The sequence below is a fragment of the Hevea brasiliensis genome, chromosome 11 (assembly GCF_030052815.1).
Source record: "Hevea brasiliensis isolate MT/VB/25A 57/8 chromosome 11, ASM3005281v1, whole genome shotgun sequence".
Taxonomy (NCBI): Eukaryota; Viridiplantae; Streptophyta; class Magnoliopsida; order Malpighiales; family Euphorbiaceae; genus Hevea; species Hevea brasiliensis.
This window is the reverse complement of record NC_079503.1, coordinates 4,543,265-4,665,160: the sequence shown is the minus strand read 5'-3', so window position 1 is coordinate 4,665,160 and position 121,896 is coordinate 4,543,265. Positions and strand designations below refer to the sequence as shown.

Sequence of the window (121,896 nt, the reverse complement as noted above, 5' to 3'; positions counted from 1 at the left end):
AAGCAATATAATTAAAAAAAATAAAAGAAAATCATAATTATATTTAATTTTTGCGGTGCATATGGAATAATTTCTAGAAGAAGTGAAATGTCTCTAAATTACTTTATAATTATGATTAATGTATTAATTAATTAATTAATTATTGTATAAGAAAGCAGAGATACATGTTCATTCAATCATTAAATTGCTAGTACAACTTAATGATTAGAAATCTGATCTCTAAGCTCCACTAGAATGATTAGAATTTAATTTGGACCCATTTCAATCATGGTAAAGACCATACATATATTCACTTTAATTATGAAGAGAATTAAAGAGATAGAGAGAAGCACATGCATGGATGATGGAGGGAAAATTTTTAAAAGGCAAGTTTTGGCACATATATGTAAAAGTGCTTATGACTTATGAGTGATTAATTCATCAATAATTATAGCTTAAGATTTGGTATTATTATGGCCTATATAACATATTGAATTATTAATTACCTGCTTTAACATATAATCCACATAATTAATGAGGATGAGGAGCTATATATATTTAATTATTTCCACCTTTTTTTTTAACCAAATTGCCCCAATTGGTGTACGTTAATTTTTTAATATATATTAATAAGACTTAATTATATATGTGTGTTATATTAGTTATTTATTATGAAATATAAGGCTAATGTAATACCTAATTGTCTAAATATATATGCATTTTTTTAAATATAATTATAAGGAGTTAAAAATAAATTATGTACATTAAGAAGGATAGTGTGTTTGATAAAGGGAGAAATTCAAATTTGAGACTTGTTGCCATAAAATATAAAAAATTAAACTCAAAATCTCTTGTAATCATATATACTTCTTTAAGTATAATGAATTTAATAAGAGTGACAAATTCAAAATTGGGACTCACTTGTCATGAGTATGAAAAATTATACTCTAAATCTTTGATAATCATATATAGATCTAATGGAACTAGTCCTAAGGGACAATTTGAAATTCTTAAAATTTATTTTTTTTAATATTTTTCTTAGATTATGTAGATAATTTTGATCATCTTTAATTCTTGGACTATTTTCAATTAAGGTACAAAATAATTTATATGAATTTTTGAAGTTAATTAACATAATTTAGATTTTTAGGTTCAATTTAAAATTTTTAAAATTCTATTTTTTTTTATAAACATTTTTTCTAGATTATGTTGATATTTTGAGCATCTTTAATCCTTGAACCATTCTCAATAAGGTGCAAAATAATTTCTATGAATTCTTTAAATTAATTAGCATATTTTATATTTTTATTTTTTAGGTTCAATTTAAAATTTTTAAAATTCTATTTTTTAAATATTTTTTCAATATTATGTAGGTGATCATCTTTGATTGTTGGACCATTCTCAATTAAGATACACAATAGTTTCTATGAATCTTTAAAGCCAATTAACATATTTGGAATTTTTAACTTTATTAAAATTTAATGAATCAAACATAAATAAAAATAATAAATAAACATATAAATAAATATTAAATAAAAATAAATTTAAAAATTATAAATATCATGAAAAAATTATACATTAATTAAATTTTATTTTTGTAAGAACAATTATATGCAAAATTAGTTAGATGCTATTATATTATCACAAATTTATACTAAGCAAACAAACCTACAAGTACAACTATTGTTAAAATTATGATTTTGATTTACATATATAATAGCAATATTTCTTAATTAGTAATAAAAAGAAAGTGTTTTATTTTCACCAATTACAAAAATTATTGATTTTAAATTCACGTCAAGATTAGAACTGAAATTAAATCGAAATCTCTCGAATTGAACCAGACAGAACCAAATCAAATTAAAACTGAAACCATCAAAGATCAAATCAGCTCAAAATTATAATTAAATCAAAATTAATATAAACCGGCTAAATTCAGGCTGATTTTGATTCAAACCTTCAAAGGTTAAGAAACCAATGGTTTCATCTCGATTCGGGCCTAATCGTACATACCCTTTAAAGAACATAGGTAAACTAATTAGATTAAAATTTATTTAATAATTATTTTAATACTTTGTGCTTTTCATATAAATAGTCATTAAATTATAATTAGCAATTGAATATTTATCTCGTAATATATATATATATATAGAGAGAATAAAAAGTTGAAATTTTATTAATTTTAATATAATATTGAAAAATGGCGGTGAGCAAACAAATTGATAAAGAACAATATTGAATGACATAGATTTGTTGTATGCAGTCAAAGCAGACGTGGGGAATATTTCATGCTTTACAACTATAAGCTTAAGAATCAAAAACCAAAAAAAAAACAAATTCTACATATTTATTGCTCAACCTTCACGAAATTTCCAATCCATTACTACTATATTTCATACGTCATAGATCCCTACATGGGGTTCACAAAGCGTGTTCTTGAGGAATCATAATATATATATATATATATATATATATATATATATATATATTAATTAATTAAAAAGAGAAAAAAAAATTGTAAATAAAATAGAAATAAATTAATTAAGAGGGAAATTGTATAAAATGAAGAGAAGGTATTGAAGAAAACATAATTTAGGTCAATTAAGAATCAATAGAATCCTTAATACAATAGTTAGTATTAAGATCTGACCTACCCAATATACTATTGTTATCTATCTTTTGACATGATCTCTTCATGATTGGTTCATTCCAACGTGGCAGTTTGCTATTGGAATTATATCTTCCAAGAAGATTCATGCCCAGACATGCTAAATTCTAAATATATAACTTTCTGCTTCTACGATCCTATTGTCAAAGCTTCTTATCTAACCCCACAATTGATTTTATCTAAATCCACTCTTTATCTTTAATGAAGTTTGAGTATTTTTGTGATATAAATAAAGATAAAAATAATAATAAAATAATCTTTAAAGTTGAGCAATGATCGGTGAAATTAAGCTAATGAGTATATGGCAAAGCACGTGATCAATTATGGTAATGGTGTGTCGGTTATTACCATCAAAAACTGAGAATCTTATTTTCTGCTCAATGTATATCCCTCTGGTCAAAGGGTTGCAGGCAATGGCAAGAACAGACACGTACTGTAGCTTTCACTTGTAGTCCATATGCGCACAGCATGAAAGACAAACACTGCTTCCGTGAAGCATTAAATTCTTTATAATTATAGAAAAAGACCCATCTTAGAACTATAATCCAAAGCTAATCAGTTTTAAAATATTTAAGGGACTGTGTTCAAGCAGTCCAGTTGTAAGTTCTTTAGCTATGGTCTTCTCTATATAAATCCCTTTGACCTGTCCTTTTCCTTTGGCAATTGAAGTCCTAGCTTCTAGAGTGCTTCCCATAGATGTGCTGTTATGCAGTTGGAATCCACTTGGGAAACTTTATATGCTAGTTCTTACTTGCCTGATCATGACATTTGCTCTTGTAATTGTCTTGGCTACTTAAACTAACACACTTAAAGCACTGACTTAATTAAAATATATCATTTCAGCTTAAACTGCTTCTGGTCTGGTGATTCTGACACTACTTGCTTAATTTATCATTAACATATGATTCACTTAATAAAATATACTTAGTATAACTGCTTAAACAAGAAATTATCAAATAACCCAATTCTTCTTTCTTTATTATAAGTTAAAGAAAGCAGTAAAGTTTTAATTTTCCTTTTGTCTTGAACTTGAGATCCTCCAATTTAAGATAGGCTTCAATGTCACCGAATTAAAGTAAAACTTGAATAAATGAAACTGAATTTAACTCAGTCTGATGAATTTGAAAAGAAAAATTCCTATATAGTTGTACTGCAGTGAGTGCCCAAAAGAAATTAATCCTCCATAACTGGGGAAGAGCATTGGTTGATATTTGTCTGTCTGTTACAGACAAAAGCCGATGAACAATCGTTATGGACCACTCATTTCACGCTCTCAATTTTGCATTAAAATGCAATCTAATCCATCTAATATCTATTAAAATTGCAAAATCTTGTGCCTTCGGCGGCAAGATCTGTTGAATTTTGATGATGAGTTTCTCGCACATGGATATTTATCGAGCCCCACGTCGATGATTTATACTTATAAACAAGTATATATTCTCCTAATGTACTGTTTTTAATTTCTTATTGATTAAATTTTGCTTTGTTCTTTGGTTCTGTTTCCTCTTGGATGTTGTTTATTCTCTAGGTTTCTTAGTTGAAATCCTACCCAAAACAACACAATCTCGACAGTATCTTATGTCTTACATGTAGACATGCTAATTGTCAACCAAACCTAGCACATTATAGATATGCATCTTTGAACATCAGTACATGCATGCATTTTGTGTTGTGCACTTAAGAGATAATCCGTCAAGTGATTAAGCCACTAATCCAGCAATTAGTGACCTTAAACGAGGCTAATCGAGCTCGCTAGAGCGTGCAAATTTGACTTCAAGTGCACAGAGTACTTAACTAGGCCTAAGCCATAATAATCAAGGAGAACCTCGATTATTAACTGGGATGCTTAAGGACTAATGATGTTATAAATTCTGTTGCTTGGAGTTAATGCAGAAGTGGGGCCATAAGATCTTCTCAAAGCCTCTATTTTGTCTTAATTATGTTCCCAAATCAGAATCTTAATCTTGTGTAAAATTGGTATCTTTGTCAGATCATCAGAGCTTAACTACTTGTAGATCTCTTGAAATATTTTGCATGCTTCAGCTCTTCTGTATTGATCTGATCTCATGCATGATTTTGGTTTCAGTAAGGAAAAATTACGGCTTAAATGAAAAAGGATTTTGTTCAAGAAAAGGATTTGATCAGTCATAGGTTTGAAGAGACAACACACCCACCATTGATTAATCAAAACAAGAAAAATTAAATTAAGCAAATTAAGAGAGGTATTATGATAGGATCACATTTGAGGAAGTGGAAATTAAGTAATAAAAAAACAAATTAATACCCACCCCGGCCCCTATCAACTACCATATTCTTTTCTAGATCTTATGAAGATTGAGATAAAGAAAGCTTTGAGATAATGACAGAAACGAACAGTTGGCAAGTGGAGATTAAAATTTCATCTGTAAAAAGGTGAGATTTTTTATAGTCTTTACATTACAGAGAATCATTTTTTTTTTTTTTAAATTCCCAATACCAGGCAACTTGCGGGTCCCTTTTTAATGTCAAAGCTCTCAGACTTGGTGCTATATATAAGAGGGTTATTGCATGGGTTTCACTCATCAATTCTCAAACAGCTTATCTTCTTTCTCTATCTCGCTTTCCATACACAAGAGCTAGAGCAAGCTTTCTTTAATGGCAAAAGCCCTATTATTATTTGTAAGACGAGCTTTTTTTTTTTCTATGATCAAAATTTGCAAGACAATCTTAACTCTAGCTAATCTTATAATGGGCTTAGAGATTGAGCAACCTACCGTTGGGCTATCAAAAGTTGCAGTTTCTGAAACTCATGGAGAGGACTCTCCATACTTTGCCGGCTGGAAAGCGTACGATGAAGATCCTTATGATGAATTAGAAAACCCCTCAGGAGTCATACAGATGGGACTCGCAGAAAATCAAGTAAGTCTCAATCGTCTCAGTCTCATCACCAGCTTAAACGTTCATTTAGACCTTCTATCTGCGCTGCTTCATCGATGGAATTATATAATAATATCCTTCTTCTCTTGTTAATTTCATCATCAGGTTTCATTTGATTTGCTAGAAGAGTACTTGGAAAAGCATTCTGAAGCATCTACCTGGGGACAAGGAGCGACTGGCTTCAGAGAGAATGCCTTGTTTCAAGATTACCATGGACTGAAATCTTTCAGACAGGTACTTCCTTCTACCCATACATATATATATATATATATAAACGTGCTATATAAGATTACATAAAAGCGATTTCTGACAGGTTATATGCATTAACTTGTTCACAGGCAATGGCAAGTTTCATGGAACAAATTAGAGGGGGAAGAGCAAAATTTGACCCCGATAGAGTAGTCCTAACTGCAGGCGCAACCGCAGCTAACGAGTTGTTGATCTTCATTCTAGCTGATCCCGGGGATGCTTTGCTAGTTCCAATTCCATACTATCCAGGGTAAGTACAACTCGACTAGTCCTCGTCACTGAAACTTGTTTCTTTCATTTCATGTGCAGTATTATTTTCATACCCATAACACTAGCTGAACTCCAATTTTACTGGTTTTCCAGATTTGACAGAGATTTAAGGTGGAGGACTGGTGTAAAAATTGTACCAATTCATTGCGACAGCTCAAACAATTTCCAGGTCACTCCTCAAGCCTTGGAAGCTGCTTATAAAGATGCAGAAGCCATGAACATCAAAGTGAGAGGAGTACTTATAACCAATCCTTCAAACCCATTAGGTGCCACAATCCAGCGTTCAGTCCTGGAAGACATTCTTGACTTCGCCACACAAAAAAACATCCATCTCGTGTCTGATGAAATCTACTCAGGATCCACCTTCTCATCATCTGAATTCGTAAGCATTGCAGAAATTCTGGAAGCTCGTGGATATAAAGATTCAGAAAGAGTTCACATTGTTTACAGTCTTTCAAAAGATCTTGGTCTCCCAGGTTTTCGCGTTGGAACTATATATTCCTACAATGACAAGGTTGTTACAACTGCAAGAAAGATGTCTAGCTTCACCTTGATTTCCTCGCAAACACAACATCTTTTGGCTACCATGTTGTCTGACAAGGTATTCACCAAGAATTATATTAAGATAAATAGAGAGAGACTGAGGAAAAGGTATGAAATGATCATTCAAGGGTTGAGAAGTGCAGGGATAGAGTGTTTGAAAGGTAATGCTGGGTTATTTTGCTGGATGAATTTAAGCCCTTTATTGAAGACACCAACGAAAGAAGGTGAATTGAGTCTTTGGAACTCTATTATTCATGACTTGAAGCTGAATATATCTCCTGGATCTTCTTGCCATTGCTCTGAACCAGGTTGGTTTAGGGTGTGTTTTGCCAACATGGGCGAGCAGACACTAGAAGTTGCACTGAAGAGGATACATAACTTCATGGAACAAAAGAAAACAGAAACCAATTAAATATGTTTTCACAGTAAGGTGCATTTTTTAATGGCTCCAGCCATTTTCATTCTTTAACTAGATGATAAACCTCACAATATTAATGGTTTTGTCTCATTATTATATATATAATATATACTGTATGTCAGATTGAAATATGTTATACATTCTTGTTTTCTTGCTTTGCCAAGCAAGTTTCCAAGAAATTCCATTTGTCTCATTAAATTGTAATATGTTTGAAAGAAGTTTCCAAATATATAAAGTGTATTGCTTTCTTTTTATTTTTCATATATATATATATATGTATGTATAATGCATACAAAGAAAGGAATCTGATTTGGAGTTCTTAATTAGCTAGCATAGTCAACTCAAATATATATCCACCATTAATCCAAGAAATTGGTATACAGCCAAAGAAATGTAGTTAATTGCCCTAATTACACTAAAAATTCAAACATTTATGTAAATTTACATCACAATCTAAATCTTTTAATTTTATCAATTTTGCCTCAATTTTTGAAATATTGTAATTTTATCCAATTGATTAAATTGATAAAAAATTGAAACTAAAAATATATATTTTATTTATTATAATTAAAAAATTGATTTTGATTTTTCTCTCTCCCTCACCCACCATGAGAGGAAAGAGAGAGTGTGAGTGTGATAAGGGAGAAGAAAAAAAAAAATTTTTAATGAATAAAATACTATTTTTAACTTTAGTTCTAACTAAATTGGTAAGTTGGATAAAATTGTAATTAATTTTAAAAATAGATTTAAATTGTTAAAATTAAAATATTTGCATTAAAATGCAAATGTCAGTAAAAATTTAAGCTTGTACTGTAATTAGGCCTAGGTTAATTTACCTTAATACTGGATATAAACTGCAAGAAGTTCTTAATCATCAATAGCTTCCTTAATTAATTTATTTTATCATATATGTCTTTCCCTTAGTCATTGTTTGATTCATGCAAGAAATGGGTTTTATTATTAATTAAGAGAGCATTTTGATGTAAAAGTTGAAGATTTACCTAATCCAATGAAAAGAAAGATGTTCTTTCAATTAAGAATAAACTAATAATCCTTAATAATATATTAAAATAATTAATATATTTTATATTCAAATATTTATATAAAAAATAATATATACACATATTATAACTAAAATATGATAAATATAGTTTTTAATTAAAATGACGTTAAGGGAATTTTAAAAATTTATATCATTAATTATTTTTTTTTAATTTATTGCTATTACTTTTTATGTTATCGAAATGGAAGTATTATTTTATTAATTTTATATGGTTGTAAATATTAGAACTGGATAATTTTTTTTTTTTAATTTCATGCAACATGTTAATAGAATTTTTAAAATAACATATTATTATATTTCTTAAAATTTTAGAGAAAAATCTATAAAATTTCTTATACTATTGCAAGTTATAGTATAATATGTTATATTATATTTAAATTATAATATATACACATATTATGACTAAAATATAATAAATATAATTTTTTATTAGAATCTTCTTTATGTATCGTGTTTTATAAGAAAATGGCACAAATTAATCATTTTTCTTAATATCAATTACACTAATTTTCATTAATATTTTAAAAATAAAATTTTAGAATGTATATAGTGAAAATTTATAGCTTTATATTAAAATATAAAGAAAAAAAGGACCACTATGTAAGCTATCTTTATTTTATATAATAATCCATTTTGCATATTATTCAATTTATTAATTTGATTAATATAATATATATTTATATATTTATAATTAGTAAGTTATAAACAACTAATATATAATATATACATATATTATTTTAACTTTTAATTTAAACTTGTCTTGTGACACTCACATATTTAATAAGTCTATTCATTATAAATACAAAAAATATAAATTTTCAATATATTTATTCTTAATAATTTATAACACTACACATAAAGAATATTTTAATAAAAAATTATATTTATTATATATATATATATATATATATATATATATAATTATGTAAATATAAAATATATTTAATTATTTAAATAAATATAAAATTTAAATAAATAGACTATTTTATTAATATAGCAAAAAATGAGAAATTTAATTTTTTTTATTAAAAAGTATATTTAAAGGTGTTTTGATTATTTTTATTATAATAAAAGATAAATTAAACAAAAATTAGCTTAATGAATCAATAAAAAGTAAAAGATTGATTTGTTTAATTTTAAAAATACCAAATTAAATTATTAATTACATCAAACCTTAAAGATTATTTTGTAATTTACTCATTTATTTATACATGAAAGAAAATGTTTCTATTTTAATTAAATAAAATTAATAATTTTGTTTAAATTTAATTAAAATGATTGATTAAATAAAATTATAATAAATTAATTTAATTTAATTTAAATTATTAAAATTAAATTTAATTGCAAGTTGGTAACAAAATTTATTTTTTTATAATTAAACAAAAAAATGTAAATATCAGTTGGAATCAGCAGAAAAAAAAAAAAAAAGAAAAAGAAAAAAGAAGCAGAAGAAGAATAGCAATTGGCTTGGTCGCGCGTGTGAAAGCAAATTAATGTTGTGTTTCCTTATTTGGCTGAGGCATCAAAATAAAATAATTGCAATGACCGCCACACCAACCAACTCCTTCGGGCTTTCTTTTCTAGTCAAATCGAGCCCAAACAGAAAGATCACAGCCGTCCACGTGACCCTATACGGCACACGAGCGGCCTCATAATTCTATCATCATATCATCAACACATGAAGTTAAAATCAAATTAGCCAAAAAAATAGAAAATTCTTACTCGTATTTGAGTGTTTATACATTCACCAACCAAAAAAAATTATCTATATATTATTTATCATGCTTTTAATTAATATTTTTTAACATGTAATATTAAAAGTCTCCAAGAAATTACAACTTGAATCCAAAAAAATAATTAAACAAATAAGGAAATTTATATTGTATAGCTAGCAATAAGCCTAACAAATCAATACAACTCAATCCAAACCCAACTAAAGATTTGAACTCGCAAATCAAATTCATCTCTAATCTACAAATCCTAAATTTACAAGGAAAAGCATCAAAACAGAGAAGCATGTAGTCGATCACTACCAAAACTTGCTACCATCAGAGATGTTGAGCATAAATCTAAGCCAACACAAGGAGCAATCATAGTCGTCCATCAAAACATAATAATTCAACCAAACAGTACCTAACCTTTTAAATTCCTAAAAAAAACACAAACTCTAACTTTACAACGACAAAAAGATACTGCTGCAGAGCTTCTTGGCACTCGCAGACCATCAAGAAGACCTTTTTTCCAATCATAGTGTAGAAGCAGATCTTGGGGATATGAAACAACCGAAGCAAGTGAAGCCCTTTCAATGCGCAGAACAAACCCTAGACCCAAGAGAACAACCCAACAAACCGAACAAAAACCCTCAACCTAAAACCACCATTTACAACTCACAAAAACATAAATATACACAACCAACTCGTGTAACAGTTCGGCAGTTCCCCACTCCTATTCTTAGCAGTTGGCAAGGCCGTCACAAGCTGTCTCTTGCCCTATGGAGCTAACCAGTGTGAATTTATACAGGTACGTGCGAGAAACCTCGAAGATACTTAATATTTGGGCTTATGCAAGCTTGCTATATAAGGAGAAAGGCTGACCTAGGGGCCTTGGCCAAGGCGGACCTAGGTGCCGCACGGGGCTAGAACTCCCGTCTCGTGACAATGTAGTATCAGAGCAAGGCCTCAGACGATCCAAATCACGCCAAGCGCCCCAATAAGATCGGGGTAGGCAGGGTGCCGATGGTGATAAGAGTGTTGCTGAAATCAGGTGGGGGAGAGTGTCAAGCCTTAATGGGACAGAGGTAGACAAGGGTTTCTCAATCCCACGTCGGATAAGAAAGGGGTCAATCCGAGGGACAAGTGCAGCATGTTATGCAGCTTGTATGCGTCTGGCGAGTAAAATGATGAATCTTGGCAAGGCATTTTGGAGGATGTCTGCGTGCGGAAGCGGGTGAGTGCATTGGCAAACTAGTGGCCAACATGTTGCTCAAGTGTTTGCATTGGGCGAGTGTAACAAATGGTGTGTAGACTCCTATGTGCGAGGGAGTGTGACTAAGTTGCGCAGGGAAGCAACGTACACGCAAACGAGGGCGTTTGCAGAATTGGGTGGGGGAGAATGTAACGGTTTGACAATTTTCCACTCCTATTCTTTGCAGTTGGCAAGACCGTCACAAGCTCTCTCTTGCCCTATGAGTTAACCAGTGTGAAACTGTACAGGTACGTGCGAGAAACCTCGAAAATACTTAATATTTGGGCTTATGCAAGCTTGCTAAATAGGGAGAAAGGCTGACCTAAGGGCCCTGGTCAAGGGGGACTTAGGTGTCGCACGGGGCTAGAATTTCCGTCCCGTGACACTAGAGGTAGGAGGAAAACTATCCCGAGCTAAAGCAAAACAACGCAGATTTCCCATGTCCCAAAGGACAAGGGAAGCACATGAAAAGCGCGAAGCAAAAAATCAAGAAAGAAAACCGGAGCTGAAATCAGGAGAGATGAATAAAATATAATTAAATAAATTTTTTTTTTAATTAATATGATACTTTTAAATTATTTAGATGCATACGCCTGACCATAGAAAAGTCTTGCTTCAAACAAAGTTGAAATTGAATTTTCTTTCACTTTATTTTAAAAGTGCGTGATATTCTCCGCCAAATTAAGAGGGGTCCACATTCTGATCACAATCTGATCACATCATGTGGCTTTTCACATTTTCAGTTTGTGCATAATCTTCTTAGGGAAGAGGTGAAATCGCCTTCTTATTGTTCCTGTATGAGATTATTTGAGTTTCCAATCAATGTCATCTCCAAATGATTGAAACATTATTATTGATTATTGAATGTTTCTAACTTTCAACATTCCGATGTCTTTTCTCACTATATTTTGAAAATAATATGTATCCCTCTGTATTTTATGAAAAATATTTATTTTAAAAATATATATTTTTTAACATTTAGAATGCTTAGAAAATTCTTATATGAAATTATTTGAGTTTCCAATCAATGTCATTTCCAAATGATTGAAACATGAGTATTGATTATTGAATGTTTCAAACTTTCAATATTCATATGTCTTTTCTCGTTATATTTTGAAAAAAAATATATATCTGTGTTTTGTGAAAAATATTTATTTTAAAAATATATTTTTATATTTTTTAATATTTAGAATACTCAATAATAGAAAATATTTCTTTGATAGAATGAAAAACTAAATAATTTTTATGTAACAATGATGAGAATGTTATTTTCTGGATTTTGATAATCTCATTAAAATGTAAAAATACTTATACGTACATGACATAAACACATATCATTAATTTAACATTGCAACCAAAGAATATAAAATATTTTCATGAAAAACATTTTTTACTAAAATAATTTTTATATACAAATTATTTTCTACAAAACAAACAAAACCTAAATATATATAAACATCACATGAGATTACATTAATGATCTAGTACTTCTTCATAATGCAAGTGATCAGAGATTCAAAGAATCCTTGATTAGAAGAGAATCGATGTGAAAGCCATGGGATAAAAAGACAGCAAGACTAGATAATGATATTGAATTTGATGCTGGTCAAACAAGGCTAATAATTTGGGATGCTAAGTCTTGGAAAGATAACAAAGAAACTGACACAAGTTTAATTTAATGTATGTCATAGCTCCAATCTTTTCTAGTACTGTGAAAACTGACAGATAAACTTACATGCTGATTTATTCATTAGACACTGATGTATGATGATATTGAAACAGATGTATGATGATACTGAAACAAGCTCAAGGGAATTCATGATGTATAAGGACACATTGCAAAGTAGCATCTACAGTGCGAACAGTTACATACCGTGAATCTCAGAATGATGAGACATTCTGTTTGAAGCAATACCTGTGCAGCTTATCAATGTTGAAGCTGTTAACTGTGTGCTACAGCCCTTCATGCTTGAGGACTTAGCAAGTCTTTCTTTCATAAAAAACAGCAAATACAACATGCCTCTGGATCTTCTTGAAGGAAGGAATGCTACAAGCTCCCAAAGTCCTGCCACAAACCGTAAACCCCACAGCATGCCCTTTTGAAATGATGAACTTGTTTTAATCATCATCATTTTCATTCAATGAGGTCACTCACTGAGATTCTTCCCTTTTTCTGCAGTCTTTTAGTAAGATGCAGTTTAGATTCAGCAGCTGAGTGTGTCAAAACTCTAAAATCAGGTGCTTAATGGAATTTTCTTATGAAATTGCTGAACGAAATGTTTAAGAAAGAAAAAATAGTTACACATGCTTTGCAAAATTTCACCTGAAATATAGTTAACAGAGAGACTAGGAGATTCTTGCTGTCAAAATAAATAAATAAAGAGACTAGGAGATTCTCATACCACGTCTGAGAATGAAAAGAAGTTTCAAATGTTTTCATTTCAACCACCAACTCAATTATTCTTCTGCATACAAGAAAACCTAGATTGAAAGTTAAAATTTATCTTGATCTTCTATTTTTCCTTGAACAAAAAATCCTACTGCCGTCAAAGAAATTTAGATAAATTCACCCAAATGATACATATGTAACAATTATTAACTAATTTCATTTCCACAAACTGTCCTGTCCATCAATTACTACCAAGAATGCATATCCAAGACAAGCTAAGCAAAAACTTAAAGACAACTTAAGCTCATATCCAAAAATATATTATAATCGGCGCATAGTGACAGTTTTCCCATGCACAAGCAAATTCATTCTCATCTGTTGAAATAAAACTATATGATGCATCATTGCAACATCTTCTTTGAATAGCCATTGTTTCCTTGCTTAGACAATGCTTTTTATTGTCATGGTTTCTTGGTTTCCATTGAAGGTACACAGCAAAACGTCATTTGAGGAGACTCTGAGTATTAGGGTAACTAAAGGAAATAAAAAGTAAAACATGCGCACACGCACACACAGAGGTCTGCAAAGAAAAAGGCTGCAAATAGAGGAATTAGAAAGATCATTAGCAGATAATTCGAATCAAATAAAAGCATTTCTGTTTTAGCATTAAATTACTAGTAATTGAGACACCCAAAAGATATGAAACAAATTTTTTTATCAGAAACAATTCATTATCAATACAGCAATATTCTTCACAAACACGAATCTTATATGCAGAACAGAAGATAGTCTATAATCAAGTAAAGGTTAATCTGTAATAGCAAAACAGATAAATGATTTTTTTTTTTCTTTCTTCTTTTACCGCGAAAAAACATGTCGTGAAGAGAGAAATACCTGCTGCGTTTATGAATATTATAAATTGGAGCAATAGTCATAGCTGATCCATACACTTCCACAAAACACCATCTCCATCCAACAGCAAGCTAAATAAAACAAGATTACTGTTTTTCATCTAAATTCTAAAGTTTGTATGATTTTAATTTTTGAACTCAAATGGAAGGTCATAAATAACATTTAAAATGGTTTAAATACCAACTGAGAGCCAGCTGATAATTTCTCATCCTTCAAATTACAAAATATAACTACCAAAAGAATTAATGTTCTTTTGCTGAGAGATTTACATATTAGAGAGTGTCTCAAATGGAAGTTTACCCTTCATGTCTAAGAATCATGTGCTTTCCTTGCCTGGTAAGGTTCACAACTGTTGATCCTGCACATCCAGAGGAAACTTCAAAGCACACCACCTTCATAAAACGTGCAAAATGTTCTCAGAGAATCTCAAAATCCTTGATGCAACCACTATTGCCTGCTAAAAATTCATACTAATGAGAGCCACTCTGACTCCCAACACTGTCCAATCCTGGATTCATGGAATTCTGTTAGGGTTTCAGAATCCTAACAGAACAATTAGAGAAGAAAGGGGGGAAATTTCAGAAGAAAGGGAAGGAAAATGAGAGGAAATCAGAGAGAGAGAGAGAGAGAGAGAGAGGGAAGAGAAGATATTATTTCTGGAAATTCAAGAGTGACTTTACAGAAAAGGATCTTCTCCTTTATATATTCTCTGCCTAATAACTGTCTAGCTGACTACTGAATTCTCATTGGTCAGTACAAAAGACTTCTAGAGTGAGTCAACTAACAGTTGTAACTTCCTTCTATCTACTTCTTAGTAAAATGGGCCAAGCCTAACTCACCCCCAAAAAGTTAGCTCAAGGGGGAGGACTGCCCAAAGGCTTTATAAGGGGCACACTACCCCTATCCCAAACTGATTTGGGATATTAATATACTCCTCTCACATCTAGAATCGAACACTTAAGAGCGTGAACGTGAAACACTTATGAGAGGCCCAACGTCAATTGGGAAGGCTCCAATACCATCTTAATAAAATGGGCTGGGCCTTGCTTACCTCCGAAAGTCAGTTCAAGGAGAGAGGAATGTCTAAGCTTTTATAGAGGGCACATTACCCTTATCCTAAATCGATGTGGGATATTAACACTACTTCTAGGCTGTCATAACTACTTGCATCTTCTAGAACACACTTGTAACCCTTCAAAATGACACAGATCCAGCTTCACTCTTCCATAATAAGCTGCTGTACTGATAGAGTAAGGAATCAACTATAGCAGAAAATGGAAGAACAGAAACAGAGAAATTGCAATAGCAATGAGAATGGAGGATTTTATTGATTAATTTCAGAATTACAGGTGGATACAAGACGCTAAGACCTCTCTTACCCCCCAGCAGTATGACTACTGCCCCCAAGCTATCTACTAGCTGGAAAAATACAAGACAACTGTTCCTCTCCTCACGCTGCCCTTTCTCTCCTATATATAGCATTCCCCGCTGGTGCATCACATGCACCCGAGAATTACAACAAAATTGAAATGAGCTGTCCAACCAATTGCAATCCTACCAGCACTTTCTTGCTTCACCTAGAATACATCTTCCTGCTTCTTTTCTCTCTTCCCTTCAGTCCCCCCTGAAAATAGCCTTGTCCTCAAGGCTGTATTGCAGACATAAAATAAATAATTCCAGCAATAAACTATCTGGCAACTCCACCAAATTATATAATACAAACAATGGAAAGTGCAAGCCACTTTGATCCTGAGTTAAGTTGGGATCAATACGTTATATCCATGTCACAAGGAACCACAATAAATCTGATGCAGCCCCTAACCAGAACAAAATTGGTATCAATAAATTACTTATATTACGTTTTGGAGAGATCAGCCTATGTTGCTTTATGGTTTTATATTCCAAACATTTTTTGTACCGAAGGGATCACCTTTTAACATATGGAAATTGATATGTATCAAATATCAATAAAATTACCCAAATCTCCCTCCTTAATGTGTGTCGAACAATTCCATAGAAGATATAGCATATGGAATTTGATATTCTGACTGCTGCAACTTCTCGCTATACTTCTTCCTATAGTATGTAATAGTAACAAATTCTCAAGTGCCCTTCACTCTGCTACAAACCCCCAAAAGAAATAGTCTAACATTAAAATTCAAGATATTAAAGTACAAGCGAACATATTATATAATAAAGTGGCAATTTCGGGTGAGAAAATCATCAGTTTTCAACCTCATTTAGTTAGTCTATTAAACGAAAGCTATGTTCAAATGCTACAATTTCTTTCCTTTTCTACCAGAACAGGGAAAAGAGGTACAACTTCACCTTATTACAAGAGCAACAGGTTCCAGAAGTAGACTAGGGAATTAAGTATCCCATGACGCAGATGGTCAGTAACTGCAAAATGCTTTATCTCTGATGCATCTCCAACATAAATTGCAGAAAGGTTTGCATAATTATTTAGGTTTGTATAAGTATTTCCTTTAATCTCATGAATCCAATTAACTGCTTCCAAATTGATGAAATAAGGGGAAACTGCAAAGTAGCAATATCCAAATGTGAGGACTGTTGAAATAAAAAAAATAATAGCTGCAGAAAATAAAATTAAAAGAATAGTAAACTTGAGACCCGCTATAAACACTGTCCTTAAGGAATTATTTTGCCAACCACCAGAAAATTAAATGCGAAAATTCCCCTAGGATATAATAGATTCTTCTGGTTATTTTCCAGGAAGCAGAACAATAGAAAAGTAAGAAAAGTCTTTTTTTAACCCAGCAAAAATTAATGCAACAGCTCACTTGAAAAATTATATATATATATATATATATATATTGAAAAATGAGTAGTCTGCACTCTACCTATTCTTTTGCACTGTAACATTAAAAACATAACAAAAAATGGAACAAATGGCCAGCAAAAGTGGAGCAAATCAGCAACCACTTTTAATGTTAAAATATTTGAAAATGCGGAGCAAAGTAGTTGGAGAAAGAATAAGTCAACATGGCCATTTGCAGATTTGATAAAAATTTAATGATAAAAATATAGTTCAATACGTTTTGAAATATCATAGATATCTAACAATCCCCCACATATTTCAAAAAGACTTATAAAAAATTTTTTTGGGTTAAAATATAAGTGTAATTGCTTTGATCTGGTGTTTTTTGGATTATGAACCAGACCTAGACTGATGTGACATAACGTACAGTGTTGTTGGTGAGACTTTTAGTTTCTGTGAACCAAAAACCCTTTTAAGTAAGTTAAAGTCCTATTAATCACATTACAACCCCACAATTCTCACAATTGAGGCTTTTTTGCGCTAATAGGCCATGCACAAGCCTGGTAGTTCATGAGTGCTCTAGAAATTATGCAATAATTTCATAGAAGTGGCCCCATTCCACACTCATATAGGTGATTTCATCAGGTGTCTACTGCAATTTATATACCACCCATAAGGATATAAATATCATTAAGAGCTTTTAACTCATCCACTCATTTAATGCAGTCTAGTATTTCTCACACCATAGAAAGGGACAAAAAATTAATAGTGCTAGCATAACTAACAGGTGACTTGTTATTACCCATATAAACCTTATTCATGAGATCTCCAATCACAAAGGTTGGGTTTCCATCACTATTAATTCCTAAATTGGCTCAAGTCCCATTACCCTCAATGTTTCATTTATTAATTTTGTTCCCAGAGGTTTAGTCAAAGGATTGGCCAAATTCACTTCTGACTTTACATACTCGATGGGAATAATTCCATCCTTTAGCAGCTGCTTAACCACATTATGTCTCAAAAGAATATGTCTATTCTTATCATTGAAAGTCCTATTCTTTGCAATGGCTATTACCACTTTGCAATCATAGTGCATGAACACAGAAGGTGTTGGTTTTATGCCTAGCGGAATATTTGCTAAGAAGTTTTTCAACCATTCAGTCTCATTACCAACCAATTCCAGAGCTATAAACTCTAACTCCAAGGTGGATTTAGCTATAATAGTTTGTTTGGTTTATCTCCAAGTTATTGTACCACCACCAAGGGTGAACACATAACTACTAGTGGATTTTATCTCATTTGAGTCTAAAATCCAGTTAGCATCACTGTATCATTCTAATAAAATGGAAAATCCACTATATAAAATACCATAGTTCATGGTACCTCTCAAATATTTCATTAGTTTGACAAATGCAGCCCAATGATCATGATTGGGATTATGTGTATACCTACTCAATCTACGCACAGCATATGCTATATCAGGACGAGAAAAACTAATTAAATGCAACAAACTCCCAACAATCTATACATATTCAGATTGAACAATAGGATTACCTCTATTTTTCTTTGATTGAGTGTTAGCATCATAACGGGTGCTTACTAGTTTGACATCGAAATGTCTAAACTTTTGTAGAAGTTTCTCAACATAATATTCTTGTGATTTCATTATATCATTACCTTTCCTTATGATTTTAACACTCAAAATCACATTTACCTAGCCCATATCTTTCATATCAAATTTATAAGCAAGAAAACATTTTGTTTTACGTACTATATCATAACTAGTACCAAAAATGAGCATGTCATCTACATATAAACAAATAATTACACACTCATCATTTACAAGTTATGTATAAACACATTTATCAACTTCAACAGAGGAAAAACTATCACTAATCAAAACTTGATCTCATGCCGCTATTTTGGTGCTTGTTTCAAACTATATAAATATTTAAGAAGTTTGCAAACTTTGTTTTCTTAACTAGAATTGACAATTCGACACAACCTTAAGGTTGTACTATATAAATTTCTCCTTCCAAATCACCATTTAAAAAGGTTGCTTTAACATCTATTTGGTGAATAAAAAGCTTATGTATAGATGTCAAAGCAATTAAAACTTGAATAGAAGAAATTCTAGCCACAGAAGCAAAAGTGTCAAATCTTGTTTTTGAGTAAAACCTTTTGCAATTAATCTTGCTTTATATTTATCAATTACTCCATCAGGATTATATTTTCTTTTAAAAATTCATTTGCAACCAATAAGTTTAGCTCCTGGAGGTCTACCAAAATCCAAGTATTATTTTGGGTAATAAAATCAATTTCAGTTTTAATTGTTTCTTTTCAAAAAGGGGCATGAGAAGAAGCAATAGCATCATAATAAGTTAAAAGAGTCATTTTCGATAAGATATGTACAAAAATAATTTCCAAAAAAAAGTCTCTTTCAGGGGAAACTGCAAAGTAGTAATATCCAAATGTGAAGACTGCACGTAGACAATTGACTGCCAAAATATTCTAGAATTGTGCAATGCAAACATGCATATCATTCTCTATTAAACAAGGAAAAAGAAGAGGCAATGAGTTTGATTAAACCATGTTAATTATCAAGAAGAGTCCAGCCATGGCCATGCTTTTATGCAAGGCAACTCCAATATAGTAAAAAGTTGACTATCCCAATAATTAAAGAGGCATTTACGTTGGAATGTCCAAATAACATACATTAGAGTGGAGCAAGCCTAAACAAGTTCAATGACAAAAATTGTTAACAATTGACCATGCACTCATCAACCAATCCATGATCATATGTTATACAACACGTATTCCTTTTTGCTTTATCCAATCATCTCCTCATTTTTTCCACAAAAAAAAAAAAAAAATACCAGATTCAATTTCTTCCTCTCCTCCAAAGAAAACAAAATTAAATTTTTGCAATTTAGCTGAAAAAAAAATACAGGGCATCTCCGCCAGCATCTAATAAAAACAAGACCAAATTATTGGAGTAACATGCGTATATCAAGCACCACAAACAAATCAAGAGTGCATCTGCGGGCAACATAATAACCTACTCACCTCTGAACAACAACCTCTTCAGAGTAAACTTCTGTGGCAGGCAGGCCCCGAGGCCGAACCACCTCCAACTTGTTCTCAACGTCTGCGTTACATTTTTCCTGACTCCAGGCCATTTTCCTTGGAAACCCAATTTCCAATCTCTTCTCGGGCTCAACAGCGGCACAAATCCAATATTTGGAACGCCTGAAATTATCAAAGTAAAACAGGATATATTAATTCAAAAATAACCATAACCTAGAATTGATGCAGAAACAGAAGAAAGCGAGTCAAAGGGAACAGACCAAAAACGATGGAATGATTTTGATCGCTAGAGAAGAAAAAAAAATAGAGAAAAGACTTGATTAAAGAGTACCTCAGAGAGAGAGGAAAGAGCAGCACGAAGTGGCAATTTTTCGGCAATTCTTGCGGCACAATTTGTTACTCTGCTGCCACTGATTCTTCTGTAGAGGAGCTCTGAAGCAGGCGTCCATAATCTTCTTAGGCTTCGCCAAGCTATTGTCGCATTGCATTCTTTAATACCATAATAAAAAATTACTCGACACGTTTTTTGAATAATATTTTTAAAAATATATATATAAAAGCATTTTTTTTTTTTTTAACAAAAGCAGCGCATGATAGAAATGGACAATTATTACAATCATGAATAACTATTTAATTTAACATTTGCTAAATTCATTTTTATGTAAAATTAAACTTTATAACAATTTCAACTCAAAAAATATTTTGAATAATAATGATTATAAGAAGAGAATTTAAAGTACATAAAATATTTTTTAAAAATAAATTATTGTACTAAAATATTACTCTATAAAAATTAAATATATTATTATCCTTCATATAAATTTAAAGTTATCATTTCAATGCTGCAGCCGATGAAACAAATTTATTCAAAATTCTTCCTTAATTTTAAAAGAGGGAAAAAATTTATTGTAATTTTGGATATTATAGAACCTCATTTTTCATCAATGAAGTTATATTTAAACAAAAAATTAATAATTCGTTTTGATATTTTTTTTAACATATGTTGATGTAATCTTATTCCATATAATATCATTAATAACTTAATTATTAAATATTTAATAATTTTAAAAAATTAATACTGAACATCCCTTATTTTTTCAAAAATTTTAATGGTATTAAAAGTTTTTAAAAAATAACACTTTGACAGCATCATGTTGGGAGCAATTATGCCTTATATTTAGGATGGCAATTGATCGAGTTTTGGTGGATATTTGATATGATATGAATTTGAATAGTATATAATTAAATTTAAAATGGGTTGAGTTTAAAAAATAATATTTATTATGGATTTAGATTTTAAATATTGGATATCCGTTATGTAAACTTGATTATATAAATAATTAATTAAATATAAAAAATATATATTTTTTATAACAATATTTATAAATTTTAACATGTTTTATTTTAAATAAAATAAAATTTAAATATTGTATGAAATTATTAAATTTTTAAATATAAATTATTAATAAAAATAATTTTTTATGTAAATTATTAATTAAAATATATAAAATTAAATAAGTTCTAATATTTTTTGAATAATAACAATTGTAACACCCCTAATTTTAAATTAATTATTTTATGGATAGATATTAATATTTTATTTTGTTTAAATTTTAGGAAATTATTTGAAATTTTTCTGATTTTAGAAATTGGGTTCGATTTTTCTAAAATATAAAACTTTGATGATTTTTAAAAATTAATTTAAAAATTACGTGGCAAAACTAAAAATATATTTGGATTCTACGAATTTTTCTGAGTTTTTAAGAATTTTTTCGAAATTTTTATGCCTCGTTTTCGGTTCCAAGGCAGAGTAAAAATTTAAAATTTTGTATCATAAATCGGACCGATCGAATCAAACCGGACAGGATCGTACCGATCAAATCGGACCGGCCCTCTTCCTCTTTTTCTTTTCTCTTTCGCGCATTCCCGACACCTTCTTTCTCTCTCTCCCGTTTTCTCTCTCCTCCCTCCACCCCTCGTCGGCCAGCCTCTCACACGCCGCACACCTCCAGCCACCTCCACTGCCGCGCTCGACGCCAGCGTCGCGCGAAGTCTCCCTTGTGTGCAGGCGTAGTTTCTTCTTCTCGAGTCAATTTCAGTCGATCTGACCACCAATTGAACTGGGTCTTGTGCCAAACCTCATATACACCTCGAGAGTTTTCCATAGACACCAAGAACACAAAAATTCATTGAGCTGTTTGCCCAAATTTTGTCTGAAAAATTTTAGCCCATTTCGACTTTTGGGCTAAATTTCTCGCAAACCGTGAACCCCATGAGAAAACTGAGAGTACAGAGTGCTCCACTTGTCGAGAGCTTTGCGACAATACCAATTTAAAAATTTTCCGACACCGTTTTTCGGTGGGTCCCGTGAAACTTTGTAGTGTTTTTTTGATCACTAAATGAGCTTCGAAAATTCTGTAAAAATTATATACTAACCCTCGTATTGTGAGCTTCATGTAAGTACCTTCAAGTCGAGGAAATTCAACAGTTGCCCTGGTCTATAAATTTCAGACCCGGCAGACAGGCTACCCAAAAAGTCTTGAAATTGGGTCGAGATTTTGGCTACCCTACCATTGTCAGATGTTCTGAGCGCGTTTCTGTGGTCGGAATCGGCATAGGTAAAGCTGAACCTTATTTTTTCTCAATTATCTAGCGCTTGAATTTGATTAAAAATCTATAAAATATTTGTGGTAACTTAAAAAATTATAATTCCTTTTGCATTAACTTAGTAATAATGCTAAGGACCGTGGGGAAAATTTTAAAATTTTTAGAGTTCATTTGGGTAGTTTTTGCAAAAAGAGTTAATTATAAGGACTAAACTGTAATTTTTCACATTGTGATTGTTGACTGTTTGGATGGGCCCAAGAGGGGCTATGTGATGTGATTGAGTTGTAGATGTGTGATTTGTGAATATAGAAGTGCATTTTAAGCTCTTTTGTAGGTTGGGTAGGTTATAAGTATAAGAGAGACTCTGTCGGATTTTCGACACGACTTAAGACATCTTTGGCATTTTCTTAATTTGTATTGAGTCAAATGTATTAAATAATTGTAATAAAATTATCAGGTGAGCCGGGATAGTCTTCCTCCTCCACTCAGCCGCCACAATGACTTTGGTTAAATTTGTGAGTAAAATATTAATTTTAATTGTAATTTTGATATTATTATATGTTCAAGTATGCCCATGTATCACTTATAAATATGTATCTATGTAGTTAAATACTAGGCACGTTTTATATTGCATTCATAATTATTAAAGTGCCATGGATGTTGTTTGTGGTAATTTGGAGTAGTGTGTGTGTGCGTGGCGTGCATGTGGTATGGTATTGGATATGGACAGGACGGGTAGACACGGCTTGAGAGACACTCGCTGGGACCCGGTCCTTTCCAGGTAGACACGGCTTGAGAGATACTCGCTGGGACCCTGCATTTTATTTATTAAGCGAAAATCCGGCTTGAGAGACACTCGCTGGCAGAGGTTGGATTAAGAGGGCTGTATAGGGGTTCAGCTCCCATATATGTATTGTTTGATAGTGTTTGGTGTATGAGTGTTTCAAATTGCCTTTTTACTGTTGTGATATAAAAATTATGACGATGTTACACTTCACTTCACAGGGTACATTAGCTTTAGATAGCTATAGAGATTATTGTTAAAATTAATATTTTACTCTCTGAGTCGAATGCTCACTCCTGTTCATCTATTTTTCCAGGTTACGGGGGATTATTTGTTGTGGCTAACCTGCTCTTCTTCTTCGTAGGTCCATTAATAGTATTTAAAGTATTTTGTATAATTGAGTTAAATTTTAGACTCTACATGTGTTAGAAGCACTTATTTTTATTTTGGGCATGTATTATAAAAGTTATGTTAGACCTGTAAAATTATTAATTATATGCATGATGGGATTGGATGAGGGAGCTAAGCTCCCATTTGAGTTATGATATTTTGATTATGTGAAGGGTGAGCTGAACTCCCAAATTTATTATATATTGTGTTTACAGGTCGGACAAGTCAAAAACTCCCCGTTAAATGGTCTATTTTATGACCGAACTCTGTCCGGTTAAATTCTTAAAATTGGGCCCAAATGGGCCTTAGAGTTGGGTTGAGGAATAATTAGGTTTACTACGGGCCTCAGGGGCTTTAGGCTGGTCCAGGTCCTAGTGCCTGTCCGGTCCATAGGTTAGGTCGTGACAATAATCATGTTTGAGATAAAATTGAAAATAAATTTTACTTAGATTTTGAGATGAGTTTAAATTTTAAAAATATTAATTGAATTCAGATAGAGTGATTTTTATGAGTATCCTATCCATTATCATTCATACTTGTGTTTTATAATTAAAAATAACTAATGATATATTATTTTTAAATCTAATGTTGCAAATAAATATAATACAATAAACAATATTAAGTGACTAATTTCCAATAGAAAATATAAGTATCTTAGTTATGTTAATTAGTGACAATATTAGAGAAAGTGCCTAATATAATAAAAATATCATATATAAATCTGATTTCTAAGCACAATTATGAAAAAAAATAAATTAAGGCGAAATTTTGAAACAATACCTATTCTTCTAACTTATAGCAAAACCACCCTACAGGAAGTAACCAAGAAATGTAAAACCACTGCTTCCAATTAAGCCCATCTCTCTCTCTCTCTCTCTCTCTCTCTAGCACTTCACAGGAAAGGTAAGCGGCGAGGGAAGCAAAGACTATACGGTTCCGTCTACTTGCCGCCTTCAACGACGCTTTCTCCAATTTTCTTCTTGGGTAAAACCTTTTTCCATTTACTTTATCTGCTTCGATTCTCAGATTACTCGGTTATGCTCATAAGTCATAATCAACCGTTTTTTTCCCGTCAGATCTCATTTGGTTGCTCTATTTAATTGTTTCTATTGTGTTAGATGCTTGTCAGTATGGTCGTGTAAATTGCAGCTAGGGTTTTGATTTGATGGTGTTTCTGCTTTTATCCCTTGCTTGTTGCTTGCCCTTGATAATGATAACAATTAAGGTTTAAGCTTGATTTGGAGCTTCTTTTGATGCATATAATTTGCGGAATTATATGTATTTGTCATTTTCTTTTTCTGATTAGTTAATTGGATCTGCCTAATCGGTTGTTTTCTGATGGAAGAATCCCATTGCATTCTTGTTTTGCATTATTATATGCTTAGTTGAATTTTCTAGATTTATCGTTTTATGGGTTTCTACTGGTATTGAGGAGATTTATTTTTTCATCCGAATGTAAGGTTGCTGTTTGGCATTTTGTTTTGTTAGGTTTTAGGCTTAGTTTGTGGAATTGATGGCGTCCAAGTTGCTGCAGTTGCAGTCTAAGGCATGCCAAGCTTCAAAGTTTCTGTCCAAGCACGGAACTGCCTACTACAAGCAGTTGTTGGAGCAGAATAAGCAATATATTCAGGAACCTCCTACTGTTGAGAAGTGCAACTTGTTATCAAAGCAGTTGTTCTACACTCGTCTTGCTAGGTTTTTACTTCTTGTACCCTTGTTACTCTGGAATTTGATTTTTGCTTATGAATGGTTTTCCATTTTTTTTTTAAAGAAAAATGTGATATGAATAATGTTACTTGCTTGGAGGTCTTGATGTATGGATTCTGTGTTTTTCCCCATCTTTAAAAGTTAAGATTTGTGTAATTATTGCCTGGATGTGTTAGCCAAGTTTGAAACTCCTAGCTGAAGAATAGATGTATTATTTGCATGTTAGATTATTATATTTCTCTACTTCTCTAGCCGGAAGCTTATTTATTAACAAAGAAAAAAGAAATGGTTTGTGATTTAAGCTGTTTGGTGCAAAGTGAAATTCCAGAGAATGTGGAATTCTTTCTTTCTAGTTATGGATTTATGGCTGGGTTTGTTTAGATTTCATTGGCCATTCTTACCATTTAAGTTGTAGAAAACTAGTTATTGAGATGTTTGGTTGAAAGATTTTACTACTTAAAGACGAAGTGCCTTTTCTGGTCAGTGTCAGTTTGTTATCTTTTCTGATGAAGAGTGGGACTTTCCACCAAGCCCCCAATCCCCTTAACATCATCCAGATTCTTTATGAGCAGCTTTAAAACCAATTGGATAAGTTGTTTTACATCTAATTTGTTAAGGGGGGTACTTTTAGAAAATATTTGGCATTACAAAATGGTTCTTTGTACTTAGATTTCATGAATCAAGCAATATGTGGTAGGTTTTTGTTACATAGGAAGAAGTATAGGAATAAAGATAATAGTGAGAAGTGCAGGAATAGGTGTGATTTGGAGGGAAAATTAGTAAGAGGCAGTTATTAGATCTCCAGCTTGTAATTCACAGGAATTAGGATATAAAAAGCGCTGGAATGGCTCCTAGATGGTATTTCCAAAATATTATCAATGAAATTCTCATTCTTCTCTCTCTTTCTTTTCTTTGCTTCTTTCTCTTCTTTTCCTATTCTCTCCTCTATATTCTCAGCTATATTGAATAGTAGGGTTCTGCCGCATAGCAGTTTTCAAATGGAGTTATAAATTTATCTATAACATTGTTTCATTTAAGTTTTAGTTTTTACCATCATTAATGTGCCATCTTCTTCAAGGGTGGGACTCTTATCAATTTCATCTGCAAACAACTGTAATGTCCCTACAGATATGAAACCACCTGTGTTGCCACCATAGTTACCTGGAACGCGGTACGGGAACGGGAACGCAATACACCACTTAGTTAATTTTTGAGTGCTTTAGGTGTAGGCTTAGTCGGTTCGCTATTTCGGGATGTTGTACGTTTGAATAATACTTTGGGTTCGTTGAGCCTAAAATAATGATCTTTTTAAATTTTTGTCATTACCAATCTTTTATCTTGTGCAATTTTTTATTTAATTTTGTTAGTTTTAGAAATTCAATAGGATATATTAATATTGAAATAATATAAAGAAAAATCATTAAATATCAAATAAAAAAAAAACTTCAAATATAATTGCATTCCATAATACTCAACTCAACTAAGCCTTTATCCCAAAAATTTGGGATCGGCTACATGGATTCGCTTTCTCCATTCTAAACGATTTTGGGTTAAATCCTCAGAAATGTATAATGCTTCTAAGTCATGTTGTACTACTTTCCTCCAAGTCAATTTAGGGCTACCCCTTTTTTTCTTTCTATCCTCTAACCTAATGTGCTCTATTTGTCTAACTAGAGCCTCCGTATGTCTACGCTTCACATGACCAAACCACCTCAATCTGGCCTTCTCATCAATAAACTTATCTTCAATTGGCATAGCTACTCTTACTTTTTCTCTAATACTCTCATCACTAACTTTATCTAGTCTAGTATGGCCATTCATCCACCTTAACATTCTCATCCCCATTTTTTGTCCACTCCTTCCATGCTTCAAGAACAATAGTGGTTGCAAGAGCCTCTCTACAAACTAACAACCTTTTCAACAAGATGTAATGTGAAGCAAATCTAGTTTTTGCTACTTTTAGCAATCCTAACTTTGATTGTGTTCTAAAGATGGATAATGCTTGTGTGTGATTGATAATGTATTTCACAATGCATTTTCCTCTTTTATAAGTATCATTTAACCAATCAAACTTTTGAGCAAAATCCTTGAAAATTGGTTTGAGAGTATGAACAACACAAGGAGACCAAAAAATGTGTTTATATACCTTCTCCATCTCCTTTCCTGCAACTTTGCAATTTGATGCATTATAAAAAAAATTATTTTTATTTATAAATCATTAAAATTTAAGTGATATTAAAATTTAATATTATAAATGTTATGAAAAAATAAAAACAAATTAGTTAGTTCATAGTTTATCAATCATAGATGTAATAATTTATTTATTATTAAATAAATTAATTAGTACTTTTATTCTTTATAATATTTTTAAATAATAATAATAATAATTTATTATATGAATTTAGTTATTTACTTTAGAAATGATAGTGGCAATGTTTACCTTTTTCTTTTTAGAAACAAAATGCACTAAATGGCTGGAGCCACCAAAACTAAACAAAAGTGTGTTTTTTTTTAATAAGTTAATTGCTAGATAGAGGCATAGAGCCTAGAAGCTTTTTGCTCAGAGATGTATTATGGAGAGGATTTGTCTCCTATTCAACTTCATCTTCATCAACGCTGATTTTTTCTTTTCATCCCATCCTCTGCTTTTCATCCCGTCTTTTGCTTTTCAGTTATCAACAATTCCAGACTTCAAATTGTTTCCTTCTTGTATATTCTTGGTCGAAAGTCGAATCAAAACTCCTTCTATCCTTCATTCCTTTTTTTCCCCTTTTTAAATGGTGATTTGTTGAGATCTTCACAATCCTGTTGGTCATGATTCTATGTTCGCCGCAAGCTCCCAAGTCCCAACAATGGCAAAGGCAGATTCTTCACAATGGTGATTTTGTTGGATATGATTTGAGGCAGAAGCATTATACCCATTGCTGAGAAGTAAAACGGAGAAAAAATCAATATTTGGATTATAATTCTTCAAATTCTTTGTATTTCTTCTCCTTCAATTTTCCCCTTTGATTTTTTTGTTTACAATGATGCTTAATGTTGAGTGAATGGATTCGCTAGATTTGACGTTTTAGAACGCGTCCCGCAGCGTTTTGGGACGCAAACGCCCTGTGATTTGGGACTCGCGATCTGGATCGCAATACCTAGGTGAAGGTGACGAATCTGGTAACTATGGTTGCCACCTCAATCACAAGGCATATATTGTATTAACATGCTCATCATTACATTTTATAAGTGTTGAAGCCAAAGTAAGATTTTGTACATCATTTTCGTTTATTTGGTTGGAAACTTGGAATAGGGTCAAACCCAATGGAAACTTGATCCTCTCACAATTTCAGTAGGACTTAAACAGTGTCCAAGACTTAGAGTGAACCTCCTATTTTAATTTTGTAGTGCAATTGCACTTCAGAATGATAATTTGGTCATTCTTTATCATCAGTTGTAAAATCAATTTATCATGGATTGCATTTTTCATAATTTTTGAAGTTCGGTGTTATATGCATGTCCTTTAGCATTTACGTTTGTTGGAATGGGTAAAGTATGTCATCATTTCAGCTGCTTCTGATATGCTCGAGTTCCATTTTGCTTTTGTTCAAAAGAGGAGAAAAAAGTTCAGTTTTGATGGCATTATACACTTTGCTCTTAGAACTTATGGCTGCCATGAATCATTTTGGATGATGTTGATATCTTGGAGAAGGCTGGAATTTGATTTAGATGGGAAAAGAAAAATAGTGAATAAGGTCAAACTCTTTTCCTCTTGGTGATCAACTTCTTAAAGTTTGTATGTTAGGATCAAATAGTAAGATTATTTCTTGCATTTCTTGAGAACTATCCTAGGAGAATAATGTATTTGTTTTTTCAAACTTATAGCATTTATGTCGATATTGTTGTATTTATACCATTTGTACTCTTTTCGAGTTGCATTTTCCATTGATAATTGATGCTGTTCTCCTTTCCGACAGGTTATGGATGTCGAGTTCAAGGATCTGCAAAAGAGAAGAGCATCAAGGGGGTTAGATGACCATTGCTCCGATGCTTAAGTCAGTTATGAGAACTGGATTATAGAATAGATAGGCGAAAACTGAGTAGTGTGCATACCTGATGACCCTTATATAGGCCTTTGATGTGAATTCTTATTAAGATTAGGAGTCTGTGGTTGAGTAGAACTAGGAGTCTACTCCACTAGTTGAGTCCTCATACGGATGGAATTTTGATCATAGCGAATATCTCGGGATTCTTATATTTGAAAGTGATCCGAGTATCACTAGTATAATTGAGCGAGTGACTTTTTTCTGAGTGTCCGAGTGTCATCTCGTTTGGACTGCTTATTACCCATTTACTTAGTTATTTGTTACTCACCTCTTAGTATTATTTTAGTGGTTGTGATATTATTAGTCAAATAAGCAGTTCGAATCAGATGATACCTGGACACTCGGAAAAGAGAGTCACTCACCAAACTATATTAGCGATACTCGGATCACTTTCAAGGATAAAGATCCTGAGATATCCGCCATGATCAAAATTTTATCAGTATGAGGACTCAACCAGCAAAGTAGACTTCTAGTTCTACTCAACTACAGACTTCTAATCCTAATAGGAATTTACATCAAAAGCCTATATAAGTGCCATCAGGTATGTATACTACTCAGTTTTTACCTATCTATTCTACAATCCAATTCTTATAACTGACTTAGGTATCGGAACGGTGGCCATCTAACCTACTCGGTACTCTTTTCTTTTGCAGATCCTTGAACCCGACATCCATAACCCGTCGAGAAGGAGAACAACATCAATAATTAAGTGTTACCTTTTATAAAGAGTCATTAGTTGTCTCTTATTGAAATTCATTGATGCCTAACGTGAGTGTCTTGTGCATGGAAACAATCAAAGTGGCTTCGACTTTAAATTTTTATGTTATTTTGTTTCTTGATATCTCTTTTATTTTTCTTTTGCACAGTATTCCCAATCGTTATGAATCATTCTGGAAGGAACTTGATTATATGAAGAATTTATGGAAGAATAGGCAGGAGCTGAAAGTTGAAGATGCTGGCATTGCTGCTTTGTTTGGGCTGGAGTGCTTTGCTTGGTTTTGTGCTGGTGAGATTGTGGGAAGGGGATTTACTTTCACTGGTTACTATCCTTGAGAAGAAGTGCATCATAAAATGTGTTTCAGGGGATTGAATAGATAAGCTTCTGTTGTCATTTGCATGATTGAATTGCAAGCACTTGCAAATTTTTGTTTTTTCTGCATAATTTTTGAAGCTGAGAAATCAGCGGGTTCCTGTGATTGCCTCAATAATCTTACATTTGAAGCGGCTTAGGATGTTACTGACGTTCCATTAACTTTGTTGAAAGTCACCGCTACTCGTGAATGATGATAATGCTGTGAGTTTTTCAATGCTTTTCCTGTTAGTTGATCAAGCTCTATGTTTATATATTTCCATTGATGGCCCTGTGAAAAAAAAATAGGGCAAATTGATTACTCTCTTGTGGTCAAAACCATTTGATAGGAACAATGGATTGTTTCCATTCCATCAGGTTAATGCAGATGGAAATTTGCTGCAGTGCTGTCGTTAGCTGTATTGAAGTTACAATTTTACTATAGATTCCATCTTCACCAAATATAACTTCGATTCCATCATAGAAATTGCATGCATTATTTCCTTTGCTGTCAATCATGGTGATGAATTATTATACGGAGTGAGATGAATATTAAACTATTAATGAGGTGAACTAGCTTAACTAGGAAAGCCTTGTTGAGGTTTTTAAGTACTTGGTAATGCAGGGTTCAGAGGTGAAGGATTGCTATGTATGTTGTGTAGATTAGCTGTTAGATTGCATATGTGTGATGTGTTTGTAAATCAGGTTGTTGTCTTGTTTGTTTCCGTGTTGAAATTTATCTGATGGTGACATCTTTAAGAAACTATCAATTGAGAGCTAGTCTTTTATCGGCTTTGCTACTGGTACTAAACCATCCATAGAACTGAATGCAATTTTAGTCAATTCTCCAGGCATAATTTAGGTTGGTATATTGTGTCTGAATTGCAACTTTAAAAGTTTACTGTTTGCCTGGGATTGGCCGATGCTGTGCGTCAATTGACTTGGCGCTCCAGACAGTGGGTCTGCTGAGGTTGTCATGCTAAGGCATAGTAATGAGCAAGGACGCTGAAATTATAATGAATTTAATAAAATCTAAATAATAGGAATGCAATATGTAAGCTATGCCTCTTCATCCATCATGGGTTGGCTTTGACGGGAATTTATCAGAATTATGTAGGACCAGGGATGCCAAGTTGCCTATATTGATTTTTGAGTTTCAATTATCTGAGCTAACATAAATCGGTGTGTACGACTGCCGTACTGCGTTGAAGTAGTTTGCGTCTCGTTGGGTTTCTTTTGACGCGTGGGCTGGGAGGTAGCCTATTGCCCTATTCTTGTCTTCCGTCGAAGATGTTATAGGATCACAAGTTGGGCTCTTCCCTTGGAGAAATCTTTCCTTTGGGGCGCTCCCATTAAGTTCTCTGGGTCCAGGTCTCCAGGACGACTTGGCATTGGCTGACATCCTCCAGCTCCAATTTGCTGACAAGGCATTTTGTGATTTGAAGAAACCACGTCATCCCATTGCCGAGGAACCAAACCTTTCAGGAGCGAAAAGATGTTGGTCGGTTCGCTTGCTCCTGTTAGAACTCCCACCACGGCAGTAGCAGCTTCGGCCTTCCTTAGTTCGTTTTTATCTTCCTCTCCTTCTTCGCCGACTCCAATAACAACGATTCTCAGGTCAATTTTCGTTCCTAACTGTCTTTCCTCAATGTCCGTTTGCTTACCCAGAGAATACATGAAAACGAAAATAAAATAATAATAATAAAAAGATGCGAATCCTGTAGTGTACCAGTCTGGAGTTTAGAGGATGGATCTCAAAATTTTCTGTTAATTTTGCGTTTTGAGTATATTTGCGCAGGTGAAATTCAGCGGAACCTGTGTTGCAGAGAACTGTAATTGTAAGCCTTTGAGATTATAATCTCAATTTCACCGTAAAAAATTACTCTTTTTTTTGTACGTATTCATATACAATTGTGATTTTCTTTCGTTTATTGGCCAATGCTGGAAATTTAGCGGTTGGGAGTAGATACGAAAGGTACTGTGGAGTAGGGTGGACTGGCTGTCCTGGGGAAAAACCATGTGACGATCTGGACGCCTGTTGCAAGATTCACGACGAATGCGTTGTAAAGAAAGGCATGAAAATAATCAAAGTCACATAGATAATTTGTGCGGTTGATTTTTTGAGGATTTTATTGCCATTTGTGGACTTTTGCCTAAGTGATCGTTATAATCAAGGATCTTTTTGTACAACTGGTTCTATTCAGGACTCAAACTCGAGACTCACAACTCGGGATGCACTTGAAAAAACAATTGTCACTTTGCCTGTTCTTTAATATATTATTATGTTTTTTTATTTATTTGGTAGCTAAAAATTAATGTTTGTACTGGGAATATCTATATCAATTTTGCAGTTTCTCTTACTAGTTTGGTGAGTAGTAATGCGTTTTTTTAAGGTTTGATGAGTATTAAATATCATAAAAAAAATAAAGAAATCTGGGAAGGTTAGTTTTTCTCGGGATTGCCTTTATCAGACGGCTACACCTACTATGGTACAGGGTATGGATATGGCAATTTTGCTAAGCCAGTTAGGTAGTCCAACTATGGAACTCTGATTGCTCTGTGAAGTGCATTACAAGTGCTATTTTACTCATTTTTCACTCAGCAAAATGATTTCTTTCAAGAAATTAGGACATTGGATTTTTCTCCATATTTTCTTGCTAGTTTACAAACTATATGAATACATAAATATACCTCTAACTTGTTTCAATGGACCCTCATTTCTAAAATCACAAATTTGAAGTTTTCCTGCATGATTTTACTATCTAGGTCATGTTTGAGACTCTATTTTATAAATGCTGCATATGCAGTTAAACTATTTGCTCAGGTTAAGATATTGAAACCTTGTGAATATGCTGACAAAAATGAACAATGAAATACGGAATGATGAATCCATGCAAGGATGTGAACTTGTTCCCCTTGGCTAGTGTGGAAACATTTTTACCACAGAGAAGTGTTTTGGCAACAAGACACTAGGCCTGTCCTCCTGCCTGATTTCATTTCAGGTATACGATCTGTTTCTAATTTTTATCTTCAGTAGATTTTTTAGGAGGCATAATTAATGCAGTTCACAAGTCATTTTTACTATTTTTCTCAACAACAGTCTCAATAGTAACACCAAACAGTCCTTAAAATTATAAACAGCATCTATTGCTACTTGTGGACAAGTCATTACACCTGTCAGGTGTTCTTCTTGGACAATCAAAATGAAATCTTCATATTGAAGGAAATAAATACAATGCAAGAAATTAGTGCTTTTTGAAGAAAGTTTGGTGTGCAGAATTAGAATTAGAATTAGGTGTGCATACATTTCTAATTGGTTAACTTTATACACATATTGTCATAGCATGAATTTTATTCCTTGTTCTAGATTGTTCAATGTGAATTGCAGATTATGAAAGGGATTTACTTTCAAATTCTCTTAACAAGTCAATGAAGAAAATTTTCTCTTTTTTTATTTTGGAAAAATGTGTTGTTTGCCTGTTTTATTTTAGACCAAAATTCATTTGAGACTTTTTATATATATTTTTTTCTACTTAAGTCCATAAATTAAAAATTCTTTTATCAATTAAATCAATATTTTAAGTTCTCGACCTAACCCATCAATCTATCGTAAAATTAGAATAACAAGTAAAAAAAAGCGCGACTTCTCGGGTAATAAAATTACAAGAAGCAGAGAAAATGACAAGAGCATTAACTTTCATCCACCATCACCACCACAACTTCTTTTTTAAGATTCTCCATGGACAAGCACAGTTATCAGTAGTTGTAGAAGCCTTTGAGGACCCATCCTAGCCTCTAAATTCCATAAATGATATTAATGGGGGAGAGTTTCAATTGGGGCTGGCAGAGGATCAGGGTACCCCTAATATGATCGCTTTCGATATAATAAATAATAATGTTTGAGATGATTTTGAATTTAAATAATAATATTTATGTTCTATTTAATTTTTATATATTAAATATTTATTATTAATTTAAAGTTAAAGGTAGTGTGAAATAAAGATCTTATATAGCTTAAATATTTGATGTCAGTTTGATTTATATATTAATTGAGTACTTCTCACTTATAAGTCGGCTTTTGAGTTACACTCAAGGGCTTAAATGATATCAGAGCTCTGATTCTTTCTGAATGAGGGTGAAGGGCGTGTGGAGTAAAGATTCCACATCGATTGAATTAAATGTAAAATATATATTATTTATAATAATATTTATATATTTTTACATATTATATTTTCAATAAATAAAATTTAAATATTTTATATAATTATAAAATTTTTAAAATATATATTTTTAATAAAAAAAATTTTTATATAAATTATTAATTAAATTTAAATATAAAAAATTAAATAAATTTTGATATTATTTGAATAATAATAATTGAGTTTGAGATAAACTTAAATAGTGAAAAGAACAGTAGTGGCGAATGTATAAATATAAATGAGGGGTTAATCGGCTCCTTTTTTTTTTTTAATTATCTCTATGTATATATGAGATGTTATAAATTGACTCATCTTAAATTTAAGTCTTGAATTTTTTTTAATGAAAAATATATTTTTATAATGAGAAATCAATGGATCTTCTCAAATTTTAATAGTTTTTTATAATACAATTTTGAAAATATATTTTATTATTTTTTTATATGTTGATTCCATAAAAAAAAATTTTCGATCCGGCATGGGGAAGGATTCCTATGGGAGAAAAGAGAATAAGAATGTTTGGAAAAAGTTTTAAGAAAAAAAAAAGAGAGTTTTTGTTTTTATTTTGAGAAAAATAAAAATTTTTATATTTTCACTTTTAAGTTTATTGTTTTTATTATTTTTACTACAATATCATATATTTTACTAATATATTAATGGTATTAATTTAACATCGATAAATATTAAAATTAATTAATTAATTTTATTAGTATAAATATTTAATTGAAAAAAATATAATGGCTCAAATAAATTTTAATTAAAAGTAAATGGACCAAATATTAATTAATGGTATACCTTTTCTCTTTCATTTCCAAGAACAAATTTTTTATGTTCAAGATCTAGACTGGAATAGTAATTTTATTTTTTACTAAGGTATTTTTTTTTAAAATTATATAACGAACATATATATATAAAATAATTTTATTATAATAGTTGATTGCGGTAAATCTATATAAATTTCATCATAAACTCATTACGATCAACAATTATAATAAAATTGTTATATACACATTAATTTTATTAAATAAAATTTTACATTTTATAATATATAAAAGACTAATATTTAATTGTACCTCTCAATAATATTTTCGATCTAATCTAAATTTTTTCATTAAGAATATAATAAATTTTACTACAACATTCAAGACTTGTTGGTATTATTAAATTAGCAATTCAATGATCAAGTTGAACATTTATTTTCGTAAGATGAATGGTCGAATGTTTAAAATAAAAATAAAAAAAATGGACACAAGGCAAAGGCGTAGAGTTTTCGCTTTCCATGGTAGGCACAACGGTGGACCTGGGGCTGGGTAGGTTTGACGATTCGCCATAAATGCAATGGCGATTGCGATTTGATTTCAGATGTTGACGTTAGCGCCTGGCTAAGCTTTGTCGGCTCAACCTCCTTTTAAGTCGAGCACCCAACTCACTCTTACGGCAGAACGGATTTTCTTATAAATTCTGAATATTATGGCTGGGGCCTAAGAATAAGGTCGATATTTGTCCCATTTTAGAAATTTGAGGGCGGTGGGATTCAGGAAAATGGAGCCTAGGTTTTCTTTTCAAGTACATTAAAATATTATACTACTTTAAAATATTTAATTTTTATTTATATATTTTAATAATAAAATAAATAATTAAAATAAAAAATTAATAAATAATATATATCCTCATTAATTATTTTACATATTTAATAATAAAAATCAATACAATTTTACTAAATATTTAACATTAATCAATTTTCATCGATTACCGATTATAAGTATTGATCATCAGCCATACCTAATAGTTAAACTAATCAGGGCTTGGAAGAAGCAGAGCCCACTGCCCTGTTGAGTAGACCACGAAACACGAGAAGAACAAAATAGATTTTGCAGTTGGAAGGGGCATTGTGGTCAACGTAAAAAGTAAGACCTATGATTGATTTCGCTGTTCTTCCCCACACCAAATCTTAAATAACGGAAATAAGACGACCCTTCATGTTGGAAATTGGGTATATAGAATTGAAAAGCCAGCGAAATAGATTCCACGAAATTTCAATTCCTTGCTTTTCCAAATTGTTTATTTTTATTCTAACTTAAGATCAACGATAACCATTGCACGCAGATCAGCATCTCTGCTTTCTCATATCCAAGTCAAAATCAATCCTTCTTTAATCTATCATTCTTCCAAAGCAGAGCTTATTGAAGAGCTATGCTGCACAAGAGCTTCAAGCCAGCGAAATGGTAAATTTTCTTCATTTGAGAGGAGCGAGTTTTTTCAGATTTTTCTGCTTTATTCACTATGATTCCGCCTGGATTTTTTGATAGTATTTTGAATTGATTCATTTCTTGCAGTAAAACGGCTTTGAAGCTAGCGGCTTCGCGCATAAAATTATTGAAGAATAAGAGAGAAGCGCAGCTGAAGCAGCTGAAGAGGGAATTGGCTCAATTGTTGGAGACTGGCCAGGACCAGACTGCCAGAATTCGGGTACGCGGATCTTTCCGTAATAGTACAATTGACTTTTTACAATATTATGTTGTTCTACATGCTATGTTAATTATGTCACTGGAGGTATTTTAATACTCTCAAGACTCTGTGCTTAAAGTTAGAATGAAATTAGACTGAAAAAAGAATTGCTAGAATGAAATTGTATTGTTGGGTTAGCTGAAAGGTGTTGAAGTAACTTTTGTATTAAGGATGGCGGTACTTACAGGTAGAATTGGACGATCAGTACACATTGTAGTTCTGCATCCTGATGCTAAGGAGCAAGCAAGAAAATCAGAGTTTTTTGTTTAGCTGAAAATTTATTTATCTTGGATTAGTTTATTCTATGCAAGCGTTGTAGCATTTTGACTAGTTGTTTAATTAGGATATTGTATTAGTAGCTTATTAGGTAATTAGCCAAATGTTATTGCGGTGGCAAATGGCAATTTAGAAAGTTTCATATTAGCATTACACTTCCCACAATATTTGATTCCTAGTCTTGGTGATCAAATGAATGCTTACTAGAGAAGTTTGTATCGTGTTTGTTGTTTGCTGTAAATTATAAATGGACTCTATTTACTATTGGCTGGCTCCTGTTGGAGACATGCATAATCATATCTGGTAAGGTTAATGTGATTTTCTCTTTTGCTTTGCAGGTTGAGCATGTGGTTCGGGAAGAGAAGACAATGGCTGCATATGATCTTATTGAGATATACTGTGAACTTATTGTAGCACGTTTGCCAATCATTGAGTCACAGAAGTATGTAAATTTTGTTCAATCTTGAATAAATTAAGTATTCTCTTATTTTCATGAGGTGTGTCCGTTTTAGAGAAATTAGTCATTCAGTGCATCTGTGCACATTGTATGTTTTATGAGTCAAGCTGTGTGTGTTGACTTTTGTGTTGGAGATATATAATCCAGGGTATGGGTGTCAGCGAAGGATTCTGTGTGATCAATTGGTTTAACAATTTGATCTGTTGGCACCAATATTATTTGGCTTTGCTCTTACTGATTGCGGCATGAAATATAGTCTTGTAAATGTATGGATGCTCCATTTCAGTACAAGTTCTTGCTTGGGGGTATAGGTATCTCATAAAGCTGTCCAAAGCACTGAAAGTATACCCTTAGGACCATATTTGTGGTCCTTGTGGAGTGAGGAGAAAGATTTGATATGATCAATATTTCTCTTGCCAATATTATTGGCATAATCTATCCAGACTCGAGTTATCTTATTAAGAGGATATTTTATGAATATTCTGTAAATTAAGAGGATTTTTTAAATATTCTGTACTTGCACCTGATAAAAATGTTTCACTTTTAAATTCTGTTGGTTTATGATAAATGGATCTGCATACTGATATGTTTTGTAAGATTCCAGAAATTGTCCCATTGACTTGAAGCAAGCAATCTCAAGTGTAATTTTTGCATCTCCAAGATGTGCGGATATACCTGAATTGATGGATGTCCGTAAGCATTTTACTTCAAAATATGGGAAAGAATTCGTCTCTGCAGCAGTTGAACTACGTTCAGACTGTGGTGTTAGCCGCCTGGTAAGTTTGTGCAGTAGCAGTTAATTAGTGCGACTATAATTTAATGTTGTCAGTAATGATTTTTTGTTGTCATCTCCTAGTTGGTGGAAAAACTGTCAGCCAAAGCACCTGATGGTCCCACCAAAATGAAAATTCTGAGTGCCATTGCTGAGGAACATAATGTTAAATGGGATCCTAAATCATTTGGAGAAAAAGATATTATGCCTCATGAGGACTTGCTGGTAAGATCAAATGTGTAGAAGTTTATTCTTTGTTCACTTGATATTGCTTTTTGTGGCTCTGGTCCGCTGGCACAGAGTAGCCACATACAATTTGAAAGGAGCTGTATTTGCTTAATGTTTGCATTTGTTTGAGCAGAATGGACCAAATACATTTGAGCAGGCCAGTAAAATGCATGTGGAGCCTCCTAATGTCCAACAGCCACCAAATAGTATTGACAGGGGGCATCCTAATTTCAAAGCTCCTTCCAATTACTATGATAAACATGAACAAACTGCTAACTCATATGGATCCAATTCAAGTTCCTCACAACATTACCAAAATGTTACTTCTCCCGCTGTTGGTACTAGTCAGGCAATGCCAACAGGCACGTCTCATCTCGATCCAAGAACTATAGGTATGTGAACCATTTATTTTATTGTAACTGATTTTTTTTAACACTTGTGTAAATTTGTTCGTTATCTTGTTCTTCATCTGTTAATCCTTGGATTTATGGTTCTAGCAGGAACTGGATGTGAAGAGATGGAATTTAGGCATTCATATGCTGCAGAACAGAGTGGTTTTTCTGTTGGTAGGCAGAGTTGGAATATGGAATTCAAGGATGCCACAGCTGCTGCACAGGCAGCTGCTGAATCTGCAGAACGAGCAAGCATGGCTGCCAGGGCTGCTGCAGAACTTTCCAGCCAAGGAAGGATAACCAGGCAGCATTTGAGAGAGAAGGAATCAGTTTTCAGATCAAGAGATGAAGGGCTTCAAACGTATGCCGGCTCCAGAGTGGAAGGTGAATATCTTGCCAAAGATCCAGTAAATAAAACCCCTCATAAAAGGATAACCAGACAACATTCAACAGAAACAAAGAAGGCCTCTGTTTTCAGATCAAGAGACGAAGGGATTCAAACGTATGCTGCATCCAGAGTGCAAGGTGAACATCTTGCCAAAGATCCAGTAAATAACACGACTCATAGAAGTAATTCTGGCATGAATCATGAACAAAGTTTTGAAAATGAACAAGATGACATGGCGGGATTAGCTGAAAGGTTTAACAATCTCAAGAGCACTAATAGACCTAGTCAGCTCGCTTCCTCAAAATCCAGCAGTAGTTCTGTAAATGATTACCCACTGGTGAATGATTTTCAAATGGCAGATAGTCATTATAGAAAGAACTTATCTGAATTAGAGAAGAGTGACCTAGTGGGTGAAGCAAATATAAAGGGAGAGTCTAGTGAATCTGAGGTAGAACTTGTGAGTGAAGTGCATGATGAAATGAGATCAGAAAATGTTGGTTATTTTGAAGCAACCAGCAATAGAGAACAGTCTAGCAGCGTTTCATCTCATTCTCATTCTCAAATTTCTAGGGATGATCACAATGTTTTTTCGAGTTTCAGCCACCAGAAATTTAGTGAGGAAGCTGCTAAGGAACCTTATATTTTTTATGAAGGAAACTTCCAAAGAAATACCAAAGAAACAAACCCATTTGATAATGCTTCTGTGGTTTTTGATGATTCTGGTTCAGATGATGATGGACTTAAGCTTGATGACAAGGGTGAATATAATGGCCAAGATTCTGGTTCATATTATCTGTCAGAAGGTAGAAAATCATCTTCTCATCTTTTAGCAAATACAAGTGCGGACAGCCCCAGGCTAAACATGGAAGAGTCACTAGGAAAGTCCAGTTCACAATCTCCTTTTGCCTCTGGCTGGCACACCACAAGTGTATTTTCTGAAGGCTTGACAAGTGATACAGTTTCTTCACAAGCTGATGAATCGTTACCTGTGACTTTTGATGAGTCAGATGGCCCAAGCTCAGAAAGTGAAGGGGAGCTCAACAAGTCTAAGCTTGTTGAGAGTACACATACTGGCTCTTTTCCTCATAAAGATATTGCTTGCTCCGGTAACCCTGAGACAACCCAGAATGAGAGACATCACTTTATAGGATCTTCACTAGCAGAAAAGGAAAATGTGGGATCCAACAGAAAAAATCAGGGAAATGAAGTTGGTGCTGAAACTGATAGGACGTTCAGTTATGGTTACTTGCATACCAATCCAACTTCTCACAGGCTTGCAAAATCCCAAACAAAATCCAACGACAATCCGAAAACTTCAGGGTTTTCATCAGTCAAGGACGATATTCAAAGTTACCAATCAGTGTATAACTTGGAGGATACCATATCTATTAAAGAATCGAGTTTGGAAAGTGGTAAAGAGTTGAATTTTGCAATATTGACAGGTGGCCTTCGAAATAAGGGTTATAGGCATCCACCATACCGTAGGAATCCATCAGATAATTCTTCAGTGTCCAAGCAAGCAGAAGAGGATCATTATACCAGGTTTAAGCAGTCCTCTTCTTCCCTCGATGTTGATATTGGTTCTGGAGCTGGTGATCAAGAGCCATATGGTCAGATGGTGCACCCAAAAATAAATAAAAACTCAAGCTTAGGAACCCCAGTTCCACATTCTGATGCCAGTGATGATGAGTCAGATGAGGAACTTGCAAAACAGACTCAAGAGCCATACATTCATAAAGCAGCACCCGAAGTGAATAAAAAATCAGGCTTAAGGAGCTATTTTGACTTAGATAATAGTGATTCTGAGGAGGAACTTCCTAATCAGACAGTAACCAAAACTCGTCCAGGTCCTGGATTGTCTAGACGGACAAAACAGACTGTAACCAGCAACACTCTTTCAATTTCTGAGAGAAATCCTTATTTGAAGTCCAGGTTACCTTCTGACTCTTCAATTACTCCAGAATATGCTATGGAAATGGAACACAATTCATCCTCATCAAGTTCCTACACTATAGAAGCTCAAGTGATGCCTACTTCCCTGGAAAAGAGTTCTGATTATTGGGGTAGTTCTGAGCAGGGTAGATCAACAGGGCAAATTTTCTCTAAGCCAATTTCACAATCAAAGAGGGCCTTACGTGAGGAATCATCATGAAGGAGTTCCTACACTACTGATACTCAATGTAATCCTCCTCAGTCCAAAAATTCAGATAACTGGGGAAGTTCTGAGCAGCGTAGATCAGCAGAACCATCGAAACCGATTATGGAATCTAAGAGGTACTCACAAGAGGAAAATCTCAAGTCATCAGCCTGGGAGCAACGATCTAATCCTCCACTCAGAACAGTATCATCAGGTGCTGCTGAAAGCACTAAGGCATCCTGTTCAAAGGATGATACTCTATCCAGGGAGAATTCCATTAATAAGGCCAGTCATGTGCACCCAAAACTTCCTGACTATGATGCTTTAACTGCACACCTACTGTCTCTCCGACAACATCGCCAATAAAATACAGTTACTTTAGAAGATAAGTAATTTTGTTCTGGTTCATTATTCTTTTGCGTTGGCCTTGCGGGGTTACTCATCTAAGAGTGGAATGAGGAACAAAGTTTACAAGTTCTAAGGATTATAATTTTTTTTTCTCAAATTACATCTTTTCCCCTTCCTGTATTGGTTCTCTGGCTATTTTTAGGTATGTAATGTAAATAATTGTCTTCCCATGCTGTGCTGGATGGCTATATGTGTACTAAGTTGCTGTACAGTAATGTTTGATCGCAATGGGATTGTAGATTAAGTTGTTCAAGTAGCTCTTGGATCTTGGTTCTAGATGTTGCTTTTGTTTTGATTCTGATAAGCATAGTTAGCTGATGATACAAAAGGAATTTGTTGGGATGGTTGTGTGTGTGGAATAATAAAGGAATTTGATTCTAGTAAGCACAGTTAGTAGAGCAAGGAATTCTATAGACATAAAAGGCATTTGCAAAATAAAATAATATAATATGAGGCTGCTAGTGCCGTGCGCATTTCGATGTCGATGTTCATATCTTGACTTCTTTCTTGTCAAAGTTTGATTTGGGTTTGCAATTTGCATGATGAGAAGAACAGCAATTGATGTGTAGAATGGGATTGCTCGACTGTAAACAGAAAAAACTTTCCCCTCCTGCTTTCTGGCTCTTAGAGTATAGTATATTTATTGAATAATTTATTTTTTTTGAGCACTTCTATGCATCCAAAATTAATTATTCATGAAATAATTTCTAAAAGAAAAAAGTAATTTGAATCTCTCTCTATTATTTTTGTAGCCACCCCAAGCAATTTTTTGTTAATTTTATATTTAATACAATAAAAGTTTATGCAAAATAAAAATAATAAAATAATAAATATTTAATAATTTATTATTATTATAAACTAAAAAAAATTTAATAATAATTAAAAATAAAAAATAAAAATAATTTAAAAAAAAAATTATTAATAAAATTTAAAATTTTTTTTTAAATTAAAAAAATAAAAAAAATATATAATATCATATGTTGTAAAAAATAAAAATAAAAATGTATTATATAATATATAAAAATAATAAAATAAAAAAAGAAAAAAAAAAAAAAAAAAATTAAAAATTTAAAAAAAAAAAAAAAATTAATATGAAATCATTATTGATGAAAAGTTATTATTATCAAATCATTATAAATTTAAAAAAAAAATGTATGTGCTTTATAATTAGCATTTTATATAAAAATATAGATGAAAAATTATGATTAATATATTATAATAATACTATATCGTATAAGAAAAATTAACAAAAATTATATAAAGAAATTAAATTATGAATATCTAAAAACTTAATTATATATAATATTAAAAAAATTATATATTAACACGTTTTACAAAAATATATATATATTTTTATTTAAAGATATATAATTATTTAGCTATTACGTTAACAATTAATTTAATTTTTTTTTTATAACAAAGCTTATTATTATCATTTATTTTAATAATTTTAATGTTATTTTATTATTAGGAATTATCTTAAAAATCTAATTATTTATAAATAAAAAAAAGTATGATTACATTTTTTTAAATTAAATTCATTAAGAAATAACTAGTTAAAATAATCATATTTGAAACTCCAATTTCCATTGAAAAAAAAACCTTAACTTTATTGTTAAATAAAATTAATTTAAGTTTTTTTTTTCCAACAAAACTTATTATTATCTATCTATTTATTTATCTATAATATCTATAATTTATAATTTATTTATATTATAATATATATAAAAATAAAAAAAATAGAGAGAATAATGGGATAGATAAAAAAAAGACATAATTATTTTGTATTATAATAAGATGAATTACTAAATTTAGTTGATTATTAAAATAAATATATTTTAAATAAAAGAAAAATATTATAAAATTAAAAAATAAAGAAAATAAAAAACCTATATATAGAGTATTTGAAACTTATGAAAAAAAATTACATAAAAAATTAAATTATAAGTTTATATAATAAATAAAATAATGTGTAATATATATTAATTAAAAAATTAATAAATATTAAAATAAGGAAGCAAATTAAGGGGGTCGATTTCAAAAGGATGACCGCTCTATGGTTTAATTGCCAAGCAATCCAATATTCTAATTAAAATAGTCGCCGGGGACCCTCGTTCGAAATTTGACGGCTTGGAGTCTCTTTCCTGTCACAAAATTCCCGGCCAGGTGCTCTCTCTCTCTCTCTCTCATTCTCTAATTCACTGTTTACATGCTTAAATAGTTGTAGATTTTAGTAACTAATCAATATGAGTGCAAATTGTTGGTTGGATGAAGTTTAGGTTGGATAATATCTTCTCTCCTTGGAATTTAGTTAAAGATGTTGAAGATTATCAATTAACTCTTAATTGTTCTTGAAATTATTCAATACCCATATAGTTTTTCCCTTTTTCTGGTGCTTGTAAGTGTATTGCAGTTTCCAATTCTTCAGATAAATTTCTTGCTTTTGACGAACAGTAGTAGCCGATCCTAATTGATTTGCAATTAAAATTTGATCCACTTGATGACTTGAGACAGTCTAATATAGCGTGACGCAGTTTGTGTGCCATGGAATCGAAAGGGTTGTTAAAGAATGAACAGTTGTATCAGGTATGGTGTAGCAAATTGCCCCTTTTGTTTTCATTGTTTATGCTTGATTGTTGTCTCACGCTCCAGCTTGGTGGCAGTATGTACTGGAGACTAGTGTGTACCCACGCGAACCACAGCCTCTCAAGGAGCTAAGGAATGTCACTGCTAACCACCCAAGGTATTTTTTTTCTTCCCGTATTATACTTGGCATTAGTTCATTTTGCCCTCTACTGATATACCATTATCCTACTAATGATTTCCTAGCATTCTATATATGAACTCTTTGATGAACACTAAACAGTAGAACCACAGAGATGATGAAGACATGAATATGTTATCTTGTATGAATTCTTGAATGTGGAGTTTCATGAATGATGAGATATTCTATAAACAAAATGAAAAATTATACAAGGTGTCTAATTAGCTCCTTGAAGAGGTTTCTATAAGGAATTGATGATGAATGGAAAAGAAATCAGTTGATCTAATCAGTTGTCTGTGTGAAAGATTGTCAATATAAAATTAGTTTGCCTTCTATATTGGTGGCATTTCCTAGGTGGTAAGTGCATTTGTATGTTTCACTTTTTGAAGGTTAATGGGCTTGTGATTCTCCAGGGCTGGAATGGCCACTTCTCCAGATGCTGGTCAGTTGATAGCCATGCTCTTGCAGCTAGTAAATGCAAAAAAGACAATAGAAGTGGGAGTCTTCACTGGATACTCCCTTCTCCTCACCGCTCTTTCTATCCCTGAGGATGGAAAGGTAAGAGATGCATCATCAGGAGCAATCCTATACCAAACCAGACTGTTTTTAAAGCTGTGTAATCTGACACATCAACATTAGCTTAGGATTGGGTGTGGAGTTGCAGTTCAGATTGTTTCTTTCAAAAGACTCCTTTTATTATTTCTCTTCGGGAAATTGTTAACCATATCAAAGTGCATTACTGCAGATTACTGCCATAGATGTCAATCGTGAGACATATGAGATAGGACTGCCAATTATAAGAAAAGCTGGTGTTGAATACAAAATTGACTTCATAGAATCTGAGGCTCTACCAGTTCTTGATAAGTTACTGAGAGATGTAAGTATGACATGTACCAAAATTTCCATCATCTTTCTCTATACCTTGTAATAGTTTCATTTGATGTTGAGTTTGGCTTCCTTGAAACTCTAATTTTTTTTTTCTTTTGTGTTTCTGGAATCTACTACAGTATGGAAATGAAGGCAGTTTTGACTTTGCTTTTGTTGATGCTGATAAAGTCAATTACTGGAACTACCATGAGAGGCTAATTAAATTGCTAAAGGTGGGTGGAATAGTTGTCTATGATAACACTCTCTGGGGAGGGACAGTTGCTATGTCTGAAGATTCAACTCCAGAGGTTATGAAAATGGGCAGACAGCTTACAATTGACCTCAATAAATTGCTTGCAGTTGATTCTCGTGTCCAAATTTCACATGCTTCACTGGGTGATGGGATCACAATCTGCAGGAGACTTTACTGATCTTTTTTGCTTGAACTTTAAACTTATTTTACTTGTTTTCTGATATTGAGCTTTGAGTACAATAATTATTCACATAATTCACACACAATGGATTTCCATTGTGCAGGAAGTCTGGTTGGCTATAAACATTGATGGCGAAAATCCCATCATTTGTGTTCAAAAGATTTAAATAAATTTAGCTTCTGCAACATTCCCTATTATTTTGAAGGTGCAACTTTATGAATCCAGAATTAAGTTAAATCTGTTGGCTATTACTTTTTGCCCAGTTGAACCAATTTTAATTGAATAACATCAGGTACTTAGAATTAGTGCATATATGTTTGTTCCTCTTAGATTTGCATACGTGCATTAAATGGAGTGGCAAAAATCTTTTAGCTTAAAGAGACTTTCCTCTCATGGACTTGCAACGAGGAGGTTAGCACAAGAAAATGTCAAGCTTTTATCAGCTCTAAACGACTAAACCACCCTATCTGAATGAATGAATCCATCAACCAGTCGCGTAAGTGAGGATCAAACAAAATCTAACAGATCGAAATTTAACTTTTTGCATTACAAGAAGGAACACTGATGGACCAAATCTTGCCCCTTCTCATTTTATGTGGCAAACACAACAAATGCTGATAAAACCACAATTGCTAGCACTAGTTTGTTCGTCCTCCGAGGAATTGCAGACAAGAGTCATGGATAACAAACAACAATTTGGAAGGTATGATCAGCTCTGCACAGTCATTCATTGACAACTCAATTACTGGAGAGATTCATCAACAAGTCATTTCTCCCATTCATCACAGTTCGATACAAAATTTTCTAACTTGATGAACGGCAGACATTACACGTTTTGTCCATCGACCTCCTAGAAGTGTTCAGGGGCAGTACAGGCATCTAGTGAAAGTAACCAAGAACCTGACCACCCACATTCCGACCAATTGCTTCTTCATGGTCCAATACACCATCTGGTGTAGTTATCACGACATAACCATACTGCATGAAAGAAATTAAAAGAATATCAATGCAAACAATCCAATTGCAGAAATGTTTGAAATGAAATGAACAAAATTGTGATACATATATCTAATTGATAGTATACGATTTAGAAAAATTTAAAACCAACCTGACGAGTGGGAAGTATTCGCAACCTGTATGCTTCTATATCCTTTGCCTTGATGTCTTGCCTGTAAGTGAGTGCCCGACAATCTTTTATCCTGCCTTGTAGTTCAACTGTTATCCTCCCAACTCTGTGTGGATCCTGAACTTGAAAATTTTTTATATATCCTAGAAATATTCCACAAAGTCAAAGGCATTGAAACATGGCATGCACAATAGCAATATAATAAACATGGAAGTAAAATGAAATAAAATACATCACAAAAGCAGCAACATACCATACCAGCATTCCATGTTCATTTTTTAAAGAAACATTGTTGTCAAAGGTGCAAAGTGTGCAAAAGCAAAGGGTAAATGACCACACAAAAATGCAAGTGCAGCCAATCTTATGAGGCAAATGTTTATTCAAAATATGCATAAAACAAATTGATGATATTTTTATTATATTAGTTCTAATAATTAAATATGAAAACCTAAATAATATTAGAAAATCAATAATATAAATAAGAAAATTACTATGCTAGTTCAAAATAAAGCAACAGAATAAAAGAGTAAAAACCACCCTCTCAGATACCTTTGCAAAAAGTAATTTTCCTACTTTTGAAATGTTCTGGTTTTCTATGGCCCAAGCATCTAAATGAACTTAATCAAAACATTAAAATGCAGAAGAAGGCATTTTTTCTCAATAGCAGCTACAACATAAATGCCATACAATCTTCAATCACAATTCAACAAAACACAAACATCACAATACAATATTTATTGAGAATAATTCAAGATAGGCCATGTGCAAGTACCAGTGCAAAAATACCGCCGCCACCACCACCATCAGGCAAAGCACACAAAATAAACTCAAACAAGCTTAATCTAACTTTGGCTTTGGCATGTGTTCATGTGCTTCTGTATGATTGGGACATTGTAGTGTGTAACTTAGTTAACCTATTATGAAGGGGGAAAACCATTTTTAATCTCAACAAACAGAAACTAAAAAAATGACAAACAATTACATGTCAATTGGGAATAGCAGCAGTAGAATTAAACAATAGACAGCCAATGAGATAGAAATTGTTATTCTGCAAATAGCATAGATTCCCCAACGTATCTGGCAACAAAGGTCAAAAACAGCAAACAAATTAGACCAACTACCTCAGTTGCAACAAAACTAGGGAGATAATTCACACTTCGATCAAGCAGTCTAATATTTGCCATAAAACCAGCCGGAATGGTGTAATCCAAGTTGTTGCAAAGATTGAGAAACACAAGAAATGTGAAATTGACATGCAGAAAGTGAGGAATGTGACAAATCCACAAGAAAACAAGTATAACTCTAGAGGGAATGAAGCATGTTTATTCCAGTTGCTGGCTCAGGTAAGGTACAAAAATCAGATAGCTCTAACTATAACAATAAACAAAGAGAAAATACAAATAGAGATTTTCCAAGGTTCCCAACATGAAAGGGAAGATTTTTGTGAATGATGCACTTAAAAAAAAAATTCACAAAACCAATTAAATAAAACCAAAAGGTCAGCGATTGAAGGGAATCTACATGACTACATACGCTGAAAACACACAATTTCCTAATTCATAAACAAAATTCAAGTGCAAACATAGAAGAAAAGTAAAGGAACTAAAAAAAGAGAGAGAGAGGGAGAGAGATTGATTAGATTTACCTCGATCTTTCATGATCTTGAGGAAAGAAGACATGACAGTAGAGATGGGTCGCAACTCCACAGAAGCTTTCCCTCTCCTCTCAGCATTCACTATTGCCCTCAACGCATCATTCAATATCCTCCTACCCATTTCTTCTCTCTCTAAGAACTACAAAACCTAAATCCCAGATTTTGCGAATAAGAACTGCAAAAGGGTTTAGATGGCATTTTATGTTATTTTTACGAAACAAGAGGGCTTTTATAAATACCCGTACCAGTGCAGTGTACACACGCGCCTTTAAAACAAAGTAAAGCTAAAATAAAGCTAAAGTTCTGTTTTCCGTTTTTCTCCGTCACTAAGTCTTCGCCTCTGCTCCTCAATATCATGAGTCGACTCACCGATTCAGCCGATCTCGCTAGGTGCCGACTCATCTCTAAGAGCTTTAACACACTCTCTCGCGAGGCCTGGTCCATCAACCTCCTCTGCACCTCATCTCGATATCTCAAGTTGAGGTCACCGGAGACCAAATACCATATTTAACAGCCAGGTCCTCAATTCGTTGACCCTCGAATCCATCTCGATGGCATGGAGAAGTCGCTCCGCTAAATATCGTACGACGACGTCGAGGAATATTCTGCCGACGTGGGGTTCGTGAACGAGAGGCTGCCGAAGGTTGTAGGGAGATAAGATCACTGTCCATTTCGGATTTTTGGATTCAATCTTGTTGGAGACGATCTGATATTTTGGCTTTGGTTTCTTCTTGCTGTGAGTTCCGATTTATTGGTTAATTTGATGGTCTTTGTTCAGTTTCTGTTATTTGGATGTAGTTTTATCAATTTCGGAAGAATAATTCGGTTCTGTTATGTCTGCATGTTCAGGTCATAGTCTTCGCAAAGTTGAGGTGAAGAATGCTTGGTGAAGAATGCTTGGCCATCGGTAGATGGTTTGAATCCGCTGCCTGTGCTTACAAGTATAACACTCGAATCTACAAGACTAGATGATGAGGACCTAAGCAAGGCTAATCATTGCTTCCCTTGTCTCCAAGTTCTCAATTTGATAGGAGTTGGGGAACTTAAAGAACCTAAGATCCTTCTCTTTCACCTTAGAACATGTCGATGGACAGTGTCAAATTCTCCACATTCTGTGACTATTATGCACCCAAGCTTGTGAAACTAGAACTTAATTGTATTGAACCAAAATTACTTGCCCTTGAAACAACATTATTGTCGGATTTCTATCTTTCACTTTGGAAAGCAAATAAGTTTTAAAGTAAAAGATTTGCTTGATTTGAAACTCTATCATTTGTTTGGATGGAGGGAAATGGAGGGGAGAGATCTAAATTTTTCTTGCTTAGATATTAAATTGAGCAGAAAAAAAAATAAGGAAGATGATAAGAAATTTCTCAACCCTTTGAATTTAATTCAAAATATTTTCTTCCGAATTTTCTGAGAATCGAGAAAAATGAGTATTTAAATATTTAAATGTCTTTCTAAAATATAATAAACATAAAAAATAGAGTTTAATAGTTATTTACCTTTTCATAATAATTTATTCAAACAATAAAAGTATTTATTTATTTTTTTCCTTCATTTCTCTTTACCCTTTTGACAATTAAGTATCCAAATCTGCAGAGATTTGTGGCCTTATATGCTAATTTCCTTCTAATAATTCAGTTAAAATGCTAATAGTTGATTTTGTTTTTCGATTTGATCAATTCAATTCGAAAATCAAACCGATCAAAATACTCAAACCTACTTTCAAGGCAACATTGCTTAATGATTTTTATTTCAAGATAATATAGGCCAATGGTGAATTGGGAAATTTAGGTTTGAATCAAATTGAAAAGAACATCAAAGATTTAATAGAAAAGGAAGAAATAACATTCTTTATATAGTAAATTTAATATTTTACATATTAAAATGCGTTCTCTAATTAAAAGTCAGTATCAAAGCTCGAATTGATCTGATTTAAAATTTAACTGAATTGATTCAATTTAAAATCGAAACAGGCTTGAAACCCGTTAAATTTAGATTAACCAAAACAAGTATTGAATTAGATTGAAATTGAGTGATACTCTATGATCAGGTTCCTAAACCCTAAATTTTGCAGTAAAATCAGTAGTTTCAATTCGACCCGGATCCGCCCGCCATCCGTCCACATTATAAATGGGAGATGGGCCGATATCTAGCCCAGATAGCCTTGGGCGCGCTCGATCGAACTTGAGTCGCGCGCAAACTCTCCACTGGACTAGCACTGTAGGAGTATATATGCAGATAAATATCCCCATTTGTACAGTATAATTTCCCGCCTCTCCCATTCCCATTTCCCGCTCTGAAAACCCTAACAAGCCAAAATTAATGGGGCAGAAGCAACAAGCCACCGCCGATCCCACCGCCGAGCCCAAGAAAAGAAGGCGCGTAGGCTTCTCCAACATTGGTGAGTCAACTCAGCTCTCATTATTTGTTCTCATCGTTTCCCTACAACACTTGATCCAAAGACTTCGCTCGACTTCTCTTTTATTTCGCATTTGTTTCGTTTCTCTAAAATGGTTTTGGTTTTCTGAGTTTTTTTCTTCCCCGCATTCTTTCTACCTGCTTGTCGTTTATTAAATGACTTTTTGCTGCAGATGCTGGAATTGAGGCCAAAGACTGCATTAAAATTTACCTGGGTATGGTATTTTTATGCGTATTAGATAATTTATTTGATGTGTTGGCTTAATTTCGTTGATATCAATCCATCATTGGGTTATATATATTCTGTCGTTCATCTGGTAGTATTAGTGCGTACTTTCTATCTCTTTGTCATTACTGGCTGTCTGAAAGACGTATAGTTTTCACTAAACATTACTATTGACTGTGAAGGAGGGACAAAAAGCTTATGCTAATTTTCCTTATGGGGACAGTTCTTCTGGTTTTTGAGAACTTGGCTTCTGCTCGACCATTCCTTAGCTAGCTCAGTCAGCTTGCTCTATCCAGAGCTGTTCCACATAAAACAAGCCCATAGCAGTTAAGACTTACTTTATCGTCACCTGCCTATAAGGGTTCTATGTTATAGACCCAGAGGAACTAAATTTGCTTTCTCATATATCCTGAATCAACAACTCAACTCAACTAAGCCTTTATCCCAAAAATTTGGGGTCGGCTATATGGATTCGCTTTTTCCACTCTGAACGATTTTGGGTTAAATTCTCAGAAATGTTTAATGCTTCTAAGTCATGTTGTACTACTCTCCTCCAAGTTAATTTAGGTCTACCCCTTTTTTTCTTTCTATCCTCTAACCTAACCTAATGTGCTCTACTTGTCTAACTGGAGCCTCCGTATGTCTACGCTTCACATGACCAAACCACCTCAATCTCCCTTCTCTCAACTTATCTTCAATTGGCACCACTCCTACCTTTTCTCTAATACTCTCATTACGGACTTTATCTAGTCTAGTATGGCCACTCATCCACCTTAACATTCTCATCTCTGCAACTCTTATCTTAGATGCATACGACTCTTTCAAAGGCCCAACACTCACTACCATATAACATAGCCGGTCGTATGGTCATGCAGTAAAATTTTCCTTTTAATTTATTGGGAATCTTACGATCACATAAAACTCCCGTGGCACGTCTCCACTTCAAACATCCGGCTTTAATCCTATGACTAACATCCTCCTCACATCCCCCATCTACTTGAAGGACTGAGCCTAGATATTTAAAGTGATTACTTTGGGACAGTACCACTCCATTTAAACTAACTCCTTCCCTATCACCAGTTTGGCCTTCACTGAACTTGCAATGCATGTATTCTGTCTTCGTTCTACTTAACTTAAAACCCTTTGACTCTAGAGTACTTCTCCAAAGTTCTAGCTTCCTATTGACTCCTTCTCGTGTCTCATCTATCAGAACAATATCATCCGCAAACATCATGCACCAAGGAATACTCTCTTGTATATGTTTCGTCAGTTCATCTAAAACTAATGTAAAAAGGTAAGCGCTTATGGCTGATCCTTGGTGTAATCCAATTGAGATCGGAAAATCACTTGTGTCCCCTTCCACTGTGCGCACAATAGTAGTTGCTCCTTCATACATATCTTTCAATACTTGTATGTACCTAATAGATACCCTCTTTTGTTCTAATACATTCCATAAGACCTCTCTTGGAACACTATCATAAGCCTTCTCCAAATCAATAAAAACCATGTGTAGATCTTTCTTCACATCTCTATATTTCTCCATCAAGCTTCTAATGAGAAAGATCGCTTCCATAGTTGAACGACCGGGCATGAAACCAAATTGATTGAGAGAGATAGAAGTATCATGACGTAGTCGATGCTCCACAACTCTCTCCCACAACTTCATAGTATGGCTCATGAGTTTAATTCCCCTATAGTTTGAGCAACTCTGTATGTCTCCCTTATTTTTAAAAATAGGTACTAAAATACTCTTCCTCCATTCATCAGGCATTTTCTTTGAGTTTAGAATCTTATTAAATAATTTAGTTAACCATGCCACTCCCATATCTCCCAAATACTTCCACACTTCAATTGGTATTTCATCGGGTCCACAGGCTTTACCCACTTTCATTCTCTTAAGTGCTTCCTTTACTTCTAAAGATCGAATCCTTCTGGTATAATTTACATTCTTTTCTATTGTTCTATAATCTATATTCACGCTATTACCATTTTGACTATTATTAAAGAGATCATTAAAATAATTTCTCCATCTTTCTTTAATGTCCTCATCTTTTACCAACACTTTTCCTTCTTTATCCTTAATGCACCTAACTTGATTGAGATCTTGACATTTCCTTTCTCTACTCCTTGCTAATCTATAAATATCTTTCTCCCCTTCTTTAGTTCCAAGTTTCTTATATAACTTTTCAAAGGCCTTTGATCTTGCTTGACTAAGCGCCTTTTTGCTTCTTTCTTTGCTATCTTGTCTTGTTCATATGCCTCATTATTATCACATTTAGGTAATTTCTTATACCATTCCCTTTTTCTCTTCACTGCCTTTTGTACTTCCTCATTCCACCACCATCTCTCTTTTGAGGGTGGTCCATGTCCTTTAGACTCTCTAAGTACTTTTCTAGCTACTTCTCTAATCTTTGATGCCATCTGTATCCACATATCATTGGCCTCCATATCTAGCTTCCATACTTCGGACTCGAGAAGCTCATTTTTGAACTTCACTTACTTTACTCCTTTGAACTCCCACCACTTTGTTCGAGCTACACTATTTCTTCTAACCTTACTTGAATTGTTCCTAAACTTGACATCCAAGACCACCAACCTATGTTGACTTGTTAAAGCCTCTCCTGGAATGACCTTGCAATCCTTGCATAGAGCTCTATTTGTCTTCCTGGTTAAGAGGAAGTCGATTTGGCTTCTATGTTGCCAACTTTTGAAAGTCACTAAATGTGACTCTCTTTTTATAAAGTAGGTATTTGCTAGTATTAGGTCGTATGCCATAGCAAAATCCAGGATGCTTTTTCCCTCCTCATTTCGACTGCCAAAACCAAAACCTCCATGAACATTCTCATAACCTTGCCTATCACTTCCTACATGTCCATTCAAATCTCCACCAATGAAAACATTCTCTTCATTCGGTATGCTTTGCATTAAATCATCCATATCTTCCCAAAACCTTTGTTTACTCTCACTGTCTAGTCCTATTTGTGGGGCATACTAACTATATTTATTGTTTCTCCTTCTAGTACTAGCTTTACTAGTATAATTCTATCTCCTACTCTTTTCACAGCTACTACTGCGTCTTTCAATGTTCTGTCTATGATTATACCCACTCCGTTCTTATTTCTCTCCTTTCCGGTAAACCACAGTTTGTACCCTGAATTACCCACTTCCTTACTTTTCTCTCCTACCCATTTAGTCTCCTGAATGCAAGCAATATTCACCCTTCTCCTTTCCAAGGTATCCACAAGCTCCATCAATTTTCCTGTAAGTGATCCAACATTCCAAGTACCAACCCTGATCCTCCTCCTATCTTGCTCCTTCCTAATTGGTCTCCTTCTATGATATCTTCTATTGTTTTCTATATCTATCTTGTGTTCTGTTTCACTATTTGTTCTATTATCTGTCCTATGGACTAACTTCTTTACCCACACCCATCCATGATGTGGGAACCCTTGCTCACTTAACACCACACCCGGGCGCCGGCATGGCGCGTCGCTTTCGGTGAACGCCCTACACCCTTGCATATTTATCACTACACCCGGGCTCCGATGTAGCGCGTCGTTAGTAGAGGACGCCCCAACGTTTATATCATTTGAATCCATATCATAGGGTGTGATGAAATTTTTACGCTGGTTGTCACCTACCGCAACCCTCCTCCTTTATCCGGGCTTGGGACCGGCTAAGCGCAAACTACTTAGGCGGAGTTCATATATCCTGAATCCAACTCATTTTATATGCTGCACTTGAGCACGCTTGTTTAGTAAATAAGCTTAGTAGCTGGATGAGTCAAATTTTTATTAGGCAGCTTTTCAAGATAAATGTTGTCTATCTTTGAATTTTTTTTTGTTGCTCCTTTGAAATTACTGATGATTGCAATATTTTTATGTGTACTTGATTCCTGGTGTCCTAGTTTCTAGCAAGGAACAAGTGGGTGCTTCAGAAAGTTACTGCATTGATCCAGTTGACTTGAATGGCTTTTTTGATGAGGATGGGAAAATATATGGTTACCATGGGTTGAAGGTAATTCTTTTCTTTTTTTTTTTTAATTTGAAAAAAATCTTTGGCATAGTGTTAGTAAATGTTTACTATTACTTTCTGTATGTTCTCCTTTCTCCTCAATAACTTACATTTTCCTTGTAATGTAATTCTATACAATGGAGTTGTTATAATTCATGTTTCCTAACATGTTTCATGCAGATTACCATCTGGATAAGCAGCATAACATTTCATGCTTATGCTGATATTATATATCAGAGTCGATCTGATGTGAGTAATAAGATTCTTCTTACTTTAAGTAAAAACTTGTTCTTTTGTCAATCAGATTTAATTTGAGAGTGGTTCTGGTTTTATACCTTACTATCCTTTGTATTTTATTGTTTGCTATGATTTTATGTTGTAAGGGAGCAAAAGGGATTACAGACCTCAAATCTTCTCTTCAGGTATATGCTGACTTCTGAGTACCTTTTTTGACCTTTATTTATTTTTTATATTATTGGATCTGCTGATTAGTAAGTTGATGTACAGAGGATTTTTGCTGAGACTCTTGTGGAGAGTAAAGACGACTTTCTAAAATCATTTTCAGTTGAGAGTCATTTGATTAGGTACTATTTTATGGATATGCTTTACACATCTAATCATCAAGACTCTATAATGTATATTTTCAATGCTTTAAATGTTCTCAGATCCATTGTCTCAACTGGGGAGATACTGCAACAGAAAGGTTCCAACGAACATATCCATGATTCTGTTAGTCATACTCATAACGGGGCAGCTACTTCGGATGTGAAGGTTCTTTTTATGTACTTTGTCTTTATACCTTCACGTATGATGAAAATGGTATTTGCTTGTTTGGCATTTTGTTTGCATTGGTTGAAGGAGTCTCCTAATTTTTGAAGCTTAGGTGATGTTTCTTTGGACCACCTTCCCAGACATTGAAGAATTGAAATAGGCTGCAGCAAGATCATGACAAAGGGGAAGCTTGAGCCCCTCAACCCCCTTATAAAATTGGGAATTAGGGGTTAGAGTTTGATGGGGATGATATTTAGGGATAATTAGTGATAAATCTTACCCTGCATAATTTTGTTAGGCCACCAGTGCTCCGCTAAAGCTAAAAAAGTGCTGTTTTTGGTAGCTGGGAGTAGAGTGTTCTTTAAGAATCCCTATTCCTGTGCTTTGTAAACAATTGTGAATTCTTCATTTTCACTTAATTTTTGCATTTTCTGAATTCTATTTATTTGTTAGGTAAGAAAAGGTGTTGTGTTTGTGGTGGGGATGTTGACACAATTTAATCTGTTTTCTACTCATTTCTTTTTCTTTTCCTTTTTTCCTCCCTTAGCTTTCCTCTTTATATGTTCAGTCTGTAGAGGTTGTATGTTTGAGACAGTGCAATGGTTAATGTGCTCTCCTACTGGGTTAGGTTGTTCGCATGGTGATAGGAAATGCAGGTACTGGACACCTGTACAGTCGCTTAATACCTCTTGTTCTTCTTCTTGTTGATGGTAATTTCCTTGGCTTATCAAAAGCAATCTTTATTGCATTACTTTCTTGCACCCTAGGTGTAAATTCAATCTTTGAATTTTGTTTTTTTCTTTATCAGGTAGCAACCCTATTGACGTGACTGACCCAGGATGGGAGTTATATGTACTGGTTCAGGAGATAAATGATGAGCAGGGGGACACTCAACATAGAGTGCTGGGTTTTACAGCAGTTTATCGCTTCTATCATTACCCTGATAAAACACGACTACGACTCAGTCAGGTTCATTTTCCTCCATCTTGTTACTTAAGTTGTTTGACATGCTGAGAGAACTGAAGTTGTAATTCTTTTGCATTCTTTTGTACAAGCACTTTTGACTGTTCTTTTCTACATGCACTTCACTCTTCAAAGTACTTGGATGACATTTTTCTTTGATAACAGATATTGATTTTGCCTCCTTACCAACACAAGGGTTATGGTTGTCGCCTTGTTGAGGTGGTCAACAATGTTGCAATATCTGAAGATGTTTATGACTTGACAGTTGAAGAACCATTGCATTACTTCCAGCATGTGCGCACCTGTGTTGACGTACAACGTCTGCTTGTTTTTAATCCAATCCAAGATGCAATTAATTCAGCTGTTTCAAATCTGAAACAAGGAAAGCTATCAAAGAAAACTCATGTCCCTCGATTCATGCCGCCTTCAACTGCAATTGAGGATGTTAGGAAAACATTGAAAATCAACAGGAAACAGTTTCTTCAGTGTTGGGAGGTTTTAATTTATCTAGGCCTTGATCCTGCTGACAAGGGCATGGAAGATTTTGTGACGATTATTTCAAATCGTGTGAAAGCTGATATCTTAGGAAAAGATTCTGGAACTGGTGGAAAGCAGGTGATTGAAGTCCCGAGTGATTATAATCCAGAGATGTCATTTGTCATGTTTAGGTCAGGAAATGTGGAAGGTGGTAGTCTTCAGATGGATGAAAATCAAACGAATCAGAAAGAGCAGTTGCAACAATTGGTGGATGAAAGGGTGAAGGAGATAAAGTTAATTGCACAGAAGTTGCGTCCTGTCTGAACTAGTTTGGAAGACATTCTAGTGGAAATGGCCTATGGTATGTTGAATTGTTGATGCATCTTCAAAAGATGTTAATGATGAGGTCCTCGAGATGCTCTAGGTTTAGTGATTGAGCTGTACCTTCCATTTCTGATTAAGGTTTACTGTAGAATAGCTACAGATGACTGACCTTTTTTATTTTTTGCCTATAAATCAAAGTAATCATCTAAAGGATTTGAAAATGTCATATTCTACTTTCTACCCTGTCCATTTTTCCTTTATCAGCTAGAAAGTCTGTAAATTGAGGTGCAGCGTTCCGACCATAAAAGAATGTTCTTATTTGCATCGCATAAAACCTGCTTCTGCAAGATATGAACTTTTGCTTGACACTTGTAGTGAACATCCTGCATGTCAGTGCTCCATGTTCCAAACAGAGAGTTGAGGTTGAAAAGGATTAGGCATAGCTTCTTTCAAGTATCAAAGCACATTAAAAAATTGCGTTAATTAATTATAACCAAGTATTGTTCCATCAGATGATGCTCATGCAAGTAATGAAAGCAGGGTGCCAATTTCAATCATCAGCTTTTAAGTACTAATGAACGGTTGCTAAATACGAAGCATGCTATAAAATATAAATGCCTAGCAAGTATGACTATTTAATTGATCACTCTTATCTTAATTTCCACAAATACGTCTCTTAGAGCATATGCCCGAGTAAACTATCCCTCCAAAATCTTTGAGAATTCTAATTGTTTTGTTACATCTCTTGTTACTCGATATTTACACAATTTAGAAAAAGAGGATAAGTAAATGTTTTTGCTGAACAAAATGCTAAATCTGGTGGATGCTGCAACCTGCATCTTCTGATGTCAAGCTCTCCTTCCAAGTCTCAAATTCAGATCCACCAAACACCATCTGCTTAATTCCTACATAGCTGTCCGATGAAAAAAAAAACAACCAAAGATCACAATTTATACATCACCAATGTATTGCAAGCTCAAAAGCAATAGTCCTGAGTACCAAGCAAATTAGAACATTACAAACATTATGTATTAAACAATGATAAATATTGTTAATATTGTCAAGTTCTTTCACATTGGTAACTTGACACTGGCAACGAGAACTACAATCCTCTTAGAATGCTTATACCAAAATATTGTTTACAGTGGGTTCAATGTTTAGAGTTAGAAGAACAAAGAAATTCATGATAAACTTTAAGGGGAAAAAAGGATGGACACGAGTAGCTTACTCAGAGCTTATCTGTGTCAGTGCATTAATCAAAACGTCCAAAAGCAATGGCTCTGTGATTCCAATATCCACCCTGTAAAAGTTTGATCAACATCCATGAGTATAAGCCAGATATTAAACATCCCATAGGACCCATACACTTAAAAGAGAAATACTCTCAAGCCCATTAAGTAGAATTTCAAAGCAATCCTCATACCATATACGTGCCAAGTTGTCTTGAATCTCAAAATCTCCAATATTGTAAAATGTAGTTGGTGTCACATTTGCTCCCTGAATAGCATCATAATTTGGTCTTTTGTTGAAAGTTGATTGGGACAACTGCAAAGCACAAAAGTGTAAGAAAAGCTAACTATAGTCATTTATATTTTATAGCTTTTCCTTAGCCAGAAAAAAAGAAATATGCAAGCATGACAAATGTACTTGCAAGTATATGGTCTACTGTTGGGAAAGTTAAACCTTACAAAGTTAAATCAGCAATGCTTCGCGTTCAAGCAATACAATAATATGCCATTTCAGTCCTATATTGGAAAAAAAGTTTACCTGCATATTCATGGAATTGCATCCACCAAGGCGTCCAATTATGTGCCATGCCCGTATTGCCTGTATACAAGCAAGATCAACCAAACAATTAAATTCATAGACAAATATCAATTTTTTGTTTAAGAGAAGTTACTTACATCACAAATTAAGGTGATATCTTTTTCCAGTGGAGCATTGTAGAACTCAAACCATATGTATGAGTTTGAGAAATCAAATCTGGTGACGCCAGCCATAGAGTAGTTTACTTAGTAGATTTCAAAATTATGAAATGAGAAAAAAGGCATCATAAAATAGGAAAGGGCAAATAAATTATAATCATATACATGCTTGGAAAGTCACAGCTCTTGGAGACCTTAAAATTGCCTTAAGTTTTCCCCCAAGAATAAGAAAAATATATTCCAGAATTGTCAGCAATCAAGGAAATTTAGAATCAATTGACAATTAGGAAAAATTTGGCAAACACAGAATATGTCCAAATTATTACAGTGTACAATACCTACCATTTCTATCAATTGTGCAATATCTTGGCAGAGTATGAGTCCTTACAAAAAGCAACAAGACCAATTCCTTTCAAGTCTAACTCTCATCTATAGTCTCTATATATAATTCAATGAGAGTAGTTTATTTAGTAGATTTCCACCAAGCTGGATTAGCAACACAAAACAAGCTTTCATACTATGTATTGAAAATTTCAAATCCTTCCTCACCTTACAAAACTATTAGTGATACAAAGAAGTGAAACCAATCAGAAAAGAAAAAACTTCAGAGTGAAAACAATGAAGGCTAAATGATTTCGAATGAACTTAAGAACTTAGAGGCAATGATATAAAACATGCATATACGTGTTTATATAAAGGAACTTGAATATAATAGGCATTTCACATGACATTAAACAGCATCTAGGCACACTTACTTGTTGAATGTGACCTTCATAGGTATAGCTGAACCCGTCTTTGTGTGCAAAACCTTGTTTCTTTTCCTCCTCAATCTCTCCTCCATCTGAATAATCCAACAAACTCCATCAACTAAAAACCACAAAATAAAACTGGAAAAGGAACATTTAATACAGAGATAGAGCCATTAACAGTACTTCCTTAGTATTTCTCAGTAACTCGGGCAACCAAAACCATTAAAACACCAAATAATCATCGAAGACAAAATAAAAATCAAACTAAAACCCACAGATAAACTAAAAATAATGGGCACCCAGAAAAGAAAAAGAAAACACAAATTAGCTTACTTTACTTTGAGCTTTTTGTGGGTCATCAAGACAACTCCCAAGAATCTCAGCAAATTCAGGATCTTTGTCATAATTCTTCTCTTCTTCCCTCCCGCTAAATCTAACCTGCGACGGGAATTCATTTTCACCATCATCATCGTCATTATAATAATCACCACCATTCTCTTGCTCTTCTTCGAACTCTCTCTTTACACCTTGATTGCTCCTTCTCTGAGCACGATTTAGTTTAGCACCAAAGAATGAAATACCGGTTCGAGCATAGTGGTTCTGTTTTGGAAATGCAACGGTTGGAAGTTGGGGGAAAGAGAAGCGGTGCAAGGAAATTTGAGAGCTGAGTGTGCGCTTGGGATAAAGAGATGATGAGCATGGCTGAAAGATGAGCATTTGGGAAGGAAGAAGCGAGTTTCAGCCAGAGTTAGATAGCGCTAGGGCTTTGAAGAGTATGGATTCCGTAGACAGTAGTGAGATTGTTGCTTCTTCTTCCTCTGGATAGGGTTTGTACCGCATGAACCATACTAAACCATTAAGCTTTAGAATCAGAGGGTGCTGGGTTTGGAGTTTTAAATAATCACATGTAAATATAAAATTAAAAAAGTTTTAGAAATTATATTTTTATTTTTTTAGGTATATATTTATATATATAGGACTTATAAATTTTCATTGGCAGAGACAGATCAGATCTAAGCTTCTATAGGCTCACCACGTCAGCACAGAAATATACCAAAATAGTAAAAAAACTGCTTTTTCGATTTCGTTACTTTGAAAATTCAAATAATAATAAATCCGACAAAAATTTTCAGAAATTTTTTTATGTTTCGTCATTTCAATTATAAGAGATATTTATTATAACTCAAAAACCAGCTTCGAGATTGTCCTCTCCGGAGTTAAAAAAAAAATAATCGACTTCTCAGGGTGAGAGTGATGGATTTGCTTCCGGCCGAGACGACCTCGCAGATCGCCAAGAAGCATGGCTTCCGGTCACTGAAACTGGTTAACGTCGACCTGGACCAAGTTCTAGAGGACCAACCCTTCGGCGCTGACTACGGCCGCCTCGACAATGGCCTCTTTTACTATGTTCGTCGGAACTCCAAGCCTCGAATGCGTGCCGCTCTCGCTCTCGCAGTCAAGGCTGGGTACTCAATTTCACCAATTTTCAAATTTTATGATATGTATCGGGGTTGTTGTTGTGGTTTTAGGGGCTGATTCATTGGGTTTGTGGCAGCTCAGTTTTGGAGGAGGAGGAGGAGCGGGGAGTGGCTCACATAGTAGAGCATCTCGCTTTTAGCGCCACTACGAAATACACGAATCACGATATTGTTAAATTTCTTGAGAGTATTGGGGCGGAGTTTGGTGCTTGTCAAAATGCGGTCACTTCTGCTGATGAGACTGTGTATGAGCTGTTTGTGCCTGTTGATAAGCCAGAATTGCTATCTCAGGCCATTTCTGTCTTGGCTGAATTCAGTACTGAGGTATCAAATGACCTCATTTCTTTGTCTTTTTTGGGTTATATCAGTGTGTATGACTATGCAAATTGTGTAGGTTAGGGTATCAAAAGAAGATTTGGAGAAAGAAAGAGGAGCTGTTATGGAAGAGTATAGAGGGAATAGGAATGCTAGTGGAAGAATGCAGGATGCTCATTGGATTCTGATGATGGAAGGTTCAAAGGTATTGCTGTTGATTTTTCGATCTTTTGGTTGGTGTTTGTAGATTCATTAGCTAGTTATTGCATGATAAATGCATTTTTGAGGCTCCTTTAGTTCTTTAGTGAGCTAACGCCTGATTGTTTTGCCTTTGTGATTATTCTTCCTTACTTTGAGTGATATAGTAGCTATTTATATCATGTTATTTACAAAATCTTGCTTTATTGCAGTATGCTGACCGCTTACCAATTGGATTAGAGAAGGTGATTCGGACAGTTTCTGCTGAGACTGTAAAGCACTTTTATAGGAAATGGTACCATCTGCAGAACATGGCCGTGATAGCTGTTGGAGATTTTTCTGATACCAAGGTTTGAATTTGCTCATATATTTGTATATATGTTCTTTTGCAATTTAAGTGAGTTTTCTACTCAAAATTCCTTAACAATATTTGATGTTCTTTAGAGCTCTTTGAATTCTAGCATTGTGTTTTCCTTGAAATTTCTCAACGATTCCTGATCCTCTCTCTCTCTTTTCCTTTAGAGTGTAGTTGAGTTGATCAAGATGCATTTTGGGCAGAAATATCCAGAACCTGACCCCCCATTGATACCAGTATTAGAGGTTCCACCCCACAAGGAACCACGTTTTTCATGTTTTGTTGAATCTGAAGCTGCTGGGGTTAGTGCATCTTGAAACTCAAACATATGTGAGAAATTCAAATAAATCTACTGGAATATAGAAATTATCTATTTTAACACTGTTGTCCTTATTGGTTTGTGGCAGTCTGCAGTGATGATTAGCTATAAGATGCCTGCAGATGAGCTGAAGAAGGTGAAGGACTACAAGTCTATGCTTGTAGAATCCATGTTTCTCTATGCTCTAAACCAGAGATTCTTTAAATTATCTCGCAGAAAGGATCCACCCTATTTCTCATGCTCAGCTGCAGCAGATGTTCTAGTTTGTCCACTGAAGGCTTGTATAATGACTTCAGCCTGTAAAGAGAAAGGCACTTTGCGGGCCCTAGAATCAATGCTCTTTGAGGTTTGTTTTCATTTTGATTTTTAAACTTATTTGCTTTTGCTTTGTTGTTTTCATTATTGTATTCAGTATTCACTGTTACATTATATTTTAGGTTGCAAGGGTACGGTTACATGGTTTTTCGGAACGTGAAATATCTATTGTTCGAGCTTTACTAATGGCTGAGATTGAGTCTGCCTATCTGGAGCGTGATCAGATGCAATCAACCAACTTGCGAGATGAATATTTACAAGTACATTGAGACAATAGCTTTCTTTTAACTTCCCAATGATTAACATGGAGTTTTTAATGGATGTGTCCAAATAATTTCTGTTATTATCATTTTGCAGCATTTTCTCCGAAATGAACCTGTTGTTGGGATTGAGTATGAAGCTCAACTTCAAAAAACAATTCTCCCTCGTGAGTACCTGTTACTGCATGTTTACATCAACTGGTTTCTGAAAACTGTAATAGATTAGGTATGATTGCTCCTGCCATGATTTTTGTTTCCATAGAGATATCGGCATTAGAGGTATCCAAGTATTCAGAGAAGTTACGAACATCATGTAGCTGTGTTATAAAGACAATTGAACCGCGAGCTTCTGCAACAGTTGATGATCTGAAAAAAGTGCTATTGAAAATAAGTGTTCTTGAGGGGGAAGGAAGCATTAGTCCTTGGGATGATGAAAAAATTCCAGAGGAAATTGTTGCTACAAAGCCAAATCCAGGGTAAAGTCAAATGTCATGTTCCTTTATATTAGGGTCTGTTTGGAATTGATGTTTAAGTTGTTGAAAAATCTATTTGGAATTGATGTTTAAGTTGTTGAAAAACACTATCTCAAAAATGTTTATTGCAGACCCTTAAATTTTTATTTTTATTTAAATTTGACATATTTTAGTTATAAGAACATCAAACCAACAAAACAACTTTTTCAAACTGTTTTTTTAAACAACATTTGAAATGGTGCTTTTCCAAATAATCAGTTTCAACCACAATTCCAACCATGCTCTTAATATGCCAATCTCTCTGTAACTTCCCTCGTCTTCTCCCTCCCTTGTCAAAGTAACATAAAAAATATATATCTGTTGCGTTGTGTTGTTTCTTCTATTTCTATTTTTTTGGTATGACTAGATGTTCCTTTTGTGTGTATGAAATGTTGTCATTTCATGCATTGAGATATTCCTACATTCATTGTTTTTGCAATACCTCATTCTATGTGAGTGGTTGCATTAATTGATTGCATTATTATGAACTTAATTAATTAAAGAATTACTACAGGAGTATCCTGCATCAGCTTGACTATCCAAATATTGGAGCATCTGAATTAATCCTATCAAATGGCATGCGAGTTTGCTATAAGTGTACAGACTTACTTGATGATCAGGTAAATTTCATGTAGGAAGTGCAAATATCTATTACTAAAATTACCTATCTTTTGAACTTCCATTCCATGCTTGGCACAATATTTGTATAAGAATCTCAATATTGTAGCACTTTAGCATGTTCTCTCCCACTGAGATTTTTTGTTTATATAAGAGTTGCAGAGATGAGAATGTTAAGATGGATGAGTGACCATACTAGACTAGATAAAGTCCGTAATGAGAGTATTAGAGAAAAGGTAGGAGTGGTGCCAATTGAGGATAAGTTGAGAGAAGAGAGATTGAGGTGGTTTGGTCATGTGAAGCGTAGACATACGGAGGCTCCAGTTAGACAAGTAGAGCACATTCGGGTTAGAGGATAGAAAGAAAAAAAGGAGTAGACCTAAATTGACTTGGAGGAGAGTAGTACAACATGACCTAGAAGCATTACACATTTATGAGGATTTAACCCAAAATCATTTAGAGTGGAGAAAGCGAATTCATATAGGCGACCCCAAATTTTTGGGATAAAGACTTAGTTAAGTTGAGTTGAGTTGAGTGGCAGTTGCACATTATTCCCATTTTCTATATAATCTTCAGCACTAGAGATGAAGCAGATTGGATTGAAAACTCAGTATTTGGATACAAGAAAAAAGTTATCAATTCTAAAGTATCATAGGAATAATTTTAATTGTTGTGGTAGTTTACTTTAATCATTTTAAAAGGTTTACTGCAGTGAAATCTAACAGGAGTGAGGCTTGACGGCCAGATCTCTGATCATAAGGATAATGAGAAATGAATAAAGAGAGAATCATAACTCAAGTCAAAAGGTCTTAAAATTGCTTATTTCATGAAGCTGGCTCCACTAAGTTCTTTTCAATGTATAGCTTTGTTAAGGACCAAGTTCTCTGTCGATTTTCATTATCAATAATGTGTTTCCTATCTTGACTTGTGCTTTTTGGGCAATTCTCTTTCTTCATCAAACTGAAACATACATATTTCTGTGGATTGGATTTTCAATCATTGTCATTATCTGGCATTACCATAATTAGTCTTTTGGGTAAATCAATGTTGGTTTGGGGCTTTGGGCACTACAAAAGCATCACTGGAAGTTTATGTACTAATCCCAAGCTTGATACAGTTTTATGGTCATCACAATGTCAATGTTCCCATAGATAACATGTGTCTGAAGTTGATGCATTGGTACCTGTCAGATTTTTGGCAGATATATTTTCATCTAAACATAAAAGTTGGACCCAGAATGTTTTTCTTTATTTTTTCCCATATTTTTTTAGAATTTCTGTTATGGTTCCTATTTTGAAATTGAATTTTAGTGTCCATATGACAGGTCCCTATCTGTCAATCCATTGGATTTTTGTGCCACTTTTGAATTAAGAATACAGTTGGTTATGTGGAAGCCATTAATTCTAGTCAACCACTTGTTTCAACAGGTTCTTTTTACAGGGTTCTCATATGGTGGTCTGTCTGAAATCCCGGAAAGTGATTATTTTTCGTGCTCAATGGGATCAACCATTGCTGGAGAAATTGGTGTATTTGGTTACAGACCATCTGTTCTAATGGATATGCTTGCTGGTAAGAGAGTTGAAGTTGGTACAAAACTTGGAGCATACATGAGAACTTTTTCAGGAGATTGTTCACCCTCAGATCTGGAAACAGCTTTGCAGGTTTGCTTTGTCATATTTGTCATATTTATGCCATTATTTATTTATTTATCATGGAATACAATATCTCTCTCACAGTTGTACCTGCATGTCTCGAAAAGGAATGTCATTTTTGTTTCAATTAATTTAAATTAGGATCTGTTCTTGAATCTATGAGTAATGAGGGGAGTTTTTTCCCCCTTTCTTTTGTTTGGGTGGGGTGGGGTGGACGGGATCAGAACACTGAATTGCACTGCCAAGGTCACATACATACTGTACTGCTCATAATCAAGTATCTCAATTCAATCACATATTATCCCAAATTAGTCCAGTAAAAAAGTGCTAAACATTATTGCCTTTTCTGTCCATCTAGTGCCATGCTTTTTGTTAATTTATGTGTCTTTTCTCCCAGCATAACTTGTTTTTGGGTTTTCCTCATTTCTGTTGGACCTTCATGTCTAATCTCATCATTTTATGTGGGTGGAGGGGCCATTCTGCATTATATGTGGGGCAAAACCAAATTTCTCCCCTCTTATCCTATTGTCAAATAAAAATTTAATTGAAATCATAAACATCTTTTGTTTTGTAGGAGAATGGGATACTTTTATCGATAGCTACTATGCTGATCCACTTTGTTTAATGTTTGGTGGGGCTTGAATAGCCTATGGGGAACCTAGGCTGATGAAGGAGAGGACAATCATGCCATATTGTGTTGGATGTATCAGTAATAAATATCACCTAGATTGTCATATTTGCCTTAAATAGCTCCTTCAGATTTGAGGATTCAGAAGATATGAGAAAATATTTTGTTTCTCTATCTTACACTCACAAGCTAGAAATGCCATCATGCTCTCCTATCATTGACAGTATCCTGTTCTCGTTCACTAACCTAACATATGCAATGATTGGCTTTAAGTTTTGGCAAACATTGGCCTCTATGTTCTGATTATCATCTTAAGGGTGTTTTAACCTATATACTATTCCTACAGCTTGTCTATCAACTATTTACTACAAATGTAATACCTGGAGAAGAAGATGTCAAAATTGTGATGCAAATGGCAGAGGAAGCAGTTCGTGCTCAAGAGAGAGATCCTTATACTGCTTTCGCAGACCGAGTTAAGGAGCTCAACTATGGGAGCTCCTATTTTTTTAGGGTATGCTGGATTTCCTCTTTTGGGCTTACTATCACTTTCAAGATGGACTTTCCCTTCTTATAACCTTGGTTTTATTTATGATTTTGCAGCCTATTAGAATAAAGGACCTACGAAAAGTTGATCCACTAAAAGCTTGTGAATATTTTAACAGCTGTTTTAAGGATCCTTCAACTTTTACTTTTGTGATTGTTGGAAATCTTGATCCTACTATTGCACTTCCTCTGATATTGCAGTATTTGGTGAGTTGATAGGCCTTCTAATGATGTGAATGCAGAAATATTAAATATTGCATTGACTGATTGTGATTCTCCATGCAGGGTGGAATACCAAAACCTCCTGAACCTATTCTCCACTTTAACCGGGATGACCTCAAAGGATTACCATTCACATTTCCTACAAGCATAATAAGGTAGATGTTTTATTATCAATCATAGTGGTAGAAAAGGTATGTGACTATCATGCAACATTGAAGACAGTTAACCAGAAGGCTTTGATATGTGATAATCAGTTGGACCAACTGTTTAAGATAGATTGTCCTTGATTTCAAAAAATTTTATTTTTCTATGACGAGAGGAAACAGCCAATCGTACTCTCTCTCTCTCTCTCAGAGAAAATCAATTACTTTTTTTCTGTCCAGCCAAATATCTTCATTTTGGGTCCATGTTTTTCTTTTCAATTTGCAACAATAGTGAAACTTCTAGGATGTTCATTACTAGCACCTATGTGTCTGTGTTTATGAGCACATATATTTCCATTGGACTGATACGTATTCTAATTCATTTGATATTCTTGTAGAGAAGTGGTTCGAAGCCCCATGGTGGAAGCACAATGTTCAGTTCAGCTAAGCTTTCCTGTGGTGCTGAAGAATGGGACAATGGTTGGTGGCTGTTTTAATCTATCAATTAATAGCTCATATAATTGATAGTCATTGGCTTTTTTCATGACTTTCATATTAGTGATCATTGATATTTTTTTTTCTGTTGGAAAAAATTAATTGGCAGGTAGAAGAGATTCACCGTATTGGCTTCCTCAGCAAACTTCTTGAAACAAAAATAATGCAAGTTCTACGTTTCAAGCATGGGCAGGTGTGAATCTCATATGCCTTACTTTGTGTTATAATTGGTTCACTAGATGGTTCTTTATTTACTTTCATGTCCCAGATCTACTCTGCTGGTGTCTCTGTGTTCCTTGGTGGTAATATACCTTCTAGAACCGGCGATATACGTGGCGACATTAGCATAAATTTTTCTTGTGATCCTGAAATCTCCTGGAAGCTGGTAGGGAATTTTTGGTCTGTAATTGTTCATTTTTTCTTGTTAAGATTTAAGAATTAGTAGAAGCAAAAAAAACAAAGGAATAAAAGGGAGAGAAGGAAAATAATTCAAAAGGCTATATCCTTATTTTTGTTATTACTTATATAAAATAAAAGATTCCATATTTATGTACAAATATCTTAGAATTACTCTACTTAATTAGGAATATAAAACTTACCTATCTAGGAATATAAATCCTACACTAAATAGGAATTCTGACTTTCCATAACAATATAAATCCTACACTAAATAAGAATATAATATTGACTTTCCATAACACTCCCCTTTAAAATAGAATCTCATCAATTCAAACACTCCCCTTTATGAGATTCTCATTGAAACCAATAACTCTCTTACAACAGAACCAGATTCAAAAACACTTACGCAAAGGCACCAACACAAAGCATCAAAACACAACAACTCACAGGGTTGCACTTCCTCTCCAAAGGCCATACCAGCGAGGAAACACCAGCACAACACAACTCACAGGGTTGCATTTGCACTTCCCTCTCCAAAAGTGATACTGGCAAGGAAACATCAACATAAGAAGCAAACCCTGTCCAAAGGCAATACTGGTGAGGAAATATCAATACAAAGCAACTCACTGGGTTGCACTTTCCTCTTCAAAGCCATTGCCGGCCAGGAAAAAAAAACAACAGTAGATGAATCTTTATCGAACAGCCTACAAGGTTGTGATGTGGTGGCTGTCCAAACTTCAAGAACACCTTTTAAGGGAGAATCGAATGGGGCAGCAGCTCAAGGGCTTTAATGCCCTCTTCAAGTCAAACCAGAAGCAAAAATAAACCCAATAGAATGCAAATCACACAATAACAAAATTTATAGTCATCAAATTAAAGACAAAACAACAATAGAAACCAAAAACAAATAGGGTTGCAAGTCCCAAATGAACAACCAAGCAAAAGAGATCAAACACCATTGAAGAATTAGAAACAAAACCTCAGAACTTTATCAAACCACACTTAAGAAACTGAACAAATTAAAGCAGCCCTGGCGTGACTATGGGCAGTTGGAAGCATGACCAAAAACATCTTTTAAGGAGCACCAACCAAAATCTTCTCCAAATTGTTTCTATGAACGGTACCTGTGAACAATGTCATGAATAGTAGTCATAAACAATGTCGTGGACAATACCCGTAAACAGTGTCAATGAATAGTTCCCCTGATGAACAATACTGAAACCATAATGGATCCAATGCTCTGGTACCATGTTAAGATTTAAGAATTAGAAGAAGAAAAAGAAGGAAAATAACTCCAAGGGCTTTATCTTTATTTTTTGTCTCATTACTTCTATAAAATAAGCAATTACATATTTATATAAAAATCTCTTATAATTACTTAATTAGGAATATGAAACTTACCGATCTGGGAATATAAATCATAACTTACCGATCTGGGAATATAAATCATACACCTAATGGGAATGTAATATTGACTTTCCATAACATTTCTTTTCATTTTATTTATTTACTTATTTATATATTTCAATTGAGTGTCAATCCCCTGTTGTGCAATACTTCTTAATAGGTTGATCTTGCTTTGGATGAAATACTACGGCTTCAAGAGGAAGGACCATTAGACGAGGATGTTTCAACTGTACTAGAACTTGAGCAAAGGGCCCACGAAAATGGTTTGCAGGTTAAGTTCATTGAGTAACTAATGTTTCCAGCATTTAATTCTCATTTGGCAACCTAGGTGATATAGAATAGAAATTTTGGAAATCTTTCTTCTACCATTTCAATCCTATGGTAGTTGCGGAACTCCTAATTTTCTTCTTTTTATTTGCTCTAATTGATCTCACAGCATAAGGCTCATGAATATGAAAAGTTTGAGCAAGTTATACTAATTTAATCGTAGTGCTGATTTCTGATTGATCTTTCAGGAGAACTTCTACTGGCTGGAAAGAATTTTACGGAGCTACCAGTCAAGAATCTATAATGGTGATATGGGCAATGCCTTTGAGGTTGGTGGTTTATCTGTTTTTCCTAAAGCCTATATTGCAGTTTCTCCATTTTGTGTCATTGGCTTTTGTGAATCTGAAAGTCTCATTTAATGGGACTGATACTCTCTATTGAGGTTATGAGGTCTGGAGTTGCAACCACAGTTATAGTTAATAATGAAGCTGAAAAATCAAGCTTTCTTAAAATTTATGCTTTTCTTTTTTCTAAGACCATGTCATACAAGAGTTCTAGACTATGTTTTAACTAGTAATTTGGCATGGTGTGCATGAAGCATTTTTTGTAAAGTTAGTACTGGTGAGCATCCTTAGGCATATACAATACATATAGATGCAATTCATTTTTTCTCTACGTAGTAATCTGGGTTCTCTCTTTTTTTTTTTTTGGCTGATAACCTAACCTTTTAGCAATGGAACAAGTGGTCATTCTGTGATGAATGGCAATAGCAGTGCACATTATTGTCAGAGACACAAATAGCTAACTTTTTGTTTCTATCATGTTCTCTCCAGTGCTATAATTATAAGAATTTTATTTTCTGGTGCAGATTCAAGATGAAGGACGTTCTAATGTTAGACAATCTCTTACAAAATCAACAGTGATGTTGACGCTGCAAAGGATACTGCCTTATCCTTGCAAAAAACAGTATACTGCAGTCATTTTAATGCCTCAAACATCTCGCTTCCAGTTGCTGAGGTCATTCTTCAAATCTACTCGGACCAGTTATGCCAGAGATGCCAAGGTCGGTCTGTCTGATTTTGAATCTCCCAAATGTTATAACATCTTTAACTGAGGTGTTACATGATTTTTATTGATCAGAACTAAGTACTTTGGAAATCAAATATTTAGTACATGAATAAAATTTCTAGAAACTGTTGAAATCCCTATTTGTTCAGATCAGGTGTCTGCTCTTTTCCCTCTTTATACCTGTTGTTATTTTAAATTTTGATACCCATGTAACACATTAGTGTATTGGTGATGGCAGATCATAGCAAGTGTTGCCTGTTTGACTGTTTTGGCTCTCACTTTCTGGAGATATTCGAGAAGTAACCTGAGATCTTAGGAGGCTTTTGCTTTTGCTGAGCAGAGTTTCATGTACTTAGCAGGAAAGAGATTTTCTACAGGAATTTAGAATCATTTACCAAAGATTCGATTACAAGTATTTAGCTCCAAGAAAAAAATATCACCACTGATTTAGGGGAAGCATCTAGATTTATACACAAGCCTTTTATGTTTTTTAATCATTTACTTATTATTATTATTATTATATTTGTTGTGTTATGGTTTAACATTGGTTCCATCCCCCTATCCATTCTTTAAACATTGTGGACATTGTTCTGTAACGCTGATGATAAGGAATACTTGATTTCCTTTTTGGGTTTTTTTTTGCTTTGGACATCACAAGAAGTGAAATGTGATTATCTACGTTGCACATAATTTTAAAAAAAAAATTCCTTATAACAAATTAAAGTCGTATGCTATAATTTTTTTTAAAAAATTAATTATTATTATTATTCCTGCATTCAGCATAAATAATCTTGAAATGTTTTTTTGTCAGAATTGAACTTTGATTGATAAGGAATAAGACCTCTCACTCTTATCAACTAGATTAATCCTATTGAGTTGGAGTGCTAGATTTGGGGTGGCAAATATTAGTCTTGTTCTGTCTGAAAACCCTATTATTTCATTCGGTTGAAAAACGTGGACATGCAAGGAATGAGCTTTAATAAATTGTCTTTGTATGGAAAGCCTGAATTGTCTTTAAAAAGCTGCACGTCAAATTTAAGATTTTGATGAAGAAGCATCTACCATCTTATGACTATTGATCCCTGCCCATCTTTTCCCCTCGTGCTAGGCACGCCTGTGTTCTTTCTCTCACGTGCGAGAGGGGTAGGATCTCTTTCTCAATTGCTTGATGATGGAGGAGGTGAATGTATCAAATGTAGCATCTATATTAACGTAGGTACTAAATCTGATCCATTTTATGATTAATCTTCAACTCCATTAATTTTTAAATGAAATTTATGTCAGTTTATTTTTGCAGAAACAAATTATATAAGAAGCTTAATTGCAAAAAATTTTAAGTTTGGGAATTATTTTGTGACCAATCAAAATATTCAGGGTCCAATATACATACAAGCCGAATATTAGATAGGACGATAATCACCAAGCCCAAGCCCAAGCCATCTCAAATTTAAAATTTGTAGAAACTTGGGCCAAGTTGGGCAACCCGGCCCAACGCTACATAGGATAATATAGTAATTTCATATAGGCTATAGAACTTTCTCACGGAGTCACGGTGACCAAGCTAGAGTTTAATGAATTATGACCTTTTTAATAGTTCAACTCTCATTCTCGCGCCTCTCTCCTCCTGCTATCCATCAGGCAAAGGTCTCTCTCTCTCTCTCTCTCTCTCTCTCTCTCTCTCTCTCTCTCTGTGAGGTAATTTAGGGCAAAAGCTGTAGATTATGGATGTTGGAGACTTTAAAGTGATAATGCGCTACCGAATGCAGGTAGGTCATCTGAGTGAGTGAAATGGTGGACAAGACTAAGGGGAGAAAGGAGGAGGTAGTTACCAGAGAGTACAATATCAACCTGCACAAGAGATTGCATGGCTGGTAATGTGTCTTCCTTCATATAGTACTTGTTGTTTTATATTGACCTTTATTTGAATCTATTAAGGTTTCCACCTGAAGTTGAGATTATAGTTATAGTTTTAATGGGTTTATGGAGATACATGGTGGGTAGTTGGGTTGTATCAATTGATGAAGGTTTACTTCTAAAGCTTATGTGCAACTGTGCAAGGATGCTGGTGTTGATTGCATTAGCCTTTTTTTGTGGTGATTATTTATTGATGAAAAATGGTTTTTTTTTTTTTTTTTTTTTAGAATTTTAAGTAACTTTGCTTATGAGCATAGATGTGGGTTTTAGGAGATTTCTTTGCTAACAATTGGGCAAAAGAGCATGTGGACAATTATATCTAGTTTATGACGGAATGGCATGACATTAGTCGTCCTTGGGATAAAGAAAACTAGGAAAGGCAGTTTAAGTGATTTGAATTTTGATGTAATAGAATTCTTAAGAGCTTGCAATGTGACAAGCCTTCTGCATTGGGATGACATTGTTACTAACTTTGGAGAATATCATTAACTAGTCCTGAGTTTGAGAGGCGTAAGCAGTTCATTTATTTAAAATTGCATCGAGGAGCCTTTGCTAGTCTTTCCTTTAGTGAAGTGAGGCATTTTTATCTTGTTCTGGTGCACGGTAGTATAGCACAATTTACCATTATGTCATCGTGATATTATTTTTGTGTTGATGGTTGTTTATGGTACAGTTTGATGATTGAACGCTGGCACTAAATCAAATTAATTTGAAAATGTGCTTGCTCTCCTGCAAATGTTGAGGTGACATAATCTCTTATTTATTCACTACTGGTTTTTGCAAAATTCTGCAAAACAGCACCTTCAAGAAGAAGGCTCCCAAGGCCATTAAAGAAATCAGGAAGTTTGCTCAGAAGGCCATGGGAACAAAGGATGTGAGAGTGGATGTCAAGCTGAACAAGAGCATCTGGAGCAGGGGGATCCGGAGTGTCCCAAGGAGGGTCAGGGTTCGCATTGCACGCAGAAGGAATGATGACGAAGATGCAAAGGAACAGCTTTACTCCCTTGTCACTGTTGCAGAAATCCCAGCTGAAGGACTAAGAGGTCTGGGCACCAAGATTATTGAAGACGAGGATTGATCCTTCTATTTGTGTGAAAAAACAAATCCAATCACAAGTTAAACTGTATTTTATTTTTGCAAATGTCGAGTACTTCCAGACCAATTAGTTTTTCATTTTTCCATGCAGATAATTTCATTGCTGTTGTTAAGATTTTCAAATGCCATTTACCATATTGTTGTAGCGGACACGTTTATTATCAGTGCTTGATCTTATCCTTTTTGTGATAAAATGTTTCCGCCTTGCGAAGTTGCGCTATCTCGATTCGATCCCAAATGCCACAGCTTTTTTTTTTTTTTTGAATTTAATCAGTAAAACTAAGTGGTCAATTTTAAATTACAAATACATGGGCAGATTTTACCAAAAAAAAAAAAAATCTTTTATTCTTTGATTTTATATATTATACATGCAATTAATTGATTTTTTATTTTTGGTTTTCCATTTTGATGCCTAAAAGGTAGCTTTAATTTCAGCAACTGGAAAACAACAAATTCAGCCACCCTTTCCATTCCAGTTACGCTACTAGTGCAAGGAATAAATGTGCTGCATAGTGCTTTCCAGTTCTCACCCATCAATAAGTTGATCATACTGATTCATAGTGCTATATTGATCCATTCAGATGCATCATACTACATCAAAACATAAATAGATCCATTCAGATATATCATAGCTAAAGCAAATACAACGAATAAAAAAGAGAGTTGCGGCTGGGAGCAACTTAAAGACTTGCAAAAACTTGTGTAGTAATTTTACTTGTAGAAGTAGATTATGCCAACTTCAAGCCACCCCACTTGTGATCACATGTGAGATTAAGAGAAAAACTCATGGTTATTTATTTGTACAGAAAGGTATAAGCATGATGTAAATTCCTCATTTCAAATTTAGTGATCCATGTAGCTTCCTTTTCCCAACCTGCTATGCTTGAAAAACTGAGTTCAATCCCAATGAAGTAAAAAAATGAAAATGCAGGTTGACAGAAATTTAGCTGGCCTTAAAAGCATACATGTAGCCTCTAAGTTTCCTCACTTCTTCTGATGACTGGGCAAGTAGATGGTCAACATAGAGACAAATACTAGCTCCGCTGCAATTTAAAGAAAAAATAAAGATGATGATATTCTAAGTGAACTTATTCCAAAAAACTGTCGTATGAAGGGAGCCTGGGACAAGCACCACCCACCAAAGAGGACCGAATGGAAGCCAGAAGACATCCCATCGAAATCTTGACATCCTGTGCCACAAGTTCCATAGTAAAATATGATTGACATATAGCATGCTAGAATATTGAGAAAATTACACTGGACTTGATATCAGCCCCTGTGAGTTTAGTGCAGCATATGGGCAAAACTTGACATATTAAACGCACAAAGTAGTTATGTAAAGAACTCCATGTACCTTATCATGTAATATAACCAGAAAACTGCAAGTATTAGCCCGGTATAGCATGAGTACCAAATCCACCGCCTTTGATGCTTTGAATTATGAAGTAAACCCACAATGGCCATTGAGCATACTAAAACAGCTACCCAATCTACTGTAATTTTAAAAAATTAGCAATGGAAATACATTTTACTACTGTGCAAAGACAGCAACAATATAACACTGCACTGACAGATAGAATATATCTCAATTTGAATGGTAAATGATAGCAATTAAGATTTCACCAATGTAATCCATGATGCATGTAAAGCACGAGAGGGCAAATTGGCATTTTAGCAATACTTTGGCATTGAAAAGGCAAAAACATAGGAGCAAATCAGCAATGAAAAGAATTCATTTCAACTATTTACAGTGCGACCGATCAAGCTCCATCAAATAAGCAGTAAATCAAAGTAAATCTGGTTGATTAATATCATTTATTTCATCCTTTATTTAGAGTGTGACTGATCAAGCTCCATCAAATATGCAATAAATAAAAGTAAATCCGGTTGATTAATATCATTTATTTCATCCTTTTGGAGTAGAACCACAGCCACTTCTCTCTTATCAAGGAAATACATCCAACAATTACTCCCTATGAACTTCAAAGGAAGTGTTATTTGAAGGATAATCAATTGAAATGATGGCATAAGAAGGAAATCATATAATTTCCTAATGCAGGAGAGAAAGAACTGCAACTAACTGTAATATTAATTTTCTTTTGACAACGACAATGCACGTACAGCTGCTGGCTAACAAGAGAAAATGATATCTTTATGTGTGATTCCAAAGAGAAATTTTATAGTGAAACAGTGATTCCATGTAGACATGTGGAATTGCAAGCTAATAAAAAATTAACATGTAAACAATTACAATTATTGAAAAAAAAAAAAGGGCTTGGGTAGTTTCAATTTTCTGAGGCCCACTTATATATACGAGTGTGTGTCAGTTTTTAATTTATTGGCTGGTGGTTATTCCATATATACTATACTATCTGGAATAACCACTTTATTCTATAATTTCTTGAATCCTAGACATGTAAGCCTGTGATCCTATGAGGATACTACACATTGGAAATAGCAGAGCTCCTAGATACATATTTGTATTGGTAAAATAACCATGAGGTGCAGGAATGTAAGTCATGGCTTCATAGCAAAAGAATAATTCCACTTGCTATCATTCAGATCAAGATACTAGAAACTGAAAAACTTTTTAAGAGCATAAGAAGGAAGCTGAGAAAACGGCATCAAACAATTCCTCATTAAAACAAGATTCAGTGATTCAACTAACGCCCCATTTGGTCAATTTGCCAAAGGTTTTTTTTACTAATATATATATATATATATACATATATATATTTAGTGACGAGTAAAGAGACGTACCTGCAAAGATTACCATCCATGAATCGATATCTTCCATGAAGTAAGCATGATACCTCTATTAATCAAAAGGCAAACCCAGCCGCACCGCCGCGCCCCGCCCGCCACCCCCCCCCCCCCCCCCCACAAAAAAAAAAAAAAAAATAAATAAATAAACCTCAAATTCCACGATGAAAATAAAAGAAAAAGCGCACAATCTATCCGCTTCCAAAATCATTAATCTCGTTCTATTGAGTGATTGATTTAGTTTACCAGTTTCCATGGATAAGTAGCCTGCTGGTAGATGGAGTACAGTTGAAACACAGCGTAGCAGAAGAGAAGTCCAGCGAACACCCACTACCAAAAAATTAATAATAATCAAAATAAAAATTGAATAAAAAATAAAGATCGTTAATTGAATTAACCGCTATAGGTAATAAGCATTGTGACTACTGTACCCTCCATATAAAAGACTGCTGAGCTTGCGTCATTTCAAGCGATCGAACCAACTCTTCTTGTTCTGTATATTGAAAAACAGAGATGGAAATTAATTAATCCCTGACTGTTTGGTTGCTGAGAAAATAAATCATTTCTCGGCATCTAAGAGAAAACCTTCAGTGTCCATGGGACGAGAATCATTGAGGGAGGGATCCTCCCAAGTTGGGAGAGATGAGCTCAAGTTATGAGATTTTCGCCAATTTCTCGCCAGCTTCTTCATCTGTACCTTCTCCGGCTCGGTCGGTCAGTTTCTATGATTTGAAGCCTTTGTCTTTTCATTTTGAAGGATTAAAAAAAAAAAAAAAACAAAATATATATATATATATATATATATATATATATATACACCCTTACTTTTCTTGGATTGGGCCGTTAAGGCCTAAAACCCTTTCATAGGGCTCTCCATATGGACCGATGAGGCTTAAAACTCTTTTTTTGGGCTCCCAAACTAGGCTGACGATGCCTGAAAGTCCTCCCACTGTGCCCCAAAAATGCCATGAACTGGATTCTAAAAACTGGACCTCTAGGGCTCAAAAACAAACTTACTGGTAGGATAAGGTGAATTAATTCAGATTTTTTATTTATTATTTTTGAAGTTCAGTTTTATTTTTTTTATTTTTATAATTTTTTATTTATTTATTTTTATTCATTTTTAAATTTAAAAAAAAAAACCCAACCGAAATATATTTAATTTGTAAACTTTCATAACACTTAAGGTTTTATTAGGGTTATACTGTTCTTGATATTTTAATTTAATTTTAGTTCTTCACTAAAAATTAAATTGAATCATATTAAAATTAAATTAGAATCATATCAAACTAAAAATTAAATTTATACATATATTTTTTTATATTTTTTAAGATATATTATATACTTTCAAAATATATATATAAGATAACAGTGCAATTATAATGAAAAATTATAAGGTAATTTAATTTATATATATTCTTAATTATATTTATATCTTATAGTTAAATATTATATAATTTAGGCATAACTAAAAGATATATTATATAATATATTATGTATTAGTAACTCAATTCAAAACTTAAAAACTACTTTAAGTATGACTTTTTAAATAAATAATTACATAAAATTATTTTAAGAATCAATAATTAAACCGAAACCGTACAGAGCCAAAATGAAATTGAAGAACTGAGAATTATACTGAACTGAAATCGAAACAATGAATAACTGAATCAGAACCGTGCCTAAATTTTAATTCAATTTTGATTCTTAAGCAAATTTCAAATCAAATATGGTTTATCTACTTAAATTTGATTAAAAATTAAAATTATTAATTTTAATATATAGTTAATGCTAATTTTTTATTTAATTAAATATATATATATTAATTTTATTAAAATAAATTAAATAATTTTTAATGAATTGACAATGCTTATCTGATTATAACTATAAAATTATTATATTAAGAATTATAATATGTTTTTTAATATAAGTAGAATTAATATTACAATAATATTAAAATTTTAATTTATATTAATTATTTGTAATATTAAAAAATAAAATTATTAAGTATTTAGTGACAAATATTTCGTCATTAAAAATTGTTAATGACAATATAAAATATTATAAAATTGATATAACAAAATATTATAAAATTGATATAACAAAGGATTTAACGACAAATATCCATCGTCAAAAGAGTAGCAACAATAACAATAATATTTGAAGACACTAATTGCTAAAATTATTAACAATGAATATTTTTGTCGCTAAATATTATTAGCAACGAAGTTATATGAATTATCTCTTATATGTATAATTGGTTACAAATTATTTATCTGTCGCTATAAATACGTTTTTTATATTTTTATAAATAATATATATATATTAATAATATTTTTATTTTTCATTAATTAATTTTTTATTTTAGTTAATTATTTCTTATAAAATTTTATATTTTATTGAAGTTAGGTAAAAGTATGATAAAATATTATAAAGTTACATGAATTCTAAAATTAAGAATTTTAAATTTATATAAATAACAAAATATAATTATAATTAATTTTAAAAATAAAGGACAATTTTGGCAAAATAAATATTCCCCCTCTCTTCGTACATTTGTATATAATATAGATATAGATTATAGATTAATTATATTTTTTATTTTTTACTTATTAATTTCTTATTTTAATTATTTACTTCTAATAATATTTTATATTTAATTTAAGTTAAGTATAAGTAGGACTAAGAATTTAATTTAATATGATCTCTAAAATTAAGAATTTTAAATTTATATAAATATTGAAATTAATTTAAATAATAAAAAATAATTATAATTAATTTGAAGAATAAATAAAATTTTTGGTAAAGGTAATATTTTCACTTCTCACATTTATATATAATATAGCTTATGTAAAAACATAAGTAAACCTATTTTTTGGGACGATGATAATAATTCAAATCTTAAACTTTAATTAAAAAAAATTGTTTTATTTCTATATTTTTATTTGAATCCATTAAATTCCTCACCTTTAATATATGTTAGAACTGCACTATTTTAAAATTATGAAAATAAAATTTCCTTAAAATTTCTTAAATAAAGCAGGTGGAAACTATTTTTATTATGGTTAATTTTCTATGAGAGATGTTAAAATAAAGATAATTTCTTATGATTGTTTTTTTTTTTTCATTTATAACCAAATATTTTAATTAAAATTTGTTTTATGAATTTCAATATATATATTTTTTAAATATTACTATGAATTGATGTTAGAATAATTATTGTTATTAAAAATTTATATTGTAATATTATAAAAAAAACTTTATAATATATTTTGGGTATTTCTCAAAGTAATAATTCAAATTTTTTTTATTTCAGTTACTAAAACATTCTAAATTTTATTTTTCTATTCGTTCGATTAATAGTATATGGATTTTGACAAAATAGAATTGGAAATTTTTAAATATAATTTTGAATAATCATTTGTAGGTTTTACTTTTTAATCAGACTAAGTAATTTATTTAATAAATGTAACACCCTAAATTTTTAAATAATTATTTTATGCAGTCACTTGAGTATTGTCTGGTTTGGCGAGCCCAGGAGGAGCCGTATGGTGTTACTATGGTGGGCATAAGGCCCTGTGTGTTGCGTTTTTTTGAATTTTCATGCAGGAGGTTAGGTCTAGTTACAAGGGAAACTCTATCAAAATTTCGACAATACCTTAGGATTTATTCTTGATTTTATATATTAAATTAATTGGTTAATTCTATCAGTTAATTGATAAAGGTCAATGTATATGTATAGGTGAATGGTGCCGGCCAATCTTCTTCTATTCAGTCAGACTAGCTGCAGTCAGGTCATCCTCTTTATGAATAGATATTGATTTTAGTTATAATTTCAATATTATTATATTCAAAGCATGTTCATGCATCACTTATACATATATGTATATATTAAATATTAGGCACACTTTATATTGCATTTGTTCTTGATGATATTATTGTGATTGTTGTTTTATGGCGATCTGGAACTGTGTGTATGAGTGGGTGTGTACGTGGTGTGTATATGGATGAGTAGAACGGGTAGATGTGGCTCGAACTTGACTCGCTGGGACCCGATCATTTTTATGGATAAGTCGAGGTAGGCACGGCTTTGAGTTGATCTCGCTGGCCCCCGCATTTGGATATTAAGAGAAAGTTTGGCTTTGAGTTGATCTCGCTGGCAAAGGTTGAAACTAAGAGAGCTATATAAGGGATCAGCTCCCATATATATATGTGTGTGTGTGAGAATGGATGTGACACACGGGTGTGTGAGTACTCTAGATTGCTTTTCGTGTGATTATGATTTAACCTATTTGAATTGTGTGAATGTATTGCATTCATTCTTAAGGATACACTAGAATTAGATAGTTATAGAAATTATATATATAAAATCAATATTTTACTCTATGAGTCAAATGCTCATTCCTGTTCACCTATTTTTCCAGGATACAGGAGAGCTTATCCATGTGTTTAACCTGCTTCCTACCTCACAGGTGTACTAGCTGTTATTTTTGTATTTTGTATTGTTAAATTTAAATTCTAGACCTCCGCATGTGTGGAACCATTTTACTTAGCTTGAAATTGTAAGATTAATTATTTTGAAATTGTAAACTTATTAATCTATGTATATGGAATGAGTGGATGGATGATCATGGTAATTGAGGGAGTTGGACTCCCATTTGATCTTATATTGAGTTGTTGATGATTGTGAGGGAGAGCTGAGCTCCCCATATATATGTATATTGTGATCACAGGTCGGGTGAGCTAGAAACTCCCCGTTGGATTGTCCAGTTTATGCCAGGACTCTGTCCAGTTGATTTCTTGAAAATGGGATTGTATCTGGGCTTTAAGGTTAGGCTAATGAATAGTTAGGTTTACTACGAGCTTTGGGGGCCTTATGTTGGCCTAAGTCATAGTGCATGTCTGACCCATAATTTGGATCGTGACAATAATGGTATCAGAGCCGGACCCCCTCTAGTAGATGTGCAGTTGGAGAACAAACCAGGCAGAAGCTGGTGGGTTTGTAACATCCCGTGCGGCAAGAGGAAATAATCTACGACTCGAGGCAGAGCCTCGCTTGAGACCTTAACCAAATGGGGGGCCGGAATAAATCGAATCATACATTGAAATGGGGGAAACTAATCACTAGAGGCGCCTTTTGGTGGAATGGCCTAGAGAGTTGGAAGAACTCCATGGTTAAGCATGCTCGCTTGAGAGAAATCCTAGAATGGGTGACCTCATAGAAAGTTCTCTATTTCACCTATGGGACAAAACCATGAGGCTCAGGATGGTGTGGGCCAAAGCGGACAATTCCTCTAATAGTTAGAGCAAGGGCGTTACAGATGGTATTAAAACTTAGGCTCCAGATTCATGGGAAATAGTGTAATTAGGAGTGTAGGGTCTTGTTAGAAGGTCACATGTGGAGTATAGGATCCTATTTTGTCTTATTCTGTAACTCCTTGTTTCTAGCTTCTGTGTTATATCTCGGGTAATAAAAGAGAGCTTCAGTTAGTATCTTGATTTTCGTAGAGTACATAAAGATGTGAAATAGAGTTAGTAGATATGTTGAGGCATGCTATGGGAGTATGTACTCCACAAATTGTTGTGCTTTTGTCAATATGGGGCTAACGATGTGCCTATCTAATGCAAGGAACTAGTATTTAAATGTGAGTTATGACAGCATAGCTGCCCTAGATGGGAGTGAGAGTACCACTGCTAGCAGTTATTAGTGGATAGCCCAGTTAGAGTAAGTGTATAATATTAAGAGAGATAAGAGGTTCGGGAAATCTAGTATGTAGGATGTATCATAGTAACTATACAGTGTTCTCGATATTTGTGCTATAAGCTGCAGATTATAATATCAACATGAGATTATTGTATAGAGCTACGTGCTTTCCCGTGGTGCACCAGGGTGAGGGTATTTGCAAATTATCTCTGTTTTAGTATAGTTATGCTACAACAGAGTTCTATTTCAGCAGAAGAGCTTGGAACTCTTAGTTAGCAATTTAAAACCCTTGAGCTAGGACATCGAAGGTCACAGTTGGGTGGTGACTAGAGTCAATGACTCTGTTATCCTAACTTGAGTGTAGAATTATCGCATAAGTGGCAAGAAACTAGAGGTTTTTAGTATGATTGCAGTGTAATGATGACACCTACTTAGTGGAATCATCTGGTCTCCGATATGAGATCATTGGCAGTATTGGTGTTATGGGGGACATATTGCCCAAAGTTTAATAAAGATAGCACCTCCTTTGTGTGACAATGGAGCATAAGTATGGCTCTACTCCCTCAAAGAGACTGGAGGTTATGAATAATATTCGTAGCCTGCAAAGTGACATTCTAGGAAAGTTTACAATATAAACAGAGAGCAGATAGCCTTTTATAGTTATGGTAATGCGCTAGAGGTAATACCTCTCTTGTAGTCAGTTATGCTACAGAGTATGGTAATGTCTTCTCAGGAAAGACAAAAGAGTACCACTAATATAATGATTTGTGGAATGATGTCCTAAATGGGACTGTAGTGTAATGGAAAATAGTGGCTTAAGTACCCCCCCTTTGGGAGAGTACAATTTTCGTTGTAAGGATCATAAGAGATCAAATCATGATAGATGCAGAGCTTTAGAGTAGTAAGAGAAAATGGGGATCCTATAGATTCCCTCCCTGAGGTATTAGAGGGTAGTTTGTAGCAAAGTAGAGGAAAGGACAATGACTGCAAGTCAACGAGAATAAGTCATAGAATGTCGGTAGATAAAAGGAATTATAGAATTGAAAATTTGGATAGTTAGTTTCAGATATAACAGGAGAGAAATTTTAATGGCAGTGGAAATGCTAATCAGAGTGGTCGAAAGATCAATTCTGAGTAGTACAAAGGTGAAGATAACCTAGCAGAGACACTGAAAAGTACACTTATCTAGCACAGCTGTTAGGTTAAGAAGAAGAATGGAACTAGAAAATTAAGTAATCAAGGTTCTATTTTGGGTAAGATAAAAGAGATGAATTAAAGAACAAACTAAATAGCTAAGAATAGGACAAGATTATGAAGAGTATAGTCAAGATATAGAGGAGGTAAAATGCAGTTCTAGGAAAGGTAACAAGATAAACATAATAATAAGGATAGAGAACTTAGAAAAGGATGACATTAAGGAAGACGTTTATAACACCCTCATTGTAGCCAGTCCATATATTCTACTATTCCGGTGATCGATGTTGGTTCAGACAGCTAGAATATCTGGAATAATATTTAAACTAGAGTGAGGAGTCATAAATAACTAAATAATGGTAAGAAAAATCAAGGAAAAATTTTAGAGATAAAATACAACCAAGTTAAATGAGCTGGTGCCATAGCGATGTGCGACCTAACGGGAAATTGTTGTCTTCACAGCTAGAAACCCTAAACCCGAGGAAAATTTCGTGAAATAATTTTTGAGACTCCAGAGAAGAGTCATTGAGATTTCAATGGCATTAGAATGACAAGAAAATGCTCAGAAAATGAAGGGCATTTTGGTCATTTCTCCTTCAGAGACTATTTTTGACCAACTTGTCCATTTATGTAAGTAAAATATATGACATAAAATATGAATAAATATTGCTAAAAATTTAATTGAAAATGAGTAGAAAAGAAAAGAAAAGAAAATGAGTTAAAATTGGAAATATGACATCATATTATGTCATTAAAAAGGGCCTCCACCAATCAAATTAAAACAATCCTTTATAAACCACTTAAAATGAGTTAATTGTGCAGAAATTAAGAAAGAAAATTCTATCATACCTTACCTCTCAACCAGCCGAAACTCATCCCAAACCCCAATCCTCCATTAAAGCTTTACTAAGCTTTAGACCCCACTCCATTTCACCTCAAAACCCCTCACTCTCTTCACTAAAATTCTTCTCTACACCTTAAACTATCACTAAGCAGTAATTTGAAGAGGAAATTGTGAAGATTTACAAGCTCAAGTTGGAGCTCCAAAGAGGTTAGTGTCAATTAATTTTTTAAACTTTGTGTATGCATCGTTGGGAGTATGAATCGAGCGTGAATTTGAGAGAAATTAAACATATTTTGCATGATTGATTTCCTTCAATTTTCGGTGGCCTTAGGGTACATTAGGGTTTCAATGATTTTTGAATTATAGTTGTAGATTGATGCAAATGAACATGAATTTGATGAATTGATCCATTGATTGTATGTTGTTTGAAGAATTGGAATTTTTGGAGTTAGGGTTTGGGGCAAAAATTTGGGTTTTGCTCATGTATTAGTGAATAGAAATTCTAATGGTCAATTAGTGACCATTTATCTATGTTTGATTAGGAATTGAAGTGATTTGTGTCATTGGAATTGAAGTTAGGTATGTTGCCTAGTGTGACCTGCAGGGCTGGGTGTGAGTCTAGTAGGTTTGGGAAGTTATAACTTGAGTTCAATAGGTTCAATTGGTACAAGGCCAATTGGACATGCAACTAGACACATAATGCCACAACTTTGATGAAGAAATCTTGCCTAGAAAATCACAATAGAATGACATTAAAATTGACCTAATTCGGATAGCACACATTCTACCCTGGGTAAAATGACCAAATGAACAGTATTTATTCATTTAGTCATAACTCAGTGTAGAAAAGCCCAATTAACCTGAAATTTACATCAATGGAAAGCTTAGACAATTTAGGACAACTTTCATGAAGAACACAACTCCAAATTCTGAACAGAACGTAATGAAATGCCAACCAAAATCAGGCCAAAGCTGCTAGAATGGGATTTTGGCCAGAAATTCTGGGTAGATACCAATCCGGCTAGCCTTGCTAAAACTAGTATATCTTGAGCTAGAAAACTCCAAATGGAGTAATTCAAAAAGGGAATTAAAGAATACACATAAAGGAAACAACTTTGATTCAGAACATTTGACAAAATTCTCATTGTAGAATTGCCTAATGGAACAGTGAACTCTAGCACCCAAAACTGAAATTTTTGATTTATTCCTATTGGTTTTAAGTATTGATTAGCAACCAATACCAATACTTTTGTGAACCAAAATGTGGTAATTTTATGTGATTAGAACTCATGTAACTATTATGTATGAGAAAGTCAATATTTTGACTCGAATAGTAAAATGAATAGTAACCTTACATGTTAAACACAAATATTCAATTAAGAGCTTTATAATATGCCCTAGTAAACCTAGTAAGACTGGTTTGGATAGGTTGGCATGCTAATAGGGTTCTGTTAACAGTACTGCATATGGCTTCATGCCATTTTGTGTTTTGTGGCTTTTCGTGCCATTCTGTGATATAATAGCCTTTGGCTATTTTGATTGAGATTACTATACTTGGTTTCATGCCTAATAATTATTACAGCTTATTAGCTATTCTGTTGTACACCGAGAGATACATTGTGACCGATGGTGTGACGGCCCGAGGTACTTAGTACCCAGTGCTAGTTTACCCGTTTATCCAGTCCAGTCGACTAGTGTAGGTTACTTGGGCAATCAAAATAAATCTTGCCAAATTTTAATCAAATGATTAACATAAAAAGTATCAGATTACTGCAAATAATTGCCAGAAACTCGGTCTGCATAAAATGTCAGCATACACTCTGCATGTTTATTTCATTTTAGTTATTTTTGTTTTATTATTGGCACCACTAAGCAGTATTGCTTAGCGCGTTGCTTTTGCCACGCGTAGATACAGGAGATACGGAGTGTAAGCCCAGTAGACCCTAGACTGAGTGAGAGTTAGATCTGCCAGTGTTCTGTGTCATCTCTCATCTGCAATATATTTTGGTAGGGCACTAGGGTTCTCTTTTGTATTTTTATCTCTTTTGTATTTTTGTAAATTGTATTTTGTATTTAGATCTTTATGTTATCATGTAAATTATAATCACTTGTATCATTTTGTATTGTAAATTAATGAGATTAAGTATTACCTTCATAAACTTGAGTTCAAATTGAATTATATATGATATGGATTGAATGAATGAAAATTGTTAAGAAATGTTGAGATAATAGTGATTATTTGGAGTTGAGTATGATTGGAAAAATATTTGAAAGTGTTTTTCACAGGTTTCAAAGAACTGTTTTCTCTATTTTTAGCCGGCACTCTGCCGGATTTTCTAAAAAATCTTTGGAACCTCAAATAAATTTAAAATTTCAATAAATGATGTAACTGATATCAATTTCATAAGTTTCATTTAGTGATATATAAATAAATAAATTTTGGAATGATAAATATCAATGAGTTAAGATCTGGTATTCCGACACACTGTGTGAAATATCTTGCTCGGCTACAATGTCGACGGGTAAAGGTTATCATATTTAGGACATTTGTCACAATATAGGATCTAGAAGTGCAAAGTTCAAAGCTGGTCATAGTTGATACAGTGTTAGGAGCTAGAACATGAAGCTCAGAGTTGAAGGATCTGGAATAAATTTTGTTTGTTTTCTATCCCTATGGTAGAATAAGAGGCACTTGGACAAGGACCTTTTGAGTGTTAATGGTATGAGGGAAGCTTGGTGAGTTAGGTAACCAAAGTAGATAGTAATCTGAGGATGTGCAACGGTAACCCGAACAGTCTTAGCAAACAAAGAAGTGAAGTCAGTAGGTAGTAAGTTGAATAAAACTCAGCCTAATAGATTCGAATATGCCTGATGGGAGAAAGAAATGAGAGATAATGGCACAGAGGTTTAACGTTAAAATTCAGGATGGTGAGACCTAGAGTCTGTAATTGGAGTTAGACAAATATTTTTGGTGTGACCAATAGGATAATTATGTAAGAAAACATGAAAAATAATATGATAATATGTAGCAGAATGCTAGTGAAAGTCAAGATAGGACAAGATAGGTATAGATGTAATTATAAGATATTGAGAAGTACATGAATTAGAGGAGTGATTGTAGATAAGATTAGAGTAGATATGAAAAAATCTGTCAGTGCTTATCTTCCAGAATATAACCAAGTATAAAGAGCATTGGACAAATAATTATAAGTATAGAGGATAAATGGAGAGTAAAAAGGCAATTATAAATTCTAAGATGATATGTCAGGTAGGACAACAGTATAACAAAGGGTAGATACAATTGATATCTTGTAATAAAGCACAATAATTATAAAGAAATGATGGAATTGAAAAGGGAGTGTAACGCCCTCACTTTAGGTAGTCTGTACATTCCACTGTTTCGATGCCTAACGTCTGTTCGAACAGCCAGGATGATTGAAACTACACTCCAACTAGAGTAAGGAGGCATAAATTCACTGAATAAAGACTAAGTAAAATTAAGAAAAAATAAAAGAAGTGAATTGCAAGTGAGTTAAATGAGCTGGCGCCCCGATGATGGGTGACCTAATGGGAAGTTGCTATCTTCACAACTAGTAGCCCTAAACCCAAGAGGAATCCCGTGAAATAATTTATGGGATGCCAGAGAAGAGTTACGATGCCCTAGGTAGCATTAGAATGCCAAGAAAAGGTTAGGAGAATTTTTGAGATTAGTATAGACAGTTTTGACTCCTTAAGCTAAACGGAGGGCATTTTGGTCATTTCGTTTTCAGGGATAATTTTTGGCCAACTTATCTAGTTAAATAAATAATTATTATAACATAAAATATGAATAAATATTGCTAAAAATTTAATTAAAAATGAGTAGAAAAGAAAAGAAAAGAAAATGAATAAAATTGGAAATTTGACATCACTATGATATCATTAAAATGCCCTCCACCAATCACCATTCAATAACATTAAAATTCTTTAAAAAGGGAAAAATGAGTCAAATTAAGAAACCAATTTCTAGTTTCTTCTTCTTCATCCAGCCGTGACCCTCTCATCTCTCTCCCTCCATAAAAATTTTCTTTCATCTCTTCCAATTCCCATGAATTCTCACTATTAAACCCTAGACATCTTTAATTAAAACTTGTTTATACCTTTAGGGAAAGTGTTTGACAGCCTAGAAAAAGAAAGAAAGTGAAGTTTAAGCTTGGGAAAATTTTGCTAAAAAAGGTTAGTGCTACGTAATTCTTTCTTTCTTCTTAAACTATGTTAAGCATGCATAAGGAAGTAAAAATTGAAAGAAATTAAAAAGGATTGTTGAGAAATTTTGGGTTAGGGTTTGAATTAATTTTGGTACCTTGGTGTTATGGCTTGAGATTAATCTTGTTGAGACTGTTTATTGATCATTTGAAGTGTTACGAATAATAAATTGTAGTTGGGAGTAAGAAGGATGGAATATTGGGAGTGCTTCTCTTATGCAGGAAATTCGGACCTATGAGTCCTGCGTTTTGTTTGAGTTATAACTGAAGTTGTGTGACCCCAATTGGTGTAAGGCCAATTGAAGGTGAAACTAGACTCAAAATACCCCATTTTTTTATGAAGAAACCCTGCCTAAATTTTGTCAAAATCTTGGTCAATTTACTGTCCCAATCCGGGTATTCAAACACTGAACCCAGAAAAAATAACCATTTAGCCATAACTCCCTATAGGCAGGTCTAAATGACCTGAATTTTATACCATTGAAAATATTAGACATAGGACTACAACTTTCATTGAGAACACCAAGCCCATAAATGCTTCTAACCAAATGAAATTGTTGACTCAAGTTAGGATACCAAACTGACCAGAATCAATTCTGCCCAAAATTTCCTGAACATAGACTACCCGACCAATTTTGGCAAAATAGCAACTTGATCTATAAAAACCCAAATCCAATGAAACCAGTGGTAAAATTTCCACAAGACATAGATCTACAACATTGATGATTTGACCAAAACCCATAAACCAAGGAAACTAGGTCAATTTACTAGGTAAATTTAGTGTATGAATTCTAGAAATTTCCTAAGTGACCATTTGACCCTAGAACACTCATTTATTCATATCTACCACTAGAAAACTCCAATAGGGATGAGCCATACTGATATGGAACCCTTAGAAATAGGGCTCCAACTTTTTTTGGAACATGGTCTTCAAACTATGAACATAAGAACCCTAAAATAGAGGTCAAATTTACTGACCTGAACCTGGACCCTGAGGACACAGGGTACCTGAGTCTAGGCTAGTGATTTGGCCATAACTAATTCTAAAAACCTTGAAAAATTGTAATTAAAATTTCTAAGTGACTATAAGACATAGGGTAACAACTTCTATGAAGAACCTTAAGCCCAAAAATGACTGTAACAGGTCCAATTAATTAGACAAAGACAGTGAACCAGTTATGGTTATTTGACCATAACTTGAGTTCTAAAACTTCAAATGACATGATTCAAAAAGGAAAACAAAGATAACACATAGAGGAACAACTCCACTGAAGGATGTATGGCCAAACAGTGGCCACATCTTGACTAAATTGTTAGGTAAAATTGAGACATCAAATCTGGACCTTGAGAAAGGTTCATAGAAATTACTTGTTATATGATATGAAGTTAATCAAAATGAATTGTTAAACGTAAAGTGACATGAATATGCATGTGGGACATATGTTTCCCATCATAAGTAACATGAAAATGTTAATAAATACTTAATAATATTAATTTGCCCAAAGTGTACCTAGACTTACCTGGACTTACTTATATAGTCTGTCATAGGTTACTTGGACATAGATATGAGTAATAAATTAAATTTAAAGAAATACATGAGAAGGCCATTAATATAAATTTTATAAGACTGAATATGAGATACATGCACAGAAAAAAAATCCCTATTGACTTAAGTGCTTCCAAAGTTCCAGAAAAATATGTAAAAAACTTTAAATACATGAAAATTTTATATTTCTTTATAAGGTTATTTGTGAAATTAATTATTTTAATTATTTAGTTATTTTTATTTCAATTTATACACCACTAAGCAATATGCTTAGCGCGTTGGTTCTTCCACGCGTAGGTACAGAAGACCAGTACCAGCAACAGTGGCAATAGCAGCAGTAGTGCTTAGACCGGACTTGAACCAAATCTGCTACAGTGTGGGTTTTCACCTCATTAGATATTTTTGGTAGGGCTCATGTATAGTTAGATTTTATATTTTGGTTATTGTATGTAATAAATCAGATTGAGATATGTAACTAAATTTTGGATCATATATAAATTGTAAATTATTGTATATGTAAACTTTATACGAATGAAATGTAATTTATTTTCCTGAAATTGATATGAGCATGAGAAATGATATGATGAAAGAATAAATGAAATGGATATAAATTGACGTAAAGGATATGAATTGTTTTAACAGGTAACATGAGATCCACCATGCACTAATAGAACAGAGAGAACTCTGTTTGGGTCTTCATAAAAATGAAATGAGATAAAAAAAAATTTTCTACAAGTGAGATAATAAAATTAAATGGATATTAAATTAATATTGTAAATGATAAGACAATATAGGTTGCTCCGGCACCGAATGTGGCATACCTTACTTGGCTACACTGTAGATTGGTAAGGGGTGTTACAGGGAGACTAAGAGGTATAAGCTAAACATTGTTTATTAAATACTAGTGTATTATAAATTGTAAGAGAATATCTCTCCTTATTTTCAAATTAGCTCATGTTTTGATTCTAGAAAAATGGTGTTAAGAAGGGAGGCCATGTCAAGGTGACCAATCAATTGAGAATTTGATGGGCATTAGTACATACACAGCCTCCTGAGGCAAAAATGATGGTAAGTGCATATATAATGTCAAGAATGAAAGAGGATCAAGAGATATGGCTATATCAAGGAGAATGAATACGTGACATATCTAGTCTGGGATTGTGGTACAATGCACATTTTTCACTGCCATGTTAGAATAGGTGGGACCTATAGGTTTAAGGATACCTATCTAACCATGAAGGACAATTCCCTATAAAGAATTGTAAATGATGAAAATGTTTTGATAAACATGTTAGGAAGGAGATACAGGAAGAATCATCCATGCTGAATTGCTTAAGTTCCATAATATGAGTTGTAGGCTAGTGCTATAACATGATAATATATGTTGTATGTGCTAGTGGAAACTAATTGCTGAGTTAGAATTTTCAAAGTAATGGAATTAGCAAATCAAGCTAGAATTAAGAATCAATAAAAAGGTTAAAGTTAACATTGATGGGATGAATATCTTTAAAGGAAAAGGCATAAGGTGAGTAAAGACAAAAGGAATGGTATGAGAGGAACACTAAGAGACGTTTAGAATGAGTTATGGTAAATTGGCAGGTTGACGAAGTGGTGGAGCCTTAATTCAAGTGCCAATGTGTCAGGAAGTAAGTCAGATAGTAAGAAGTTTCAAGCAAAAGTCAAGAAACTCCTTTTTCAGGAAAGGAGTAGGATATGATAAGTGGTGTTGACTGGGTGGCTTAAGGATACTTAAACTTTTGTTAAGTAAAGAGAGAGACCCAATTCACTTTCTGATGTCAAAAGATTGTGTAAAGAATGTTTTACAATTGGATGGTATTTAGTGTGCTACAGCAGGGGCAGATACAAGTAAAGTGTTATCAATCATCTATGCAGATTTTGAGGGAGCATCAACTAATGCTAAGTTTTTAAAGTGTGAGTTATGGCTGGAGAGTATTTCATTCTTGGGACATGTGGCCTCCAGTGAAGGTATTTATAGGTGGATCTCAAGAAAATTAAAGCAGTAACTGATTAGCTTAGGTCTACTACAGTTACTGAGGTACGGAGTTTTCTAAGCATAATAGGCTACTATAGGCATTTTGTGTAGAATTTTTCCAGAATAGCAGCTCCTCTAACCCAGTTGACTCGAAAGAATGTCCCGTTTGTCTGGTTAGATGAGTGTGAGGAGAACTTTCAAAAGCTTAAGGAATGTTTAACTATAACTCCAATGTTGACCCTGTGGTGAGTGGAAAAGGGTATACTGTGTATTGTGATACTTCCAAAGTTGAATTGGGGTGTGTTTTAATGTAGCATGGTAAAGTAATGGCTGCCTTAAGGTAATTAAAGAGGCACGAATGAAACTACCCTACTCATGATCTGAAGATAACAACTATAGTTTTTGCATTAAAGATCTAGAGATACTATTTGTATGGTGAGGTATGCGAGATACACACCGACCATAAAATCATAAAGTACATTTTTCAACAAAGAGACTTAAATTTAAGGTAGAGGAGATAGATGGAACTTCTGAAAGATTATGACTGTACCATCCAGTACCACCCCGATAAGGTTAATGTAGTGGCAGATGCCTTGAGCAGGAAATCTTTTGGCAGCTTGACACATATATCAGTGGAAAGGAGACCGTTGATTTGAGAGTTGCATGAGTTAATGGATCAGGGTTTGATCTTGGCCATAACAGATTCAGGTGCACTTTTAGCACATTTTAGAGTAAGGCCGGATCTACAGGACAGGATTAGGATTTCTCAGCATAGAGACCCACAATTAATGCGAATTATAGAAAGATTACATCAGGGAAAAATTGTGAATTTGGATTTGATGTAGATGATGCCTTATACAAGGCTCTAGGATATGTGTGCCAGATGTGGACAACCTCAGGAATGAGATCATACAAGAGGCACACTACATACCCTACAGTGTTCAGTCAGGATCCACCATGATGTATCATGATGTAAAAGAAAGTTATTGGTGGAATGGCATGAAGAGAGACATATTAGATTTTGTGTCCAAGTGCTTGACTTGTCAGAAGGTAAAGTTTGAATATCAGAGGCCGTCAGAGAAGTTGCAGGAGATTCGCATTCCAGAGTGAAAGTGAGAAATGATTACTATAGACTTCGTGATTGGGTTGCCTTGTACCACACGAGGACATGATTCTATATGGATAATTGTGGATCGTCTAACTAAGTTGGCTCACTTCTTACCTGTGCGCACCACCTATTCCATTGCCCAATACACCAGGCTCTATATTAGTGAAATAGTCAGATTACATAGAGTTTCTACATCCATAATATCTAACAGGGAGCCCTAGTTCACTTCTCGATTTTGAAGGAAGCTATAGGAGGCACTTGGCACATTGTTAAACTTTAGTATAACCTTCCATCTTCAGACAGACAGACAGTCTGAAAGAACTATTTAGACATTGGAAGACATACTTTGCATGTATGTCCTAGATTTTAGAGGTTAGTGGAATGATCAGGTGCCATTAGTGGAGTTTGCGTATAATAATAGTTATCATTCCAGTATTGGAATGGCACCTTATGAGGCTGTAACACCCCTATGTTCGGTAGTGCGTTCTACTGTTCCGGTGACCAGTGTTGTCCGGACAGCTAGGATGTAACATCCAGGATAAAAAAAAAAAAAATAAAAAATAAAAATTGATTGATGGGAATTGGCGTGTGACAGTGGGTTTTCCCACTGTCACAGCAGCCATTTTTATAAAAAAAAAAAAAAAAAAAAAAAAAAATTTCAAAAGAAAAACGGGAGGAGGACCCCCCCCCCCCCCATTTCTCTTCTTTCCCTCTCCTTCCCTTTCTTCTTCTTCTTCTTCCTTTCTCCGGTGACCGGCCGGCGACGTCCCAAGCAGCTCCCCACCGGCCGGCGACCCTCCGGCGACGTCCAGGACCACAGCGGCAAGAGAGGAAGAGAGAGAGAAAACAGCGCCTGATGGGCGGCTTTCGGCGCTATTAAACCGTCCGACGTCCGATCAAGGCGATTCGGTGGCGTTGGAAAGCTTGTTCGAGCTTTCTTTTGACACAAATTTTGAAGCAAATGGAGGTCGGATGAGTGAGATATGGAGGAGAGAAGTTTGGGTTTTTCAAGCCTTTGCGTCCGATCGCCCACGATGCGACCGTTGGATCGCCGATCCGCGACCAGATCGGGACTTTGGAAGAGTTGCGGAGCATGGGGGTTTGATCAGATTTGGAAAATGTTGCCGGCGACGGCCGTACCGTCTTGGCGGTGGTGCGTGATGGCCCGATGAGCTATGGAGATGGTTCAACTTCCAGAGGCTTCCTCATAAATTTTTGGAATTTTTGAGACACAGATAAACTTTGGGTAAGACAATTTTTATTATTTCTTTGTCTGTGGAGCATAAATACAGTGTTTCTTAAACAGGAAAAATTGGAGAAAAATTCTAAGAAAAATATATGATGAAAGTAAAATTATTTGGAGATATTCTATGGTGTTAGTTGAATTTTTGGGTGATCGTAGAATATTTTTGAGAAATATGGATGGATTTTAGTTATATTTTTAACATGTGGGCATATAAGATTAATTGAAATTAAGATAATTAAATTTTATATAATTGGTTGAAGCTTGAGGATGGAGGTTTAAATATGTGAATATTTAATTGGGTTGAATTAAGAATATGTTAGCTGTTGGAAAATTATGGAATCGAGTAAAATTCTTGAATAAAATATTCATGGGTGATTAGAAAATTACAATTTATTTTGCAATAGCCTTATAATATTATTAAGGACTGCGGGATAAAATTTTAGAATTTTTAGAGCTTGTTTGAGTGGATTTTTAAAAAATGTCAATTATAGGGACTAAAACGTAATTTTTAAGATTTTGAGTATTGTCCGATTTGGAGGGCCCAGGAGGGGCCATGTGATATTGATGAGATGTGATTGTGGAAATTGAGAATTTAGAAGTGTTATTTGAGCCTTTTTGCAGGTTGGGTAGGCCCCAGGTATAGGGGAAACTGGATTTAGCATGAATTAGGTATCTATTGCCTCTTTAGAGTTTTATTCTAACTTATTACTTATAAATTTATAATTTAATTATTATGTGATAGAGATCACTATTTTTTGCGTCAATGACCAAAATAGTCATCGATTATCTTGTGAGTAAAATATTAATTTTTATTGTACTTTCTATATTATTATATCTTCAGCATTCAAATGAATCACTTATATGCATATTTTTATGTAGTTAAACACTAGGCACGAATTATGTTGCATTCATAGCGTTAATGTGCCATGAGTGTTGTTGTGGTAATTTGGAGGCGGTGTGCGTGCGTTGGCGTGCGTGTGATGTGGTGTGGACTATGGATAGGGCGGGGTAGTCACGGCTTGAGTTCTTGCTGGGACCCGTTCCTTGAGGGGTAGTCACGGCTTGAGTTCTGGGACCCTCGATTTGGTTTATTAAGCGAAAGTCCGGCTTGAGTTCTTCGCTGGCACCAGGTTGGATTTAAGAGAGCTGTATAGGGGATCAGCTCCCAATATATTATGATTGATGTTACAGGGTGCGTGAGTGCTCCAAATTACCTTTTTGATGTTATGATGTGAAAGTGATGTGGATGTTGCATTTCACTCTACAGGGTGCATTAGTTTAGATAGTTATAGAGATTATGGTTAAAATTGATATTTTACTCTCTGAGTCGAACGCTCACTCCTGTTCAATATTTTCCAGCCACGGGAGAGTTATTTCTGAGCAACCTGTTTTCTTCCTCATGAGTTTAATGTCGATTAATTAATAGTATTATTATACTCTAAATTTGTAATTTAGGACTCGCATGTGCTAGTAGTAGCATTAAACTTGTATGAATTCAAGTTTTTGTATTAATAAATGAAAAGAAAAATTTTATGAGTTTTAAATGGTTATAAATGAGGTAACAGGGTTGAGCTGGGCTCCCCTAATTTTTGTTTCTGATAATTTCTGGGTTAAGTTGGCCCGAAATAAAATTTTAACAATGTAATTTAAATTATTTTATGTGCATATCGGGCTTAAATTGTGGGCCTGGTTATGGATTTGAGGAATAGTTAGGCTTACTATGGGCCTCGGGGGCTTTAAGCTGGCCCAGGTCCTAGTGCCGGTCCGGCCCATAGGTTGGGTCGTGACATAGGATGCCTAGAACTACACTTCGATATGAATGAGGAGACATAAAATAATGAAATACAAGAAGAGAAAATACAATAAAAACAAAGAAAAAATAATAGCAAAGAAATGTAACCAAGTTAAGCGAGACGAGAACCCTAGCGATGGGTGACCGCACCGGGAAGTCACGGCGTGGACCGTTGACTAGCCCTGGACCGTGGGGAACCCTGGAAAATATTTTTAAGACTCAAATAAATATTTATTGAAGTATAAATATCATTAGAAATATCAAAGAAAAATTAAATAATTAGTACAAAGAAAAGTAAGAAATCGAAAAACGGACAAAACCTGGTGTTACCGAAAAATCGGGAATGCAACCCGAACAGGGGCATTGTGGTCATTTGACACCCCGAGTTGTCTTTTAACCTAAATGTCCATTAAAAATAAATAATATTACACTTGGAAAATATAATGAAGAATTAAATTAGGGGTACCTAATGTAAATAGCAAAAATGGGATTCAAATTGAGTAATTAACACATTTAACATATAATATTAATTAAATAAAGTTTAGTGGAGAGTTAGTGGGAATTATCTACACCTAAGTGGACAGCCACATCATTCAGCAACTTCATCTTCTTCATTCCTCTCTTCCAGCCGAATTGGAATCCCTCCCAAAACCTCCATTGCCATCCATCTGTGGAGCTCCATCCACTCAAGATCAAGCCACAATTTCTTCAAGTCTTCTTCATTAAAGTTTGAGTACACACCTTGGGCAGTATTTTGGGAGCAAAAAGGGAGAGATTTGAAGAGGTTTGACAAGCTCCACTTGAGGTATATGTCCATTTCCTTCATCCTTGCTTCATTAAAGTATGACTATTTGTATATTATTGTTTTTAATAATGGAAATGTGTTTGAATGGATACTTATTGCTTGAAAAGCATTGTAAATGGTTTGAAACTGTGGAAAAAATTATTTAGTATGATTTGTGAAAATTGAAGTTACTTATGAATTGTGTTGCCATTTTGTGAATGAAATTATGACTTTGGAAATTTATTGGATTCTCACGAATCATTTGAATAAAATGTTTGGAATTGATTTTGTGTTCACACTTAGCATGACAGTATCGTATCATTCCTTCTCCATTTATGGGGTTGTGATCGTTTATTTTCCTTCTCCATTTATGGAGTCGTGATCGTTTATTTTTCTCCCTCTCTGGTTCACCAGTTAAGGTGATCGGATGAGTACTCATTATATAGCTAGCTCACTTCCTCATTGATTTCGATTAGTGGGGTCGTGATTGCTTTGTCGTGGTGTACAACGCGGCATTGATCGGAAATTTGTGTCATGGCTTAAGTTGTGTATGAATTGGCAATACTGTGTTCATAAATTATTTGACTAAATTGTGTTATTATGAGCTTTGATAATTTGTGAAATGGAGTTTAAATTCTTATTGACATTTACTGTCTTTTGAATTTAACTACGTTTTGATTACTGAGATTTATTGTGATATTGTGTTAAATTCCTTATGACATTCATTATCTTGAATTTAACTATGGTTTTACGTATCCATCATTTATATGATTTATGAACTGTAATTTAAAGTTGTATTTGGTTAATATTGTGCACCACTGAGACATGGTCTCAGTGATAGCTTTTCATTGCTGTCGCAGGTAGACAGACGGATAGGGCAGCAGACTAGGCTGCTAGTACATCCAGCGAGAGATTATCGAGTATATTGAGTATACCTCATTTTTCATTTTGTACTGTAATGTATATTCACTGTATGTATATATTGATTTTGGTTTTGAGCAGTTGTAAATTAAAATTGTACATTGAAGTTGTAGAGTAAATTATGAGTATTTTGACTTGTAAAAATTGTATTATCTTTCTTTTATCTCAGTCTTTGAAAAATTATTGTGGATTTGAGTTGAAAAAGAAATTGTGTTTTTTAACTGTTGAAGTGGAGATGGAGAATTATATTGAAGTGCTTTTACAGGTTTTCTGAAGAACTGTTTTATCCAAAATACAAATGGCACTCTGCCAAAATTTTTACAGAAATTACTAATAGTCTAAATGTGTTAACTGTTTCAAGTCAGCTCACAAAAAGTTTTTAACACCTGTAAATAGTGCTCACCACTGTAAAATGAAGTAAGAAAAGTTTTAAAATCTCTTGTAGTGTATTTAATGGGTTATCAGTAGACGAAGTTGGTAATTCATTAGGTATACTACGGGATCATGTTATGCCTTACAGAGGGGTAGGGTGTGACATGTTTTAGTGATATCAGAGAAAAGTTTTTAAATTCTGTTTTCACCTATAATTTGAATATTCTTTCTTCATAGTACAACTGCTCAATGTCATTGTTTGATACATACAGTACATTACATTATAAATATGTACTAACGGGAGGAAATCTCCTTGTGTTAATTGTTCGGGAGGTCTAAGATCATCGAATTGACTATGGAAGAGGGTGATCGTTCAGTCGATCAATCGATAGAGGCTGAGGTACAAGTTGAGGCCCCAGCTCCACAAAGTGTCGAAGGCTCAACTGTACCAGTTTTACTGGTACAAATTACTGCACAAATGGCCCAGCAAATGGCCACTTTCTTTCAGCAAATGGCTGATAATTTATCAGCCCAAGCCCAAGTACAGACCCAACCCCCACAAGGGCAACATGAAATAGAGAAGAGGGAGAAACCTATGGGTCAGAGCTCAAGCAGTAATTTGGGGAAGAGAAAAGAATTTGAGGAGCCCCGAGCTCAAGGATATAACAGAGGTGGATCATCAAGGCAGAGACCACCAAGGTCCAGTCGTCGAACAACTAGAAGTTCCTACCCTCCCTGCCAATGCGAAACTTGTGGTAGAAATCATGGTGGGGTATGCTACAAGGCCATAGGAGCCTGTTATAACTGTGGAGGCACAAGACACTTTGCCAAGGACTGCACCAGTAGTCACAGAGTGGGACCAGCTCCTACTTCTACAGAAGGGTCAGTTCAGAGCCCTATCACTAAAAATTCACAACCACCTAGCAGAGGTAGAGGCAGGGGTAGAGGTAGCCCAGCAGGCAGCCAAGGCACAGTGAAACATTCAGAGCAAGATAGTGCTCCAGTCAGAATCTATGCAATGAGAGAGAGAGAGAGAAGAGGCCGAGACATCTGATGTTGTGGCTGGTACCTTCTCAACTTTTAATCAAGATATGTTTGTGTTATTTGATCCTAGTTCTACCCATTCTTATGTGAGTGCTAGCATCATTGATTGCATTGCTGTTCCATGTACACAAATGGACTTTGAGGTGCTAGTAACAAGTCCGCTAGGACAGGAGGTCAGGGTTAATAAAATGTATAGGTATTGTCCTTTGGTGATTCAAGGACACACTTTTCTGTCTGATTTCATTGAAATGCCCTTCAGAGATTATGATATCATCTTGGGCATGGATTGGTTAGCCAGGCATTATGCCATGATTGACTGTAGGCTGAAGACAGTCACTTTTGGGGAGAGGCAGTTATTACCATCAAACATCATTTCGGCTGCACTAGCCAGAAAAATGATTAGAAAGGAGTGTGAAACATACTTGGCACATGTGGTAGACACCCAAGTGGGGAGTCCGGCATTGAAAGACATCCCTACAGTATATGACTTTCCAGATGTGTTTCCTGATGAATTGCCAGGATTACCTCCGGAAAGAGAGGTGCAGTTTGAAATTAATGTTATGCCTGGTGTGGATCTAATCTCCATAACACCATATAGAATGGCACCAGCAGAGTTGAAGGAGTTGAAGGTACAGTTGCAAGAACTACTTGAAAAGGCTTCATCCGCCCTAGTGTGTCACCACGGGAGCGCCAGTATTGTTTGTTAAGAAGAAGGATGGCACTCTTCGTTTATGTATTATTTGACCTGGAGTCTGAATGCTTTTATGTTAGTGTTAGAATTATATGTTATGTTGTTATTCCTTTATAAGGAAATAAATTTTGATGCATTAGTGATTAGTCCTTTAGGATAAGGATTGTGATAATAAGTGAAATTAGTTTTGGAAGAGGTTATCGGCGAAAAGTATTTTTTGACACACCATAAATTATAAAGCTAATTGGCGAGCCTACTTAATGTAAGGCAAGAGGACGTAAAAGTAAGATGCAGTAATGGAATTGCCCTAGATGAGGGCAAGGATGTTACTGTTAGTAATTGCTAATGGATATTGTAATCAGAATAAGTTCGGATATCAGTGAATTCGAAAAGGATAAAAGATAGGAAAGTTTAATCTATTGGAATGTATCGTAGTAACTATGCAATGTTCTTGATGTTTATACTGTAAGCTGTAGATTACAGTACTAACTTGAGATTATTGTGTAGAGCTACGTACTACCCGATAGTACACCTAGATGAGAATAGTTGCCAACGGCATCTGTTTTGGTATAGTTATGCCAGGACAGAATTTAATTGTTAGGAATAAGTTTGAAAATCCTACTTAGGGATCTAAAACTCAAAAGTTAGAATATCAAAAGGTTACAATTCAGTACAAAAGGAAGTAAGTTATAGAATATTGACAGATAAAAAGAGTTATGGAAGTAGAGATTTGAACAGTTGATTCATATATAACAAAGAAATATTACGAATGTGAGGAAGACTATGGACTAGAATGGTCAGAGGACCAATGACTAGATAAATGATTCTAACATGACCTCAAGGGTCATTCAAAAAGGAACATGAACCGAAATATTAGACAGCACAATAGTAAGAGGAGATTGGTGTTATCCAAATAAATTAAACGTTGTATTAGATTGTTAAAAATCTTATACAAATTTGAGGAAAAGAAGATTATACGATCATATAGAAAGGAGAAAATAAACGTATGACTATTGTAAGATGGCTATTGGGTAAAATTTCGTGGACGAAATTTATTTTAAGGGGGGGAGAATTGTAACACCCTATGTTGTGAGTGCGTTCTCTTTATTAGGTGACCGATGTTGTCCGGACAGCTAGGATGCCTAGAACTACACTTCGATATAAGTGAGGAGACATAAAATAATGAAATACAAGAAGAGAAAATACAAGAAAAATAAAGGAAAAATAATAGCAAAGAAATGTAACCAAGTTAAGCGAGCCGAGAACCCTAGCGATGGGTGACCGCACCGGGAAGTCACGGCGTGGACCGTTGACTAGCCCTGGACCGTGAGGAACCCTGGAAAATATTTTTAGGACTCAAATAAATATTTATTGAAGTATAAATATCATTAGAAATATCAAAGAAAAATTAAATAATTAGTACAAAGAAAAGTGAGAAATCGAAAAACGGACAAAACCCGGTGTTACCGAAAAATCGGGAATGCAACCCGAACAGGGGCATTGTGGTCATTTGACACTCTGAGTTGTCTTTTGACCTAAATTTCCATTAAAAATAAATAATATTACACTTGGAAAATATAATGAAGAATTAAATTAGGGGTACCTAATGTAAATAGCAAAAATGGGATTCAAATTGAGTAATTAACACATTTAACATATAATATTAATTAAATAAAGTTTAGTGGAGAGTTAGTGGGAATTATCTACACCTAAGTGGACAGCCACATCATTCAACAACTTCATCTTCTTCATTCCTCTCTTCCAGCCGAATTGGAATCCCTCCCAAAACCTCCATTGCCATCCATGTGTGGAGCTTCATCCACTCAAGATCAAGCCACAATTTCTTCAAGTCTTCTTCATTAAAGTTTGAGTACACACCTTGGGCAGTATTTTGGGAGCAAAAAGGGAGAGATTTGAAGAGGTTTGACAAGCTCCACTTGAGGTATATGTCCATTTCCTTCATCCTTGCTTCATTAAAGTTTGTGTGGGTGTTATGGGTAGTTGAATTGTGGAAGGAATTTTGGAGTTTAATGTTCTAAGGGAGATGTGTACTTTTGGCAGCCATGGAAACACCTTGAAGACAGTTTATTTTTGCTTGTAAATGGTGGATTAAAGGATTGATTAAATGTATATATGTGTAGGAAATTATTTGGGTGATGTATACTTAGGATATATGAATGTGTATTGAAATTTGAATGCTTGGAAATTATGGAAATGTAATGCATGAAATGGCAGCCTGGTTTAGTGAACCATAAGGATGTTATTTCATGGGTTGGTTTATGAAATTACATGGTTGAATTATGGTGCTTGCTATGGCAGATTGTATATGTATACAAGGGTTTGAGTTTAGGCATGTAAATGAGCTTGTTATGTAGTTAAATTGTGTGTAACTTGGACTTGGTAAATTCTGCACTTTATAGTGTATGTTGAATGTGATTGTAAGCTGCCAAAATAATCAACAATATGTGATAAAATATGTTTAGGTTATGGTACAAACCAGATTGGGTAAGAATGTGTGAATTGGTAAATGCTAAAAGTGATATTTGATGAGTAATAAAGGAAGTGCAATAGGGCAGTATGCATTTTGGCCTAAAACCTTAAGAGTGTGGCTCCAATTGGTATGAGACCAATTGGAGGTGAAACTAGGCACAAAATGTGCCAACTTTCATGAAGGAAGCTTGCCAAAATTCTGCTTGCAAGGTAGCTTGAAAAATGACCAAATCCGGATTAAGTGCAATTGAGGCCTGAAAATTGACCATTTGGGCAGTAGTTAGTGTTTAGGCCATAACTCACTCAAAACAGGTCCAATTGACCTGAAATTTTGACCATGAATAGTTAAGACCTATATCTACAAGTCTTATGAAGACACAAAAGCCCAAAAATGACCATAAGCAAGTCAAACAGCTTGCACAAGTTCGGGTCCAAAAACTGGCTGAACCTAAAATGACCTAAAGTGACCTAAAGTGATCAATTTTGATGCATTTTGACCAGCAATAGTAAAATGACCATAACTTGGTCTACATAACTCAGAATGACCTGAAATTTTGCCTCGCAATCCATAAGACATAGATCTACAAGTTTGTAGTTTAGACCGAAACCCGAAAACCAAGGGAACTAGGTCGTCCGGTTAGGTCAAACTAGTATCCCGGAATCCAGCAAATTGCAAGAAAATGCAGTATACACGGAACTGAAATTGGTAACATGTATCAATTCTAAAATACTATCGAATATGACATATTAATAACATTAAAACCTAATTTACCTAGAATGCATCGAGGGTCGACATATTAGGTTGATGAAGCAAATATTAGAATTCAGTGAATTAATTATCAAGCATTATCGTTAGAGACAGTTTAATTAAGTACTGAAACACTTCAAATTATGTTTCTCAGTTAGCAAAGACTCAGGGAAAGGGAAGGAAACACTGAGTTAAGACCAGGAGACAGTTATCAGAGGTTTGTGCACAACAGTTATTTCTTTTGAATTTTTCAATTGAAATAAATTACGACTATTTGTATATTATTGTTTTTAATTATGGAAATGTGTTTGAATGGATACTTATTGCTTGAAAAGCATTGTAAATAGTTTGAAACTGTGGAAAAAATTATTTAGTATGATTTGTGAAAATTGAAGTTACTTATAAATTGTGTTGCAATTTTGTGAATGAAATTATGACTTTGGAAATTTATTGGATTCTCACGAATCATTTGAATAAAATGTTTGGAATTGATTTTGTGTTCACACTTAGCATGACAGTATCGTATCATTCCTTCTCCATTTATGGGGTTGTGATCGTTTATTTTCCTTCTCCATTTATGGAGTTGTGATTGTTTATTTTTCTCCCTCTTTAGTTTACCAGTTGAGGTGATCGGATGAGTGCTCATTATATAGCTAGCTCCCTTCCTCATTGATTTTGATTAGTGGGGTCGTGATTGCTTTGTCGTGGTGTACAACGCGGCATTGATCGGAAATTTGTGTCATGGCCTAAGTTGTGTATGAATTGGCAACACTGTGTTCGTAAATTATTTGACTAAATTGTGTTATTATGAGCTTTGATAATTTGTGAAATGGAGTTTAAATTCTTATTGACATTTACTGTCTTTTGAATTTAACTACGTTTTGATTACTGAGATTTATTGTGATATTGTGTTAAATTCCTTATGACATTCATTGTCTTGAATTTAACTATGGTTTTACGTATCCATCATTTATATGATTTATGAACTGTGATTTAAAGTTGTATTTGGTTAATGTTGTGCACCACTGAGACATTGTCTCGTGATAGCTTTCATTCTTTGTCGCGGTAGACAGACGGATAGAGGCGTGAGACTAGGCTGCTAGTACATCCAGCGAGAGATTATTGGGTATATTGAGTATACCTCATTTTTCATTTTGTACTGTAATGTATATTCACTGTATGTATATATTGATTTTGGTTTTGAGCAGTTGTAAATTAAAATTGTACATTGAAGTTGTAAAGTAAATTATGAGTATTTTGACTTGTAAAAATTGTATTATCTTTCTTTTATCTCAGTCTTTGAAAAATTATTGTGGATTTGAGTTGAAAAAGAAATTGTGTTGTTTAACTGTTGAAGTGGAGATGGAGAATTATATTGAATTGCTTTTCTGAGTTTTCAAGAACTGTTTTATCCAAAATACAGATGGCACTCTGCCAAAATTTTTACAGAAATTACTAATAGTCTAAATGTGTTAACTGTTTCAAGTCAGCTCACAAAAAGTTTTTAACACCTGTAAATAGTGCTCACCACTGTAAAATGAAGTAAGAAAAGTTTTAAAATCCCTTGTAGTGTATTTAATGGGTTATCAGTAGAAGAAGTTGGTAATTCATTAGGTATACTACGGGATCATGTTATGCCTTACAGAGGGGTAGGGTGTGACAGAGGCACTATATGGAAGGAAGTGTAGGTCCCCCCTGTGTTGGACAAAAATTGAAGAGGCGAGAGTACATGACTTAGATCTGGTGTAGTACACTTCAGAGATAGTTCTTTTGATCAGGGAATGTTTAAAGATAGTTTTTAGTAGATAGAAGAGTTATGCAGATCCAACGAGAAAAGATGTAGAATTTATAGTGGGTGATTATATATTCTTAAAAGTCTCTCCTATGAAAAGGGTTATGAGATTTAAAAAAAAAAAGGGAAGTTGGCACCCCGTTACATAGAACTTTCTGAGATCATGGACAGAGTGGGAGCAGTTGCTTATCGGTTAGGGTTGCCATCAAGCTTTTCTTATGTCCACCCAGTGTTCCATATTTTCATGCTTAGGAAGTATGTTTTCGACCCTTTTCATATGCTGCAACTAGACACAGTAGAGTTAGATGAGAATTTGACTTTTAAGGAGCAACTAGTAGCTATAATGGACTATCAGGTGAGGTAGTTTCAGTCAAAGCAAATCCCCATAGTTAAAGTTTTGTGAAATAGTCAATCTGTAGATAAATGCACCTGGGAGTAAGAGCGGGGTATGCATAGCAAGTACCCGTATTTGTTTAATATGTAGTTCTTTATTATTATCCTTCATTGTGCAAAATTCGAGGATGAATTTTCTGTAAGGAGGGAAGAATGTAACACCCATAATTTTTAAATAATTACTTTGTGTAGTCACTTGAGTATTGTCTGATTTGGAGAGCCCAGGAGGAGCCATATGATGTTGTTACTATTGTGAGCCTGAGGCCCTGTGTATTGCGTTTTATTGAATTTTCATGCAGGAGGTTAGGTCTAGTTACAAGGGAAACTCTGTCGAAATTTTGACAATACCTTAGGATTTGTTCTTGCTTTTATAGATTAAATTAATTGATTAATTTTGTCAATTAATTGATAGAGGTCAATGTTAATTCAATATTATTATATTCAAAATATGTTCATGCATCACTTATACATATATGTATGTAGCAAATATTAGGCACGTTTTATATTGATATTGCTGTAATTGTTGTTTTATGGCGATCTGGAGTTGTGTGTGTGAGTAGGTGTGTACGTGGTGTGTATATGAATATGAGTAGGACAGGTAGACGTGACTGGAGCTTGACTCGCTGGGACCTGATCTTTTTTATGGATAAGTTGGGGTAGGCACAGCTTTGAGTTAATCTTGCTGGCCCCTGCATTTGGATATTAAGAGAAAGTCAGGCTTTGAGTTGATATCACTGGCAGAGGTTGGAACTAAGAGAGCTGTATAGGGGATCAGCACCCATATATATATGTGTGTGTGTGTGAGTATGGATGTGACACACAGGTGTGTGAGTATTCTAGATTGCTTTTCGTGTAATTATGACTTGATCTGTTTGAATTGTGTGAAGGTGTTGCATTCATTCTTAGGGATGCACTAAACTTAGATAGTTATAGAAATTATATATATAAAATCAATATTTTACTCTATGAGTCGAACGCTCATTCCTATTCACCTATTTTTCCAGGATACAGGAGAGTTTATCCTTGTGTTTAACCTGCTTTCTACCTCGCAGGTGTACTAGCTGTTATTTTTGTATTTTGTATTGTTAAATTTAAATTCTAGACCTCCGCATGTGTAGAACCATTTTACTTAGCTTGAGATTGTAAGATTAATTATTTTGAAATTGTAAACTTATTAATCTATGTATGTGGAATGAGTGGATGGATGATCATGCTAGATGAGGGAGTTGGACTCCCATTTGATCTTATATTGAGTTGTTGACAATTGTGAGGGAGAGCTGAGCTCCCCATATATATGCATATTGTGATCACAGGTCGGTAAGCTAAAAACTCTCCGTTGGATGGTCCAGCTTATGCCAGGATTTTGTTCGCTTGATTTCTTGAAAATGGGATTATACATGGGCTTCAAGGTTGGGCTAATGAATAGTTAGACTTACTACGGGTTTTGGGGGCCTTATACTGACTCAAGTCTTAGTGCCGGTCCGACCCATGTTTTGGATCGTGATAATAAAAATCATAAAAATCAAAATGGAATTATGAATTATATAATATTATTTTTATTCATCAAAATATATAATTAAAAAACTAAAAAATTTATTTACATAGAAATTGATTAGTACATGTTAAAATAATTGATTTAGATTTGTTAAATATAGGTTACATATTAACTTATTTTCACTTTCTCTAACTTTTTGATAAAATTTTATTATATTGAATTATTTTATCATTAATATTTACATGATTTTTTTTAATTATTTTATTAATTTTTTATAATATAAATTTATAGAGAGTAATAATTATGAACCATCAAATCACAAATTCTATGTTGTAAATATCTAATTAACTTATTATATATACATAATATATTCATTTTATTCACCTATGTATTAGAAGAAACCTATTTATTTGTTAAACAAATTAATTGATGAGATATTAGAGAAAATTAATTATTATCCTCTAAATCAATTATCATAGCTTTTTATTAAAAATAATTTCAAAAAAAGAAAGAAAATAAAGCAGAATGGATATCATTATTAAAGGTTACCTAAATTATCAAATATTTTAAGAGGTTAATTTTCTCGATATTTCTTTTCTCATTTTATTGCCATTTGCACAATTATTTTCATATAATTTTATTCATTTGGTAGATATTTAATTGGATCACAAAAACTGATTCTTGTAAAATTTTATATTATCTTATTATGTTTATAATATTTTATTTATATTACTATAATTGATTAATTTAATATTTTTTATTAATTTTATTTTCTTATAATTTTTGAATTAATATTAGATAGAAATAAAATATCGCAATGTTAATTTGATATTATGATTAAAAAATAAATTTATTTATATATTGAAAATAATTAAATTATGATAATATAATATTATATAAAAGTTATATATGGAAAACTTAAATTATAAGTGTGTACAATAAATAAAAATAAGATGCAATGCTCGTTATAAAAAAAGTTATTTTAAAATTTCAAAAGACTAATTATACTTGATCTTTTTTTTTAAATTATTTTCTCACTTTCATTAATAAAAAATTTATTTTTTAACAGTATATTATATTGTAGATAGATTTAAAATTGGGCTAATAATTTTAATAAATTAAAAACAAAGACATTTAATTATAATTTTGTCAAACTTCAAATTCAGTATAATTTATTCTAAAATTTAATTGAAATGAATCAATTTTGGACTCTATATTCGCCGGACTTAAGTGCAACTGAAAATAAAATATTTTATGAAAATTTATTTTTAATTATATTATTTAAATCATGCATTTTTTTAAAACTTTTGTTTTTATTGAAATTGTAAAATTATTTTAGTTTTATTTTTTTACCTAAATTAGTCAAAATTAAAATGTAATTATAATAATTTCATTAAATTTTTCAATAAAAAATATTTTTTAATTTATCACATTGAACAATAATTTGAGAATACAAAATTATTTATTTTTATTTTTAATAGATATAAAATAAATAAAATTTGTTTGTATATAAAAATAAAATTTAAATTTGATTAAAAATATTTTTTTGTTAATATAAATAATTTAAAAAATGCTATAAATTTATGATCAACAATGTGGTTCATCTACTTGAATTAGATTAAAAATTAAAATTCTTAATTTAATATGTAGTTAATTCTAAATTTTTATTTAAATAATTATATATTTATTAATTTTATTAAAATAAATTAAATAATTTTTAATGAATCAATAATGCTAATAGGCTTATAATTATAGAATTACTATATTAAGAATTATAATATATTTTTTTAGTATAAGTAGAATTATTAATAAATTAATATTTAAATTTTAATTTATGTTAATTATTATAATATTGAAAATAAAATTATTACGTATTTAGTAACAAATAATTTCATCGCTAAAAGTTATTCGTAACAATATAAAATATTATAAAATTAGCATAATAAAAAATTTAACGATAAATTTTCTGTTGCTCAAAAATTAGCGACGATAATATATAAAATTATTAAAATTATTAGCAACGAATTTTCTGTCGCTAAATAGTATTAGTGACGAAGTTAAATGGATTAGTATGTAATTGTCTTCAAAATGTATTATTGGCAATGAATTATTTATTTATTGCTAGAAATATATATTTTTTTATATTTTATAAATAATAGATAGATTAATTAATTTCTTATTTTATTTAATTATTTTTTATAAAATTTTATATTTTATTAAAATTAATTAAAAGTAGAATTAAGAATTTTAAATTTATATAAATTTTAAAATTAATTTAAATAATAAAATATAATTATAATTTATTTTAAAAATGAATGATAATTTTATTCTAAAAAAATAATAAAAGACAATTTAAATAAAGTTAATATTTCTTTTACTTTATATATTTATATATAATATAGATAAATTAAAATTTAAATATGTTACCATTATATATCTCTAAATTATGATATCATATGTATAATTTACAAAAAAAATTCTTGGTACTTTTTATTGTGTCCGAGTTTAACTTGTTCTCAACTACAATATTTACATTAAAAATTTAAGTATTTATTATATATATATCTTAATTAATTATATAAATTTAAATATTTAATTTAATAATTATTAAATTTTTTTTATATAAAGTAGAGTTTATATTATATAGACGCTGGAGAAAATCATTTTTGGGAGTTGAAAGTGGCTTAGCCCGGCTAAGGTTGTGTGAGGCTTTCTCCAACATCTGTGTTCTTTTTATGGGCCACCTAGCCCACTCATTATCATTTTGATCTCGGCCCGCGATACCAGTATCTCGCTATATTAACCTGCCAAACCCTAAACCTAGATTTCTCATTCGTTGCTGCATATATTTGTCAACGCTTCGATCTAGCTAGAGAGCTACAATCCCCGCGCAGCAACAGCAACAGTTGAAGAAGCCCCCATGGGTAAAGCTCGAGCACCTCACTGCTCTGATTATGCGGCGCTTATTTGTCAATTGAGGCTAACAATATTCTCTTTTAAATGGTGGATGTTTGATTTGCAGGAAAAGTTCATGGATCTTTGGCTCGTGCTGGTAAGGTGAGAGGCCAAACTCCCAAAGTGGCCAAGCAAGACAAGAAGAAGCAGCCACGCGGCCGCGCCCACAAGAGGATGCAATACAACCGCCGCTTTGTCACCGCCGGTAATGTCTCCTATGCTCATCTTTATTCGTTTTAGATCCAAAGATTTGTCCATCCAAATTTCAGGGGGAAAGAATAGGCTTATGGTGTTGTTTCTGCAATATTACAGACGGGAAAATATATTATTTATGTGATCATGCTCTTTCTGTTAGAACTTGTATTGGCAAACCATGTTAACAAAATGGATTCTGGTAGACGGTTCATAGGAATGAGAATTCCGTGTATAAGGCATCGATTTGTAGAATAAAGGTCTTTTTTTGGAAGCCTTTTATTTGGTTTAGTGTCTTTTAGTTTTAATGTCAAATGCGGCATTTTGAATTGAGTTGAGTATGTGCACTACTTGGCACTTGTTACTAGGAAAATTTGGGCAAAGTCACGAAATTTGATATATAAACTGTAACTGCTTTGAATGATTTATATATAGGTTCTAAAATTTGATTTTCTCTTTATTGTTTTACAGTTGTGGGATTCGGCAAGAAGAGGGGACCAAACTCTTCTGAGAAGTAACTTTGACAGGATGACGAATTATTAAAGTTATTATTAATGTAGGTGGAGGCTGATATTGGTTGTTTGCCTGTTTGGATGATTTTTCTTGTGTTTTTTTTTTTTTAAGTATCTGTCATAGCCTGTTGAATTTTTGATATTCAGTCTCAAACTATGTTGAGCATATGCTCTTTTTATTAATTAGGATGATGCGATTTTGCTTCCAAACTATGCTGTATTTTGTCATGGCCTTGGTATCAGCTATAATTCCTTTTATGAGCTTTCATAACTGTCAAAAGTTCGATTGTTCTCATAAATATGGAAGATTGACCTCAAAAGTGTGGAAGATTGATGGGTGATTTTATCCATTTTCATTGCCATTTATATATCTATTGCATTCTCTCCCCTAGGAAGTAAAAGAAGAATTGGAGAATTTGATCACTTATCCTATGGAATTGCTGCAACGTTTGTGGAAATTTAGGTGTGTTTGCATGTTTGTTTTGTTTTTATTCTGTCACCACCTTCAGAAGGTGTGAACGAAAATTTTAGTAATTGGTTGAAGTTGATTCGGCATTCATAATGAACTCTGTAAATGGCTTAGAAAAGTAGACTAGCAAAATTTTGTGCAATGCGGGACAACTGGGATGGATGTGATGTGGGTTAATACCCCTATTTATTTAATTCAGAATAATTAATTATACCATATATTTTTAAACCTCATTTTTTTCCTTTTATCAAAATTAATCTACTCTTTTTTAATTTATTATTGCATTTTACATTTTGAATCTTAAATAAGTTTTGTTTAATTATTATTAATCACTTATTTTTTTTATTAACATTATATAGTATGTTGGTTGTTTTAATTAGTAGTGTTCATGGTTGGGTTTGGGTTCAAGTTGGCTCCAAACCGACCCAATCTAATATACATCAATTATTCTAATCTTGTAATGCAATCCGATTCCACCTGATGGCAAAAATCTGTTGGATTGAATCGGTTGGGTGAGTTTTATTTTGGATAAAGGTTTGTTGTGAATTGGTTAGAAGAGACACTGCTTTATTTGGGAGGCTAATAAAATGTCTAATATCTAATTCTCTTTCTTCTTCAATTCATTTACTGTTCATATCTTTTATTTTATTTTATTTTTCCTTCCTCAAAATTTTATTCACATTTCTTTCCATTTCTTCAATTTGGGAATTCGTTCTTGTTTGTAAATTTTTTCTTCTTGTTTCTTCAAGTCTCGAATTTGTTCTTGAGTTTTAAACCTATGGATATGGTGGAGGTAGACATAAGCGAGTAATGGGTTTAGGCTATAATTGAGGCAGAAATCAATTTGCCTATGTTGTGATATTGCTATTCATCTGAGATGTGCCAGCAAATACTTATTTTCTAGTTGGGTTATTGTGATGTGTCAATGTTACAATCTGTTGTAGCGATGCTATGTGTTGATGTTGTGTTCTCTTGGTCTCCATATTTGAGTCTTGGTCAGGGCAAACAAGTTTGGTCATTTGGGTTCTTTTGTCTAGCATTGGAACAAGCCACAAATCTACTTCCTTTGATAGTTCAATTGGCAATAAATCCTTAAGTTTTCTTCTGCCTCGAATATGAACCATTTTATTTCATCCTTAAATGTTGAATTTAAACCCTTCTTTTTCTTCTTTGACACTGTACAAAAGTTTTAAATTTTCTAAAAAATTATTTATATTTTGTTGCTCTGGAGATTTAAAGTCTATAGGGGATTACTGCATTTGTATAGCTTGGTGAGATTTTCTTAAAGATGTGATATTACTGTGGAGTTGATAAAATTAGAGCCTAGCATTTTAGAATTGGATATTCATTAGTTAATTCTTTAAACCAGAATATTTGAATTAAATAATTTAAATCGATCCAATATTATATTTAACCGGCTTTATTGGTTTTTGTTGGTTTGGGTTATGCCAATTCGTGAATAGCCCTAATTTTAATATATATTATAAAGATATTAGCAAGATTTAATAAGTTGGTTGTTTAATATGAAAAAAAAAAGAATATTCATAGGTGGCAAAATGTAATTAAATTTGAAATCAGAATATGAATTGAATTAAAAAAAAATTCTCAATCAACGCATTTAATAAGCATCTCTTATTAGTATACTTCAATTTTTAATTAAAATTTAAAATTATTATTTATTTCTATCATGATTAGAATTTTTTCAATTATTTATATTTACCTATTTAATAGTAATTAAATTACGATATTAATATGTCATATGCCTTTACAATTTCTTTCAATTATCTCCAATTTTGTATCCACTTAGTATACTAATTAATTAATTAATTAATCAAAATTTTACTTCTTATATGCACCATATTATTTCAATTATATTCATATTTTACATAAATTTATATCACCAAATGTGACGAAATACATATTGACTATATATATATATAATGAAAATATTTTCTCTTTCATATGCTATTTTATAAAATTTTATATTATTATAAAAAAATTGATAAATCTATTAATTTTTTAAAATTAATTAATTTATAAATGTAAATAAAATCTTGCTCGTATAGTGAATACTAATCCAGTTTTGCTGAATAAAACAATTGAAATCATCAATTTTTTATAATATATATATATATATATATATATATATATATATATATATATATATATATATATATATATATATATATATATATATTCACTTAAGAGCAAAGTATGTAACACCCCTGTATGTATAGTCCTGTATATTTTACTGTTTCGGTGACCACTATCAGTCCGGACAGTCAAGAGGCTGAGAATCAGAATTAAGCCATCTAGAAAAGCCAGAAACAAAACTTAATAGCCAGTACATGAAGGTAAAATAGAAAACAAGAAAATTAGGTATAATGGGTTAAATGAGCCAAGGCAACAGCGATGGGTGACCAAAACGGGAAGTGATTGCGAGGTCAGTTGCTGTCCTATTTTCGAGTGGGACATTGTGATACCGCAGGCTTAAGAATTATTGCGAAGCTAGGGGAAATGTGAAAACCATAGAAAAGAATAAAGAACTAGGTCAAATAATTAAATCAGACTTCCGAAAACAATCTAGCATTATTGGTAAAACGGATCAGATCGGTAAGGGACAATTCGGTCAATTTACCTTTAGAAGTGACTTTTGACCTAAATGTTTAATAAAGTGTAGGAAATTAAAATTTTAAAAATTAAATTCAAAGTGAAGAGATTATGGAAAGAAAAAAAAAAGAAAAGAGAAGAAAATGAAAATTAAAAGTTTTATGACATTAGCAATGTGTAAGCATGATGTCATAAATATAATTATAATTTAATTAAGTCATTTTGTGAATAAGTATATAAAGGATTAAAAAAAAAAAAAGGAAAAAGTCTTCTTCTTCAAGAGTTGGCAGCCCCACTCTCTCTTACTTCTCTCCTTCATTTCTTCCTTTCCTCCATTAAAGCTCACTTGGAGCTTTTATAAACCTTAAAATTAGCCATAATTTTCCTAAGCCCCAATACTAAAATTCACCCTTAGAGCTTGCTTACCATTTTGGGACACAAAAGAAGTGAAGTTGTGAAGGTTTTGGAAAGCCCACCAAAGAGGTTAGTAGTAGTTCTTCATCTCTCTCTTTATAATTATGCTTAGGCACCTTAAACAAGTTAGAAATTGTTGAAAAGTGAAAGAAAATAACATGTTAAGGAGCTTCATAAAATTTGGCCAGCCTTGGGATATTGGGGAAATGATGTGTTTTATTTCAATTGATCATGCATATAGGTTCAATTAAGTGAATAAATGTTATTAGAATACTTGAATTTCATAAATTGAATAATTTGCATAATTAGGGTTCTTGAACCAAGGGAAAATTGGGAAAAAATTGGGGAAAATTGGTAATTTGATTTAATTAGACCTACTTGAGGTTTTAAGTGACCAATTGGTATGTTTGGGAGTGCATGGGAATGCATGGAATGGAATTGAAATTGTGTAGGTGAAATAGCCAATTCTGGCAGTTTGACATTGGTCAACTCAAATGGCCATAACTGAAAATTGGTTGCTTCAATTGGTGTGAGGCCAATTGTAGATGAAAATTAAGACCCAAAGCTGCAATTTTTATGCAGAAACCCAATCCTAAAACTGAACACAAATTGGTGAAAAGTTAGTCAAATCCGGATTTAGGCACACTGCCCTGTACAAAACTGACCATATGAACAGTATTTGTTCAAATGGTCATAACTTGGTCTAAGAAGGTCCAAATGACTTGAATTTTATATCGATGGAAAGCTTAGACATAGCACTACAATTTTCATGATGAACAAAAATAAAAATTCTGACAATAATCCATCCGAAAAGTGAGCCTTAGTCAGGGCACCAAAGCTGCCGAACCAAATTCTGCTCAGAATTTCTGGGTTTGGAACCAATTCGGCCAGCCACCTTATAATTAATATAAATTGAGCTACAAAACTCCAAATGGAGTGATTCAAAAAGAGAATTAAAGCTAAGACATTAAGGAACAACTTTGATGAAGGAAAGTTGGCCAAATTCCCACTGTAAAAAGACCAATAAAATAGTATAAACAAGTGACCTAAAACTGAATTTTTAAAGTTTTCCTTAAGGAGATTAGAAATTCAATTGGCAATCAATGCCAACATAATTGTTATCCAAAATGTGGTATGTGGGTGCAATTAGAGTTAATAAACCTATTTAGTATGAAAAAGTCAACATTTTGATTAATTAGTCAAATGAATAGTAATAATCAACATACCACATACAAAGAGCTCAAAACTTAGGAGAAAATTATAAGAGAAATTTAGTATGCATATAATTAGTGTTGAATTAAATGTGGGAAATGGTTTAAATGAGTATTGAGACATTTCTAATTTTGTGTTTCAGTAGAAGCAGAGACAAAAAGGATAAGGAAAAAGTAAGTCAAGCCCTAGAGGTGACTCATACGAGGTTTGTGCACAATAAATTTTGATTTATTGTTTTCTACTTGAAAACTTGTTTAGATGTGCATTATGAACTATTTGTATTAATTATAGGTTTCGAGAAATGCTGTGTTGCCTAATTGTGAATTGAAATTTGAAATGAAAATTTGTTTAATGTTGGAATGAAATATTTGAATAACATGATTTGAATTGGTTTTGGATTCATACTTAGCATGAAAGTATCATTGTATTCCTCCTTCATTTATAGGGTTGGGATCCTCCCTCTCTGGCTTGCCAGTTGAGGTTGAGATCGAATGAGCACTCATGTAGCTAGCTAGCCACCTCCCTCATTGATTTTGATTAGTGGGGTTGAGATTGTTTTGTCGTGGTGTACAACACGACATTGATATGAAATTTTGTGTCATGACCTAAGTTGTGTATAGATTGACAATATTGTGATTTATAAATTATTTTAATGAAATGGTATTGTAAAAGTTGACACTAATTTCATTAAATGTGATTATGAAAGGATTTAAAGATGTGTTTCTCAATGTATGCTTTTATATTCAACTACTTTAAAATTTTATTATGCACCACTGAGTAAAAGTTACTCAGCGATGATTTTTATTTGCTGTCACAGATAGGGGAAATGATAAAGTAGCAGAGTGAACCGCTCTGGTGTCAGGAGGACATTTTGAGGATTTTTGTCCGGGTATATTGTTTATACCCTTATAATCTATTTTGATGTAAATATTTTGTTCATATGTATCTATTGTGTTAGTCGAGCAGTTGTACAGTAAATATTGTAATGACGCTATTATTGGTTTTCTTTCCTTGTATTTAAGACTTTTGTATGTAAATGAGTTTAAAAGAAATAAAATTGATGTTATTTTAAAATGTGTTGAATTGAGGATGGTTGGATATTGAAAATGTTTTGAGTTGGTGATGATTGAAATGAATTTGTGTTGAATTGAGACTTGGTGAAGTTGTGGTTGAGAAAAAAACTTTGGAAGTGTTTTATTTGCAAGATTTGAAGAACTGTTTTCTTAAAATACAGCCGGTATTCTGTCGAAATTTTTATAAAATTTGTAAAAAAAAAAAAAATCGAATTAACCAAAATATTCACTTATGACATAAACCTCACTTAAAGGCTTTTAATAATGTTTTAACATTACTTTTCAAATTGAATTTGTTTAAAATTCCTTATAGTGTATTTAATGGGTTATCGGTAGGCGAAATTCGATAATTCACTAAGTATACTACGGGATCATGTTATGCCTTACGGAGGGGTAAGGTGTGATAAAATATATCTAATTATTTTTATTTATAAGTGAAATTTAAATATTTAGTAAATTAATAACTTTAAATAGATATTATAAAAAGTTTATAAATATTCAATAATAATAATAATACTAATAATAATAATTGTAATATTATAACAAACGAATAATATTCTCAATCAAAATTTAACTATTTTAAAATTGTGTTTGTAAAAAAAATTCAATAAATATTACTAAAATATATGATAATTTGTTGTTATTATACTTTTATTGTAACGAGATAAAAGTCTAATATTTCATTAATATAATATTAGTACATGAATTAAAATTCATTTTATTATAAATAAAGTCATTTTAAAATTAGTTTAAGAAAGATAATAATAATTAATGCAAATTGAATAATTAAATAAGTAAAAGATTAAAATTATAATAACAAAAAAAAATAAAATAGTAAAAAAATTCTAAATTCATGTGTGAACATTTAAGTGGTTTAAAAATTAAAATAAATAAATAAAATATGAAAATACAATTAATAAAGTAACACACCTAAATAAAAATTTAAAGGGCTCAAACATTCTTTTTAATTAAAAATTTCAATTAATTAAAATAAAAATAAAATAGTATGTTAAAAGATTTTAAGATCAATTTTGTAAAAACTAAAAATGAAATTCTTTTTATTTATTTATTATTATTATTTATTTTAACCATGAATAAAGCTTTCATTCAATAAACAGGAAAAAACAAACTATCATCTGCTAATAGGGATCATAATTGAATCGGGAGATAAAGAACCCAACAAGAGACAGAGTTTTCATCCTGGCCATGTTAGCAATCTAGTTCTAGGGATACAATCAATTACAATAGAAGGATAGCAAGACAAATTACTTCTAATATCTTGAATTATCACTTGCACTTCCTACAGGCAAGACATATATGGAGATTTGAGAATCTGTACCATTTGCTTTGAATTTGTCTCAATTGAACGAGGGATAAAGCTCTTCCTAATGGCCATTCTAATAGCATATTTGATTGCTTCCCATTCTGCTGATAGGGGGGATGAACTAGAAAAAGAAGTACTGCTTCTATCCAATATTTTGCCCTACGAATTCCTGACTAAAATACCAATTCCAATAGCAAAAGATTTATAATCAAAAGAACTATCTACATTTATTTTATAAACTCCCAATTGAGGGTGAGACCAATTGATAGTTCAGGATTTGGTTAGTTCATGTGATATTTACACGTGGTCGTGGTTTGGGAGTGAAGGAGGAGATTGGTAAGTTTTAGCTTGGAATATTGGCTTTAGTTATGGATCTTTAGATAAATTTTTTGAAGAGGACTTATGTTGTGGCAAAATATGAGTCAGGTTGAATCTGAAGTCTCCTATTAGAGACACTCCCTATTTATAGAGTTAGGGAACCAATGCTGACCAGACACGTGTAAAGCCTCCGCAAGTAATATGTCTAAATCATAGATTTTATTTCTAAATTAAATCAGGTATCTGTATAGTTCTGACAATCTTGATGTGCTTGAGCCAGTAGTGACTAGTTAGTCAATCCAGCTAGAGTGTTTGCCTATCCGACCTGTTTGCATGGGGTAGGCTTGTCTGACGACTAATTAGTATTGTTGACCCTTTTCCTATCCAGTCGGAGGGTTAGAGAGTTAGAAATTAAGTCCCACTCTGCTTTCGATTATAACTTTTTAGGTTTTATATAAGTTTTTGTAGACTTAATGACTTATGATGCTCATGCGATGTTATTAATTAATTATAAGTTTGAGTAGACCTATAGTCCGATCTCTTCACATCTTGCAACCTTATTTTGCCCATTGTGGTGAGCGTTTGAGGTCTTTGACCTCTTTAGCTAAGACTCGGTTTCTCCTACATCCATTTTCCTAATATCAAGTTCTTTCATTTTTTTTTTAAATTTCTTATCCTTGACCTACTCGTGTCATTCGATCAGGGGCTCTCTAATATTTTGGTGTGCAAATTGTCAAACCAGGATTTGGAGGGATTGAATTGAAAATGGTCCGATTGCGAGACTTTCAAATCTGTCAGCATAGGAAACTAGCATTCTTCAGTGCTCTGTTATTAGTCGAATAAAAAAAATTCTGAATGCTTTGCCGCCAATCTAAAAGAGCTAAACCCTACTTCATTTGGACAGAAATCTACAGCACCAAATCAAATAATTTTAGCATGAGGACAAAAAAATAAGATGTGTACCAATGACTCCTCTGAACAATTACATACATGCTATTGAAGAAGCACGCCTTTATTTAAATAAATTTACCCTCGAAGCAAGGCACACCAAAGCTAGAAGATCTATCCACGAAGACATGCTCCTCTGATACATTTCAGATGATTGGAACACGTGCCTATCACAGATGTAATGAAAAGAAAAGAAATTATAAGAGGGGCAAAAAGGACCTTTAAATGTTGCTCTCATTTAGTTATTCATAATAATAGTTGCAGCTGAACTAATTAATAAAAAAAAATGTTCCTTAATAGTTTTTTTATATGTAAATTAATAAAAAAATTATTTTTTTAATATTATTATATTAATATTTTTAAATTATTTAAATTATATTTAAAATTTCATTTCATAATCCTATATTTATCTTTATAAAATTTATTTTTTTAATTTAAAACTCATATTTTTAATATTAATATATATTTTCATTTATCTAATTAATTAATTAATTAAAAGAAAATAATTATTTTTTTATAACATTAATTATCATAATAATTATTATTATTTAAAATAAAAAAATAATTTAATTTAATAATGTAACTATTGTTAAAATTTACAAATATATTAATATATTTATCCAATTAAATTTGTAAATTTTAATAATTAAAATTATGTAAAAATATTAAAAAGATTACATGGAATTGTTCATTTGAACCAATAAGCTTAAAAGAAAAAAGTGCTATAAAAATGGAACCGAGCAGCAAAAACCAGCTAAGAGTTGCCACGTGTAAAGAGAACTACGTCAACGGCGTCACAACACGCTTAAGAAAAGCCCCAACAAAACCTACCCCCTCTCTCCCTCTCTGCTCTGATCTGATCGAAAACCCTTATTAGTCAATAAATCTCTGCTCAAGCCCCTGTAGCTAATTTCCAAGGTCTGTGCCTGTGATCATAATCTCACGCTCTCTTTCAATTTTTTCTCTTTTTCTCTAAATCGGGGAACTCAGTCTTTATATCGCCCCAAATTCTGTTCATGTTTTTCGCTAGATGGTTTATTTTTGGAATAGGTTTTTATTTGATCTAATATCATTGATTCTTTTTGTGATTCAGAAGATTGCAGCAGCGGTTTAATTTGCGGAGTAAGCCATGTTTAC

The 121,896-nt window shown here is 33.2% G+C and overlaps 11 protein-coding genes, 3 long non-coding RNA genes and 1 pseudogene across 28 annotated transcripts in view; 11 read left to right on the top strand and 4 right to left on the bottom strand.

Moving 5' to 3' along the window:
- Positions 1-5,213: 5,213 nt before the first annotated feature.
- Positions 5,214-7,247, top strand: LOC110635898 (1-aminocyclopropane-1-carboxylate synthase 7). The gene is made up of 4 exons (XM_021785398.2): positions 5,214-5,545; positions 5,669-5,797; positions 5,902-6,062; positions 6,176-7,247. The coding sequence occupies exons 1-4, from the start codon at positions 5,282-5,284 to the stop codon at positions 7,035-7,037; spliced, it is 1,416 nt and encodes a 471-aa protein (XP_021641090.2). The 5' UTR covers positions 5,214-5,281; the 3' UTR covers positions 7,038-7,247.
- A 2,311-nt stretch (positions 7,248-9,558) lies between these two features.
- On the bottom strand, positions 9,559-20,776 carry LOC110635892 (uncharacterized). 5 transcript variants are annotated; one of them, XR_009141287.1, is made up of 5 exons: positions 20,569-20,769; positions 20,217-20,399; positions 16,700-16,909; positions 14,354-14,763; positions 13,655-14,054 (listed from the first exon to the last, which is right to left on the bottom strand). It is a non-coding gene; the product is annotated as an uncharacterized LOC110635892 (long non-coding RNA). The 5 variants fall into 5 exon arrangements; XR_009141284.1 differs by adding an exon at positions 9,559-9,734 and having other exon boundaries at positions 12,944-16,909; positions 20,569-20,776; XR_009141285.1 differs by adding an exon at positions 9,946-13,250 and having other exon boundaries at positions 13,473-16,909; positions 20,569-20,775.
- Positions 20,777-24,835: 4,059 nt separating this feature from the next.
- On the top strand, positions 24,836-31,123 carry LOC110635890 (uncharacterized). 2 transcript variants are annotated; one of them, XM_021785390.2, is made up of 3 exons: positions 24,836-25,002; positions 25,514-25,713; positions 30,683-31,123. In XM_021785390.2, exons 2-3 carry the CDS (start codon positions 25,532-25,534, stop codon positions 30,867-30,869), a joined length of 369 nt encoding a protein of 122 aa, XP_021641082.2. In that variant the 5' UTR covers positions 24,836-25,002; positions 25,514-25,531; the 3' UTR covers positions 30,870-31,123. The 2 variants fall into 2 exon arrangements, with proteins under 2 accessions (XP_021641082.2, XP_021641081.2); XM_021785389.2 differs by having other exon boundaries at positions 24,837-25,002; positions 25,507-25,713.
- Positions 31,124-31,135: 12 nt separating this feature from the next.
- On the top strand, positions 31,136-33,180 carry LOC110635891 (phospholipase A2-gamma-like; annotated as a pseudogene).
- Positions 33,181-36,981: 3,801 nt separating this feature from the next.
- On the top strand, positions 36,982-42,903 carry LOC110635871 (uncharacterized). Of its 2 annotated transcripts, XM_021785359.2 has the most exons (7): positions 36,982-37,306; positions 37,418-37,550; positions 38,204-38,307; positions 38,927-39,098; positions 39,179-39,319; positions 39,456-39,714; positions 39,823-42,903. In XM_021785359.2, exons 1-7 carry the CDS (start codon positions 37,275-37,277, stop codon positions 42,252-42,254), a joined length of 3,273 nt encoding a protein of 1,090 aa, XP_021641051.2. In that variant the 5' UTR covers positions 36,982-37,274; the 3' UTR covers positions 42,255-42,903. The 2 variants fall into 2 exon arrangements, with proteins under 2 accessions (XP_021641051.2, XP_021641052.2); XM_021785360.2 differs by lacking the exons at positions 36,982-37,306; positions 37,418-37,550 and having other exon boundaries at positions 38,920-39,098.
- A 1,757-nt stretch (positions 42,904-44,660) lies between these two features.
- On the top strand, positions 44,661-46,909 carry LOC110635872 (probable caffeoyl-CoA O-methyltransferase At4g26220). Of its 4 annotated transcripts, none has more exons than XM_058129703.1 (6): positions 44,661-44,813; positions 45,162-45,233; positions 45,311-45,390; positions 45,825-45,969; positions 46,157-46,288; positions 46,419-46,909. In XM_058129703.1, the coding sequence occupies exons 2-6, from the start codon at positions 45,192-45,194 to the stop codon at positions 46,707-46,709; spliced, it is 690 nt and encodes a 229-aa protein (XP_057985686.1). In that variant the 5' UTR covers positions 44,661-44,813; positions 45,162-45,191; the 3' UTR covers positions 46,710-46,909. The 4 variants fall into 4 exon arrangements, with proteins under 4 accessions (XP_057985686.1, XP_057985685.1, XP_057985687.1 ...); XM_058129702.1 differs by having other exon boundaries at positions 44,666-44,813; positions 45,102-45,233; XM_058129704.1 differs by having other exon boundaries at positions 44,677-44,813; positions 45,105-45,233.
- A 322-nt stretch (positions 46,910-47,231) lies between these two features.
- LOC110635901 (40S ribosomal protein S15a-5) lies at positions 47,232-49,703 on the bottom strand. The gene is made up of 3 exons (XM_021785400.2): positions 49,484-49,703; positions 47,821-47,981; positions 47,232-47,690 (listed from the first exon to the last, which is right to left on the bottom strand). The coding sequence occupies exons 1-3, from the start codon at positions 49,611-49,613 to the stop codon at positions 47,592-47,594; spliced, it is 390 nt and encodes a 129-aa protein (XP_021641092.1). The 5' UTR covers positions 49,614-49,703; the 3' UTR covers positions 47,232-47,591.
- Positions 49,704-49,760: 57 nt separating this feature from the next.
- LOC110635908 (uncharacterized) lies at positions 49,761-50,756 on the top strand. The gene is made up of 2 exons (XR_009141282.1): positions 49,761-50,228; positions 50,342-50,756. It is a non-coding gene; the product is annotated as an uncharacterized LOC110635908 (long non-coding RNA).
- A 986-nt stretch (positions 50,757-51,742) lies between these two features.
- LOC110635878 (histone acetyltransferase type B catalytic subunit) lies at positions 51,743-58,917 on the top strand. Its single transcript, XM_021785372.2, has 10 exons — positions 51,743-51,899; positions 52,090-52,131; positions 56,050-56,159; positions 56,337-56,405; positions 56,540-56,578; positions 56,664-56,740; positions 56,822-56,927; positions 57,556-57,637; positions 57,736-57,896; positions 58,056-58,917. The coding sequence occupies exons 1-10, from the start codon at positions 51,821-51,823 to the stop codon at positions 58,689-58,691; spliced, it is 1,401 nt and encodes a 466-aa protein (XP_021641064.2). The 5' UTR covers positions 51,743-51,820; the 3' UTR covers positions 58,692-58,917.
- Positions 58,918-59,295: 378 nt separating this feature from the next.
- LOC110635879 (uncharacterized) lies at positions 59,296-62,308 on the bottom strand. 3 transcript variants are annotated; one of them, XM_021785374.2, is made up of 7 exons: positions 61,699-62,304; positions 61,372-61,457; positions 60,596-60,674; positions 60,459-60,518; positions 60,115-60,236; positions 59,920-60,014; positions 59,296-59,604 (listed from the first exon to the last, which is right to left on the bottom strand). In XM_021785374.2, exons 1-6 carry the CDS (start codon positions 62,080-62,082, stop codon positions 59,948-59,950), a joined length of 798 nt encoding a protein of 265 aa, XP_021641066.2. In that variant the 5' UTR covers positions 62,083-62,304; the 3' UTR covers positions 59,296-59,604; positions 59,920-59,947. The 3 variants fall into 3 exon arrangements, with proteins under 3 accessions (XP_021641066.2, XP_021641065.2, XP_057985684.1); XM_021785373.2 differs by having other exon boundaries at positions 59,920-59,991; positions 61,699-62,302; XM_058129701.1 differs by lacking the exon at positions 60,596-60,674 and having other exon boundaries at positions 59,920-59,991; positions 61,704-62,308.
- Positions 62,309-62,502: 194 nt separating this feature from the next.
- LOC110635888 (zinc protease PQQL-like) lies at positions 62,503-73,249 on the top strand. Of its 2 annotated transcripts, XM_021785387.2 has the most exons (21): positions 62,505-62,831; positions 62,921-63,167; positions 63,238-63,363; positions 63,569-63,706; positions 63,879-64,013; positions 64,119-64,376; positions 64,468-64,605; positions 64,703-64,772; positions 64,868-65,081; positions 65,632-65,737; positions 67,163-67,396; positions 68,362-68,526; positions 68,616-68,765; positions 68,844-68,935; positions 69,322-69,403; positions 69,528-69,611; positions 69,687-69,803; positions 71,385-71,495; positions 71,740-71,820; positions 72,360-72,554; positions 72,798-73,249. In XM_021785387.2, the coding sequence occupies exons 1-21, from the start codon at positions 62,620-62,622 to the stop codon at positions 72,873-72,875; spliced, it is 3,033 nt and encodes a 1,010-aa protein (XP_021641079.2). In that variant the 5' UTR covers positions 62,505-62,619; the 3' UTR covers positions 72,876-73,249. The 2 variants fall into 2 exon arrangements, with proteins under 2 accessions (XP_057985683.1, XP_021641079.2); XM_058129700.1 differs by lacking the exon at positions 69,687-69,803 and having other exon boundaries at positions 62,503-62,831.
- A 911-nt stretch (positions 73,250-74,160) lies between these two features.
- On the top strand, positions 74,161-75,703 carry LOC110635897 (60S ribosomal protein L31). 2 transcript variants are annotated; one of them, XM_021785397.2, is made up of 3 exons: positions 74,161-74,203; positions 74,326-74,430; positions 75,272-75,703. In XM_021785397.2, the coding sequence occupies exons 2-3, from the start codon at positions 74,348-74,350 to the stop codon at positions 75,549-75,551; spliced, it is 363 nt and encodes a 120-aa protein (XP_021641089.2). In that variant the 5' UTR covers positions 74,161-74,203; positions 74,326-74,347; the 3' UTR covers positions 75,552-75,703. The 2 variants fall into 2 exon arrangements, with proteins under 2 accessions (XP_021641089.2, XP_021641088.2); XM_021785396.2 differs by lacking the exon at positions 74,161-74,203 and having other exon boundaries at positions 74,211-74,430.
- A 457-nt stretch (positions 75,704-76,160) lies between these two features.
- Positions 76,161-79,097, bottom strand: LOC110635895 (uncharacterized). Of its 2 annotated transcripts, none has more exons than XM_021785392.2 (8): positions 78,917-79,097; positions 78,763-78,824; positions 78,578-78,661; positions 78,329-78,383; positions 76,923-77,061; positions 76,708-76,758; positions 76,534-76,611; positions 76,161-76,442 (listed from the first exon to the last, which is right to left on the bottom strand). In XM_021785392.2, the coding sequence occupies exons 1-8, from the start codon at positions 79,020-79,022 to the stop codon at positions 76,412-76,414; spliced, it is 606 nt and encodes a 201-aa protein (XP_021641084.2). In that variant the 5' UTR covers positions 79,023-79,097; the 3' UTR covers positions 76,161-76,411. The 2 variants fall into 2 exon arrangements, with proteins under 2 accessions (XP_021641084.2, XP_021641086.2); XM_021785394.2 differs by having other exon boundaries at positions 76,923-77,058.
- Positions 79,098-111,496: 32,399 nt separating this feature from the next.
- On the top strand, positions 111,497-112,601 carry LOC110635902 (40S ribosomal protein S30). The gene is made up of 3 exons (XM_058129699.1): positions 111,497-111,656; positions 111,755-111,892; positions 112,351-112,601. Exons 1-3 carry the CDS (start codon positions 111,653-111,655, stop codon positions 112,395-112,397), a joined length of 189 nt encoding a protein of 62 aa, XP_057985682.1. The 5' UTR covers positions 111,497-111,652; the 3' UTR covers positions 112,398-112,601.
- Positions 112,602-121,511: 8,910 nt separating this feature from the next.
- Positions 121,512-121,896, top strand: part of LOC131170404 (uncharacterized) — a 1,410-nt gene continuing 1,025 nt past the window's right edge. The window contains exons 1-2 of the long non-coding RNA XR_009141162.1: positions 121,512-121,677; positions 121,853-121,896. The exon at positions 121,853-121,896 is cut by the window's right edge and continues 64 nt beyond it. This is a non-coding gene — a long non-coding RNA (uncharacterized LOC131170404). The remainder of the gene's footprint in view (positions 121,678-121,852) is intronic.

What these genes read in the sequence shown, in the direction of transcription:
- LOC110635879 (XM_021785373.2), bottom strand. Translation starts at nt 62,082, where the DNA reads ATGCTCATCTTTCAGCCATGCTCATCATCTCTTTATCCCAAGCGCACA. An exon ending in CACAAAAAGCTCAAAGTAAA is followed by an intron (nt 61,458 to 61,698) that starts GTAAGCTAATTT and finishes TGGATTATTCAG; the next exon opens with ATGGAGGAGAGATTGAGGAG. An exon ending in GACAACTTGGCACGTATATG is followed by an intron (nt 59,992 to 60,114) that starts GTATGAGGATTG and finishes AAACTTTTACAG; the next exon opens with GGTGGATATTGGAATCACAG.
- LOC110635890 (XM_021785390.2), top strand. Translation starts at nt 25,532, where the DNA reads ATGGCGTCCAAGTTGCTGCAGTTGCAGTCTAAGGCATGCCAAGCTTCA. An exon ending in TTCTACACTCGTCTTGCTAG is followed by an intron (nt 25,714 to 30,682) that starts GTTTTTACTTCT and finishes TCTTTTGCACAG; the next exon opens with TATTCCCAATCGTTATGAAT.
- LOC110635902 (XM_058129699.1), top strand. An exon ending in CCGCCGCTTTGTCACCGCCG is followed by an intron (nt 111,893 to 112,350) that starts GTAATGTCTCCT and finishes ATTGTTTTACAG; the next exon opens with TTGTGGGATTCGGCAAGAAG.
- LOC110635898 (XM_021785398.2), top strand. Translation starts at nt 5,282, where the DNA reads ATGGCAAAAGCCCTATTATTATTTGTAAGACGAGCTTTTTTTTTTTCT. An exon ending in TGGGACTCGCAGAAAATCAA is followed by an intron (nt 5,546 to 5,668) that starts GTAAGTCTCAAT and finishes TTTCATCATCAG; the next exon opens with GTTTCATTTGATTTGCTAGA. An exon ending in CCAATTCCATACTATCCAGG is followed by an intron (nt 6,063 to 6,175) that starts GTAAGTACAACT and finishes CTGGTTTTCCAG; the next exon opens with ATTTGACAGAGATTTAAGGT.
- LOC110635895 (XM_021785392.2), bottom strand. Translation starts at nt 79,022, where the DNA reads ATGAAGAAGCTGGCGAGAAATTGGCGAAAATCTCATAACTTGAGCTCA. An exon ending in TCGTCCCATGGACACTGAAG is followed by an intron (nt 78,825 to 78,916) that starts GTTTTCTCTTAG and finishes TTCAATATACAG; the next exon opens with AACAAGAAGAGTTGGTTCGA. An exon ending in AGCAGTCTTTTATATGGAGG is followed by an intron (nt 78,662 to 78,762) that starts GTACAGTAGTCA and finishes ATTTTTTGGTAG; the next exon opens with TGGGTGTTCGCTGGACTTCT.
- LOC110635871 (XM_021785359.2), top strand. Translation starts at nt 37,275, where the DNA reads ATGCTGCACAAGAGCTTCAAGCCAGCGAAATG. An exon ending in AGCTTCAAGCCAGCGAAATG is followed by an intron (nt 37,307 to 37,417) that starts GTAAATTTTCTT and finishes CATTTCTTGCAG; the next exon opens with TAAAACGGCTTTGAAGCTAG. An exon ending in CCAATCATTGAGTCACAGAA is followed by an intron (nt 38,308 to 38,926) that starts GTATGTAAATTT and finishes GTAAGATTCCAG; the next exon opens with AAATTGTCCCATTGACTTGA.
- LOC110635901 (XM_021785400.2), bottom strand. Translation starts at nt 49,613, where the DNA reads ATGGGTAGGAGGATATTGAATGATGCGTTGAGGGCAATAGTGAATGCT. An exon ending in CAAGATCATGAAAGATCGAG is followed by an intron (nt 47,982 to 49,483) that starts GTAAATCTAATC and finishes GAATATTTCTAG; the next exon opens with GATATATAAAAAATTTTCAA. An exon ending in GAATACTTCCCACTCGTCAG is followed by an intron (nt 47,691 to 47,820) that starts GTTGGTTTTAAA and finishes TCTTTCATGCAG; the next exon opens with TATGGTTATGTCGTGATAAC.
- LOC110635897 (XM_021785397.2), top strand. Translation starts at nt 74,348, where the DNA reads ATGGTGGACAAGACTAAGGGGAGAAAGGAGGAGGTAGTTACCAGAGAG. An exon ending in CACAAGAGATTGCATGGCTG is followed by an intron (nt 74,431 to 75,271) that starts GTAATGTGTCTT and finishes TCTGCAAAACAG; the next exon opens with CACCTTCAAGAAGAAGGCTC.
- LOC110635878 (XM_021785372.2), top strand. Translation starts at nt 51,821, where the DNA reads ATGGGGCAGAAGCAACAAGCCACCGCCGATCCCACCGCCGAGCCCAAG. An exon ending in ATGGTTACCATGGGTTGAAG is followed by an intron (nt 56,160 to 56,336) that starts GTAATTCTTTTC and finishes TGTTTCATGCAG; the next exon opens with ATTACCATCTGGATAAGCAG. An exon ending in CACGACTACGACTCAGTCAG is followed by an intron (nt 57,897 to 58,055) that starts GTTCATTTTCCT and finishes CTTTGATAACAG; the next exon opens with ATATTGATTTTGCCTCCTTA.
- LOC110635888 (XM_021785387.2), top strand. Translation starts at nt 62,620, where the DNA reads ATGGATTTGCTTCCGGCCGAGACGACCTCGCAGATCGCCAAGAAGCAT. An exon ending in GAGATTTTTCTGATACCAAG is followed by an intron (nt 63,707 to 63,878) that starts GTTTGAATTTGC and finishes CTTTTCCTTTAG; the next exon opens with AGTGTAGTTGAGTTGATCAA. An exon ending in CTCTGATATTGCAGTATTTG is followed by an intron (nt 68,766 to 68,843) that starts GTGAGTTGATAG and finishes TTCTCCATGCAG; the next exon opens with GGTGGAATACCAAAACCTCC.
- LOC110635872 (XM_058129703.1), top strand. Translation starts at nt 45,192, where the DNA reads ATGGAATCGAAAGGGTTGTTAAAGAATGAACAGTTGTATCAG. An exon ending in AGAATGAACAGTTGTATCAG is followed by an intron (nt 45,234 to 45,310) that starts GTATGGTGTAGC and finishes GCTTGGTGGCAG; the next exon opens with TATGTACTGGAGACTAGTGT. An exon ending in GTCACTGCTAACCACCCAAG is followed by an intron (nt 45,391 to 45,824) that starts GTATTTTTTTTC and finishes GTGATTCTCCAG; the next exon opens with GGCTGGAATGGCCACTTCTC.